General features: G+C 38.2%; 1 protein-coding gene across 2 annotated transcripts; it reads left to right on the top strand.

Annotated features, from left to right (window-relative positions):
• The first annotated feature begins 29,866 nt into the window (after window positions 1–29,866).
• On the top strand, window positions 29,867–100,803 carry LOC149242265 (O-fucosyltransferase 13-like). 2 transcript variants are annotated; one of them, XM_089374199.1, is made up of 8 exons: window positions 29,870–30,336; window positions 30,471–30,574; window positions 30,735–30,874; window positions 31,105–31,214; window positions 31,517–31,587; window positions 32,301–32,389; window positions 63,442–63,663; window positions 99,777–100,803. In XM_089374199.1, exons 3-8 carry the CDS (start codon window positions 30,741–30,743, stop codon window positions 100,519–100,521), a joined length of 1,371 nt encoding a protein of 456 aa, XP_089230325.1. In that variant the 5' UTR covers window positions 29,870–30,336; window positions 30,471–30,574; window positions 30,735–30,740; the 3' UTR covers window positions 100,522–100,803. The 2 variants fall into 2 exon arrangements, with proteins under 2 accessions (XP_089230326.1, XP_089230325.1); XM_089374200.1 differs by lacking the exon at window positions 63,442–63,663 and having other exon boundaries at window positions 29,867–30,336; window positions 30,471–30,874.
• Window positions 100,804–144,179: the final 43,376 nt, after the last annotated feature.

Raw genomic sequence — 144,179 nt, forward strand, 5'->3', positions numbered from 1 at the left:
TTCTTAAGTCTACAAACACGAGTGTCTTTGCCATTTATTTCAAAGCCTTCAGGTTGTTCAATGTATACTTCTTCATCGATGGTTCCATTCCGAAATGTTTTTTTTACATCCATTTGATGGATATTCCACCCCATTGTTGCATCTAACGAAACTAAACATCTTATAGTAGTATATCCAAATGTAGCTTTGTACTTGTCTATGCTTCCATCAACAGAGTGCTTAATATTGTAGATTCATTTAGAAGTGACAATCGATTTGTCACTTGGTCTAGAAACAATTTCCCAAACCCCATTTTTCATGATGGATTCATATTCTTCCTGCATAGCCTTCCTCCATACTTCTTAATGAGCAACTTCCTCAAATGTAGTTGGTTCATCTTCTATTAGTTTTGTCATATATGCAGCATATCCAGAATATCTTTTTGATCTTTTGCTTTCTCTAAAAGTTCCTTTCGTAGCTCCATGTCCTTCAGCATCTTCAAGATTAGATTTTAAGCAATTTGGGCTCTTCCTTGTGTCGGGCATGATCATAGGTTGAATAGGCTCAGTCGTTCCCCTTCTTCTTCTTGATTTGTAGTAGGATTGTCGTGATGTTCTTCTTCTTTGAATAGTGGTATGTCTTCATCATCAAAATCTATAGGAATATCTTTGGATCTTTTGTAGGCATGATTTTGATCAAATATAATGTCCCTGCTTACTTCAATATGTCTTCCTTCCTTGATGTAGATTCTATATTCCTTTGAATAAAAAAAATAGCCAGTGAAAATCCCTTTAATGCTTGTAGAATCTAGCTTCTTTTGTTTGTCCTTTGGAACGTAGATATATGCAGGACATCCAAAGATTCATAGATGGTCCACACATGGCTTCCTTCTTGTGAATGCTTCTTCGGGTGTCATATTGTTGAGGATTCTAGAGGACTTCTATTTTGTATATATACAATGGTCGATGTTGCTTCTCCCTATAGAATTTTTGGTATATCTTGATAAGAAATCATTGTTCATATACATTCTTCAATTGTTCTATTTTTCCTTTCTGCAGCTCCATTTTGTTCGGGATTGTAGGGAACAACAAGCTCCCTCTTAATTCCTGCTTCTTTGCAATATACAATTATTTATTTTGAAGTGTATTCTCCACCATTATTGGATCTCAAAGTTTTTATTCTTCCATCGGTTAAGGTTGTAGAAATTTTGAATAATATGGCACTTATTCACAGAGATTATCCCGATTATACACTATTGCAGAATACATGCACAATACATAACCTCCTCTACGTTGATCATCAATTTAGCAGCATTAAAAATAATGAAACATCAATCGCATGCACACATTAACACAGTATGTAACCCGGGGAAAGCATATAGCTAAAAACCCCAAACTATCTGTATATTAATGATTGAGAACATGTAACATTACATAGTACAATACTCCTCACAAGTACTCAGTACTATCTCCACCTGTTACACACAATACAACTCAGATCTGATCTCCAAAACTCCTCCGCTGCTTGCCTGCCTCCACTGCACAATCCTGCAAGAGAATGAATGAGAATGGCTGATCCAAACTCCTATTTACCTTGTGAAAATCACTCACACTATAAATCACGTGAACACAAGCTATATTTCACTTGGTATTGACCCACACTACGCAGAGATCATTGGCATAACTCAATCCCATGCATGTGCACAATCTCATGCACAACTAATAGCAATCTCAACCTCTAACACCTGTCTCCACTGAACTGTACATGCACTGAGTTAACTGATGTATTCTTCAGTTGCATTATGAGTTAATAATTAGTGAATTAATTAATAACTAATTCACACAACTCATCACTTAGTCTATTGATCAGTTAGACTAAATACAACTAGTTCAACTAAGTCAAACTGAACACAACTCCATTAATTGCTCATCCAACTCCACAGAACTCAACCACATGAGTTCTAACTGATGTCCTGCATGCAATAGCTCAACTAACTCATAAAGAAAGCGTATTTTCTTCTGATAGATGCATGTGCCACATTTTTAGCTTAAACTGAAGTGCTCCAAGAGGATAAGATAAAGTTTATAGTCTAAATATTATTATGAGACAATAATATTTGACTTTTCTATTTTTGACTAGCAGTCTAAAAATAGACTCTGATTACTCCTGCTGTGATCCAAAAATAGACTTTGCGCCATAATTTACCTGCGGGCCCACTTAGTGAAGGCGACTCCTTTCCACTAAGCTCCATCATCTTGTTGCATTCTCAACAAGCATTTCTTGTTGCACACTTTTCAACACTCCATCTCAACAAGAAAGGCTTCCTCTCAAACCCGATCCTGAAACTCTGAAATGTTCTACATGCAACACATCTGCCCGATCCACTTTGCTCCAATAACACTTGGAACAAAAACACTCCCAACTGACCACTCTGTTGGGCTAGGAACATACTGATCCAGGTGGATATTGGTGGCCACCTGCCAAGTCCACCTGGACCCCCACCATTGTCCTTCTCAGCATTTTCAGTTTCCTTAATTGTAGCACAACTTACTATTTTTAGCAGTTTTTCGGGTCCTGAACTTCCGGAGCCGTTTTGAGGCCCTAAACGATGTTTTTTGGGGAATCCGGGGGCAACATGTGTAGTCCATGTTGCCCGTTCCAACAATGGTAGTACTCGGATAGATCTTTCTAACGAGCTATTGTATGCGTCAAACGGAGATCATATGCCAAAGTTACGACCCCGGGAAGTTGATGTACCAATTTACCCCAAACGGGGCCCACAGTTTTGGCGTTTCATCTCCTAGGGTTAGGTTTTAGAATGTTAAGGGTTTTTCATTGTTTCTCAACAATAAATAGGCCTTCGAGCCTCATTGTAACACAGTTCAGAGGCATGTAGCCATCACATCTCTTCTCAGAGATAAGCTACCATCGCCCTAGCTGGTTTATTTCCATTTCTGGTTGTAAGCATATTTAAGTATTTTCCATAATTGAAATGAAGTATTATTTCCGCTGCATCTTTCTGTATATGGTTATCTCTGTAATTTGTTGCGTTCCTGCTTAAATCCGGATCAGTGGTATCAGAGCCAGCCACTATGAACTGATCCGGATTTAAGCAGGAACGCAACAAATTACAAAGATAACCATATACACAAAGATGCAGCGGAAATAATACTTCATTTCAATTATGGAAAATACTGAAATATGCTTACAACCAGAAATGGAAATAAACCAGCTAGGGCGATGGTAGCTTATCTCTGAGAAGAGATGTGATGGCTACATGCCTCTGAACTGTGTTACAATGAGGCTCGAAGGCCTATTTATTGTTGAGAAACAATGAAAAACCCTTAACATTCCAAAACCTAACCCTAGGAGATGAAACGCCAAAACTGTGGGCCCCGTTTGGGGTAAATTGGTACATCAACTTCCCGGGGTCGTAACTTTGGCATATGATCTCCGTTTGACGCATACAATAGCTCGTTAGAAAGATCTATCCGAGTACTACCATTGTTGGAACGAGCAACATTGGTCCATTCCATCAGTCCATTCCATGGACCCATGTTGCTCCCGGATTCCCCAAAAAACGTCGTTTAGGGCCTCAAAATGGCTCCGGAAGTTCAGGACCCGAAAAACTGCTAAAAATAGTAAGTTGTGCTACAATTAAGGAAACTGAAAATGCTGAGAAGGACAATGGTGGGGTTCCAGGTGGACTTGGCAGGTGGCCGCCAATATCCACCTGGATCACATACTCTGATGCTGAAGCTCTACCTGTTGTTGACAAGTGCTCCCTCTCTGACATCTGCGCTACTGCAACATCTCCATGCATCTCACACCATTGCACACCTCTCTGTGCCACCTACCACTGTGCAAAACACTTGTGCCTCTCGCATTGCTACAGCCTGCATGCTATGCGCTATCCTGGGATTCCCTGCACTGTCGCTCTCTCTACTGCTCCATCCGCATCTGTCTCTACCCAATTAATCAGTTCATGCTACTCCACATCGAGGCTCCCATAGCAAGTTCTCATCCAAGAGGTTGGGTACCTCAAGGATCTTGCCCCTCCTCCTTGGGACGATCAATCCACATCACCCCACCTCCTACCTGGAGGTATGGCTACATGCGATCCCTTAGCCCAGCTGGCTCGAAGTTTCCCCCTACTGGAGGTCTCTGCATGAGTAGATGTCTCTACTCGATCTCCTCTCAGCTTCCCTTGTTGTGGCTGCTCCACAACCTCCTGAAGCTGCTGCATCAATCGTGGCTCCTCCACAATCGTCTGAGACTTCTTCTGGCTCTGCATGTTGAGCGGTAATACACGCTCCCTCTCAACCACCAAGTCTCCATCAGTTGCCTCGCTGCTCAAGGCTTTGCATGCATCTACATGCAACTGATAAAGGTTCCTGACTCAAACCCCTATCTTCTGGGTTTCTCCAGTTGTCTTGCTGCGCAGGAAAGCCTTTCCCTCGCTGAAGACAACATCATATCCCTTGTCTTCTAACATTGCCACAGAGATAAGATTCTTCTTCAATCCTAGAACATGCATCACTTCCTTCAATCTGAAGGGTTTACCAGACTCCCTCTCAAAGGAAATGGTACCGATACCGGTCACACTGTATCTACCATCATCGCTCATCTCGATGTGCACTCCAAGATCTTTCTCATCCAGATCAGAAAACAAATCTCGATCTCCTGTCATGTGAGAAGACGCACCACTGTCCAAGAACCATACCGATCCCATCACACTTGATACCAAGCATGCGATTAGCGAAAAATCCAACACAAACTGCGAGGCTAAGGCCTCTCTCACTGCAGATCCAACATCTTGCTTATTTTTCTTCTTCTACGGACAATTTGTGGCATCTCCATTCTCAGCTTTGATGTTTCAGAGTTTATCCTTGAGCACCATTCCACCAGCTCAAAACTCAACCGCTTCTGATCTAAAATTCGTGAGATCAAAGTATTTCTTGTACAGAGATCGACTGTATGGGAATTCACCGGATATCTCACCTGCCAAAAGAAGGATGAATCCAGAAGTTACCTGGCCCGATTACAGACTCTGCCTGAAGAAATAAAATGTAAACACTTTCTGAATAATAGATCTGATGATCAATCCCGCTTTGATATCCTGTAGAACTTTTTCTACAAATCAACCAGCTCTGATACCATGTAGAAATTTTGAATAATATGACACTTATTCACAAAGATTATTCTGATTATACACTATTGCGGAATACATGCACAATACATAACCTCCTCTATATTGATCATCAATTTAGCAGCATTAAAAACAATGAAACATCAATCGCATGCACACATTAACACAGTATGTAACCCGGGGAAAGCATACAGCTGAAAACCCCACACTATCTGTATATTAATGATTGAGAACATGTAACATTACATAGTAAAATACTCCTCACAAGTACTCAGTACTATCTCCACCTGTTACACACAATATAGCTCAGATCTGATCTCCAAATCTCCTCCGCTGCTTACCTGCCTCCACTGCACAATCCTGCAAGAGAATGAATGAGAATGGCTAATCCAAACTCCTATTCACCTTGTGAAAATCACCCACACTGTAAATCATGTGAGCACAAGCTATATTTCACTTGGTATTGGCCCACACTACGCAGAGATCATTGGCATAACTCAATCCCATGCATGTGCACAATCTCATGCACAACTGATAGCAATCTCAACCTCTAACACCTGTCTCCACTGAATTGTACATGCACTGAGTTAACTGATGTATTTTTTAGTTGCATTATGAGTTAATAATTAGTGAATTAATTAATAACTAATTCACACAACTCATCACTTAGTCTATTGATCAGTTAGACTAAATACAACTAGTTCAACTAAGTCAAACTGAACACAACTCCATTAACTGCTCATCCAACTCCACAGAACTCAACCACATGAGTTCTAACTGATGTCCTACATGCAATAGCTCAACTGACTCATAAAGAAAGCGTATTTCCTTCTGACAGCTGCATGTGCCACATCTGTAGCTCAAACTGAAGTGCTCCAAGAGGATAAGATAAAGTTTATAGTCTAAATATTATTATGAGACGATAATATTTGACTTTTCTATTTTTGACTAGCAGTCTAAAAATAGACTCTGATCACTCCTGTTGTGATCCAAAAATAGACTTTGCGCCATAATTTGCCTGCGGGCCCACTTAGTGAAGGTGACTCCTTTCCACTAAGCTCCATCATCTTGTTGCATTCCCAACAAGCATTTCTTGTTGCACACTTTTCAACAAAGGTCTCTACTTCAGACCTAAATTCCTTGAGCTTTTCAAATACTTCGTCCTTTGATTTGAGTTGATAGAGCCATGTCTTTCTAGAGTGATCATTAATGAAGGTTACATAATAAAGAACACCTCCAAGTGATTTTCCAGACATAGGCCCACACACATATGAATGAATGAAGTCCAATATTTATTTAGACCTTGTTTCACTGCTTGTAAATGGCTTCCTTGTATTCTTTGCTAAGGCACATCCCTTCATGATCTTCTTTGATATTGGGAATGCCATTTATGAATTTATTAAGAGAGGCAATAACCTTAAAAATTAAATTTCCATGTCTTATATGCCATATTTCAATGGGATTGATTTCCATGAGAACTAGGGCTTGAGGAGATGGTGTTATGACTCTATATAGACTTCTTCACGTATTCCAATAACCCTAGATTTATCAATTCTGGAATCTTTACCCCAAGCCAAAACTTTTCCATCTACAAAAACAATTATACCACCTTTATCTTCTAAGAAATAAATTGAAAGTAAATTCTTTTTTCAACCCTGAAGCATAGAGTATATTGTTGAGATATACCTTTGCTCCATTGTCCAAATTTAAATAAGTTGATCCCAAGCCTTTAACAACATAGCATTTGTTGTCTCCCAATTCCATTGCTTAAGAAGATTGTTCCTTTGATAGAGTGTGAAATTGTTTACTATCTCCTGTCATGTGTCTTGATCCTCCACTATCAATAATCCATGCATTGTCATCATTGAGTGAACTTGTGAGTGCAGCCAAAAACCCTTTACTTTTGACCTTGTTGAGTAAATTGTAGATGATTCTTTTGTTCCAACTTTCTGCAATATTGAATCTCATTTTCAAGTATCTTATCATAGAGGGAGTAGTCATTTCTTTCAAGCCAAATATAGTGATCTCCAATCTTCCTTGACCTTTTCTTTGATACCATATTGAGAAATCAACACTAGTAGAATTAGGGTTAGATTTCTCTTCCTTGATAATTAATTATGAATTATGTTGGATTCTATTATTTATTTATTATATTATCTTTCATCAAGCAATTACCAAATTATGAGTGTACGAATATAACAAGAACAAGAGACACGAGATGTAGGCATTTTGTGAGGGCAAAACTGCTATCTAGGGGAAAACCTAGTCAAACTTCTTCCTTCAGTAGTTAAGACGAGATAATCCATGACTCTTCAACCTAGACACAAACCTCCCCCAACCACCAAGTCAACCCTTCCTTCTAGAAACTTCGATCTAGACCTTCAACCTTGTAGCAACAACACTTCGACCCAACAAATCTAGAATTTCAACCTTCCCAACAACAGAACTTCGACCCAACACATTCAGAATTTCGACATTCCTAGTAGCAGAACTTCGATCTAGAAAATAGCCAAGTAACTTTGAATAAAAGAGAGAGAGAGAGAGAGATAGCCCAAAAACACCGACTTGCAATTATTCCTTCTTCTCCTTGTACTTCGCACTTTTTCTGCACTTCCTTGATTTGTATCAAACTTGTGGGGTTGATAACAACGTAAACTTTGAAACGAAAACTGATATTGTTACCCGTTTCGTAGAGATAGCAAAAAATTGACCCGATTTTGAAAAGGAGCAATGCAGAACACACATATTTTTTTTGAGAGCATAGTTTTTAGCACTTTAAATAACCAATACGATTACCAGTTTCATAGGGGTAGTAAAAACGTGACCTGATTTTGAAAAGTGGTGATGCATAATACACTTCTTTTTTTTGGAGCATATTTTTGACACTTTAAATTTTCTTATGTATCAAATATAAATATTTGTTTTTAAATGTTAGTGATTTTCATACTAATTTTGAAATGTCTTGATGCAGCATACCTTTTTTTTGGAGGACTTATTTTTCACACTTTAAAATTTATTATGTCAATTTTTTTTTGAAATTATGATTACTTAAAGAATTTTCAAGTTGTTTTATTTTTATTTTTTTAAATGTTGATTACTTATCCAAAAAATAATGTTAAAAAAAAAAATCTATCTCATAAACCATAAAATAATTTGGAAAAAAAAACAAAACAAAACAAAACAAAACAAAAACAAAATTTAAAAAAATATATATAAAATTAAGTAAAAATTAAAAAAAAAAAACATTAACAAAAACTAGAATTAATTAAAAATTAAAAACAAACTAGATTATAAAAAAATAGAAAATTAACCAAAAATAAAAATAAAAAACTAATAAATTAATGTTAAAAATATTAAAATAAATAAATAAACAAAAATAAACTCAAATTATATATTAAAAAAAAAAAACCAAAAAACTGAAAATTTTAAAAATATATCTTAAAAAAAAAATAAAAAACATTTAAAGTTTATAAAGTTTTTTTTAATCTTACATTTTTTTTATATTTAAAAATTATATATATATATATATATATATATATATATATATATATTATTATTATTATTATTTTTAATATTTTAAAAAATATATTAAAAATAATAATAATAATAATAAAATAATATATATATATATATATATATATATATATATATATATTTAACAAATTTTTCTCTTTTCTTTTTTTTAAAAGAATTTACCTTCAGTCGTCTGAGGCGGAGGGGCGATTCCCAGAACATTTGTTTAAAAAAAATTAGAATCTTTTAATTTTTATTTTTATTTCTATTTTTTAAATAAAAATGTAAGTTTAATAAATAAATATATATAATCAAAAGTACATATCCTTTTATTTTTTTTTGCTTTTATAATTTGAGTTTTTTTTTGTTTTTTTAGTTTTTTTTTTTAATGTTTTTAATATTAATTTTACTAGTTTTTAATTTTATTTTTTTGTTAATTTTCTATTTTTTTTTTAATCTAGTTTGTCATTTATTTATTCTTCTCGTTTTTGTTAATGTTATTTTTTAATTTTTACTTACTCAATTTTATATATATTTCCAAATTCTTTTATGGTTTATGAGATTATTTTTTATGTTTTTAACATTTTTTATTTTATTTATTTTGTCTTTTTTATATTTTTTTTTTAAGTAATCAACATTTTAATTTTAATTTTAGTAGTTTTAAATTTTTTTTTATTAATTCTCTATTTTTTTTTAAATTTAGTTTGTTTTTAATTTTCATTTTTTTTTTAGTTTTTTGTTAATGGTTTTTAAATTTTCTATTTTTACCTACTTAATTTTATAGTTTTTTTTTTTGCCAATTTTTTTATGGTCTACAAGATAAATATGTTTTTTTTACTATTTATTTGTTTATAATTTTTAAGTTTTTTTTTTTAGTTTTTTAATCCTTATCTTTTATAAGTTAATTTTGTTTTTTGTTTTGTTTTTTTTTTTTTTTTTTTTAACATTTTTATGATTGATATTTTGTTTTTTATGATGTTTGATTTTTTTTTTTTTGGTCTTTTTTTATATATTTGATTTTTTTTTCGTTTTTTATTTTTATTTTATGTTTTGTTTTTAGTGTATATTTTAATTTATGTTTTGTTATTTTTTTAACTTTTTTTTTTTGTTTTGTGTTTTTTCATTGTGTTAATTTTTTTACTTTTTATTTTATTTTATGTTTTCATTATTTTTTTTGAAATTTTAATGTTTTTCGAGGTCATGATAAAATATTTTATGCCATTATTTTGAAATGTTGAAATTTTACTTTTGAAAAAAAAAAAAATGTTATCCCAGCGTCGACACTTTTTGTTTTGAAGGTGTTTTTTTGCACAAAATTTACCACGAAAAAAAAGTGTTATTCGAACATCAACACTTTTTGCTTTGAGGGTATTTCTTAAACAACTTTTTGCACAAAATATTGGTTTTCATCGCCATTTTTAAAACATGTTGAAAATTTACCCTAAAAAAAAAAGAGGTGTTATTCCAACATCAACACTTTTCCTTTTTAGCACTGTTTTTTATGTTTTTACGGGGTTTTTTTGTCAAAGTTCCCTTTTTGAGTTTATAGTTCCTGTTTCAAAGTTTACATTGTTTGATATGCAAATAGATCAAACTGCTCTTGTATATATAGCCTCTTTTGTGGGTTGAATTGTCCTCTTATAGGCCGACTTGGTGTGGATGTGACAAATTACATTTTTGACTCAATAATAATTATTTTTACATGATTCAAAAGCCCAGGAAGGGTCTCATTAAATGGAAAATGACTCTAATGACTCAGTATAAAACCTAGAAGTCTTCAATGGGGACTTTGACCTATAAAATGATGACCCAAGCATGAAACACGTGCTTTAATAAGTCATTGTAATAATAATAATAAAATCATTTTTCATTCTTTGACTCAAATATAGATATGAAGACCGAACCTATTTACATTATTCAACACCCTTCAACTTATCAAACAAACCATAAATCCGCAGCAAAGGATACATGTTCTTGATCATCACCTTGTTCAGCTGCCTATAATCAATACACAACCTAAGAGTACCATCCTTCTTCTTCACAAACAACTCTGGTGCACCCCAAAGCAACACACTTGGCCTTATGTATCCTCTATCAAGCATTTCCTTAAGCTGCAACTTCAATTCCACCGATTCTGGAGTGCTCATTCTGTATGGTGCCTTAAATGTTGGTTTTTTCCTGGTACCAACTCAATAGAAAAGTTGACTTCCTTGTGAGGAGGAAACTCTAAAATCTTTGTTGGAAATACATCCATAAATTGTTATAAAACCGGATACCTCTTCAAGACTTTAGCTTCCTTAAAATCCTTCCATTTTTCATCAGAACCATGTACTACAAACAATACACACCCTTTCCTTCAATTGTGCTTGGCCTGCATAGTTGTAACCATTCTCACTGACGTAGGCTTCTTCTTACCCTACAAGATTATCTTCTCTCTATCATTGTCCAAGCACTTAATAGCCTTCTCATAGAAATATACCTTAGTCCTGTGAAGGAACAACTAATCCATGCCCAAAGGCATATTGTACGAACTCAAAGGAAACACATTTAGGTGTGTTGATTTAGACATACCGTTCAACTCAAATGCACAAGCTCTCACCCAATGATGAACTCTTTTCTTAGTACATTTAGCCAACTGCACCAACCAAGACTCTACATGCACTTCTTTTTTCAAACCACACTTATCCACTAGGTTAGGATTAACATAACTATAATTAGATATAAGATCAATCAAAATAAAAACAACTTGGCCACATAGCTTACCTTCCATCTCAATAATGAATTCCTTGTGATCCACCTACTTGTTATCAAATGTCGCATAGATCTGAGGAATGCTCTGGCCAACATCTCTTGAGCACTGTAAATTTGAGGTTTTCCACCCTGATACAACATAGATTCATGCTTGTGATGATCCTTGCCACAAATCCAACACTGCAACGGTTCTTTTCCACTAACCTTATTATGTTGCTCTCCAAGTTGAGGTCCATGTCCCTTCTCAACCACATTAAACTTCTTGTACAATCCAAAAATTTTCTTTTCACCTGCATCCTGAGGTCTTCCTCACTTTGGTGGCCACTTTCCTTTAGTCTTTCTATTCCCTTTCCAATCTCGCTTAGGCTTAGACTTATGCTTTGATTCCTCATAAAAGTGCTTCAACTTCCCAATGGCTTCCTCCAGCGACTAAGGCTTGTCATACTCAATATGATTTTTGAATGCTAATGGCAACCCACTGATGAACCTTTGGACCTTTTTCTTCTCATCCTTGAGTTAAGGCACATACCTCAACAATTCTAGGAACTTAGTTATGTACTCCTCGTCTATTATAGATCCTAACTTAAATTCGTAGAAATCCTTAACCTTACCGTCATAATATCTCTTTGACAAATACTTATTCTGAAAGAGTCTTTTAAACTCATGCTAACTCAACTCCTTGGTCCTTATGCCTCTGCCATGCTTCACATCTTCCCACCAGATGTTGTTTTCCCCTTGAGACTGAAAATAGCTATCATGACTTTCATGTTCTTTGAATAGATGAAAATAGCTATGCATCTTGAAGAACTTATTCATCCCAGGTAACCATGCCTATGCATCTTTCGGTTTCTTCAGCTCTCCATCAAATGTAGGAGGCTTGGCCTTCTTAAACTCATATGGAAAGTATCCCCTCTCACTCCTCCTATAAGGATGATAGCTATGATGTCCATGATATGTGTCTGAACCGAAACTATAATATAATCCATAACCACTATCTTTTTTGTCAAGTGTATCTAAGAGTCTACCATATCTCACTATGTCATCCTTGTCCAACATGTGCCCTGATCGAGCTCTGCTACCATATGCCCCATTAATTCTATCCTACTATCCATAATTGATCTTTGATTATCCCTATCTCTGCAAATCTGATAAACTCTGGAGGATCACAACATTGATCTCTTCTTGTTTTTCCTAAGCCCTAGAAAATCTTTCTTGCAACTAAATGATCTTATCATTATCTGCCTTACAAATTCTGATCTCTACCTTTAAACTTCTCAAGGTGTCTGCTATGTCAAGGGAGTACCCATCTCTTGGTTTCTCATTTGATCTATAAGGAGAGTCTCATGAATTGTAATCCACCATTCTGCTAGTCATATATGATCTTTTTCTTCCTACAAACATACCATGTTAGATAACCAAATATAAACATAATCAACATACCTCAGTGAAGTCCAGGGGAGGCTATCTCATCTACACACATCAATCCAGACTAGCACAACACACATATATACATATTCATATCAACATACCGATATCATTCATGATAACACTAACTTAATACAATGACCTCATGCACGACAACCATAACCATGACAATGCATGCATAAGAACATGCATCTAGCCCATCCAGTCCAAGTATCTGAACCATGATTTGATACCACTCTGTAAACACCCCTCACACATTTACCCACTTTTATAAGCCCTCCGAGTAAATGTGAAATAGAGTGCCACTATGATATTACTCGACCTCTTAGCTCCAATTAAGGAAGTGGAGCCTAAAACTTAGGCTTACTAACCACAAATTAACATCCTATAGGGACTACAAATCACCTAAGAGTTGAAGAAACACCCCAGGTGGTCAATCCCTAAGATGGAACTTTGTTTCAGTGACTTGGAATCCCAACCGCACCCTTGACACTGCCTGCATGTGGTTGAAGGCATCTAATTGCACTCACAAGCCTTGCTCCATGCAGCTGTGACCTAAATTTCCAAGTTCAATGCATGTGGTCCCAAGATCTGAGCCACAATTTCAGGCCAGCCTCTAAACCCTTGCCTAGAACCACTTGAGACTTCTCATAATGATAAATGACATAAGGACCATACTAAACATACAAAACTTGAATAAGAACTTGACCTAACCAGGTCTAACCATGACAGTCATTTCGTCAAACATATAATGAACATGTAAGATACAAGTCATGAATGCATATTTCATCATAGGAGTCTGAAACTTATATGACAATCACCAAGAAGGTCTTATATCTTCTCATAATAGTTGCAATAACACTTTTTATACCCTGCATTCATTAACCATCAAATACTTGTCAAATCCCGAACAAGCCATAGCTAGAGCACATTACATATCCTATTAAATTTTTCAACTAAGGTCAAACTCCACCTTGGATATCAAAATGACTGAGATGGTGATTTCATTAGATTCCTCTTTTCAAGAGGACCAAAATCGACCTAAAGATCACCCAATTTGGTCAAGTGGAAGTTCAGTTTTGAATTATTTTTTTCATACATGTATGTTGGAATGGGTCGACCCTAACCACATATGTAACTGCAAAGGTCGGCCTCAACCCCAAGTTGACCCTCGTGAAACCCTATAAATAGAAGAGACCTCAAGCTCATTTAGATAGAATTTATCAAGCCATATTCTCTTCTCTTATTGTCTTGGTTTGTGTAGGTTTGTTGGAGGAAATTTCACACAAGGGTTTGAAATATCAGGGTCGAAGCTCTCACTGATCTAGGGTTTTCTGGATCTCGAACGCTAGCACAAAACTGGGCATTTTAGTTCATATACGCTGGCACACAAGACTATGAGAGCGTCTAGAGACCCATAGACGCTGGCACAAAAGCTTATGAGAGCATCCAAGGTTCCAGAGGCAAATCTAGAGGTATCAGTCTCCAGACGCTCACACAGAGTGGTCCTGAGAGCGTCTAGGTGGTCTTGGACACATGCACAATAACTACAAGAGAGAATCCAAGGGTTTTTGAGCAGATCTGGTGATTTTTTCCCTAGACACGTGCAAAAAATGGTCTGGGAGCATCCGGGATGCCATAAACGCTGACATACAGTCCACTGTGAGCATCCAGACCTACTATAGACGATCGCACAACTCCTCATACTTACGTCCTGGACTCATAGATGATATTTCTATATTCCAAATATTTCGCTCAGTGATAGCAGTGTTCTGCACAGTGACAATAGTATCCAACAATTGACTTCAGTCTGTGACAACACATTACAACCATCAGAATGAAGGTTTTGATTATAAGCATGATTAGATATGTTTCATGGATATCATATTTGTTTTGTTGCATAGATAAAGTTATGGATCATTGTAGTCTCTTTTGCTAAATCATTTGATGGTGATCTAAGAAGAAGAAGATTTGCAAGGGTTTTCCCCATAACGAGGTTTTCCCTGGTCTCGGACCAATCATGGTGTCTCTATGTGTTTGCATGTTTTTATTTTATTTGTTCCTCTATGTTTTGCTGCATTGATGATGATGATGTTGTTCTTTCCATATAATTGCATATGTTGATGGATTATGGTGTAGATATTAATAATGTAATAATGAGGTGTGAACTTAATGTATTAATGATTAAATGCAATTATCAAAGAAAAGAACAATGTAGTCCTATGCAAAATTAACACATCCATGCCTATAACCATCATATAATCATATTATTAACCATGACATAATAGTCATCAAATCATTATAATATCAAATATATGTGCTCATAAAATACAATAGGAAAATAATTCTTATTCACTGATGCAAAAGACAACCAAGTGAGGGACTTCCACGTACCAACCAACCATAAATTGAGTTGAACCAAATCTATCTTTTAACCGATCACCCTCATGCCATATTCCAAACATGAATGTGGGATCTTAAGACATAAACAACCAGGGCTTCCCTAAGATTAAACCACCTCCACCCTTAGGCTACCACAATCTCGCCAAAACTGGTCAAGAGATCACAAAACCCCAACAAGCTTGAATGCCTCAGAGTTTCTTCAACATTACCTTTAGGAATATGTTTGTCTCCACCCACTTGTGGAGGGCTTCTCAGAGATTAAACCACCTCCAACCCCAACCCTTGGGAATATTCCTGAGACCACCTCACCTAGTAACAAAACCTTATGACAATCCAAATCTCAACCAAAAGATAATCCCATCACACCAAGCCTATCCAGAAAATGGAAAGGCAAGGTTGAAACCACTGTCAAACCTGACAAAACCCATGCCAATGACAGCAAATGAACCAAATAAACCAATGTATGTACCATGCATTCACACATCAACTAGGAAATCACACATGCAACCTGTTACCTGCAAATTCTTCTTGCTGAAGTTGTTTATCCAACCTTCTCTTTGGTTTTCTTTCTTGTCCTTTTACTTCCTTTTCTTTCCTTGTCTTTCCTTTGCTTGCTTGCTTTCTCCTCTTAGTGCTCTTCTCTCTCTCTCTGAAACTAATTCCAAAGCAAAACTGACAAAAGGTCCCAAACTGATCCTCTGATGCCTTTTTATTATTGATGCCTCTAATTTCTTCATTTTCCTTCATTTTCCCTTCAATTTCCCTCTCATGCAAAATTTGTGACCCTTCATCTCCCTTTTCTCCTATTTTCCTTTATTTTCAATAATAAAATGCCAAATAATGCCTCTTTGTCCTTGCCAATTTCCTTAGCCGCAATAAACCAAAGTGACACCCACTAGAATGTTTTGCCCAACATTCAGCTTGGAACATGTGTCCCATGACCTTGGTCTTATTTTGCCTTTATTAACCTTTATTACATAAAATTTTAACCTGGGGTTATTACATCAACGCCTCGGTGATTTTAGTTATGTATGCAACCTCGGTGATTTTATATATGTAGTGCACCGGTAGTATTTTTCCATGAAGCACGTCGGTAAAAAAACATCTGCTAGAACCTTGAGTCACTCATATTTTTTCAGTTGTGATGGAGTTTTATTATAATCTCTGCTAAAACATCCACTACCACAAATGGATGTTTTAGCAAATATTTTTTTGACAAAAATTTCCAATTTTATAAGACTAAAAACCTCTGTCATAACCTCCGCTAAAAGATATTTTCCTTGTAATGGGAACAATAATATGGCAGAATACCATTATGATGAGGATCCTTTCCACAGTTTATACATCTCTTGCAACAATGGAGGCTATGAAATATCACATCATGTGGAAATATTACGTCCATAGGAATTTAGATTATGACCAAACACAATAATACCAATTGGAAATTACCAATGATGGCAGCTAAATGACTTTATTTTGCATTCAAACCAACAAAGTATTTTTACCTTCTTGACAGCATAGCATCAGTACCATGGTATTGCCTAGTAGTTTTATGCGAAATCTCGACAAATGTGTTTCCTTCTTTCCATCATGACATTAATAGTGGAATTATCTCTTAAATTTCATTAAAAACAACTCCATCTGAGCATTTAAGGTCTCTAGGAAAATCTCAACATTTTTGGTGGATTTTATTTAACATATTTTGAACTAGGTTCATCTTCGTTTAATGGAGACAAGTTGATAAATGTAACTTTATTTTATTAGGACATTTGTTCGCATCATGTCTATATGTCCACAAATAATGAATAACATCTCATTCATTGGTCTCCTTCTTGTACGAAGAAAGTGCCTTAAGTGCTTAGAGTAGACTTCAATTGTTCACATATATCATTCAACATTATATCATCCATTTGGTTAAATAAAGGCATTCGCTAAACAAGGTCTGAACATAGATGGTGTTTAAGGTCACGGTAGGGATTCATTGGTAGGTTTTTCAAGAAGATATTCTTCATCACTTCTTCATCAACCCCACTAGTTGCAACCTACTTATACTAATTATACCACTAGATTCGTTCACTTAGATCTAGAGGTAGTTGGTGGTGTTGCATTCATTCCTCAATATCCATCTACCTAATTCTCCATTGTTATAACTTGATTATTATTGATTGTAGACAAGTCCGCATGTTGCCCATTAGACGTGAAAATAGAGCCAAAACAATAATGGTGATTATGATAGTGAAGGAAATCTCCCCGGAAAAAGGTGCTTGTAGCAAGGTTTTTGCCCCAAAGAGCTCAAGTTTTGTAAGTCCCACCATAAACAATAAAAGTATTTGTTGGAAAACTTAGAAGGTGTCTCACTCTTCTACACAACATTTATATTAATATCAAACTGGAAATAATCATCACTACCACCACAAAGATCTATAACATTGCTCACTCTAAATCATTCATCCCTATGTGTTGAGTTATGTCCCTCAAAGGTAATCAACATCTACGTTCTGGAAAAGAGAGGGAAAATCTCCATTTTTCCCTTATCCCATATACATTCTTGGCTATTGCCACCATGTCCTCATGAAATTAGGGTTTGCAAAATTCCTGTGCATATTAGGGTTTAATGTATGTAACTTGCCTCCTCCCATATTTACCCACTTTCATTGGTTTGCCTGGGATAAACATGAGCTGAGGATCACTATGATAAGACTAAACCTCCTATATGAACTTAAGGAAATGGAGTCGACAACTTAAGACTTTACTAATCTCCCTCGGGTGCCACATGACCTCCAGGAGCAACCCAACCCCTCCAGGTATCCAACCCCTGAGTTAGCTTTCTGTTTCACTAACCTAGGGCCTCAGTCTCTCCCATAGGCTCGCTTCCAAGTGATTGTGGACTTTTTCAGTCAGTTCTATGCCAACGACCCCGAATTTTGAGCCACTTTTTCAGGGCTAAGACTCATGCCCCTTCTCAGAGCTCAGTGAAACTTCCAGAAATGATAAATCACATAAAAACAAGGCTTCCAACCAAAACTTAAACCATGACTTGACCTGACCTCTCCCAACCATGACCAAAATTTTGTCAAACACATGGTGAACATGTAATTTGCAGGTCATAAATGCATATCTGAACATCAGGATTTGAAAACTTATATGAGGTTTAGCAAGAAGGGTTTATGCATTCTCACAATAGTTGTCATAACACCAGTTAGGTCATGCATTCATTAACCAAACATTCATTGAATGAAATGTGATAAGATCCATACTTAGATCTGTCATATAACCATGCTTATAACCAGCATATAACCAGATAGATAACAATGATAAAACAACCATTAAAGCCACATAATAACAAGTACATTTACTTATCAAAGACAAGAGAAACTTAGCTCTTATTAACCATACGCAAAAGCCAACAAAGTCAGGTACTTCCACGTACCACTCGACCATAGATTCATTCAACCAAATATTTCTTTCAGCCAATCACCCTCGTGGCGTATTCCAAGCATGAATGTGGGATCTCATGGGATAAACCAATCCATAAACAAACAAGGGAATCCAAAGGTTAAACCACCTCCACCCTCACCATACCATGATCTCACCTAAACTAGTCCCGAGATCACAAAACCAAACCGAGCTCAGATGCCTCAGAATTGTTTCACCATCCCTTGAGGAATTTTCATGTCTCCACTGATGCAGGAGCATCTAGCACCCTTAGTCAAAGGGAGGAATCCAAAGCGGAAAAAGAAAGTGAATGTGGACCAGGGGAGAAAAACAAGGACTTTTCTATTTTAAAATAGAGAGAAAAAGATGGAGTAGATAAAGTCTTGAGGAGACTTATTAATGAATCTGCCATGTGTTATGTGCATGCATTATCGAGCTTTAAGGGCTTTTTGTTAGAGGGTTGATCGGATCCTTCAGTGATCCGATCCAACAATGTTCCTTATATATATGAACCTGCGCGTTCAAGAAGAGAGGAGAAAACAAAGTGATATAGTTACAATGTAGTTGAGAGGAGACTCTGTTCTAAGGCTGAAATGCCTTAGATGTAATTATGTTGCGTTTATTATAATAAATATGTGTTTGTATTTCCAGCGTGTCTGTAGAATGTCTCTTTTCCAACTCTATTTCATATATGTGCGGTGAGGTTTTAATCCCAATTGTGCATGCATGTGATCGACCATCGACCACAGTAGGATCGATGGCGATCCAAGATGTAGAGTTAATTGTTATATATATGAATTTTGTGTGTGAAGACAGATCTGGCAGAAAACCGTGTTAAGTACAGGAACCATTGAAGGTGAGTGAATTCCTGTTTACACTAAGAAACAACGGAAACTTAGTTGGAATTGAAATTCCGGACTTGAACCCTTATAAAACATGGCCTATACCCTTATCGGGTCCGGAAGGTGGATCACAGATCGGCAAGTCAAAGGACCAGAGACAGTGGAATGACAGAACACCGATACGCCTATAGCAATAAATCGGCAACGGAAAGTCAGGATGATCGATAGCGATTTCGTCGATGAACCGAGGCCATTGAATATTGCCGATAATCTCTGATCGACGATCGGAGCGATCGCTATTGGAGATCGAAGGTTGGAGTGGCGCCGAGGACTTGCGATAGGATAAGGAGTAGACCCACCGATAGTTATAAAGGCGTCCCTATAATATTTGAGGTCTGGCCATGGGTTCTAAGCAGAATTGTCCCGTGTTTTCTGTGTATTGGGGTTAAGGTTGATGCTCTGAATTTAAAGGGAATCTCGATAGTACTATGGGTTTCGATGGTCCCGATTATAATTTCAAAGCACTATTTAAAGGCTTAATGTGACATGTGTAAGCTCCCGATAGATGTTAATAAAGACCCGATAGTGGAATGGTTGGAAGGGTCTAAAGTAAGTCCACGGTTTAAAGGCTTAAAGCCTAAAACGCTTCCTATAGGCTTTGTGGGCCATAACCCATAGGCCTTAGAATTGATTTGTTTAGGGAAAATGGATTTTGATTTACCCCAAAAATCTCATTCCCATCATCCACCCACCTGTTGAGGGTTTCCTAGAGAAAACCATCTCCACCCCCAACCCTTCGGATTTTCCTAAGACCACTTCACCCAAATCCAAAACCTTCCGGCAATCCAATGGTCAATTGAGAAATAATCCCATCACACCATGTCTATTCATAAATTGCAAGGCAAGGCTAAAAACCATTGTCAAAACCTGACAAAATCCATGCCACCAACAACAGTGAAACCAAATACACACATGCACATACCATGCATGCCAAAACCAACTAGGAAATCATACATGCACCCTGTTACCTATAAGTATTCATGTTGAAGCTGCTTGATCCAACCTTTCCTTGCTTTCCTTCTCCTTCCTTTGGTTGCTTGCTTTTCCTTCTCCTCTTGGTGCTCTTCTCCTCTCTAAAACCAACTCTGAAAATGAATTGACCAAAAGCTACAAATTGATGCTTTGATGTTTTTATTATTATTCCTCTAATTTCTTCATTTTTCCATAATTTCCCTTCAATTTCCTCCTCACATGCAACCTGTGACCTTTCACCTCCCTTTTCTTCTATTTTCTTTATTTTTATATAAAAATGGAAATAATACCTTTTTGCCTTTTGAAAGCCTTTGCCATTGCCTTTGCCAATTTCCCCTTAGCCATAATACATAACAAGTGTTGCCCACTAGGATATTTTGCCCAACATTCAGCTTGTAATAAGTGTCCCTTGACCTTGGTCTTATTTTTCCTTTATTAACTTTATTACATGAGCTTTTAACCCAGGGTTGTTACAAACCCCTCCCCATTAGGGAAACACCGTCCCTGGTGTTCTATGACACCTACAACCAACAAAACCACTGAAATCCAAAACATATTGCCCATGGAGCTTTATAATCCAATTCATTGCAGTATTTACAATAAACAACCCGCTCAAAAGAAAAACCACCATGACAACTTGACAACCATACCACTTATTGGAGCTTTACAACACAGCTCATGGCGTATTTACATCCATGTACATATATACATAAACCAAAACTACTTTGCCTCAACTAGAAAACAATGAAGGATACATAGCTTGCATCTGATCAATCATATCTCATGTAGCTTCATTGGGCCTGAAGTGCTTCCACTGCACTTTAACTTGCTCGATTGCTCTATTCCAGAGCATGAGTTGTTTCTGTTGCAATATGCATTGAGGTTCCTATTGGAATTCTCCTTCGAGTTCCACTTGCAATACAAACCAATCAATAATATGATCAACATCCTTTACATATATTTTAAGCAATGAAACATGGAAAACATCATGGATTTTCATTGTCATAGGCAATGCAAGTTTGTAGGCCACTTGTCCAATCCTCTTAAGGATCTCAAAAGGCCTGCAATATCGTGGTGCCAACTTGGCACATGATCCAATCCTCACATATCTCTTATTGGGCTTGATGCACAATTACACATGCTCCCCAACCTAAAACTCCTTAAATGCCCTGTGCTGATCTGCATAACTCTTATGTCTGTCATGTGCTACCTTTAGATTCTTCTTTATAACCTGCATCTCATGTTCCATTTCCCAACATATCTAGTCCAATAAGTACCATGTTCAGTGGATCACTCCAGCTGATGGGAGTATTACAACTTTTCCCATAGAGTGCCTCAAACTGACTCATCCTCAGTGACTCCTGATAACCATTGTTGTAAGCAAACTCAACCAATGGAATGTACTCCTCCCATCTCCTCCGTTAGTGCATGACATACATCCTTATCATATCCTCCAAAATCCTATTGACCCTCTCTGTTTATCCATATGTCCACGGATGATAGGTTGTACTGAAGGCTAACTCTGTCCCCAAACCTGCAAATAACTCCTTCCAAAACTTGGAAGTGAACTTAGCATCCCTATTTGACACAATCTTCTTTGGAACACCATGTAACCTCATTATCTCTCCGATGAAGACCTGTGCCACCTCACTAGTTGAATAAGTAATCTTCACTAGAATGAAGTGAGCTACCTTGCTCAATATATCAACCACAACCATGATAGAATCAAGTTGCCTCGATGTCCTTAGAAGACTTGTAATGAATCCATGGAAATGACCTCCCATTTCCATTATGGAATCAAAATAGGCTGAAGCAACCCACCTAGATGCTTACACTCTGATTACACTCGCTGACAGTCCAAACATCTAGCCACAAACTCTGCCACTTTCTTCTCTAGATTTGGCCAATACTAGAACTTCTTCATTGTTGTCAATGTCTTTTGATATGCTCGGTGACCTGAATATGGCTTGACATGAAACTCCCTCAAGATAAGCCTCTTGATCCCACTTTCATTCGACATATAAATCATGTCCCTGAATCTCACCAAACCATCTATCGTGAGAAGATAGTCTGCATCCTGATCACCTATACCATGTTGTAGCCTGTTCCTAAGCTCCATGTATATGTCATCCTGTTGTCCTTCCTATAAGATCTGATCATGTAGATATGTCCCATAAGAGCTCACTATTGCAACATGGTTCATTTTCACTCTCCTACTGAGAGCATCTACAACCCTATTCTCCTTACCCTTAATGTATTTGATCTCGAAGTCAAAATCATTGATCATGGCCAACCACCTAGCCTGCCTGGCATTCAGATTTGGTTGGTCAAATAGATTTCTCAACCCACTGTGATTGCTCATTAATACAAACCTTCTTCTAAGAAGATAATGCCTCCACATATTGAAGGCTATGAATACTAGGTGCCAACTCAAGATCATGAGTCACATAGTTATACTCGTGCTCATTTAGCTTCCTGGACTCATAACACACCACTTGTCCCTCTTGCATCGAGACCCCACCAAGCCCTCTCTTGCAGGCATCTGTACACACCACAAACTCTTTGTCTGCATCTGCAATATTAAGAACTGAAGCATTGGTCAACAATTGCTCAAAATTGGTCACACACTCCTCTGTCCATTCAAATTTCTTACCTTTTTGCTGCAATGACGTGATAGGATATGCAATGCGTGAGAAGTTCCCGATGAACCTCCTATAGTAACCTGGTAACCCCATGAATAATCTGAATTCATCCACATCCTTAAGAGTTTCCCACTCCATGATAACCCTTATCTTTTTTGCATCCACTGCTATGCCTTCGTTGGAGACAACATGTCCCAAGTAATGTACCTTTGTCTAAAAGAAGTTGCACTTGCTAAGCTTAGCATATAATTGATGCTCTCTTAGCAATCTTAATATTATTGCTAAGTTTTTGACATGATCTCCTCATTCCTAGAATATATCAATATATCATCAATGAACACAATCACAAACTTGTCTAGATAAGGATGCAATACACTATTCATCAAGCACATAAAAGTAGTTGGGGCATTAGTCAAACCAAAAGGAACCACAACAAACTCATAATGCCCATACCTGGTCCGAAATGTAGTCTTGTATATGTCCTCTTCTTTGATTTGTACCTAATGGTATCCTGATCTCAAATAAATCTTTGAGAACATTGTTGCTCCCTTCAACTAGTCAAACAAGTCATCAATCCTCGACAATGGGTACATATTCTTGATCTTTACCTTGTTCAGTTGCCTTTAATCAATGCACAACCTAAGGGTACCATTCTTATTCTTCACAAACAATATTGGTGCACCCCAAGGCGATACACTTGGCCTAATGTATCCCTTGTCAAGCATTTCCTTCAACTGCAACTTCAGATCTATTAACTCTAGTGTGTTCATCCTGTAAGGTGCCTTTAATGCTAGTGTTGCCCCTATTGCCAACTCAATAGAAAAGTCCACTTCCTTGTGAGGAGACAACTCTGGAATCTTTGCTGGAAGCACATCCTAAAATTGTTATAATACAGGGTATCTCTTGAAGATTTCTGCAAGCTCAACATCCTTAACTTTGTCACTAGAAATATGGATTGCAAATAGTACACACCCCTTTCTGCAACTGCGCTTAGCCTGCATAGTTGTGACCATCCTAACTGATTTAGGCTTCTTCTTTCCTTGCAAAATTATCTTTTCTCCATTGTCATTTAGGCACTTAATAGCCTTGTCATAAAAAATATACTTTGGTCTTATGCAGATACAACGAATCCATACACAAAAGCATTCTATATGATCCCAGTGGCAATACATTCAGATGTGCTACTATAGGCATACCATTCAGGTCAAATGCATAAGCTCTTACCCAATGATGAACCCTCTTCTTAGTACTGATAGCTAACTGCACCAACCAAGACTCTGCATGCAATTCTTTTCTAAAGCCACACTTATCCACCAGGTCAGGATTAACATAACTATAATTAGATCCAGATTCAATTACAATAGAAACAACTTGACCACAGAGCTTACCTTCCATCTCAATAATGGAGGTCTGGTGATATGCCTGCTTGTTGTCCACAAAAACATAAATCTGAGAATGTTATGCCCAACATCCCCAACTATCTGTGCCTCCTAAGCACTTTAGATTTGAGGCCTACCAACCTGGTACAATGGACAATCCTTCTTGCAATGATCTTTTCCACATATCTGAGACTGCAATGGTCCCCTACCATCACCTCTAGTCTATTGCTCTCCAGGATGTGACCCATGTCCCTTCTCAACTGCTTTGAACTTCTTGTAAGGAGCAACATTTTATTTCTCACTTGCATCCTGAGGTCTTCATCGCTTCGATAGCCACTTCCCTTTAACTTTCTCATTCCCATTCAAATCACGCTTAGGTTCAACTTTTTGCTTTGACTGCTCATAACAATGCTTCAACTTTTGGATGGCCTCCTCCAATTATCTAGGCTCATCAAACTCAATCTGGTCTCTATATGCTACTGGAAACCCACTGATGAATCTCTGAATCTTAGCCTTCTCATCCTTGAGGTAAGGCATATACCTCAACAACTCCAGGAACCTTCTAGTGTAGTCATCATCTGTTAGAGAAACCATCTGCAACTCATAGAACTCCTTAGCTCTGTCATCATAGTACCTCTCTAATAGATACTTCTTCTTGAAGAGTCTCTTGAACTCATCCCAAATCAACTCTTCTTCTCGAATACCCTTGACATTCTTCACATCTTCCCACCAAATGTCTGCTTTCCCTTTAAGACTGAAGGTGGCTATTTTGGCTTTCATGTTCTCTGAATAGTTATGCAATCTGAAGAATTTCTTCATCCCAAGCAACCATGCCTTTGCATCTTTTGACTTCTTCATCTCTCCATCGAATGTAGGAGGCTTGACTTTCTTGAACTCCTCTGGAAAGTACTCACTCCTCCTATAAGGATGATGACGATGATGATGGTGATAATGTCTTGTGGATGAAGAACTAGAATGGTTCCCATACATACCAGTCCTCCTTTAAGGTGTATCCAATGATTTTCCACCTCTAGCTGTATCCCCTCTATCCAACCTATATCAGACCGAGACCTACCACCATAGACTCCATTAATTTTCTCTTCCCACTCTTGACTAATCCTCAACTATCCCTGTTTCTACAAATATGACAAACTCTAAAGAATTGTTGTATTGACTTCTACCTTATTTTCCTGAGCCCTTGCAAGTCTTTCCTGAGCCTCAACCAACCTGTCATTGTCTGCTTTGAAACTTCTGATCTCTGCCCTCAAACTCCTCAATGTATCTGCTATACCAGGAGAATACTCATCTCCTTGCTACCCAACTGATCTATAGGGAGAGTCACGAGAACTGTAGTCTACCATTTTTCTCGTCATCTCTGATTCTCTTCTTCTTACAAGTAGGCCATGTCAGATAAACCAAATAGATACCAAAATCAAAACCATACCTCATTGATGTTTAGGGGAGGCTTATCTCATCTGCAAAATTAGTCCACATTAGCATGATACATATATAATCATAATCATATCAATATAAAAACATCATGCATGACCATACCAACTGTGTACCATGACCCCATGCATGAAAACCATAACCTTGACAACATCAAATTTTACCCAAAGAGAGCGCAACCCGCTTTGATACCACCCTATAACCCGCCTCCTCCCACATTTACCCACTTTCATCGGTTTGCTTGAGGTAAACATGAGTTGAGGATCACTATGATAAGACTCAACCTCCTATATGACCTTAAGGAAATGGAGTCGACAACTTAAGACTTTACTGACCTCCCTCAGGTGCCACAGGACCTCCAGGAGTAACCCAACCCCTCCAGGTGTCCAACCCATGAGTGATATTTATGTTTCACTGACCTAGAGCCTTAGTTACTCCCTTGCCAAGGCCTCCAAGCGACTGTGGACTTTTTCAGTTAGTTCTATGTCAGCAACCCCGAAGTCTGAGCCACTTTTTTAGGGCTAAGACTCAAGCCCCTACCCAGAACTCAATGAAACTTCCAGAAATGATAAATCACATCGAAATAAGGCTTCCAACCAAAACTTAAACCGAGACTTGACCTGACCTATCCCAACCAAGACTGACATTCCATCAAACACATGGTGAGCATGCAACCTACAGGTCATGAACGCATATTTGAACATACAAATTTGAAAAATTATCTAAGGTTTAGCAAGAAGGATTTATGCCTTCTCACAATAGTTGTCATAACACCAGTTAGGTCATGCATTCATTAACCAAACATTCATTGAATGAAATGTGATAATATCCATACTTAGATCTGTCATATAACCATGCTTATAACCAACATATAACCAGATAGATAACAATGATAAAATAACCATTAAAGCCACATAATAACAATTACATTTGCTTATCAAAGATAAGAGAAACTTAGCTCTTATTAACCATATGGAAAAGAAAACAAAGTTAGGTACTTCCACGTACCACTCGACCATAGATTGGGTTGAACCAAATATTTCTTTCAGCCAATCACCCTCGTGCCATATTCCAAACATGAATGTGGGATCTCATGGGATAAACCAATTCATAAACAAACAAGGGAATCCAAAGGTTAAACCACCTCCACCCTCACCATACCATGATCTCACCTAAATTGGTCCTAAGATCACAAAACCAAACCAAGCTTAGATGCCTCAAAATTCCTTCACCATCCCTTGAGGAATTTTCCTGTCTCCACCCACTTGTTGAGGGCTTCCCAGAGAAAACCATCTCCACCCACAACCCTTGGGATTTTCCTGAGACCACCTCACTCGGATCCAAAACCTTCTGACAATCCAAAGCTCAATCGAGAAAGAATCCCATCACACCATGGCTATCCAGAAATGACAAGGCAAGGCTAAAAACCACTGTCAAAACCCGACAAAATCCATGCCACCGACAATAATGAAACCAAATACACACATGCACATACCATGCATGCCAAAACCGACCACGAAATCATACACGCACCCTGTTACCTGTAAGTATTCCTGCTGAAGCTGCTTGATCCAACATTTCCTTGCTTGATCCTTGCTTTCCTTGTCCTTCCTTTGCTTGTTTGTTTTTCCTTCTCCTCTTGGTGCTCTTCTCCTCTTTGAAACCAACTCTGAAAATGAACGGACCAAAAGCTACAAACTGATGCTCTGATGTCTTTTTATTATTAATGCCTCTAATTTCTTCATTTTCCCTTAATTTTCCATCAATTTCCTCCTCACATGCAACCTATGACCTTTCACCTCCCTTTTCTCCTATTTTCCTTTATTTTTATAAATAAAATACTAATAATACAATTTTTCCTTTTCAAAGCCTTTGCATTGCCTTTGCTAATTTCCCCTTAGCCATAATACACAACAAGTGATGCCCACTAGGATATTTTTCCCAACATTCATCTTGGAATAAGTGTCCCTTGACCTTGGTCTTATTTTGCCTTTATTAACTTTATTACATGAACTTTTAACCCGAGGCTGTTACAATGTCACCATGTGATGTCAACTTATCCATCTCCAGGATTCACCTAAATAAGTGCCTCTTTGATCATTAGATGGATATCGTTACCAAGATTAAACCTTTCGAACTTCACATTAGCCCTTAAAGAAAAATATAGAGCATGTTTCCACTAGTAAAAGGCCAAGCATTGAAATGCAATTTTTCTTGTGAGTTAAACCATATTAACAAAAACATCACAGTCTTTCATCGTATTAGCATATTCTCTAATTATATGGTGAGACAATGCTCTCAAATATAAACATTCTAAACTTAACTTATCAAACTCTAAGCGAGGGAGAGCTCTCCAGTAACACCCTTATGGTCTCCCAATCCATGTTTAAGCAAATAAAGCAAACGAAATGTATTAATAAACCTATTCCCAATGGAAAAAGCTCTTTGTAAGCATTCCATAGCCATCTCAAAAGTTTGCTAGGCCTTGGTATGACTGTGCCATATGACACCATCCTTCTAATATCTTGTTAAAAGGTGAAGCTTATTGCACATATAAAATTTTTGAAAGGCTACCCTGCATGCCCAAACATAATATGAATTAGTAAGATTATGCGACATAGGATGTGGTTTTACAAACTTAAGTGCTAAAGCTTTGAATGAACAATAGAGGAGAGATTGCAAGAATCAGCTAGTTGAGTGAGGTAGCTTCAACAAGATCGATTTTGTAAGAACTCTAAAAGAACCTTTGAAATGCTCATGGAAATACAAGAGATAAAGAAGTTTAAATGCCTTTTCTTGAAAATGCGTTCAATGTTAAACATGAATTCTTTGAAGATTCAAGCTTGATGTATGAACATCATACAAATAAACTTAATGATTAAAAATGACATGGATACGCGATGCAACTTTCTAACATGATAATGCAACTACTATGACTGTGAATTAAAGCATGTGAATGAAGCAATACCTCTACAAAACATGACACATTCAAAAGAATGAGACCCAAGATGGGGCAAGTCGGGCATAAACAACTTACCTTGTGAAAACACGAGCAACCATAGTCTCAATGATAGCTAGGTCATCTAAAGATTTAACCAATCCAAGTCATAGGCATAACCATTGAAACCTTGAAAAGTAGAGGGGGGCCTAAGATTTGGGTATTTAGGTTAAAAATTTTGGGTGGTGTTGTAGCGGCTAAAAGATATTCTAAAGGGGCATATAACACTCCTTAGGTTACTTGATCCCTAAGCCTTACTAGGGAAGCCTTCCTTATGTTGGATTGTATCCTTCACTAAAGAGAGGGGTGTGGTTGCTAAGGTGACAATGGTAACAGTCATGTGTGTTGCACATTGTCTAGGTCATTTAGTGAGGTTTTGCACTAGGTGCTAGATTTTGTTGTAATAGTCCATATTCGAGAGAGAGGAGAGCCTTGACTAAACCCACTCAAAGATTGGGCTTAGCTTGAGTTTTAAAGAGATGAAGCCTACTCTTAAGTGCTGAATTGCGTTCTTTGAGTCACCAATAATAAGTAGAGAGTAAGTCTTTAGGGTGATTCAAGAATTCACTTCATAAAACAAAACATATAATTATGCTTGATTATTGGTAGCTAGATCCAAACTGCATTTTCTTTAAAACAACCGATACACCTACAGGCCAAAAGAATAATTTAGCATCTCACTGAAAAAACATTAAATCTTTACATTTTTCTAATTTATTAAAGTAAATAAATCCAAAAAAATTATAAACAATTATTCAACCATAATTAAAATTGTACTTATATTTTAAATAACATTAAAACCATGTCTCTTTCGGTATGATTACTCAAAACTTACACATAATCCGAATGTACCCGTAAATTATTGTTAGAACAGGTACAAACTCATTGGGGGATCTTGAAAGTGTCGAGAGCAATCTCAGCTGCTCATGAAAACATTTTAAATATGAAAAAACCTACGAAAGGTTTTACCTGCTCAATATTTTATGTGCGATGAGGTTTGTGGACTCGAGGGCGTACAGAGCACAACTGATGTAGACGATCTGATGTCTTTTGCTCACATAATCAATGTGTAAGCAACAGAATTAACAACCCAGATCAAAGGGATCTCCGAAGAATGCCACTCCTATCAGATCGTTTTGTGTTGAATACTTCTCGATGCATAGACGGTCACACGAATCTGGTGGACTGTTATGCCCACACAAGCTCTGCATGCCATCAGTTTTCACAGAAAATGCATATGTCACTGAAGGCAATCAACAGACTTATAATTTCAAGATTTGGCATACATGCTTTTAATGTTTGCCTGGAGTCTGTTCCCTGCAGAAACTTGAATTTCAAGGTAATTGTCCCCGTTTTATCTCTAGTCCCTGCAAGTGATTGTTCATATTGTATTCATATTTCAAGACTCCTGCGTTGTCCTGAACTTTGCATCTAACACTGTTCTTTTGTTGGTTTCCTGTTTGGCAATGGCAGTTGTGTTCATTGTTGGGACCTTCAGATCTAAGCTAATTCCCATTAAGCAGAGCTTAATCGTCAAATAGGTTTACAACTTTGCGAAAGTCTCCGAAAATTCTCAAGTGGGTCTAACTTTTAAGTATCTTGGAATTTTCATAAAAATTCTAAAGTGGGTCCAAGTACTTTGTCAATTTTTGGAGAAATTATCATTTGGGTACAAGTATTTTGAAAGCTTCTGCCAGAAAATTTCATCAATTGGTTTGAAGATCTTTGTATTGGCAGCTTTCAATGGCGGCTTTCAAGCAACCGGGAAGTGGTGGGTTTATAGCAGCAGCAGCAGTCTTTGTATGTTTGCTTGTAATTCACATGAGTCTAAGGCCTCCCGCGCAGCAGCATGAGTACCTTGGGACTTTTCCTCCTATGTATGTCAATTCTGCTATTGTGTTTATTGTTCTGTTCGCGTTATTAAAAATTCTTCTTTGGAGAATTTTGTCAATTACAATGCCTTTGCACTTAGAGTGCTGAAAAAATATGTTAAGGTGGACAACCTAATTGATAAGAAAATTTCTACAGAAGAGAGTTTACTCCCTTAATTTTATTCACTGTTGACATATGTTACATGCACAGATAATTTTTTCTTCGTTTAATACAGAGACAGGACTGTAATATCCAGAACAGGCAGTCCACGAAAGAGTATATGGAACGTGCAGAGCCTTGTGCACTGGAAGCCTTGCGAATGGTGGACTGCAAAACCCATAACAGGTAATTGATTATTTGCCTTATTCTTTTTGCAGATGAAGTTTATAAAGTTTTAATTGTGTGGAGGTAGATCTACCTCTGAATCATCTATAATATTCTTTAAGATCCTAACTCAAAGGTCTTACTTGAACTCCTGTAAGGCCCTAATACCAAGCTTTGATTAGACAAGGTACTGGGCCCTGCGCTCAGGTAAGGTCCTGGTCCCGACCTCTGCTAAGGCAGGCAAGGTCTTGACTGAAAAGTCTTACATAAGGAAAGGTCCTAAGCAAGGTATGTATTAATTCCTTGCCACTGAAAATATGCAGGTCCTCCCGTGGAAAGCAATGGATACATCAAAGTTGATTGCCATGGAGGTCTTAATCAGATGCGACGAGATGTAAGTGTCTGAAATAACGGATCAATTCTGAGTTGAGGTTGATTTTTTTCCTTGAAAAATGCTTCTCATACTGAATTAAAGCACAAAATCCAAATTGGCTCGCGCCAAGCAAAAAGTTCTTAAGATAGGTTCAGTTACTTGATCTCAACTAATTAAGTACAAGTCAACAAGCATACTCCATCTGGAGGCCATTCTCTCTCTCTCTCTATATATATAAAATTTTCCAGGGAATAGATCTCAACTAGTTATGCATAAGTCAGCAAGCATACTCCATCTGCAGGCCATTATATATATAATTTTCCAGGTAATATATTCCTAGGAAACTGCCTAGGCACTTCCCCTCATTCTGAGGATGGTACCCTGGCTAAACCTTAGATTCTTCAAGGCACAAAGCCAGGTCAACAACTCATTAATAGGTCCTTTACTGCTCATCAGCAATCGGTCCACTAAAAGCATACATGTCTCAAAGTGAGATTTGAAACTAGGTGGGAAGGGTAACAAGTTATCCTCACAACTACTCAGCTATGCCCAATTGACTCTGAAGACTAAGATATACTCCAGTCATTTTGAATTATTTCACCCAACCCAAACAAGTATTTTTCTTTTTTCTTGCATATATATTATGAACTATCTAGCTCGGACTTCTCTGTTTCCCAAACCCAGAAACGAGTTTGTTGATAGTGTTTACCTTGCCAATCTTGTTGTCTCTGCAGCTATGCGATGGTGTAGATGTTGCTCGTCTACTCAATGCGACGTTAGTCCTGCCAAACTTTGAAGCGGCTTCATATTGGAATGATACAAGGTAGCGTACAATGTCTGATATGAGTAGGCATATTACTAATGTTCTGGAAATGTTTGACGATGCAATGAAAACATTTAGAATCTTCTTTGAAGTTTTGCAAGCAAAGAAATACTGGTGCCCTTGTTTTTATGGTTACGTAAACAGATTGCTAGGAAACAAATATGTCAATTCTGTGTAGCAGGGGAAACTGAAATTAACAGCATGTGTTATTAAAGGATTGAATATATAACCACATAAGGGAGAAGAATTCAACTACTTCCACAATTTGGAGTCAATAAAGTTATGAAAATAAATAGACTCAGAACTAGAGAACTTTGGGTGTCTTGACTCTTATTACACAGATCAATGAAAATAGGACAGACATTTCAGATACGTTGTAAATAGGACAGACAACTTGTAATGTACATGTTTGATAGACCAATTGGTCTAATATGCTAAGTGAATTTATTCAAATTTCACCGTCAGCTTATCCCTTTTTTATCCCCAATCAGCCACTAAAGAATGGTCAATCATGGCCTTCTGTGTTCAGTGATTTGTTTCTTTGGGGCTCTTGGTAGCTGGAACTGGGAGCTGATATGTTAGCTACAAACTTGCTCTCAATCATGGCCTCCTGTGCTAAGTGATTTGTTTCTTAGGGGCTCTTGGTAGCTGGAACTGGGAGATGTTAGGTACAAACTCGCAAGAGTCGAGCCTTTTGTAAATTTGTCCATGAAAAATGCGAATTGGCTGCTAGCATAATTATGTTGCTGGATGCATCGGATAAATCCTATTATCTTGGGGAAAAGACAGCTTAACCTAAAGGAGCATGCCAAACCCAGACATCAGAGTCCAAACATTATCTGTTTCCATCATAGTTGTTAAGTACTTTTGAAAATTCTTGACAATTTTGTTGGTTTGTATAAAGCACATATGCACGGGGGAAGAAAAGAATGAATTGTCACAGTAAACTCTCTTAATTTTATATTTTATCAGATAAGATTGAATAATTTTATTAATGACCACAAAAGGTAGGTCAATGGGACCTAAAGGTTTACCTAATGTGAACGAAGTGTGGCACTGCGAAAGCAACTCCTATAACAACGCTGAAAGTGAAAGTAAGGAAGCATAACTACGTATCTGGATAAGTTATTTGCTATTAAACCAAATAATATAATAGTATAAGTGTAGGGATACAATAGAAAGGCTAGAGACTGAGATCCCTGTGCTGAATGAGAGGGAGGGAGGGGATGGCAAGGCTTTCTGGTCTTGATGGGAAAGGGTGAGAGGGGCACTGAGGTACATGTTTATGATGTGCAGATTGTTTCAAAATTGGATCAAATTATCCCAAATTTTTATGTTTAATTTAAGGATGTGGATTATCCTATATTAGTTTATTTCAGTTCTAGTTTTAGCAGAATATGGCACCCAACTAAAAAGGTCATTAAATCTTCAGCACCCCTTTAATGACCATTTTATTTTCTCTTACACCAAGCATCTCCCTAAACTTCCAGCGTTTCTCCTTGATCAAAGCTTTCATGTAGATGTCTACCAGCTATTCTTTAGTTTTGCAGTACACAGCCGTAACTTCTCTAGTGTTGCAAAGAATGTGAGCTTTGAGCTTGAGGCCTCTCCCGAGTCCCAAGTATATGGCCAAGCATGATTGGTTTAGATATAGGAAAAAGGTGGAGAGGGGGTTATTGAACTCCCTGAATAGGAAATGGAATTGACCATGTATCTCATAGTAATAGGGATGTCTGAAAATAAAGTGCTCCTTTTCCTTTGTCTCTTGTAAATGGTAGATTTGCCATAACCTATCCTTATGTGGTATCTGGTGCTTAACTTCTACTTGAATCTAGTGAGGACCCACTCGGAACTGGCCTAGGGGATCCTAGGTCCATGCCTCTCATGTCAAAGCATGTAAGGGGACCATGCTATGAGGCCATTTTTCATCTCTCAGAAGTGCTTTGCATAAAAGGCCATCTTGGGTCTCAAACATCCAAGGGGGACGATCCATGTGACCTAGATATATTTCTTGTAAATACCTTCCTTGACAATCCCATTCATCTCTTGCTTATTAGGCAAGTGTTGACCAAGAGTATTCAAAGAATACGTGAATGAAGGCAGTCTATGATATACTAGCTAATTGAAGGAAACTTGAAACCTTTGAATTCCAAGCCAGTGCTCTCTCGAAACGTGGGGTAGAATGAGTCATGGCCTCCCAATATTGGTAGTCAAGGTATGGGTATTGGTCTTTCCCTATCATCGAATCTTTGAAGGTGATGTAGCAACTCAACTAGTCTGAATATAGTCTTGATGAGTAAAGGGTTTCTACAAACTTTGCTTGGATGATGGGGCGGGGGACCATCCTCTGGCATTTGATGATATAATGGAGTAGAGGGTTTACCCTCTCTTGGTATGGGCCCAATTTAATTTGAATAAGTTTGGTCCCAATACGTTTGAATTGTATGAAACTATGAGTTTGATAATGGGGTGCATGAGGTCCAATTTGTATGAGATGTATTGAAATGGTGTTGGAAACATTGACTCTCTATAAGAGCAAGAGATCCATACCCCTTATTCACTCAAGGTTGGAAAGCTTGCCCCAATTTGGATGAGATGTATTGAAAATGGTGTTGGAAACATTGACTTTCTATAAGAGCAAGAGATCCATACCCCTTATTCACTTAAGGTTGGAAAGCTTGCCTCAACCCAAACCTGGGCTTTAAAAAGTTGAAAATTGAACCCTTTGGAGTAAAAGTGGAAATTTGAGAGGGACTTCTTCAAATAGTTGAAGGTCATCATCTTGGATTACCCAAGGCCGATTATCAACTCTCGGAGGTCACAAAACTTCGCAAGAGCATCCAATTGCCTTTGTAGTGTATACAAAACCTCAAGAGTTGAGGCCAAGAGTGCTATGTCATTGGTGAACAAGATATGGAGATTAAGACACAATGGAAGAGACATCTATCACCTAGATGGATTGCTTATGTAAAAATTCCTTCAACTCATCTGCATAGATCTCGAATAATGCAGGTGAGAGGGGACACCCTAGCTTCAGCTTGATGGTACTCATGAAATTAGATAATCCATGTGTTGTATGAAGATAACTAAGGACTGCCTCATAAAGTCCTATGATAACAATGATAAGAATCTTTGAAACCCTAATGTCTTTGAGCCTTTGAAACATGGCTTCCCATGGAATTAAGTCAAAAGTTTTTTGTGAGGCTACAAAGTAGTAGAAGATTTGTGAAGAATGATGTCTCACCTGCTAAATGACCATTGATAGAGTGAGGATATGATCCATTGTCTAATATCTTGGCTTGAAGCCTGCTTGGCACCTGCTTGGAAGGTTTCTCCTTTGAGCCCTTTGAATAACTACAAATGAAAGGTTGTGGCAACTAGAGCTGAAATAAAATCAAAACATGTCACTAGATACAAAGATTGTGCATAATCTCCTTGAGCGAGGATCAATGTTTTAAAAGTTGAATTGAACTCATAATTGGTTGAGGGTCAGATCGAAATCAAACTAGAATTTCCCCATAGCTTGGTTTGTGGACTGGTTTATTAAAGCATACATACAATATTAATATTTTATTGAAAATAAATATATTCATGTACATTGATGTAAATCCAAGATTCTAAAGTTTAAACCATGTTTCCAAACCATTAGAGAAAATATGCAAAATCTACTCATATATATATATACCATGTAAGGGAGAATATAGCAAAATGGCATTGAGTGTGAAGACTTGGGAGGGGAAATAGGGCACCAGTGAGAACTTTAAGAATAATTTATAAGTTATTTGAAAATATTTATTCAATAGCGCTTAGAAGGCGGGCCCCTTTAGGAAAATTTTGCCACCAGTTAGTACATGGCTTCTAGAAGATTGGTTGGTCAAGTTGCCTCAACCTGGCTTCTAGAAATTTGGTTGCTTCAGCTGTAGAGCATGGTCAATTATCTAAAGTGAGTCCTTAAGTCGACACTGTGCTTACTTCTCTACTCACACAATCATCGTCCTTGTGGAAGGGGCTATAGTTACGACATTACATCCATAGGCTATCGCAAAAGATCACCATACCACTCCCCATAATGCTAAGTTGGAGTCATTAGAAGGCATCTATTTATGAAGAAAGTCTTTGTTATTTATATTGGGATTAATTGTGCTAAAAAGGGTCCTCGATGGTGCAAACCTATATTTGTCAAGTAGAGGAGGGCTAAATGAAATAAGGGCCTGTGATGGGGGTGGTTTTGATTGCTAAGAAAGATGAGGAAGAAATTCAACAACATTAATAAGAGTGGCAATTGGGCAATGATGGTAACAATGAAGTATTAGGATTATTGTCATCACCATCCAACATTAGCAACTTCTAGCCATTATTATTAGAACCAGATAAGAACTGACAAAATCGGTTGGTCTGAATGGTTCCAAGGCTGTATTGGTTTGGTTGAAGGAACAAAACTAGAAATAGCCAATTTGATACGCAACTAAATAGGTTGGCTTGATAATTGAAACTAATCGACTTGATACAAAATTGACCATAATTGCACAAACTAGTTGATTCTATATGGAACCATAAAACCGTGAGAGGGATTGCATAAACTCAATTTTTTTAAAAGAACATTTGTTAATACTTTAGAGCTAACCGTAAATCGCTACTAATCCTATTTTGGGCTCGAAGTCAGTGAGAGCCTTTTTGTTGATGTATTTTGGTTTAGATATGGTTTGCACTCAGTGTAATTTTTGTTATATGCACCCTTGCTATATACATGAGAAGCTTTGCATGTTTATGTATAATAGTTTGGATTCACATGGATGCCCATGAAAATATAATTTTTCTTTCAAATTTGAATATTCTATGTATTTTTTTGTCGATTAGTTTTTTGGGTTGGTTTTGGTTTTTAGGGTCAATCAATTCGATGATCGGTCTAGTTTTGATAACATTGCTTCTAGCATAATTTGTTATCATTGAATTGGATATCATTGGAAGGAAAGGGGTCACCATCAATAGAGGGTCCATCACAATGTTGCACATTTGGAGAGGGCCCTTTACTATGTTGCACAGAGAGGGCCCTTTACTATGTTGCACATTTGGAGAGAGCTTATTAATGTAATGCTCATTGGAGGAAGGATCACCATTGGTTTCCTCATCAAAAGAGGGCTAGAGTCTTCACTAGGTTGCATATCCTTTTGAAAAAACGGAAGGCTAGAAGAGTCCTCCATAATAAGAGAGGAGTTGGTTGAACAAGTAGGTCCATAGGTCTTTAAACATTATTTAGAAGAAGATCTCAAAAAGGTACCCAAGGTTGCATTGAAACTTGATGAATATGTTGTAATATCCACTACAAAAGACTTAGAGTCATGAACAAGTAACTTTGCTAAAGAATAAGAGGCATGTTCCATGGAGATGTGTTATAATCATCGCTAGAAACATCATTGGAAAGAAATAATGTAAGAGATCCTAATAGGCCACGAGGAACAAAATCAAAGAGAGTCTCGTGGTGCTTAGTCACATGGTAGATGGGGTCATAATGATGATACCCACCCATGTTCTAGCAAGGCATATATTGGATAGGTGATGTAATGCACCTTCCATAAGGGAAATGGATCCATGCCCTTGACCCAAAAATTCTAAATTGTGAAATAGAAGGCTTTTGCCTATGCAAGCAATCATAAGGAATCATACTAGAGATAGTAAGAGTAGGTATTTGGTTGATGATAAATGTTGCATAGACAATTGCTTCAATCCTGAAGGAAAGCTTCATTTTCTAAAAGTGAAGCATACAACATGCCATCTCCATGATTTCCCTATTCTTTTGCTCAACTACATCGAAATCACTCAAGCAAGCCATTGCATTGCATATTTGCACTTGACTCTAGTCCAACTTCCATTTGTCCCAATGGTCTATTTGAAGCATGGGAAATAATCTAGGAAGGTCAAAGTTATTTCTTATCTCGATTCCCATGTATAGGAAAGTCAACTTAGAAGTAATATAGTGACAACGATACTCAAAATTGCTTATTGGATTGCCTTACCCAAAGGCATATAGAGCGATATTGATACTCAATAGAAGGAACTCAAGTTACGAAGTAAAACAATTCAATATGTGAAGTATAGCAATAAGTGGGGGGTTAGGTTTACTTGATGTACATGAGTTACCTCGAACTTTGTTTTCCACCCTTCTTCATATGCCTTTTGCCTTTGATTGATTTTTCTTCATAACTGTTTGGGGCTCTAGGGGATGAGATCATGATGTGTAATATATAGCAGTGGATACCCCCATAAGGTGGGGTAGTTCATCGGCCATTAGGGGTTGGGACAATCATGGGTTCCATAATGATGTAAGGGGCTCATCTAGGGCCCACAGGAACCAGGGTGATGGCCATGGATAAGGGGTAGAGCTCATATTTGGCTTTTGCCCACGTGCTAAATTTGTATGTCCCGGCCATCTTTTGCATTTTGTGGTACATTTCCTGTTGTGAGTGGCCAAATTATGCTTTTTATTTTCTTTTTAATTCCATCAACCTTCGGGCATCGTTGCAAGCCCAACCTAAGGTGTGGACAAGGGGAGACGGAGGCTAACCTTATGTGGACCCGGATGGGAAAAGAGATGAATGGGGCTAAAATGAATGGAAGGGGGTGATATATATGGTGTCGGGAAGCGGGACCACACAACCAAAATCGATATTTCCCATGTAGTGCCAACCCTAAATATGTAAGAGATGTTGTCCTGTCTTGTTATGTTATGTAAATGTTTTGACTTGGTCAAAATAAAATAAAATAAAAATAACCCTATGTTAAAATAAAAATTCTACGCTATTATTTTTTTAATCAATTTTTTTTGGGTAGTTAAGGTAATTTTGAAATAAAAATAAAAATAGCCCTATGTTAAAATAAAAATTCTATGTTATTATTTTTTTGAATTAATTTTTGTTGGGTAGTTAAGATAAACTTGACTTGGTCAAGTTATAGGTGGTTTTTGAGCTCCGGGTTTATGAGAACCCATGGTATAGCCCATGGTTTTCATGTGGAATATAGCCTATTTAAAAGGGGGAATTAAACTAGCCTAGATCCATCTTAACTTTGGATCTACCAAGTGCCGAGAGGGATCAAATCTCTTGAGATGTGAATATCTTAAGATGCAAAAAGATTTGATCCCTCTCGGCACTTGGTAGAACCGAAGACAATTCCTCACAACAGATCTTATAAAAGTTTGAAATCTTAGATTATGCAAATTAATTTTCCTTAGATCTAGATTAACTAACTATTAGCTTTGCTTGAATTTATGAAATAGCTTAAGTAAGAAATAGAAAGAACAAACACATAAGCACACCATCCACACAAATGAACACTATTTATCTTAGGAAACCCAATATGTTGGAAGGTGAGGCCTATCCTCTTCTCTCTTTGCTTCAATTACAAAAATGCACATACAAAGGAATGCTAAATTACTATGGCATTATCTTTTGACTTTGTGGCTTGAATGATTGCTAAAGGATCCTCTTCCTCCTTTGTTATGCTCACAAAGTACCACTCTTAGATGTATTTCTCAACTATCGAACAAGATACAATGCTTAAGAATGGAACCCCTTCTCCTCATAGTGGCCCAATAGCTAACATAGCCTGGTAACGATATAGGGGTAGGGTGTTGACTTCCTCAACTTTTAACTATGATAAGGTTTTGGATCTTCTAGAATCTTCTTGAAAGTCCACACGTAGCTAACTCCACATGTGTGAGTAATGTGGGGGAGTTGACGTGGCATCCACTTGTACCATGGTGGTTAACAAGGGTAGTCAACCTGCAGGGGGCATAACTTTTGCATGCGAGATGCGATTGAGGTGATTTTTGTACTGTTGGAAAGATATTGCTGTGTGGATCAATCAAAAAGGTGTGGGCACAATTTCTGGAAATGAAACTCCAAAAAGCGTGGTTTGATACCTCAAAATGGCTATGGAAGGTTCGAGATTCCATTTTTCCAAATTGGGACTTGCCACAAAAATGGGTCCCGTCTACTAATCACTCCAATTTTTCCACCCAAAAAGTACCAAGATACATGACAAATTATATGATGAACCAATTTGGATCATACCTTCCCATTTAGGGAGGCTTTTGGTCCACAAAAGCTTTACTGAATGAGGTGAAGAAAAATTTCCTCTACCTTCTCCTTCGAGTACCATTTTTCTTTGCCTGGAAGTTGTCCTTTCATCCCACTTTGCCAAAGGTCATTCTAGCCCTGCCTTGTAGTTCTGGATTTCTTTTGCAAAGCTATATCTTTTGTCAACTTTGCTTGAGCATCTAGTGCCAAGTGCTCTATGGTAGCTGGGACCTACTCCTCTTGATCCAACATGGAAGGCTCACAGAGTTCCAAATTCTTCATATTCATTATTGAGTAAATGTGCATATATGGGGATAGACTAAGTTTGTAGGTGTTATCTCCCACCATCTCCAACTCCTCAAAAGGGCCATTCCACAACACCTTGATCTTATTACCAAGACCTTGTAGTCTTTCCTTTTTCAACTATAATCAAACTTTGTATCCCAATTTGAATGACTTCTTGGTTTTATGTTTATCATGCATGGCCTTATACTTTTCTTATGACTTCGTTGATGTCTCTTGTACTTGCAATTGGATTTGCTTAATATTTTCAACAAATTTTTATGCTCTCAATGCTTCTCCAATGATGTCTTCCCTCACTCCTCCCTGTTGTCCATATACAACATCTAAGGGTGAAGGCTACAAATACCCAAAACAAGTCTCTAAAGGGACTTACCAGTAGTAGTGTGGACTAATCTATTATAAGAGTGCTAAATATAGATTAGATTTTCATCCTAGGTCTTTGGATGCTTTTGATTGTAATGACTCAAAAGTTGCATTAAAGTCTCGTTAACTACTTTTGTCTACCCATTTGTTTGCAGATGAATGTTGTATATCTCTTCAACTTAGTGTCCATCTTCTCCCAAAGTGTAGTCCAAAAGGCATTGAGAAATCTGGTATTCTTGTGCAAGAGGATGCTTTTTGGTATCCCAAAGTGCACCTAGACTTGTTCAAAGAACATGTTTATTTTTCCTATCCTTTGATAGTATTTTTATAGGGCATGACAATGCACATCTTGCCAAACCTATTAATTACCGCAAATAAATAGTCATGTCGCTTCTGAGTTGTTGGTAAACCACCCACAAAATCCATTGTAATGCTTTCCCAAGGTTGTGTGGGTGCTTGTAAGGGATATAAATCTTGCTTCCTATTATTGGGTTTGTTGGTACAACAAATCCGGTAATAGGGCCATGGCTAGGGTTTCGTTACTTTTTTCTTAAGCCAATTCCTAGATCCCACAATTTCCCACAAATACGTCTAAAGAAACCTCACTTTGATACCAATATAATCTGTAAAATGTTGTGGATATTCCACTCGAATAGTTCATCACAAAAGCTCTTATAAAATTTTGACAACTTAAAGTATGCAAATTAATTTTCCTTAGATCCCAAATTAGTTAACTATTGGCTTTTCTTGAATTATGAAATTAATTGAAATAAGAAATGGAAAGAACAAGCACATAAACACACCATCCACACAAATGAATCATGGGAAACCCAATATTGGAGAAAACCTAGCTAGAAGGTGAGGTCTATTCTCTTGTCCGTTTTCTTTAGTTATAAAACTGCACATACAATGGAATGGGAACTCACTATGGACCTTTTGACATTGTGGCATGAATGATTGCTACATAATCCTTCTCCTCCTCTGTTATGCTCACAAAATACCACTTTCGGATGTTTTGCTCAATTATGGAACAAAATACAGTGCTATAGAATGGAACCCCTTCGCCTCCTAGTATCCTGACATTTAACATAGTTAATAGACATATAAGGGTAGGGTTTTGACTTCCTCAATCCTTAATTGTCATAAGGTTTTCGACATTCTATAATCTTTACGAAAATAGACAAATGTATGAGTCTTTGGGAGAGCGGCGAGGGGGGGGGGAGGTGGGGGCTAATGTGGCATCCACTTGTACCATGGTAGTCAACAAGGTAAGTCAACTTATGGGTGGCATAACTTTCACATATGAGCTTTGATTGAGGTGATTTTCGCACTATTGGAAAGGTTTGAGTGTGTGGATCAATGTCAATGGTGTGGGCCAATTTCTAGATGTTGAAACCTTAAAACACATTGATTGATGCCTCAAAATGCCTCTAGAAGGTTCCAGACTTTAATTTTCCGAACTAGGGCCTACCATTAAAATGGGATCTAATGCCAATTCCTCCAATTTTCCCACCTAGAAAGTACCAAAATAGATGACAAATTATATGATGATCCAATACAGTTCATTGTAGACTATCTTTATAATGAGGTTGTAGATAAGGTTTTGCCTTGGATGGTTTGCCCTCCTTACCCCCGGGCCCCACCCCTTATCATCTCCTTTTCTGGTACAATGATATGCTATGGCCTTTGTGCTTGATCTTCAATTATTCTTGCTTTGAGATAATATGACCGTGTTTGACATTTACTTCCTCAAGATGAAGCTCAATTTCTTCAAGTATTTTCTGGTGACATTTTATTATGTCTTCCTTATCCCGTTGAAGTTGAACTATGATACTAACGATGAATTTCTTTTGTCCTCCTTCAATTTTAGTTTGCACATATGATTTGAGTTCATTTGTATTTTAATTTAGGGCTTCTTTAACATTCTCGAAGATTTATTCTTCAACTCTTTTTTTGTGTACCTAACCAACATGACTTTAGTAGGTAGGTATTAGACTCTATGTACATCACTATATTGTGTGTATTTTCATGTTTTTGTAATAATGTTATATTTGTAAAAATGCCACTTTATATAATGAGGGCCTAATGATTCTTATCACTGACTTAAGCATTAAGTTAGGTTTTTGTTGGGGTTTTTGCTGTTCTTATTAAAAATGGTGGTTTACCCCCTCTCATGTATCTCTTATCATTTTGTCAATAAAAATGAACCAATTTTTAATGTTTATTAGAGACATCTTCCTCATTGCTCGGATTTGTGGGTTTAATCCTCCCTAGATGTGCTGGTGCCCCCATTGTTTCTTTGCTTATTTTTTGTAACCATTGTTCTGTTTCCATTTGGTTTCAGTAGTGGTTCCATTTGGTTATACCATTATAGGACTGTTGCATCTTTCGGTTGTCTCTTCATGTATGATCCTCAATTCATCTTGAGTTAGATGATATTTCTCCTCTTCATGTAATCCCTTAACATCTTTGGAGAGATGGGGTGGCAGGAGGGGGAGGGATTCTCATTAATCCCGAAGGAATCATCGAAGATAGATATGCTTGGGGGCTTGGAAGGAAGACAAACAACCAAGCAAAAGCTTATGGTTTGTTTCTCAGTCTAACATTGGCTCAAAAGAAGGGCATTAGAAAAATCCAGGTCTTAGGGGACTCCATGTTGATCATTAGGCATATGAACTATATTTCATCAGCAAAAAACATTAACCTAAATCAAATTATCAAGAGATCCCAAGGGTTGATCCCCTCCTTCGATTTCGTGTCCTTTTTTCATATCCTAAGAGGGAATAATCAAGAAGCCGATAAGCAGGCAAACCAGGCCTGCCAGTTGAGCGAAGAAAGAAGTATTGTGAACGAGGTCGAGGGAACGATTTGCATCCCCTAATCACATTCATGAGCTTCAAATATTGGGTTGAGGAAGTCATTCTTGGTCTCGCTAAGAAGTTAGCAAGTATTAGCAATTTGGAATATGAAAGGCTAGCTGCCTATAAGTTCTCCTCCCCCCCCCACTTTCCCTCTCTTTTTGACCCCCCCATCCCCTTCCTCCCCCTCCCCTTTTCTCTATTTATCCCTCCCTTCCCTATCCTCTGCCATTCTCCCCCCTCTCTTCTTGTTTTACCTTTTACCTGTTTCGTCCCTCCTCCTCTCCTCTTCGTTATGTCCCCCTCCCCCGATTCTTTCAATCCCCTGCACCTTGGCCCCTGTCACATCGTTCCATGCTGGGCCTGACCTGTCCTTGGGCCTCATGGCAAGGGCTTCCTTTGTTTGTGGTTGTGACGTGTCTGCGTTCATCATTCTAGTACTACACTTGTGCCTGGTAGATCACAAAGTGTGAGTATCCAACCCCCATGGCCTGGATCCTGTTGCAAAGGCCGACGCACCATCTCAGGCGATAACAAGTTAATGGGAAATTCAGAGAAGCATTTAATTCCCTTGCTCAGAAACGCTCTGGTCACTCGTGGGAGGAAGGTTTGGGTGAGAATGACGGACCAAGAAAAGAGCTGGGAAATAATGGCGGATTGTTGGGAAATTAAGGAGGTTCATCGGGATTACAGCTCCATCAGTACCACTCCACAGTACTGCATCATCACCTAGTCCTGCATATTCTATTTAAGGAATAACGATATGATATGCTTCTATGGTTTAAGGTTCTTTTTTGCTCAGGTGGCCTCTGCGAAGGCCTGGCGGCTGAAGCTGGGGTCTCTAAGTATCAGTTGCTGGGTCTGGGTCGAAGCGCAGGACCTCAAGGTGGTTTCTGGAGGAGATAGCCACAACATAGAAAATTTGAGTGTTGATTTTCAGTGGGTTGCCTGTTTGAGTGCAACTACTAGTGTGAGGGCTGCTAGTTTGCTTGACTGGGAGGGGGTTCTGGAACAAAACCTCGGGGACACTTTGGAATTGGAGGTCGGTGGGTTCTTGGAGTGGTGGGTCGTGGGTATTCTGGAGTCGGGGGTGCGTGATAGGGGGGTCTGTGGCATCCTGGAGAGGCTCGCCAGTGGTAGTCTGAAGACAAATATGAGTGTGCACAACAATTGTGTTGAGGATAGCTCCCTGTCGGGCTCTTGGGGCCATTGCAGGCCTAGGACAGGGGGTTGCGGGCGGGTAATTCTCTGGTCGGCGGTAGCAACAGGTAGGCCTGCAACAAATGTGTGCAGGATCACTTGGAGATTCAAGAAGGTTTGGCTGTGCTGCAGCATTGCATCCACCAACAACAACTGGAGAATCTGGCCATGCAGGAGCGACAATTGGAGAAGAAGGAGCGAATTCGCCAATTGGAAGATGAGGTGGATGTGTTGCGTCAGCAAATTGAACAGTTGAAGCTCAAGATGGAGGAGAGCAGCAAGAGCAATGAAGAAGACTCCATTGGGTTGGATCTGAACAAGAGCAATGAAGAAGAATCCACTGGCCTGGATTTGAACAGTCCAGTACCAATGGATGTTTAGTCTGTTCTCTCTCTGGTTTTGCAAATGATTTTGTATGGCACACTTCAAATGTAAATATTTACTTTTTCAGTTTTGTCGAATATATAGCTATAGGATCTCTGGAATGAGAAATTTTTGTAAGAATCAAAGTGAAAACTCTTATAGAAGGAAAGTGGAACAATTGATGTATCAGCAGCCCTCAGTAGGCTTGAAAATACTTTGTAAAATCCCGATTTTGCACACGAATGGGCGCGTTTTATATATATAAAAATCTACTCATTCTGGTTAAAAAAAGAACCTCTTTGGAGAGAGGGAAAGAGCAAAAGGTAAATTGCTGCAACTATATACATTGTACTCTCAATATTTTGTTAGGTATACAGGAGTACAATATTGGTACGTTGAAAATAATTTTTGTAGAGGTTGGTGAGACATCGTCTTTGACTAAGTCATACATATACACTTACAACTGCTGGTTCAGGTAAATGAAATATACAAAATATAAAACTACATATATAAGACATCGTTGAGTAAGTCTCATCAATTTGTCTCCTATGACTCTTACTTGCCATCATAGTGGACTTGCAAAAAGTCAAATACTCAACTGCAATCCACTCCAAAAAGTTTGAGCCAGACAGAACTCGAAAACATACTAGAGAAATACATGTCACCTTTTTCCCCAAGTGGACATACATCTCTTGACCCATCAATTCTATGCTGTCTTGTAACCTTCATGTTCTATTCAATCTATCGAGGATTGAAAGGGTTTGTCTAATATTCTCTTGCTTTTTAATTTTTGCGTTATAAGTTATAACTGAATATTTATTAATATCTTCAGCATGGGTCCTTTGACATAGGACATTTGTTGTTAAGCTACTTTTTGAACATGCTGTTTTTTGGGATTACTCTACAAATTTCTACAAAAGCATTCTTGTTACAGGCCGAGAGGCACTGATATCTAGTCACTAGCATCTTGTCTAATGACAAGTGGGAGCAAGCATCTCACGAATCAGCCAATCACAAAATCCTCTCTTGGCAAGCCTTTTAGTTGCAGATGTCCAGAGGAGGGTCACTTGATATCCCTCTGAAGGGAAAGTCTGTTATCGAATTTGTATGGTGTTCAGTTAAATTTTATTCTGTATGCATTACCTTCATACAGTTAGATTTTATTCTATATGTATTACCTTCATGAGATGCTCCAGATATTCCCTCACTGGTTGTAACCCATATTCTATTTGGAAGTTTGAAACAATAAGGAACTGTCAGCAGAAAACTAACCTTAAATGAGAAAGGTTCAGCCAGTTCTCTCAAAAGAGTCAAGCGTCTTTCCTAGACTCATTCTTGTTCTTCTGACAATTAACTTGTCAACTTGCTTTTGTTTCTATTTTGGTTTTGATCTTAGGATCCTTGAGGTATGCCTATACTTCAAACCCCCCTCTAGGGTTATGAGTGCTTATGTAATGGCTGTACTAGGCTCCAACATTTCTCCTTCCCATGAAATATTTGGTGAATTTGTTCAAGGTATCAATGATAGTTTCTGCAACTTCTCACTTTTTGATAAAGAATGATGATTCCTGGAAAATAATAGATTTTTCCTCTTTAGAATCTATCTAAATGTTCATGCATGTTTGGTTTGTGCAGATTGAAAAGCTGATTTTGATATCTTATCTTAAACAATTTGTAGTCCTGATGAGCAAGCTATGTACTTGTGAAAAATAAATTTATTGTACTGCAATCCTAGATATCAGTGTAATAGAAGGCAAATGAAAATGAAATTTATTCTAATTATTTGTCCTCTCCAAAATTTTGGGCCTGTTACCATTCCATCTGTCATCATCAGAGTGTAAAAGCCCCAAGCATCTAGATGATAGATTTGGGTAACTAGGAGGTCAGACACTATCATCTCGCCAACTCTCCTTTGCTCTTTAGGCCGACTTTCCTCTGGCTTAAGGAGGCTTCTCTAATAATTAATTAGTATTGCTGGAAACTAAAGATATGAAGTGTAAGGTGTTGTGAAGAGTAATTTCCAGCAAAATAGGTTTGAAAATGTTGTAGAAAAAAGTAGATGGGAGGACTGAAGATTAGTGTCTAGTCCATTGCGTGAATGGAGTCATATCAATGTTCAAAAGGGGGGCTGTTCTAAAGATGATAAAGAGACAATATGTCTGAAAGTACAAACTAAAAGTTCCATTTTCCTTGCTTCCATATGAGTGTTACATCTGTAGAAAACAACCAATATTTGAGGAGCTTACATCTATCAATATCCATGTATGAGAGACCTCAATGCATGAGTAGTGAAAGTAATATATTTATCAACAAAGTTCTCATGATAACAAGACGTAGAATATGGGAAATAGTACACCAAATTCAAACCCCTGCAATACATGTCCTGCTATATCAACATCAAATAAAAGTGATACAAACATCCTAACCCATAAGAAGTTTTTGACTGTCCAAGCACCTCCAAGAGACTTGCTATTAAGCTCCAAAGGGGAGGGTTCTCCCAAATCCAACCATATTAAGAAGTGAAAAGAAGTGAGGGAGGTGCTCTTTGAATAGTGCATCTAGCTCAACCTCTTACAACAAAAAAAATAATATCTCCATTACTCTAAAAAGCACTGGAAGTCTACAAGCCTCAAGAATAGGGGGGAGATGGCCCACACACTATGGAAATAAACTATAACCCAAAAAAAAACAGCCAAGTGAAAAATGTTTTTTGTGAGCCAATAAAAGATGCATAGACCCATAATAATGGATAAATAATGGGGGTTGGCCCCGTCCAGCGCATAAGCATGTAATGGTCTATCTGAAAATGCAACTGCATGGTACATCTCATCGAATGGCCTTAACATGTGCGTTGTTCCACTTAACCACATTCATGGGCAAATGAAAATCCAGTTGACTTATACACTGATATGTTGAAGCTACCCTACTTTCATCTATAAGAAAATTTATGGAAGCCTATTGCTTGGTACATGCCCCAAATGAAGGCCTGTGGCTTCATATCATTAGAGGTCCACCATAATATAAGTTGTCTCCACTTAAAAAGAGAGATTGGTTGACATGTCCCGTCATCACGCTCCAGTTCGTAGGTTGATAAACATGGAAATCGTTGAGAATGTGGGCATGCGACTTCGTATGCATGGCCCTTTCAATGTTCCTCTTGGCAATGGGTGGGAAAATGAAAAAAAAAGGTTGCTTGATGATGGTTGGTGGCTCCATGGTCGTGAGTTTAGATAAGACGACTCCATGCCATGGTTCATAAGGCAAGAATGTGGTTCAAATATATAATAATCTATGGAAATGCTTTATAACCAAAATAGCTCCACAATGACCGAGTCAAAAGGTTGAAAAGGACGACTCTATTTCAAATGATATAGCATTGAGCTCATAGCATGTCCTATGGTATCCTTCCCATTACAAAATGAGGACCATAACAAGGTGGCTATAACCCACTGCTTTATTAAGTTGTCTTCTTAATAAATAAAATAAATTATCATTTCTCCACATGTGTTATTAAACACATGGGTTAAACATAGGGTTCATATAACTTTTGATTGAAGTCCCTCCCCTTCTTGGTATATAAGAATTTGAATTCATGTGGTGGGTGGATCCCCTCTTAAAAATAAAGTGGTTCATTGTTGTATAAAATAAAGGATAATTAAAAAAAATGGTTTAATAAAATATCATGTAATGTGTAGGCCCCTTTAACATGGATAAAATGAAATATATGTTGATGTTTATAGCTCAGACAAGTGCTTTTGCATAGACTATGTGTCAAGCATGAAGAAGATGCCAGATTGCCTCTTTAGGTTCTTTCTCATGAGGAGTAAGTGATTATTATGATTTCTTTCCTAAGATTAACTTACAAAAAATACATTAATTAATTTAATTGATTAATGTTGACTATTAAGCCAAGTTTTCGAGGATAATTTAATTATCTAAGGGACTTAGATCTAATCTCTATCGTTGATCTTGTTGATTTTTCATAGGTCTTCTAGCTGATAATTACTTTAAATCCTTTTGAATTCACATTCATGATTAAGCAGTTACAAAGAAGATCTTAAACGTTAGAACAAAAATGACAATACGTTCATAAAGAGACAACTAGGCAAGAAACACAAACATTTTACCCTGGGAAAACCCACATGGGGGAAAAACCCAACAACCTTTTACTTAGAGAATTTCTTAGTTCAACAAGAGATACATCTAAGTCAAATAAAAAGTCAAACTGACTAATGAAATAGTTGCCCAAATAATTCGGCTTGGTCTAATCTGCGAGGGCCGAAAATTGCCCTACTTTTGCACCCAAGAATTTTGGTCCTGCTGCTTTGGTATGCCTAGAGACTCTGCCTCGTGTTGTCCTTTGCCTCAGATTCGGCCAATACTATGCCTCAGATCCGCCCTTTTCTCTTTGCCTCAGGTGATCCAAATTCATGCCTTTTGGAGGAGGATGAATGGCCTATATATAGGCATTTCAAGAACCTGAATGGGTGCATCCCTTTGCTGGGGCTGACTTGTCATTTGGAGCCAAAAATTCAAATTTTCTCTTTTGAAACCAACATGAAGAACATGTCTTACATTTTCATTATATATATATATATATATATATATATATAGGGCTAAGATGACATGAAGAACAGGTTTTACACAATTCAAGGGATAAAATATTAATTATGAAGACTGACCATAGCTACAAAATTCAACACTCGCTTTTAGCTAGGGAGGTATTCATAATGACTATCAAATGTTTTCTTGTTAATAAAATTTCTCTAAGAAAAGTTTATAACAATTCATCATTATCATCAACATCATTTAATTACCATAATCTTGGTCAACAACTCTAACTCATGGTAAATCAATAACATCAACTAGTTACCATAATTTTGGTTGGTACCTTTGACCTATGGTGCACCATAATCCTAGTCGGTACTCCTGACACATGGTACATCATTAGCATCAACTAGTCACCATAATTTTGGTCCCTCTAACACATGGTATACAGACTAGTCTTGGTTCACCATCATCTTGATCAATATCTTTGACTTATGGTGAATCTCCAAAGATCTCACTCTCATGAGTAATTCCGGGCTGGATGCTAAATGTTTTCGCTCAACCTATTTGGATATTCTGAGCCTGATGTTGAAAGGCACCCACTCAACTGAGTGATTCTGGTCTTCTAGGACCATTCTTTCTAATTTGAGTCAACATACTTGACACAGGAAGAATGATTGTTCTCTGCTGGACTGTTCTCCTTAATCCTGGTCAACATACTTGACACAGGGAGAATGTTTGTCCCTGATGCTATCATATCAACACTCTGGACCATTCTCTTGACCTAGGGAGAATGATTTTCCTTGCAATTTCATCACTCCTTGTTGCTGAGAGAGACTTACTCAATTACTTCAAGCTTGTCCTTGAAGTATACAAACTTCATCTTGGGATAGAGGCTTTGTCAGCAATCTGCTTGACTATAGAATAGTACTGGAGCCATACTGCTTCCTTATGTACCATGTCTTGGTACTAGATCTCACTATGCTTTGACCTGTCATCATGGTTGTCTCCTACACTTTTTCAAACAATCCTGCAGGTTGCAAGTAGTTTGTAAAGCTGTACTGCTTCCCAACTTGCTAACGAAGCTGCAATATTCTTGTCCTTTGCAGTACTGAGTGTGGTAGATCTTTGCTTCCTGCTCATCCAAGAAATCATCACGAAGCCCAAATTGAAGCAATATTTTTATGAACTCCTTCAGTGTTCTGCACTCTTTGCTCAATCTGAATCTGTGAATCCCTATATTTGTACTTAACTATTTAAGACATATCTCAAACCATAACTTATTGTGTCATGACCAAATGTACCATGTTGATACTTCAACATATGTTGAGCCATATGCCTTGGCTCAACCATAAACTGATTGACTTCCTTTACTAAAGCCATCACCATGGCTACTTTCCGGTTACCCTAACTTATCCATTGATCCATAATGGATTTTGGATAGACTCCTAAGTCTAAGTGTTCCTCACAGAGGAAAATGAAAGTCCAAGGAAGTTCTTGGAAATAGCCCCATTGCAGAGATTGTCTCATTCTGAATCTACTGCAACTTGAATGGGCAAAAATGGACTTAGGATGCAGAAGTTATTGCAGAAAGAAGATGCCCTTTGTTCTTTAGAAAAAGAGGCAAAATCCCTTAAAATGGGCAAAAAACCCTTATAAAGGGAAATCACATCGGAGAGGGTCCAAGAGCGGACTTAAGCGGAAAGGGGAAGAGACCCCTGATTGCCGATCCCCGACATATCGGGTCGGAGGTAGGCTGGTGCATATAACATGAGGAAAGGACCTGGGCCGATGCGACATTGCGATCGCCGATCGGTGGATCGGCATCGACGATGGCATAAGATAAGGGACGGACCCCCGCGGCTATGTGACGAGTGATTGCGATATATTGCATCGCAACGTCGAATCGCGGTGATAAAAAGGGCGATAATACATGCACATGTGATCGCCGGATCCGATGGGTTTTATAAACCCAAATTCATAATGTTTGAGTTCCGCCGTAAAGAGATTTTCTGTGTATTGGCGCATTTTGGCATAAAAACCGAAATACAAAGGAAAAAGCCCCCAAAGCAGTAAAGCGGACCCGAAAGGGAATTATAAACACGACGCATGATATTTGAGTTCCGCAAAGGCGAGATTTCGGGCGGGCCTTGGGCGGAAAGCGATATTGAGCTGGCTCCACCCGCTTCCACACACTGGTCAACACATGGCTGGCGGAGGAGAGAGGAAAACCGCCTTTTCAGGCAGGTAACCCTCGTACTCCTAAGCTGCCCGAAATTGGATATCGACCGTTGATTGGAGATCCCGTAGATCGATAGTGGGGATTGCGATAGCGGCCAAAGGCGGACGCGATGCGATATTAGGGCGATTTCGATATAATTTCAAGTTCGATAGAAAGAGTTTTGTCGGGTTTTTCATGTTTTCCTATGTATTTGGGATTTTACCCAAAACACTTATGCGATGCGATATAACGCCTAATGGCGGACCCGAAGGGATTTTAGGGGCGATTGAATGGGATTCCATGTCCAAAAATCACGCTCGATAGTGTATTTTGCAGACATTCTCTGTAACCGCTCTTGATCATCATGCCACGCTACCAGCAGGCATTTTTACAGGCAATTATGCATTTTGAAGCCATGGAGCCGCAGAGCTAGAGGGCTAGTTTAACTGACAGGGAGCAGAGAAGCCATAGAGCTGCAGAGGGATAATGAATCAGAGAGAAATGGCTGAGGTAGCTGAAAAGCCGGAAAAGTACCTCAAAGGAGGCAAAGAGCTCAATTGAGAAAAAAATAAGAGAGCAAAGAGAGCGAAAAAGCGAATGCGTAGAGCAGCTGAGGGAGTCTTTGGAGTCACTTGGAGGTCAAGTGAAAAGCCAGAGAGCTGAAAGTTGCAGAAAGCCAAAGCTAGAGCCAGAAAGCCGAGAGCTTCAGAGCCAGGGGATAAGATGGTGTTCTGAACCCATTGTGTTCTATGTAAACCAGTGGAGTTAAGCGTGGAGCTTGTAAAAGAACTTAGACCATAATCCCAGAGAGCCTAGTTGAGTTGACTAGAGCTCAAGGAGATGTAGCCCAAGAGTTTTGGGTGAACTCCATATTAAATTGCTGTTCTGTGTGTGTTTTATTGCTGCATTGTATCTACTGTTTTATTTGCTGTTATATGTTTTATATCAGCTCAAGCAAATAAATTTAAAATACACAAACAGTTTAAAAACAAACACAAGCATACACCTTAATTTCAAGCACATATTTAATTCCGCATTGGTTAATCATATAGACTTGGGAATATTTAACCTTTGGAAGTGGGAGAGGTGCTTGTAAGTTAGACAAGAAGCCTAAGTGACCCATTTTCAGATCATCAACTATCTAGCATGACAATCTCAATGATAATCCACCATCTCAAAAATCTCTGAGGGATCTCAATGATAATCCACCATCTCAAAAATCTCTGAGGGATCTCAATAACATGCTTCAAGGAGGTATTGCATCGAATCTAGGTCCTTCATCTCAAACGCAGAGGTCAACTCCCTCTTAAGCTAAGGCAAGGCTGCCTAACTGCTCCCTCTGTTACATAAGCAAACCTTTCTGGCACAACTGATCTCTCTAGCACATGAGTCCTTCTGTTTTTGTTAGAAACAAATCATATAGGATCAACCTTGATCCATCAATCCAAGTTTGATGTACAATCTTCTATTTGCAAGTAGGAGACTCCTTCATGACCCTCAAAGCCTTGAGGTGGTTCCATGTACACTTCTTCCTGAATTTATTCATGGACAGAAATGACCTCTACATCCATTTGATGTATTTCCATAATAGAAGCAACAAGAATTCTATTAGAAGTGTACTTGGCAACTGGAGCAATTGTCTTTTCATGATCCTATCACTCTTTCTGGGAGAACCTTCTAGTCTCAAATCTCACTTTGTATTTGCTATATATTGTACGCCAAGATGTTGTAGATCTATTTAGAAGTCACAACTGACTTTCCTTAGGCACGATCAAGGTATACTTCAAATTTGTTGATTTGTTTGCTCCTCCTGAGCTCATATCTCATCTAGTACAATATCTCTTAGTACAAATCACCGATTCTTGGAGAGCTGTCTTGTCACAAGCTTTTCTTTGTTTTTCCACTTACTTCCATCTATTGCCAGAGCCTTGGTAACCTTTGCTATGTATATGCAATCCTCACTAGGAGGCCATGGAAGAATGAATACAACCCAACAAAAAAGACAAATACAAGAGGCTAATTAATAGTAAAACAATAACAACAATAATCAAGGAAGAGAGATATATGTTACTTATCTTTTGAGGATTATAGGGAAGTGTCAGCTCCATCTTGATTTTAGCCTTTCTTGCATCCATCTTGCAAATTCATCAACACTGTCCTTATAATTAGCATGATGTCATTCCTTCCTTGCATGAGCTAGGGTTTCTTCTTTCAACAAAAACATTAATCTAGGTTCAGATCTAGGGTTTTATCCACAAACCCTAGGATTTCACATTCAAGACTTTCGGTCTTCTAGGATTTACAAACTGTAGTTTTTCAAAACTCACTTCACACCTTTTGCAAGTCCAACAAAATTTTTAATGTGCAAATTCTCCTTTCCATATCCAAATGTCCAAGAATATATAGAGTCCCCATGCCTCATAAAACAATCAAGGATATTCCATCAGAAGATACACAATAGTCATAATAAGGACACGTCAAGTTCAACAAATGACTCATCTTTCTTGAGAGAACTTTTGGTCTCCAAACTTGAAAGGGAACTCAACGTCTTCTTCATTGTAAGCTTATTATGTCAAAAGCGAACTTACTCCATCAAGGCGTGCTCTCTTCAAGTGATAGTTATTGTTTTTATTTCAAATTTTGACTTTTAGGATTGAACACGATAGGTTGCATCCTTTAGTACCCAAATACCCTTAGTCTCAACAATCAATATAAGCAGCAAATGCAATGAATATTTCAGGGTCTTTACTTAACAGTGCAAGGTCCATGACAACAAATAGTATTGATACAAGAGTTTTCAAAACAACTTGCTTCTAAACATATACAAAGCAACATCTTCAAAGAAGGGCACAGGTTCGTTATATTATGCTTCAAATGTTAAACAATTGTGTATAGATCACATATTTCTCTTATGAGCTTTGTCTTGCTTTGAGCAATAATCTGAATTACTTCTTGAATTGGCTTTCATACTTCAGATCAGAGGTGTATCTAATAATATGAGCATGATTGAAGATCACTTGTGAATCTTATTAATGAACTTGCAAGCGAAAATATTCCTTCAACATAAATAGTTATCATAACTGTCTTTCTTCAAAAATTCCTTCATGACTGTTGTAAAGCAATAGGTCAGATCTTTGCCAGAGTCTTATGGTTTGTCTGAGTAGTAGATTTCAATCATTGTTTAGTCTTTTCATGAGACAACTTTGATACAAACTTTTCAACCAAGCTTGTTCATTGACAAAGCTATTTGGTGATCATCTCCTTTAGTTTACATTCCAGGCATCAAACAAACTTCTCATAGCTTTGTTGGCCCTTTTTATAGGTTTGTATTCTAGGTCGCAAACTTGTCATCCCATCATTGTGATGTGCTTTGCATGGAACCCTCATGCAAAAGAGTAATTCAAAGTTCAAACAATGTGCCTTGTATCTTTTGTCAATTTTAGAACAAATCTTAGATAGAGATAATTTCAAACTTCTTTTGGTTACTTCCTGAGATTTCTCAGCCTTAGTTATATAGGCTTAGATTTCCAATACACTCACGATTACATCAACATCTTCCATCACAAGTTCATGCTCCTATTAACATGGCTTCTCCTTGATGATGAGGTGATATCATCAGACAACTAGGGTATGTTCCAAGTTAGGGTTGTAACTTGTCTCCTTGTGAACATGATGAAAAGGTCTTATGAAACATTAGTCAAATTCGTGACTTGATTATACCATAGAAGGAACCCAAAACAAATTATAAGCTGACCTTTTCCATTAACTGAGACATTTCAGATTCTCTAAGGCCATGTCTGAGGCTTCTCAACCTTATATCACTAGTCTTGAGGCCTTTTGTCCCTCTTGCAACAAAATTGAGGCATCCTCGACCTTCTAAAACTTAGACTAAGGTTTGGACCGAGGTCTTCTCCTACGGTCTTCCTTAGTTAGACTTTGACCTAGTTCAATCCTGCACCTAGGGCTTCGTTCCTCACAATTAACCTTGGTCAGAACATACACATTTGCAAACAAAGATTTGGATAAGGGCTTCTTCAAGGTTGCTCCTTTCAAACCATGCTCTAAAACCATGTTGATTTTTCATAGGTCTTCTAGCTGATAATTACTTCTAGTGATTTTTACTTTAAATCCTCTTGAATTCACATTCATCATTAAGCAATTACAAAGAAGATCCCCAATAGTAGAACAAAAATGACATTAGGATCATAAAGAGATTGCCAGACAAGAAACACAAACATTTTGCCCTGGGAAAACCCACATGGGGGAAAATCCCAACAACCTTTTCCTTAGATAAATTCTTCAGTTCAACAGGAGATGCATCTAAGTCAAATAAAATGTCAAACTGACTAATGACATATCCCTAGTCACACCTAGTCAAATTTCCCTTTAGAAAAGTCAATATGTTGCCCAAATAATTTGGCTTGGTTTGATCTGCTAGGGCTGAAATTCGACCTACTTCTTTACCCAAGAATTTTAGTCATGTTGCTTTGGTATGCCTAGAGACTTTGCCTTCGATTTGTCCTTACTCCGCCTCAGATTCGTCCAATACTGTACCTCAGATCCACCCTTTTCTCTCTACCTTAGGTGATCCAAATTCATGCCTTTTGGAGGAGGACGAATGGCCTCTATATAGGCATTTCAAGAACCCGAATGGGTGTGTTCCTTCATTGGGGATGACTTCATCTTTTGGAGGGTCGACTTGTCATTTGGAGCCAAAAATTCAAATTTTCTCTTTTGAAACCAACATGAAGAACATGTCTTACATTTTCATTATATATATATATATATATTTTAAGGGCTAAGATGACACAAAGAACATGTCTTACATAATTCAAGGGCTAAAATATTATTTATGAAGACCGACCATAGCTACAAAATTCAATAGATCTCAAGGGGGGCATAGGATCTAATCCTAGCCATAGATCTCTTAGGAGATTTGGGTAAGGGATTTGGCTTAATGAAATTATAAAATAAGCCTAAGAGAGAGGTGAAAGGCACATGGTGAATGAGAGAGCAAGAGTGAGAGACTCAAAGACTGGAGAGAAGGGAAAGGTCTGCGACGAGGTAATTTTGTGAGAGAAATTCAAGGAGATTGAGATAATGGAGAAGGAGGTTGGGATAATGGAGGAGGCTAAAACTAGTAAGAAGCTAAGTTTTCCAGCCAAGTGTTTGTGCAGAGGAGGAAGGCCGAATTCCTTCGTGCCCAAGGGGGTTGTATAGGTGAAGAAAAGGAGGCAAATTTACAAGTAAAAGAGCCAAGTTTTCTATGGTTGAGATTTTTCCAGCGCTGAATTTTCTAGTGGGTCAAATTTCTCTAGAGGCCAAAATTCAAAGGGGGCAAAATCCAGGTTCCATATTGTGCTATATTTTTTTGTATATTCTCTGTGGGTCAAGGCCCTCATTTTCCTAAGTTAATAAAGTGAAGGAGAATTTGTTGGGAAGAACATTATGCTATATCTTGTTTCCGATTTTCTATTTATTTTCCATGCAAATATTTTATTTTTGAAGTTAAGATAACAGTGTATTTATTTCCGACAATTTTTAGAATTTTATTGAGCAAACTAATTTCTGGGTATTAAATAGTTGTTGAAAAAAATAAATCTGACTTTGTATTAAAAGTTAACATGGTATTAGAGCACTAGAAACTTTGAGGTGAATATCAAATTGTCACAAGGGTTTATAGCAACAAATTATTATTCTTCCACCAGTTATATTTCTGAGGTTTTGAGTATTTGATTTGGAGGTTTGTAAGGATGGTTGCAACAAGGTTAAGGTTTGAGGGAGTTGGAACTATACATTTTCAACTAGAGTTAGGTGAACCCATGTAGGTTACATACGTTCTATATGTTCTAGGGCTACATAAGAACCTTCTTGTAGTCTCAATTAGGGAGTACAAGGGATATGAAGTTCTTTTCCAAGGTGGATAAGTGATTGTCATGCTGAGATCCTCTAGTTTGAGTATAGGACGAGTCATGGGGAGGAGAGAGGGTAACATGTATATGTTGAGGGGTCAACCATTGAGGGCCTTCGTTCATGACAATGACAACTTGTGCGAGCTTTGGCACAGGAGGATCGCACATTTGCATCACAGGGCTTTGCTTATATTATGATAGATTATCAGTGGTCTTCTTGAGTTTAGCGTGGAGCAACAGGGTCTTTGCAAAAGGTGTTCTTTAGGCAAGTATGCCACGACTGCTTTCCCAAGCAGTGATTCTAGGTCCAAAGGGTTGTTGGACCTAGTACATCTAAACGTATGTGGTTCTACGTTAGTGGGGTCCTTGAGTGGGTACAAATATTATGTTACCTTTATTGATGATTATTCCTAGAGAACTTGGATCTACTTCATGAAGACCAACGATGAGGCCTTCAACAAGTTTTAGGAGCTTAAAGCTCACATGGAATACTAGATTGGGAGGAAGGTCAAGGTTCTTAGATCGAACAATGAGGGTCATTATACCTCCAATGAGCTCAAGGACTTTTGTAGAAAGGCAGACATCAAGAAAGAGTTGACAATTGCTTACAACCCACGGAAAAATGGGGTTGCTAAGAGGGAAAATAGGGCCATCATCGAGGCTATTAAAGCTATAATTCATGATTAGGATCTACTCATGTCCTTGTGGGTAGTGACATGTAATAGAAGAAACTACATTTAGAATAGGAGTCCTCATAAGGTCTTGGGAGAAAAGGATTTCGAGGAGGTGTTGAGAGGAGTGAGATTAGAGGTGGGACATTTCTACATTTTAAGGTGTTCATTGTATATCCATGTACCATGAGAAAAGAGAACAAAGTTGAAGCCCCTTAAGATAGATGGGCATTTTTATTGGTTACAGTGTGGCTTCCAAGGCATATGAAGTGTATATTCCATCATAGCGGAAGATTGTAGTGAGCAGGGATGTGAGATTTTAGGAGCACAATGCCTTGAGGAAGTCGCATGATATTGTATTAGTGGCACATGATTGGGAGCGAGAGGCTTTGAAGGTTGAGGAAAGGCCAACAACATGGACTTAGTTTTGAGATCAAGAGGAGTAGGAGGCACCTTCTAGTTTTGTTAGGAAGAGGCCGAGATGGTTTGAGAAAACTCTTAGGTAGGTTGACGAGCATGTGGAAGATCCTAGGAGGATGTTCAGAGAGAGTAGACCACCACAATTTTTTCCAACTACATGGCACTTATGAGTGACACTAGTGATTTCAAGCCTTACTAACTTTGAGGAGGCAACAAACCACCAGGTTTGGAGGGATGTCATGCTGGAAGAGTATTCTTCCATTGTGAATAAAAATGTATGGGATATTATGCGTAAGCCAATAGCAAAAGCAGTGGTCACTTCAAGATGGATCTTCAAGATCAAGCATGTTATAGATGGTAGCATTGAGAAGTATAAGGCTAGGTTCACGGCGAGAAGGTTTTCCCAAGAAGAGGGAGTGGATTATGAAGAGGCTCTCTAGTTGCTAGATACACATCTATCAGGGTTGTTATGTCTATTGCCTTAGAGATGGGTGGAGGATACATTAGATGGATGTGAAGACAACATTTCTTAATGGAATGATTAAGGAGGAAGTGTATATCAAGTAGCCATGGGGTTTTGAGGTGCTTGAGAGAGATTCTCATGTATGCAAGTTACAAAAGGCTTTGTATGGTCTCAAGCAAGCACCTAGGGCATGATGCTCAAGGAATGATGGGTATCTACTAGGCATGGACTTGTTGATCCCAATTTGTACTCTATACTAGTTGATGATGATCCACTAGTACTTTATGTGATTGATCTCTTTCTTATAGGGGTAGAGAAGCTCATAGAGATGTGTAAGAGGGACCTAGCTGCAGAGTTTGAGATGAAGGACATTGCAATGATGCACTGCCTTTTGGGGTTTGAGTTGTGGCAAGAGATAGGTGAGATCTTCCTTGGACAAGTGAAGTATGTAGTTGAAATTCTAAAGAGATTCAGGATGGTGGATTGTAGGCCTATGTTGACACCCATGATTAGTAACTCGGGGAACCTGAATGCTTCTAAGTTAGAGTTGGTGGATCCCACATTGTACAGGCAACTAGTAGGTTCTTTGATGTATCTGGTCAACACTAGGCCACATATATGTGTTTTTGTGAAGTTGTGAACACACTAAGCTAATTTATGATGGAGTCAAGGAGGGTGCATTGGGTGTCAGCAAAGCATGTGTTCAAGTATCTTTGAGGTATAATGGAGTATGGACTTAGGTATGTTAGGAGTGGTGGAGTGCATTTAGTAGGCGATACATGGATTGGGCTAGAGTGCATTGGACAGGAAGAGCATCTTTGGGTGTAGTTTCAGTTTGGGGTTAGTAGTGATCTCATGGTTCAATTGGAAGCAATTTTTTGTGGCACTTAGTTCAGTAGAGGCAGAGTATATGACAGCTAGCTTGGCGACTTGTGAGGCCATTTGGCTTCGCAAGATGTTGATAGGGTTATTTGGTCTCAAATTGGATCCCATAGTGATTCATTGTCACAATTAGAGCTGCATTAAGCTCTCAGAGAATCTAGTGTTTCATGACAAGTCCAAGCATATAAAGATCATATATCATTTCATCAGAGACAATTTAAAAGGGAGCTGTGAAGCTCAAGTATATCTTTATAGATGAGCAGGTGGAGAGATTCTCACCAAACCTATAGTGAAGGGCAAATTTGTGTTTTAAGAGATAAGTTGGGGGTGGTGCAAAATACCTTCCTCGCTATGAGAGAGTATTGATGTTTATAGCTCGGATAGGTGCTTCTACATGGGCTAGATGTCAAGCATGCAAAACACGTCAGATTGCCTCTTTAGGTGCTTGCTCACGAGGAGTAAGTGATTATTATGATTTCTTTCCTAAGTTAACTTAGAAAAAGTACATCAATTAATTTAATTGATCAAAGTTGACTATTAAGCCAAGTTTCTAAGGATAAATAATTTAATTATTTAAGTGACTTAGATCTAATCTCTACCGTTGATCTCAAGTGAGGCTTAGGATCTAATCCTAGCCATTGATCACTTAGGAGATTAGGGTTACGGATTTGGCTTAATGAAATTATAAAATAAACCTAAGGAAGAGGTAAAAACACATGGTGATTGAGAGAGCAATTTTCTCAAGGAGTGAGAAACTCAAAGACTAAAGAGAAGGGAAAGGTGTGCAGCTAGGTAATTTTGGGAGATGAATTTAAGGTGGCTAAGGTTGTGGAGGAGGAGGTTGAGATATTGGAGGAGGCCGAAACCAGGAAGAAGCTGTCTTTTCCATCGAAGGGTTTGTGCAGAGGAGGAAGGCTGAATTCCGTAGTGTGCAAGGGGGCCATATAGTTGAAAATAGGAGGCCGATTCACAGGTGGAGGAGCTGAGTTTTCCAGGGCCGAGATTTTTCCAATGTGCCAAATTTCTCTAGAGGCTGAAATTCGAAGGGGGCTGAAATCCAGGTTCCATACTGTGTTTTATTTTCTGTGTATCCTTTGTGGGTGAAGGCCCTAATTTTCTTGAGTTAATAAAGTGTAGGAGAATTTCTTGGGCAGAACTTTCCGCTGTTCTTGTGGCTGATTTTCTATTTATTTCCACTGCAGATATTTTATTTGTGAAGTTAAAATACCAGTGTATTTATTTCCAGCAGTTTCCAGAATTTCATTGAGCAAATAAATTTTTGAGTATAAATAATTGTTGAAGACAAATAAATCAGACCTGGTATCAAAAGTCAACAATAGATAGTTGGACTTGTGAAAAGATTATGGCGTAAAAGGTGTACACATGAAATAAAATAGAGAGGGAAGTTTATGGTGATGTAGTTGGTACTTGAAAGGTTTATTGGATAGATGGAGGGAATGGTTCATTGGCATATAAAGTGAATTGCATCCACATGTATGCCAATGAGGGTATACTACGGTACTACCCAAAGGATTTTGCCATGGTAATAGGAGTGGATATTCTAGCACAACCCACCATAAACAAATGTCATAATGACAGGAGTCCAAGGGCAATGATCTGGCAAATATATACAATAGGACCTAGGAGCATCTCACAACCATCAATCAAAGCATCATAACCAGAAACTTCTAAATCTGGAAGCTCCATCAACCAAGATATGCCACCATGAAGAAGAACCACAGCATGGCAATCCACTACATAAGCGGCAAGCCACTTCTCATCCCATGCCACTAACGATCTGTCTTTACCAACATCCCAATGTTTTGAAGGCTAGGATCAAAATGCCAGCCTGCAAAAATCTGACTCATGTGACCAAGGATCATATGTGCAACCCTCACGCAATATGATGGGTAGCGGGCCCACAGTTATAACTTAGAAGTGACAAGCCTTGCACCTCAATGGGAAGGAATAACTTAGAAAGAAAGTCATTTTGAGTTCTTTTTTTTTAACATTGAGCTGGGAGATGTCAATTGGTAGGATAGATATTCAGTACAATGATCTATGAAGTGGTAAATCCAATGGCGAATAATTAGATAGATAGAGAGTGAAACAAAATTACTCAAGCGCCAAAAAAGATAAGTGTTTCTGGCATGACTACAAGCCTCAAGGATTTCTTGTGTGTTTGAAGGGATTTTACTTTCGACATGATCATTGAAATCTTTGCTACTATAACCTAACACTTTTAATTATCACCTTTAACATTATAGATTATTGTTGTGATTTTGTGATGAACCTTGTCTTTGCGTTTGAAAAATTTGCTATATTAATATTTATATGAATCATTCCAGTGATTTCTGTATAGAACTATCTCTATAAACAAGTTGCAGTGGGTTGTGAAATATGTTTTATGCTTTTGGTGCCCTACTATAGATGTATGATTTCTATTTCTAAGGAATGCTTATAACCAGGCATAGATCTTATTTTTGGGACTGCACATATTCTACATGTTCATTTTTGTGTCTTCATTATTACTTGGAGCTCAAGCAAATATAGTTTCTCTTCTTTCAATTCTTTATAAAATATTCCATCATCACATCTCCGAACATTGTATAGCATGCCCCATTTTTACAATAGTTGGTTAGTGGTGCTATTATGATTTCCAATTTGCAATACAATCAAAAGGAACACAAATGACATGCAAATGAAATTTGGTGTGCATGGCTAGGAAATGACCTATTACAATTTTTTTATAACGAGATTACTTTATATGCAGTGGTTTTGCAGATATTTTCGATGTAGACTATTTCATTCAGCAGATGAAAGGATTTGTCCATGTTGTGAAAGAATTACCACAAGGACTGGCCTCAAAAAAACCAGTTAGAGTTGATTGTCGTAAAAAGAAAGGTCATTTTGATTATATCGAGTCTGTACTTCCTTCTTTGGTGAAGCATCAATATATCATCATTACCCCTGCAGCGAGTCAAAAGATAGATAGGTAATTAACATTTCTGAGTGCTTTCTAAATTACTCATATCTTCTGGTATGCTTTTCAAGTTGCAGACTATCTTTCTTCACAAACAAGGGACTCTGTAGTGGACCTAAACATAGGTCAATGAGGGTAATTGTATTAGTTAGTTTTAAGACTAGTTAATTAACTTTTAATACATCAATAAATTTTAACGTGATTCATAATGTATGATAGATTCAACATTACAGAGTACATCATTTGGCATCAACAATTCGTGAGTACCTTAGCCATATGGGTACTTTGGTCCAGAGCTTGTCTCAGCCTTTCCTCATTTTAGAGTTGTATTATATGAGTTTTAGAAAGTTTTCAGAGATCAATATTCCAGGGTGATAGCACATCCTGCGCTATTATTAGCAAATTCTTCAATTCAAACTTCAACATTCTACTTTTAGCTATTTTCCCCATGCATCAGATACCCATGGGGGATGGAGAACAGTCAGATGGACACTTTTAGATTTTGGATTTAGTGATTTTTTATAGGTTCTATAATTAGAAACCTGGTCCTTTTCAGCAGCAAATGATAGTGTATTTCCTATTGGGGAGATAGGTTTATGGTTCGAATTTGGGGTGAATTAGAGTTGTTATTTTCCTTGAAATTATTTTAGAAATTTCTATTTTTCAGAGGTAGTCTAAATAAAAGGAAATTATCCAGTATAGATATTAATCCACAGTTGGAATTTTAATTGAATCCAAGACTGATTTTTGGGCCTATTTTTGGCCAATCTATTAGTTTAGCAAAGTTGATGATATATCAGGTGGGTGATTATCTTTTTTGAGTACCCAGTATGGCATAAAGTATTGGTGCAAACTTTTAGGCCATTCCAAGAACCTTTATTTTTCAAGGAGCAGATGCATTTTTGGCACTTGCTAGTTTTGAAGGCTCGTGGTTTAGTGAAGAGTTGGATGTAATAGCCCCAATTTTGATTTTTCAGCTAAGGTCAGCGGGATCCTTGGGGGTGGTGCTAAGCATAGCAAAATTTTGCAATTTGGGCGTTGGAGGAAATTTTGGTATGGGAGACATGAGGACTTAGGAGAATAGGAGAAATTACAATCTTAGTGGAATGTGGGGACCACAAAAAGGAGGCAATTCGACCTCTAGAGGTAACTCGCCCTTGTGGAGGAAGGGAGAGAAAGAAAGGGGTGCGAGTTAGTGAAAAATGGGGTCCACCAAGGGAGAGAGGATCAACTTATATAAATAAAGCAAGTAGGCCTCCATTTGGGATCTTTTTGACAATTTTACTTTTGAACACAAGTTTTCTTGAGCTGTTTAGCCAAGTCAACCAGTGCTATTTAGCACAAGGGATTTCCAGGCAGAAATTCCAACTCTACCTTCGATGAACTTCGAGTGTCACCCTATGAGAGATTTGGGAGTTGTTCCAGGCATTTGGGGAGCCAATTTGCAGGCTTTCCATCAACAAGGGCGTGGTTTTTCTAGGGACACAGAAGCCAAGTTCGTGGGGCTGAGGGAGCTGGTGTAGAAGGGTTGTTTGCCTGGAGTTTTTGCAATGAATTTGCCACGAGTAGAGGGGATTTTCCTTGGGTGATTTGCATGGCTGAGGAGGGGTTTACTTGCAACTAAGAGTTTGGGGAGCATTTCGAACTGGGAATCATTGGTGATTGGGAGGAGAAATAAGTTGGAGTTAGGGAGGACTTCATTGAGGGAGATTTGGTCACTTTGGTAACAATTGCACTCCTATAGCTTCTCTGTCAGATTGGTGGGACCAACACGCGTGACGCAGCTTTGGGGGTCACTGGTGACTTGTGGATCTAGCCCAAACCCCTTTCTGGGTTTTTGTGGGTTTGTTGAGACAAGGCTAGGATTAATTTTGCAGAATTTTCTGAGCACTCCTAAGGGAAGAATTGCTAGTTCAACAACAAAAAATGTTGGAGGGCGCAGTTCACTTTAGGTCCATTTCCACCACTTGGGTTCATGAGATATTTTTGAGTTTTGCTGGATATCTAGTGAGGAGGCCTTCCATAGAATTTCAGCTCATTCTGTGCACTCTTCAGTGCAAGTATTCCACTTCCATTCAGCAGCCAACAACAACATTTTATGGGTAGGGCGTAGTTTTTGGTGGAGAACCTCTCTGGCACTTGAGCATTGTACTCTCACTTGGGTTTTGTGTAGCTTGCAGTAGCAAGCCCAAGTTCTGTCTTTCTTAACATCTGATGTGCTTAGTTCTCCACATTAATAAAATGGCTCAGTTGTTTGGCGCATTTTCTTGTGTATTTTGATGTGTATGCCTGGAATTTGTTTATTGTTGTTATTTCCTTGTTTATGTCTCTGTTTATTGCTGTAAATTTCAATTTAGAATATTACAATGGTATTAGAGCATGATCTTGGCCAGCAGTGGGGAAGCTAGCAAGATCATGATAGTATTGGGCATGCATGCACATTAATTGGTGGAAGTATGGACATCCCAATGACACAAGAAAGATGGAGTACACAGAGGATCTGGGAAGAAATCCACAAAAATAATGAGAAATTAATAGAATTAAAAAGAATGTAGGCCCAATTTTGTAGCAGTAAGGGGATAAACCAGGACCATCTTCATCCTTCAGGCAAAGACACCAAAGGTGCACATGACATGGGGGTGAAGCCATTTACACCATGTGAGGCAAGTTGACAAAATCAGGGCACTATACTTCATCAAAAGGAGTGGACAAGACAGGGACAGTTAGAGGGTGAGACTAGGAGGTGCTTTTGTTGGTGGAGACTTGGATTTAGATATTAGGAGCCCAAGGAGGAGGTTGAGCATGAGGCTGAGGGCATGCGAGAGTGTGAGGAGCATTTCGATGTACCCAGTGTGACATAGGAGTCACCCTTATTGGAGGTCCCTTTGCTAGCTCCAGTTGACACCCTAGTGGAGAGAGTAGAACATACACTCAGAGGGCCATTTGTTGACGAGGTACCACCCATGGATGAGGTGTCGTTTGTTGTTGAGGGATCCATTGATGAGGTGTCTAGGGTCGTGTTCGAGTTTTCAGGTGATAGCGTCCCACAACAGAGTGGTGAGGTTCCAAGATGCATATCCATCGCTGATGGGGTACCAAGGGACATGTCCAGTGACGAAGTGCCAACAGGCATAGAGTTATATAAAGTTGTGACAGAGTTTCCAGACAATAGCCACCTACAACAGAATGGTGAGGATGTTATGCATGATGAGCTATCTATGGAGGGGCAATTAGTGGCTCATGTTGAGCCCATGGCAGAGGAGTATGAACAACCACCCTTAGAGTCAGCCATCGATGAAGAGCAAACAGGTGCATCGACGACCAACAAACCTGTCATACTTTCAGACGATAACCCTCTTTAGGCATACATCGATGGGGCTTGCAACATTGTTGGGTTGCTTCTGCACATTGGTGAGAGAGAGGTTGTGTTATCTAGGTAGATTATATGTGTTGACCAAACTTGCAAGATGACGAGGACATGAGTTGCGTAGGGAGCAGCATTCGCAGGATGGAGAGCTTGTTCCATGTACGAGTGTTCGTGCATTTGATCCCTTTCTTGGGGTTGGATGGCGAGAGATATTGATTTTGTATCCAGTGGAGCCAGCTAGGTGCTCAGATATATCCATTGCCAGGAGCATAGTCCAACAAGGGCCGTGGGTTGCCAATGGAGCTCGAGGGCTAAACGATTGTTGTGATCCAGGAGGGATTCCCCGCTGTAGTGTGGGCTTGGTTAATGGTGGTATTAGTAGTGCGATGGATCCGGTGATCGAGTGCCCACACACTTTTAGATCTCCATCAACACTAGCGATGGGTTGGATTGATAGGAGAGCAGGCAAACTCCGCGGGTTGTCCTGGCATGTGGGGCATGCATGGGACTTTAGGACGATCAACATACTCTAGCAAGAGTTTTTCGGAGGAGGTGGCATAAAAAAACCACCAAACATTGCCTTGTTTTGGGCTAGGTACTTTCCACAGTTAATTGGGACATTGTGTCAACAAGAAATCAGGAGAAACATAGTGGTGGCATAGCCATTGGTACATAGGGAGATTCACCTCGTGGGTCTCTCTGAGGGACTTTGGAGGGGAGATCCATGTATCAAAGGGTACACTGATGTGATCGTGGAGGTGGTGATGCTGGCAGGGTGCCGGTCGACGCATACTGTCTCAGCTTTAGGCCATGACATCTAGTGGTGTGTAGGAGCATACCGTGTTGAGCAGTGATTTGCAAGTGGGCATGGATATGCATGGTGGTGTGTCGTAGTGTGTTGGTTGGCGTTGTGGAGGAGGTAGAGCGACTCACATCGCATTGAGTACACATGGGGAGTGTTGGGTTACGGGTACAGTGACACATGCAAGATATGAGATGGTACAAGATGGTACAACAGTAGCAGGGGGTATCTAGTGGTGTACAAGGATAGGCCACAATGTACAGTGGCATGCTGAGGAGTACATGGATACTCGGTGGTATGCAGGGGCGTATGGTGCTGCATGACAGGGTCTTGGAGTGTTTCCTCCAAGGAGACTTATGGACTGGGACACCAGGCATACCTTTGGGTGTAGTTGACCCAGGATCGATGAGGACACATATGAGCGACATTTGATGGTATCCTTGGGGACTCACATGCATGTTCCTATTCTACATCGCTTGCAGGCACAAATGATCTGGGCATTGTCCTTTGACACTTGGGCACGAGCAACAGGGTACAAGGAGCTTACCTGAGATATTTGGATGGGACTCAGTGCACCAGGTGAGAGTCTTCTAAGTGGTGGCATTGGGGCAAGGCATGAGCTGACAGGTACAGGTTTGGGTAGTGCGTGGTTCGTTGTAGTGGTAGCATATGTTCCACCCTTGAGTTCACACTTAAGGGGATGCATGACACATTTTGGGCAAGGCACTCCTAGGTATCACAGGAGCATATGTAGCAGGTGGTACAACAGGAGTAGGTCAGTTTTGCATGCACTAGATAGATTCATGATGTGTGGAGTCAACATATCGCTTGCATGCAGGGAGCAAAGATGTGGGGCAGGTGGATTTCAGTAGTCGTCAAGACTATGCCACAACATATTTGGTTATGGGATCTAGGGATTCAGTTGGCCGATAGGCCACTCCGTTTTGTAAGGAGCAAGACCATAGTAAAGGGTGATAGAGCTCCCTTGGGGTTGACACATGGGGGATCACTAAGGTGTCCATTGTATGGTGAGACAAGTTTTTCTAGTTGCAGCTTAGGATCAGGATTAACAATGGATGGGTAGATATTGATATCATAGAGACACCTGGGTAGGATGAGCTTGGCCTTCGTTGTTATTTTGCCACCAGGTTTCAGGGGAGGAGGATACAGTGTGCGCATGATGGGTAGCATGTTAGAGTCAGAGTGGCAACGACAACATGGTGGCCCCCTTATGAGATTGGCATGGGACCCACGCATCACAGTACTTGACAACTCAACAACCTTTAGGGATGAGCTAGCTACTATAGAGGGAGGTCACTCAGATCTTCCATTGGGCTTTAGTGACTCGCTGATGGCATGGGGGACTTCATCAGGATGGCAGGTTAGACAATAGGAGGATATCTGGGAAAGCTCATGCAAGAGAGACTTCATCCCCACAGGGATTGGGTTGTACCTTTAGGAGTTTACTCTTTGAGTGCATGAGGTGGACTACTTGGTAGGGCAGGTTCATGGGGAGTTGGATTGAGTCCTACATTATCATGATGCACTACTTATTAATAATATGCAAAGGGCTTCTGGTATCTATACCTGTTTGGACAATGAGTGGAGCAAGGGGTGCTTCACATTGATTAGGATGGTTTGGGATCTTGGTATTGAGGGATTCCTTTATGATAGAATAGCATGGGGTAGGGATGACTTAGTGGCACATTTGGGACCTCGATATTGTTTGCAGTGCTCATTTGGGCTAGCAGATAGTGGGGGCGCTTGTTCGGGCATTGCTTGAGGACAAGCAATTTTTGGTGCAGAGGACTGTAATATCCCCACTTTTGATTTTTCATATGAGGAGGTCAGCGAGATAGACTAACTTCTTGTTGGGGAGAGATTTTGTCAACACATCAACGACTTGTTCATATATTGGAATATATTGTAGCTTTGATCCCATCTTGTACTAAACTCCTAATATAGTGATATTTATTATTAATATGCTTAGTTCTGGTATGGAATACGAGGTCTTCAGACATTTTGATGTTGCTTTGGTTATCACAATTCATAACTATGGGATCCAAGGTTCCTCCAAACAAATTTGGCAGAAGCTTCCTAAGCCAAACCACTTATTTTCCAACTTCACAAGCATCAACATAATCAACCTTAGCACTACTCAAAGCAATCGAATCTTGTTTACGACTCATCCAAGAAATCATTGCAGATCCCAGACTAAAACAACCACTTGTAATGTTTCAGATTCCCTTTCAATCATACTTTAGACAATGATGAATAGTCCCACAGAAATACCTCAAAATATGCTTGGTAGCCATCCAATGATCATGACGAGGCTCCATCTGAAATTGACTTAGAACATTCATTGCAAAACATATATAGGGTCTAGTATTTACCAAATACATCAACGAGCCAATCAACTGACAATAACATGTGGGATCAATGAGACTAGAATCTGAACTTCTCAATTTCCATAAGTTGGTGATCGTTAGAGTTGTCATAGGCCTGGAATCCATCATACCAAATTTTTGTAGAATCTTGATGATATACTTTCTTTAACCAAGATATATTTCTCCAAGTTTCTGCCAAACTTCCAAGCCCAAATAATAATGCATAAGTCCTAGATCATTCATTTCAAATTTTGCTGCCAACATATTCATACATTCTTGAGTTCTATGCTCCACACCTGTAAGAAGTAAATCATCCACATATAATAGAATAATCACTGGTTCATTCTTTACTACTTTGATGTAGAGATTTGGGTCTGCATTGCTTTTAACAATCCAATTCTTAAGAGATATGCATCCATTCTAGCACACCAAGCTCTAGGTGCTTGTTTCAATCCATATAGAGTTTTCTTCAACCTGCAAACCTGAGATTCCTTGCTATCTATTTCGAAACCTTTTGGGTGTTCAATGTACACTTCTTCATCTATGGTTCCATTCAAAAAGGTTGTTTTGACATCCATTTGATGGATGTTCCATCCCATAGTAGCTGCTAAAGAAATCAAGGATCTAATGATATTGTACTTGGCTGTAGGAGAAAATGTTTCTTCGTAATCCACTCCTTCCCTTTGAGAGAAACGCCTTGCTTCAAATCTTTCTTTGTCTTTATCTATGCTCCCATCGACAACATGTTGGATTTTGTAGTTCCATTTAGAGGTGACAACAAATTTGTCACTAGGTCTAGGAACAATTTCCCAAACCCCATTTTTCATGATTGATTGATATTCTTCTTGCATGGCTCTTTTCCATTCATCATGATTAGCGGCTTGTTCGAATGTGGTTGGTTCTGCTTCAATTAATTTTGTCATATATGTTGCATATTTGGAGTACCTATTTGGTCTTTTGCTTTCTCTGAAAGTACCTTTTGTTGCTCCATGTCCTTCGACATCTTCAAGTGTAGCTTTTAACCAATTTGGCCTCTTCTTTGCTTCGGGAATGATTGTAGGTTGAATGGGTTCACTTGGTCCTTCTTCTTGATTTGTAGGTGCATTGTCATGTTGTTGTTCTTCTTCAAAGAGTGGGATATCTTCTTCATCAGATTCAACAGGAATATCTTTGGACTTCTTGTATGCAAAGTTTTCATCAAATATGACATCTCTGCTAACTTCAATTCTACGATCTTCTTTTATGTAGATTCTATAAGCCTTTGATGAAAGGCTATATCCAACAAAGATACCTTTTAAACTCATAGAGTCCAACTTCTTTCTTTTATCCTTCGGATTGTGAATGTAGGCAGGGCATCCAAAGATACGTAGATGATCTACATATGGCTTCTTCCTTGAGAATGCTTCTTCTGGTGTCATATTTTCAAGAATTCTATGAGGACTTCTATTTTGTATGTATACTACTGTCATTGCTACTTCTCCCCATAAGAATTTTGGAAGGTCTTAATTAAATATCAAGGTTCTAATGCATTCTTCAATGGTCCTATTTTTTCTTTCTGCTACTCCATTTTGTTCAGGATTATAGGGAACAATGAGCTCCCTCTTAATACATGCCTCCTTGCAAAAGGCTATGAGTTTCTTAGATGTATATTCACCACAATTGTTGGATTAAAGAGACATTATCTTCCTTTCTGTTAATTTTTCCACTTTTGATTTAAAATATTTAAACTTTTCAAAGACTTTGTCCTTTGTTTTGAGAAGATAGATCCAAGTCTTCCTAGAGTGATCATCAATGAAGGTCACATAATATAGATGGCCTCTAAGAGATTTATTTGCCATTGGTCCACATACATCAGAATGAATGAGGTCTAACACTTCTTTAGACCTTGTGTCACTGCTTGTAAATGGTTTTTTTGTATTCTTCCCTAAAGCACATCCCTTACATACTCCTTCATGATCCTCCTTCAAGATGGGGATACCTTTTACCATTTGACTTGTGGGCAATATTTTATAATGAAGGTGCCCATATCTTCTATGCCAAAGCTTAGAGGGACTAATATCCATGTGAACAAGAGCTTGAGGAGAATGTGTTAAAAGTCTATATAACCTTCCTTCACAAATCCCAATAACCCTTTCTTTTTCAATACTAGAGTCCCTTCCCCAAACAAGAACTTTTCCATCTACAAAGGCAATCCTATCTCCTTTATCTTCTAGACAAGAAATAGAAAATAAATTCTTTTTCAAACCTGGAAAACAGAGGATGTCATTGGGATGAAGCTTTCCACCATCTTCTAGTTTCAATGAGGTAGATCCAAGACCTTTAATTGCATAGCTATTGTTATCTCCAAGCTCCACTGAATGAGATGATGATCCTTTTGATAAAGTTTGTAGTTGTCCACTTTCTCCTATCATATGTCTTGAGGCTCCACTATCAATGATCCATGCATTGTCATCATTAAATGTACCTGTAAGTGCTGCTATGAATCCTCCAATTTTGATTCTTCTAGATAGATTGTAGATGATCTTGACTCCTGCAACTTTCAAGAGACCTTTAAGGGTTTTGAGTCTCATCTTCAAATAACTTGCCATTGATGAGAGAGATCCTTCTTTCAAGAGTGCTTTCCTTCCTTCAAATGATAGCCAACAAAGTGATCTTCAAATAGTCCTTCCTTCACCTTAGCTCTGATACCATGTTGAAAAATCAATGCATGTAGTTATTAGGGTTTTGATTCCTCTTTTCTTGATAATTACTTGTGACGTTTGTTGGCTTCTTTTATTTCTTTATTATGTTATCTTTCATCAAGCAATTACCACATCAAAAGTTTATGAAGATCACAAGAACAAGAGACACAAGATGTAGGCACACAGCCAAGGCAAAACCCCTCTTCAAGGGGAAAACCTAGTCAACTCTTTTTCAATAATAGAATCAAGTCAAAGTGAGACAAGCTAAGACATTTTGACCAAGACAAAGACTTCCTCTAATCACCAAGTCAACCCTCCTTCCAAGTAGACAAACTCTACCTCAGTCAACAACAGTCAACTCCTTCAAAACTGCTTCAATCTGGAATTTCTGCCCCCCTACAACTCATACTTTCGGACCTACAGTCACTACAAAAATTTCGGCCACTGCAACTTGCCCAGAAAGCCTAGAAAAACTCGCATGTGTGAGAGAGAGATGCCCAAAAACTTCAATTTTGATCTTCTTTTGATTTGTCCTTCTTTCTCTGACTTCACACTCTTTTTCTTCTTCCTTCACTTGCAGATTGAACTTGTTGAGGATGGATGCCAAATGGGTCAAGCTCTTCTTCTATTTATACTGCTTCCACAGGGTCGAATAGCCCCAATCTTGGCCAACTTCATCAAGGTAAGTCCGACTTGGTGAGGAGGTGACAAATAACTGTTTTGACTCAAAAAATAATTTTCTTTTCATGATACAAAAGCCCCGAAAGGGTCTAATAAATGTGACAATGACTCTTATGACTCGAGAAACCCTAGAAGCCTACAATGGAGGCTTTGACCTAATAAATAAATAAAATGAGCATGAAACCCATGCTTCAAAAATAATTTTTCTTTTGCAATTTTACAATAAATACATAATGATAAAGTACAACAACAATTATGAAGACCGACCATAGTTACATTTTTCAACAAGGATATGGGTGGATGGAGTAATCAAGGTTGGCATCAAGAGAGCAACACTTTGATAAAATCTTATTACCCGATTTTATATTACGCTTATAAGTTAGAATTCCTTTCCATTTTGCACATTGACAAGGTTTCTTCATGTCTCTTGTGCAATAAAGGTCATTAGACAAAACATTCTAGGCTAGACAAAACTTCCTAAATCAGCTGAGGGTAGGCTAATGATAGAAATTAATTGGTTCTTGGCTGCACACTTGTCTAGGAAAATTAGTTCTTGACTGCACAATTGTCTTTCCTAGAATAGAATTGTTACCACACAAAATAGAAGGGGACCTTAAGGGCAACCTAAAGGGGCAACTACTAGGGCACAACAACAATTTGGGACAAAGGCCCATTGTCACCATAGCTTATGCCTCCTCTTCTCGGATTTTCACCAATGGAAGGAGTCCCAGTGTCTCTCGCTTGTGATAGATACTCCTAGGATAAGTTTGAAGCGAAGCAAGATGGCTCATTCAATGGAAAGGCTCAATAAAGGTGCAACCTTTGGGAGAAGCTAGAAAGGCTTTCCACGAAAACCCCCTTGTAATAGATAGCTACACGGGACCTAGGGTTGATGTATATGTTAAGGTATGGGTTCATCCAAGGTCAGGGTGTTGAAGAATCAAGAGAAGTTATGTATAATAGGATTCTTCTAAACTTGATAACAATTTGTGAAGCACTTTTCCAATTTATCTTAGCTTGATCTTCTTCTTATTATTAGTGTGTGTGTTTACTTCATCGAACTGCTACCAAAACATAAGAAACAAGAACACAAGATATAGGCTCTATGCTAGGGCCAAAATCTCTCTCTCTTAGAGAGAAAAATCTTTTCGTAAATTTCTCTTATTGAAGCTTCTTATTGATCAATGCCAAACCCTAGACCCTTGACTAGAAAATCCTCCAAGCACAAGTCAAGTCCTTCCTCCTTCCTGCACTTTGTTCCCGACACTTAGTCCTCCTTCCGACACTTCGTTCTCCTTCTTCCAACACTTTTCTCTTCTTACAATTGTTGGTAGTCCTTGTTGTACTTGCCCTAGAAGAGACACTTATCCTTGGTCTCTAGTGAAGCCCTTCACTAATGATGATAACTTCCTTCTTCTTGACCAACCGAGCTCCTTCTTCAATGTGTAGGTACAGACTTGATATGACAGTTCTGCAGCCCTAAATTCTCGCACGTGTGGGAGGTTTAGTAGTGTATTTGGTTCCTTTCTCCTTCATATGAGAGAGTTTCTTCTTTGCTCTAGTGGTAGGCCTTGTTGGCCTAAGCTTCAAGCCCAAACCAAGATGAATATATGACTGTGATTTGCTGCTGGTATAACTGCAGACTTCCCTCCTTTTTCTTGCACGTGTGATTGTACTTTGCCCTAGAAACAGTCCCAAAACTTTGCTTTTCTTCCTTCTTTCTTCGCTGCACTTGGAGACCCCTTAAACTTCGTCCTTCTTCACTTTTACTTGACTTCTCTTGCTCGCTGATTTCAGAGGTGGGTATTGGTCGTTATGAGGGAGTGGACAACCTATATATATAGAGGAATGCCCCTCCTTTAGGCCGACTTGTTGACTGTAGGCTGACTTGGTCTTTCTTCATCATTTTTGCTGCTAGGAGGATGTCGTTGCATGAAGAGGACTTGAATTTGCTTGGAGATATTTCCTTTGACTCTTATACAAGTTTATACAGTGTAACATGCCCTTAAGGGTCTTCAATAAATACATTGACTCTTTGACTTCCTAGAAGCACTTAAATATGTGCTTGACCTACTTCAATGAGCAAGAAACTCATTGATAAATATAACAAAAATAATATGTCTTTTCTTGAATAAATACAACTATCAAAAGTACATTTATGAAGACCTAACCTAGTTACACTTTCTTCAACACTCCCTCTTAACTAGGGAGGTATTCATAAATCATTACAAGGTGTTTGGCTATTTTTCAATCTTGAAGAATTCACATAAGAGAAACCGGATTGGCAATCCATCTGTTATAGCATCATAGTAACCAACATTGTCCATAGCAAGGCCTTGACTAACAACTCTATCTCTCATTAGATCATAGCACAATGTTGACAAGACCAATGACTTATAGACACCTTAGTCATTGTCTCTCAAGGTACACACTCACCCGGGTGTTCAATGAGTATGACCTTCTAGGACTATTCTTGTCTTGGGTTCCCAACCTTCAAAGAATATCGGTCCTCTTGCCTACTCTTGTCTTGGATGCCCTACACATCCTCAAAGAGTATCAGATTCTAGATGATTATCTAAACCTCCCATTCTTTCTTCCCAAGTGAAGACAAGAATGTTGTGTCTATCTCTTCCTCTCAATTGAGGAAGATATGCCCAAGTATCCTTTGACAAGGTACTTGTCCAAGTTCCTTTGTAATTGGGAACTTGTTATAACTCCCTCTTAGCTAGGGACTTGTCCATTCATCAACAACTTCTTCTTCGTGGGTCCTTTAGCTGCTTGATCTCCTTCTTTGATGTCATGAATTCTTTGTTTTAACTTCTTCTTGGTAGGGCACCGACCATCGATCACTTTCCTTCTTGGCTTGTCATGTCATTGCTTCTTCATGGAAAGTATCCTTCTAGATGTGTGTCAGGTTCTTTCATCATCTGGCTACTCCTTTGTCATATGTCTATGCTTTTAGAATACTTATCACATAGATGCTTAGTTGTACTTGCTTGTTTCCATGCTTAGATTTGGTAGCCCTTCGTGACTTCATCCTGACTTGCTTCAACATTAGATAGTGCTTTTGTTGGATGGCCTCTTCATCATGACATCTTTGTTGAGTTGAATAAGCTATCTGCACCTTAATATATCCAAGGCCTTCATAGGTGTCAAGGGTCCTTTGATCTTTTTCTTCCTTTGTCAGAGTTGTCATGCCTTCTTTCGGGAGATGTCTTTAATGGATCTTGTTGGATAGTGATTCCTTATGACCATGGTGTTCTTCACATGCTTTATCTCTTTCTTCATTTGCTTCTTCTTGAGTTGTTTAGATAACAATCTTATACTTCCCCATGAGAGCACTTTCTTCTTTTCCTGCTTACTTGAACTAGTCAACATTTCTTCTTCACATGTCTTTTAGTTAGCAATCTTGTACTCCTTAGGAGAGTATTTTCACTTGCTTCATGGAGTAGTCAACAACCTTATGCTCCTTATGTGAGCAATTCTCTTGTTGACTTGTACATGCTCTTGAGTATGTCTTCGGTGAAAGAGATATTTTTGTACTTGATCATGTCTTAGATTTATTCCCATGACTTTAATAATATATAAGATGACACGACTTTACCTTTTAGTGCATACATACCTCATCTTGATTATGCTTTGATCATCTTAGCTTCATTTGATGGTTCTTCTTGTTTGATGTAGCCCTTCTTTGCTTCATCCATTCTTGCCTGCACATCATTCTTCCTTGTATTCAATGAATGGAATTCTTGTTGACACATCTGCTCTTATTTATGAACCTTCTTTTGAAGATTCTTGTCATACGATCTTGTAGATTCTCATCCTGCAAATGTCTCTTTCTTTTGATGATGGTGGCCTTCTAGGATTTACAATCATGACCACTTATTCTTTTATCATGGATGAGGTCTTATAATAGGTATGCTCCTTCTATATGAATATCTTGAGCTATATGTACACTATGCTCCTATATTCTAGAAGATATTTCTAACCATGCATTTTGTTCTATTTCTAAATGCTCCTTCTACATGAGTATTTTGAACTCTATGTACATCATGCTTCTAGATTCTAGAAGATGTTTCTAGCCATGCATTTTTATTCTATTCCTACATGCTCCTATACTACTCAAAACTTTGAAAGAAGACTTTAAGTAAAGAAGTAGACTTAGTCATAGTAGAGATCTGGAGGATCTTCCTTCTTTTGCTTCTTGTCTTCTTCTTTCACCTCTTGAGTCATGTGAGCTTCTTCCCTTTTTATTTTGTTGTTGTTGTCCTTCTTAAGTTTTGGACAATTCCTTTTGTAGTGTCCATATTCTTGGCATCCAAAGCATTGGATTTTGGACATATCTCTATTGTTTGTTCTTCGTGGACCAAATTTGCCAAATTTTCCCTTTTTCTTGGCCATGGTTGCAAATGCTTGCTCCTTTGATCCCACATCCTCTTTTGCTTTGAGTCTAGTTTCCTCTATCTTGCATAGAGACCATAATTCACTTAGTGGGGTAGCTTCCTTCTTGGCATATATGCTTGATGTGAAGTTGCCCCAATCCTCAAGTAGAGCATTGAGTACTATGGTTGTCATTTCTCTGTTAGACATGACTTCTCCCAGCTCTTGAAGTTGATCCCTCATCTCAGAGATCTCCATGAAATATAGAGCTATTCCTTCCTTTGATATCTTCATCTTATACAAATAATTTTGAAGAGATATCACTTCTCCAACTGTGCTTACCGAGAATAGCTCTATTAGCTTGTCATAGATTTCTTTTGATGTTTCAAGTTTGGAGACATAAGGAATGAGAGAGTCTTTGATGGATTCTATTAGAATCCTTTGAGCTCTTGTCTCATCCTTATTGTACTTGGCTAAGGCTTGAGTTTGTTCCTTAGCAGGGATAGTGATATTCCCTTTGATGTGTTCTAGAAGTTCATTCTCCTTGAGAAGTAAATCAGTCCTCTTCTTCCATGCAAGGAAGTTAGTGGTCCCAACCAATTTATTGCTTTCCTTGCAAAAAGACATTGATGTATAATCAGAAGGGGACATATACTTACTTGATAGAGTTTGAGATGTAGTGGACTTGCTTTCTTCTTGAAGACTTGATGGCTTGCCTTCCTTGGATCTTGATGTTCTTCAAGTTGCTTTCTTCAAATGGACTTGATTGATTGCTTGATGACTTGGCTTGTAGTGCTTTTCCTTTTGAAGATGGTGTGGCTTGATGTAGGTCCCTCCTTGATTTGCTCTTCTTGTAGGTGCCTTTATACAAAAGGCTTCTCCTTTTGCTTTGTAGTCTTCTTGTAGTCCTTTCTTGTCCTTGATGAGATTGAGACTTCTTGGCTTGATGCTTCAACTTTTGTAGATGTCCTTCCTTGATGAGTGTTCTTGAGATGCCCTTTTCTTGATGTGTCACCTAAGCTCTGATACCATGTTGAAGAATCAAGGGAAGTTATGTATAATAGGATTCTTCTAAACTTGATAACAATTTGTGAAGCACTTTTCCAATTTATCTTAGCTTGATATTCTTCTTATTATTAGTGTGTGTGTTTACTTCATGAAACTACTATTAAAACATAAGAAACAAGAACACAAGATATTGGCTCTCTGCCAGGGCCAAAACCTCTCTCTCTTAGAAAGGAAAACCCTTTCGTAAATTTCTCTTATTTAAGCTTCTTATCGATCAATGCCAAACCCTAGACCCTTGACTAGAAAATCCTCCAAGCACAAGTCAAGTCCTTCCTCCCTGCAATTTGTTCCTCGGTATTTAGTCCTCCTTCTTTCGACACTTTGTTCTCCTTCCGGCACTTTGCTCTTGTTACAATTCTTGGTAGTCCTTTTTGTACTTGCCCTAGAAGAGACACTTATCCTTGATCTCTAGTGAAGCCCTTCACTAATGATGATTTCTTCCTTCTTCTTTACCAACCGAGCTCCTTCTTCAATGTGTAGGTACAGACTTGATATGACAGTTCTGCAGGCCTAAATTCACGCACGTGTGGGGGGTTTAGTAGTGTATTTGGTTCCTTTCTCCTTCGTATGAGAGAGTTTCTTCTTCGCTCTAGTGGGAGGCCTTGTAGGTATAAGTTTCAAGCCCAAACCAAGATGAATATATGACTGTGATTTGCTGCTGATATAACCGCAAACTACCCTCCTTTTTCTCACACTTGTGACTGTACTTTGCCCTAGAAGCAGTCCCAAAACTTAGCTTTTCTTCCTTATTTCTTCGCTGCACTTGGAGACCTCTTAAACTTCGTCCTTCTTCACTTTTCCTTGACTTCTCTTGCTCGCTGATTTCAGAGCTGAGTATTGGTTGTTATGAGGTAGTGGACAACCTCTATATATAGGGGACTGTTCCTCCTTTAGGCCGACTTGAGGCCGACTTGTTGACTGTAGGTGTTTCTTCATCCATTTTGCTGCTAGGAGGATGTCGTTGCATGGAGAGGACTTGACTTTTCTTGGAGATATTTCCTTTGACTCTTATACAAGTTTATAGTATATACATAGTGTAACATGCCCTTAAGGGTCTTCAATATATACATTGACTCTTTGACTTCCTAGAAGCACTTAAATATGTGCTTGACGTACTTCAATGAGCAAGAAACTCATTGATAAATATAACAAAAATAATATTTCTTTTCTTGAATAAATATAACTATCAAAAGTACATTTATGAAGACCTAACCTAGTTACACTTTCTTCAACATAGGGTAGTTAAGAGAAAAGGCTTTTTATGATGTTCTTAAACAACTAGCTAAGCACAAACCTTCAAGAAATCCCCAAGTCAAAGCAACTTCAAGAATTCCCACTTGGTACGATGGCTAGGGCATCAAATATCTTGAAATTCAACATTGATAATGACCCCAAAACATGAGGAGACCTAGAAGAAATGCCAACACATGAGATTGTCAGATTAGTTTTGCGAGATCTCACTCCTAGGGAATTTCGCACCAAGCCCTATAGGGGCTACCTATTCTTGAAGGGATGAAAAAATGAGGAGAAAAGAAGGTGAAATAATGATGTTTCGTTAAGTGATATGATCACCAAGGATTTCTAGACCAGTGCCTGTCTATTGGGAAATATGGAGTCAAGGCTTACTTTGATTTGATGATTTTCGCTTTATCAAGGAGACCTATGCAACTTCGCTAGCCCTAGAAGAAGCAACAACATAGCTACAAGAGGATTTTATACTTCGATGACAATGTTTAATGGAGTTTCAAGGATGCAATACACAAGATTGACCTCTAGGAACATTCTTTCATCATTGCCTATGAGTAATGCATGAAATTCTTCCAAAAATTCTAATGTTCTTAGAAATTCGCATTGAATGAGTGTACATTTAGCATCATGAAACGAAATTCCATACATTAGACATTAAACAAGGTAAAATATAGCATTAAAGAGCACTTACAAGACAATGCTAGTATATCCATCCATTAACATTGCAAAAAGAAGCTCCAAGAAAGATAGCAAAATTTTTCCAAATGTCAAAGTGCATCCCAACATCCAAATTTCGTCCAAAATTGCAGGTCCGAGTTCTTTTCACAAGAGAAATTGAAAACCAAGTGATGATGTTCAACAAATGAGGCTTATATGAGCCTCCAATAGTTCAAATGGGCCTAATTAGCCTAATGAGCCCCTAAAAAAGACTAATGTGCAAAATAACAATAAAATTGGTGACAAGCCCACCAAATAGCTCAAAAGGTACATAATATGCCCTCCTAATGAGGTTGAAATGATAGAATTATGGTGCAAAGGGCCATTAGAAAGTCAATAAATGTTCCTCATGTGTCGGAATGAAGAAGAGGGCTCTAAAAATGATGACCAAGGGGTTGGCCCCTCGGTTTCCAAGCAAAACATTTGTGGTGCTCCCAAGTGGCTCCAATAGGGTCAACATGTCGAAACTCCATCCATAGGGGCTAGAATGATGATACAAGCCCTCCCATGTCTCCCTAGGTGAGACAAAACCTCATCTGGGCCTTGGATCATATGCCAAGTGTCTGGTGTAAACATGTGGCCGGCTGGGCAATGTGGTCCAAGTGCATCATCATCTCTGCATGAGTGGGGCACGAGCAAGCCAAATGTGGTGCTGAAGAATCCCATGGCATGGCAATCAATGCTTTGCTTGTGGAGGAGGCCCATGGCTTTCAACGCTCACCCTACAAGTGCCATCACGACCCTATGGAGGGTTGGATCCCGTATAGGGAGGTCAAACCCAAGGTGAAGACCCATCTGCTATCCTGTATAAGATCCAATGCGTCTCCTTGCCTTCTAGTACAACAATTCATTAGTGCAATTGAGTAAATAAGCTTACAAATTAGGGGTCCATGTGGACACTTCATAGTGGCATGACCTTCCAAATGGGCTTTAGAATGTACAAGTGTTCCTAGGCTCAAAAGGGAGGTCAATAAAGGACCCTATTAGGTGTTTTCAACCTCTAAGGGAGTGATAGGTCCATGGTACATCCGTCAAATGGCAGGTGTTATGTGAAATAATGATGGAACAAAGTGGGGTGGCAGGGAAGGCTCCAAGCCACATGCCCTGGTATAAGGGTAGCGACAATGAAGGAACCTCACACATGGGTGTATAGATGTAGGAGGGAGCACTCGTGGTACATGAGTTACCCCAGACTTTGTTTTTCCACCCGTTTTCATATGCCTTTTTGCTGATATTGGTTTATCTTTCTTTTAACTACTCGGGGCTCTAAGGAATGAGAGCATGATGTGTATGATACAACAGTGAGTACCCCCTTAAGGTTGCGCAATTTGTCTACCACTAGGGGTTGAGACAATCATGGGTTCCTTAATAATGAAGGGGGTTCACATAGGGGGCCCTAGGAACTAGGGTGATGGCCATAATGATAAGGGGTAGAGCTCATGTTTGGCTTTTGCCCACGTGCTAAATTTTTATGTCCCGACCATCTTTTGCTTTTTATGATACATTTCCTGTTGTAAGTGGCTACGTTATGCTTTCAATTTTCTTTTTCGTTGCATCAACCTCCGGGGCATTGTTCTAGGCCCGACCCAAAGTGTGGACAAGGGGAGGGGGAAGCTAACTCCTTGTGTGTTAGAAAATCAGAAAGTTAGAAAGATTTTCTTATACTTGATAATTACTTGTGATGTTCTTGAATTCTTATTATGTTTCTTTATATCTTCTTTCTTTTAGTTCATCAAGCAATTACCAAAGTAATAACACATAAAACAATGGACACCAGATATAGGCTCATAACCAGGGAAAAACCCAGTCAGTAATTCTTCCTTCAATAGTTTTCCGGAGATATTACAAGACTCTATACCTTGACACAAACTTTCCTCCACACCAAGTCAACATTCCTCTTCTCTTGCAGATGATCCTACTTGACTTGGCAGCAACACTTTCTTCAACCCAACGACTTCGACCTTGCTTAGGAGACTTTGATCTTCACTGAAAAACTTCGATCTTCACATAGCAATTTCGATCTTGGCCCAATACAACTTCCTGAGGCAGCAACACCCAGAACCAACAACTTTGACGTATACTTTGATCTGGCAGCAACAACATACGACAACTGGCTACAACATCAACAAGGGAAATTTGGTCTTCCAAACTAGGGCACGAGATAGAGAGATAAATGCACCAAAACTTTGATCTTCTTCCCTTCCTTCTCCTAGACCAAATTCGCACTTCCTTTTCTTCCTTCCTGTATTGCGCACTTTTTCCAGCTTCAAGAGATATTGAACTAGCTTGTGAGTGAGTGCTTGAAATGGAATTCGAACTGCTTCATTTATAGTCCTTTGGTGAGTTCGAATAGCCCTCTTTGAGACCAACTTGATCATCTTAAGGCCGATTTGATGTAGAGGCGACATAATTCATATTTGACTCAATACTTAACCTTTTTACATGATTCAAAAGCCCAAGAAGGGTCTCTTTAAAAGTACATTGACTCTGTTGACTCAAAATAAGTCCTAGAAGTCCTTAATGGGGACTTTGACCTAAACATGATGGCCCAAGCATGAAACCCATGCTTTAATAAGTTATAATAATAATAATAATAATAAAAATAATTCTTTTCTTTATTCTTTTGACAAGTACATTACAAGATGACTCAAATACATTTCATGAAGTCTGAACCTAGTTACATTTTCCAACATTGTGGACCCAATGGACAAATGTGGACCTGGATGGGAAATATGTGGAAAAGAGTTATAATGAGCGGAGCAGAGTGATGTATGTGGTGTCGGAAAGCGGGACCATGCAGCCAAAAGCAGGGTTTCCCATGTAGTGCCACTCCTAAAGCTATTAGCCAATAAAGGAGATCCCATGGGACTAGGATACAAGACTAACCACCAAGTTGGACAAGGGGACGAGTACAGACCAAGCCCATTCTTTTCGTAGAATCCCCCCACTATTCTATGTCCAGATGTGTCCATGATAAGTAAGCAAAAAATACCCAATTACATAATGAAAAGCCATACCTTCGGGGTTGGAAGGCTCACCTTCAAACATACGATCATTATAGATAGGTGAGGGCACATAATGGCTGGATCAGGTGGCAGAGAATGGTGGCACATCGAGTTGTCTGGTGGCCGCGAGGGGCTGTTGGTTGCCACCTGAAGACAAATATAGGAGAAAATTTCTCTTATGGGTGTCACCCACTAGTGGTGGGTAACAAGAACCATTATAGATTAACTCATCAACTAGAAGAAGAGACCTCCAAAAAGAAGACACATGGAAGATGGGCACTTCATGTAGCAACACTCTTGAATAAAATCTTGGAGGGAAAATCTCTTATAGGGTGGCAACATGTTATGAGTCAAATGAATTGGCTAAGGAGGGCAAGCTGATTATAGAACCTGAATCGGTTCTTGATTGCCACACTGGTCATCCTAGTGATAGAACATGTACTGATTCTCTCAACTAAAAAGCTTGGAGGGAAAATATCTTTATAGTGTGGCAATATGTTATGAGCCAAATGAATTGGCTAAGGAGGGCAAGCCAATTATAGAACTTGAATCAGTTCTTGATTGCCACTTTGATCATCGTAGTGATAGAACTATCATAGAGTACCTCATTAAGTGGAAGAAGATGCTTCTGAAAGAAGCCACATGGGAAGATGAGCACTTCATGTAGCAACACTCAACTAAAAACTTGGAGGGAAAAACTCTTTGTGGGGTGTACCATGTTATAAGCCAAATTGAGAGTGTTGTATGGCACTCTAGCTATTATAAGCGATCACTTGTCTAAGAGTGGGCGGGTCAATCAGGTCTAGCTTGGGTAGTTGAGAGGAGGAACTTTATCCTCCCCATCAAAGTTTTGTTCCTGCAATGAGTATATTGTTGTAATAGCTTCAAGCCTTGTTGTTGACATGGCCTTGTGCCCTGAAGAATCTAGTGTTTACCTTGGGTACGATCCTTAAAATAGGGGGAAGTTCCAGGGGGTTTTCCTAGGATATGTCACTTGAGAAAGAGTGAAGAGTAGATTAACCCAGAATTGGGCCTAAAAGTGTAATGAGTGAGAATTAGTATATAGTAGGTTGTTATAGTCATTGGTCCACATATTGGTATATGATTAATCATCATTGTATATTGATATCTTTGAGGTTATTCAGGGCTATTCTCCTAATATGAATTATTGTTTAACTTATCATCATTATTATTTTTGGGATCCATGCTCCCCATTTATATTTGCTGTACTTGGTGTTAATTATGTTGTTATGGTTAATTTTGGATCTTTTATCATAATGTAAAAGGAATCTCACCACCTCGACCAATCATCAAGTTGTTGGGTGTCAATCTGACCTTTGTAGGGTAAAATATGCACCTTCTTTTCCACTTTGAAAGAAGAACAGAGATTCACTGACAGACCTCCTCCAATACTACTAGATCTATGGTTGGAATGGCTCCAAGGGTGCTGGTGGTGGATAGTGGCCTATAATACTATGACAGAGGATGTTAATGTCTGCAACAAATGGATCAGTCAAGACTCAATTGTCCATCCATAGTCTTAACCTTGTTTTTAAGATTAGCAATTTTTGCCTTAAGTAATTCCATGCAAGTTTCCAAATTGTCCTACATCTCCATTTTTGTCTAAGGGTTAGAATAAATTATGTATAAACTCTACCAACTTTTTGAAAGAGGACATGCTATTACCAACTTGATTCGGATACATCCCTTGTTGAAATAGCATGACCCCAACAATAGTTATGACAAGCTCAACTCAAATACATTGTAAAGTCAATGGCACAACAATTATACAATACCAAAAGCAAACTGGATAGAAACATACATGAATTCATAAATTTTTCATACACATTGGTATGATGATTTAGGCAACAACTCAACTCCTAATTCAATTATAAGATAAATTGTTCAATGAGATATGAACAACTTGTTAGCACAGATATCCACTTGTAGAAAATGAGTAACTTGATGAACTTGTGGTAGAAATTTCAGTGTAAACATTTAGAGGAATCTGCTTGATAGTGTCACATGCGAAATTTTCTCTCCATTCAGGTTGGTGCTTGCAAACCTCAGGGGGTGTCCCTAGAATTGCATGCATTTCTTTCTCTGTAAATCTGCAAGATAAATACATAAAGCAGCACACAAAAACTTCCTCCTATGTGCATTTGTGAGAAAGGGAGGCCAAATTATTCATGCAAACCATCCTCATGCACATTAATTAGTTTAGTTAAGTGAACTCGCCATCCAACTCACATCAAGTGAAGGTATGCCTTAGTCTAAGTGAATGTTAATTCTCTTGATTTGGAGAGAGAGTAGAGTGAAGTAGCTAAGCACTTGAGTTTCACTGGAGAAGCTAATGAGATGAAGTATCCTTGAATGAAGTTTGTGTTGAAATATGTAACTAGGTTCGATCTTCATAATGACATAGGTAATCATGATTTTATGTATTTGATGTAAAGAGAAAAATAAATTTATTATTGTTCTTGAGGCATGGGTTTCATGCTCAAGGGAAATTTTTTTATAGGTCAAACACCCATCGAGTGCTTCTAGGGCTTGTCATTGAGTCTACAAGTCAATTGATTCATTGTCATGTATGGAAGACCCTTTTGGGCATGTTACATATTGTAAAGAAAATTTATTTGAGTCAAAATAGAGTCAAAGACCCTCCAAGACCTTGTCATAATGCTCCAAGTCAAGTTGGCCTAGGGACAATGACAAGTTAGCCTACAAGAAGCCTATATATACAGGACTTGACCTCATTTGTAAAACACATCAAGCAAGTTTGTTGAAGACACAAGAAGCACTAGTACATCTAGTGAAGGAGAGAGAAACAAAAGAAGAATAAAACGGAATCTTTGAGGATTGTTTTAGGGCCAAATCTGTTCACACGTGCGAGGAGATTAGGCCAAAATTTATTGCAACAAAGCCGAATTACAGTCACCTCACGAGGCCGAAACAAGGTGGAAAAGGATCATTCTTGCAAGCCGAAGTTCCAAGGAGATTAGCCCAAGACAAGCAAAGAAGAGAATCACCTCAATTTTCCCTAGATTGGTCACACATGAGAAATTGTAGGCATAATAGGGAGGCCGAAAATTGTAGGTGCCTAAGTTGAAGTTAAGGTTGCAGGTCGAAAAGAGAAGTGGAGGCTGCTATAAGGCAAGTTTGACTTGGGATGACTTGATGAGAAGGAAGCTCTTCTAAGGATAAATTTGACTTGGTGTTGGAGGAGTCTTGGTCAAGGGTCATATGTCTTGGAATTCATCATTTGAAGTTCTATAAGAAGAGAAGAGTTCTTGTGGGTTTTCCTCTCAAAAGGAGAGGTTTTGGCCCTGAAGAATAGCCTACATCTCGTGTCCTCTTGTCTCATTGTTCTTTATCGTTTGGTAGTTGTTTGATAATGAGAAACACTAACTATAATCAAGTGAAAGAAGCTAATCAAGTTAAGTAAAATACATCACAAGCAATTATCAAAGTAAGAGAAATCACCTAATTTATTGCCCCTAGATTTCTCGACATGGTTTCAGAGCTAAGGTGACAAGACAAGGAAAGGCGGCTTGAAGAAGGATCATCGAGGAAGTCAAGACATCAAAGAGGACATCAAACCATCAAGAAGGACTAGTCTTCACATCATCTTAGAGAAAGGATCTAAGGAGCATCAAGAAGGACTACCTATCTCATCTCAAGGATCACACCATCTAGAAGAAACAACAAGAAGAAGACCTCAAAGACTCTACTTTCAAGAAGAACCCTACCTCCACTCAAAGAAATAAGGACTACACATTTGAAGCATCTTGAAGCCTCCACATTCTACATTATCATCCAAGGAAGGAAGAAGAAGCATTGCCATCATCATCAAAGGAATCAAGGTGTTCTCCCTCTCTTTGAATCAAGGATCACATCTCAAGCATATTTGAAGAAAGACATCTCTAGAAGAAGTATTGTCGTCTTCAAGGAAGCTATCATCAAAAACTATCATCAAAACCAAGAAAGGCATCAAGTTGAAGACTTCATCACCTAGGAGTATCTTCACTTGACAAGTAAGTACCTTTATATCTATGTCTGAATCTATCAAAATTAAGTCAAGTGTAAAGTCTCCAAACCATTTGAAGAGCAAGCTCAAGCATTGTCAAAGTATATGAAAGGAGAAATAAGGGCTCAAAGAATCCTTATAGAATCTATCAAGGATCCCTCATTCCTTATGTAGCAAAGTTGGAGTCATCAAAAGAAATCTATAAGCGAGTAGAATTGTTTTCCGTCAGCACTGCTGGAGAAATCATATCTTTGAGAACCGAACTATACAAGATGAAGATATCAAAGGAAGAAGGAATAGCCTCATACTTTATGACCGATAAAGAAATGACCACCATTGTGCTCAATTCTCTACCTGATGAATGGGGCAACTTTGTATCAAGCATCTATGGAAAGAAGGAAGCCACCCCATTCAGTGAACTTTGATCATTATGTAAATTTGAAGAAACTAGGTTAAAGGTAAAAAGTGTTGTGGCATCAAATGAACAAGTTCAAGCATTTGCTACCATGGCTAGGAGAAAAGGAAAGTTTGGGAAGTTTGGTCCTCAAAAAAAAAAGACCGATATGTCAAAGATCCAATGCTATGGGTGTCAGGAATATGGGCTTTTTAAGAGAGATTGTCCTAAACTAAAGAAGGACAACAAGAAAAGAGAAGAAAGTTATGAAGCCCATGTCACCGAAGAAGTAGAAGAACCTAATGAGAAGAAATCCAAGAAGGAAGGGATAAATCTTCACTATTAAGGTCTCTTAGGTACATAAAAAGGAGAAGTAGTAGGTGAAAAGACCTCTACTATGGTTAAAGGTTGCTATCAAAATAAGAAGCATTGTAAGTATGGCAAGATGCATCATATTAAAAGATGGCGTCATACAATTGAAGTTGATAAGAGCTCTTGACATCACTAAGGAAGCTTGAAAGAATAGCTAAAGTAGAAGTCTACATGGTCATAGCAATCATTATGATAGACATAAAGTAGCTCATGGTAACCTCATTGAAAGCATGGAAAGGGTCAACCACAATAAGTAGTATGTATGGTTGAAAGAAAGTAATCTAGCATGATAAAAGATAGAAATAAATCATCATACATCATCATCTTTAGGAAGGAGCATTTGCAGGATGAGGATAATCAAGATCCTCCATTGGAATCTTCATTAGAAGGTTCACCTCTACTTGGAAGAAGCAAGTGTCTCGCTGATGGTCTACATTCCACCTTGTGTGGGATCCATTGTTTAGAAGGATGATGGTATGATGACAAAGGAGTGCAACATGTCAAAATGATTGAAGTACTTTCAAGCAAGGAAATGAAGCTGCCTAGATGACCAAAAGGAGAAAAGAGGTATGTATGTATGTATTTGATAGATTAATTCATGTCGTCATATAGTTGTAGATAGCATGGTTGAATGCTCTATCTCATGAGCATGATCGAAAAAGAAGGATCTCTTCCTTTAAAAAGATGCAGGAAGACATATATTTTGAACTAGTTCACATATTGACAAGATGAAATCAACATAATATGTCCTCATATGGAATATGAGGTGGTTGACAAAGATGAAGGAACTATGTATAGAAGTTCCTGGGGAATAATATGTGAAGAAAGGAAGAAGAGTTCATGGTAAATGCAACTATAGTCACATAAGATAAGATAAGTGATCAACATCCGATGACTAGAAGAATTAGCTATGACATCTCCATGAAAAAGGTATGATAACCTTGATAAAGAAGGAAGGAGACCCTTGACATTTAGAGTCTTGGAGGTGTGTTTATGAATGTGAAGGATGTTGATGATGCTGTTGAAGAATGTAACTAGGTTCTGTCTTCATGAAATATATTTATCAAAAGAAAGCAAAAGAAATTTTATTATTAATTAAATTGACTTGTTAAAGCATGGGTTTCATGCTTGGGCCAATTGTCATAGGTCAAGCCTCCATTGTAGGCTTTAGGATTTTTATTTGAGTCAATGCAAATTTGTTTTTTCAAACAATTCCTCCATCAAGTACCTTGCAAGGTCGGCCTCCAAACAAATACTCTACAAGTTGGCTTCTTAAATTAACTCATGTCGGTTCATTTCTATGGGAAACAACTATATATAGACGTGTTGACTTCGCTCCACAAAAGCCATAAGATGAAGTTCGGTATTACAATGTGGAAGATAATACGGATAAGAGGACTATACGACTATTGGGCTATCATTACAGGACTGTGTTTGCTATCATTACAGAACCAAAGTTTACTAAAAGAACATGTTATCATAAGTTTGACACCACTACTCTACCAATACAGAACCGAAGTATAACTCTGTTTCAAGATCATTGTAGGACCGAATTATGATGACACTAATAAAGTATGATAGAAGTATGATGAGGGATGCCACAGGACCGAAACAAAAGTAAGTTGCCATAGGATTGAAGCATGGTAAGGATGTCACATGAGAAGGCTGCCATAGATCGAAGCATGGTAAGGACCGTAGCATGAGAAGGTTGCCATAGAACTGAAACATGACCGAAGTATATTGCAGACTGTGTTATCACATGAATACTACCTCTACAGGACCGAAACATGATCTTATTGCAGGATTAAAGCATAATACCGAAATATGTCAAGGGTTATCATATTGTTGTAGGAATGAGGTGTTGAGAACAGACTGAAGAACAAAATACTACTCATAGAACTCGGAACTGAAGAATAATGTAACAAGGATGACTTGATGGATGGAAGGAGTCTTTATTCTAGGTTGTGAGGGTCTTGGTCGTCTCAATTTTGTTTTGAATCTACAAAAGGAAGAATTACTTGACTGGGTTTTCCCCTACGTAGGGGTTTTTCCCTGGCTGCGTGCCTACATCTCGTGTCCTTTTCTATTTGTGGTTTGGCATTAGTCTTGATGATAAGAAAAAGATAAATCGAAAAAAGGAAAACTAATAATAAAACATCACAAGATAATGTCATAATAAGAGAAATCAATTAACTTTCCACCCTATTGGATTTCTCAACAGATGCAAGCAAGCAGATGTCATGATGAAAGGCCATCATAAAAGGTAACTTTGATTTGATGTTCATTTTAATATTTGAACATCTGGTTGGGTGAATACAAGGCTACCGAAAGAAAGTTGTAGATGTCACCTACAACTAGTACTCATGAGAATGGATCGAAGATCCTGAAAGAAACATGACTTGGAAGAGGTAGTTGTGTAAAGAAAATCCAGATGTGGACTAGAAGATTGTTAATCAAGGTTGTCATTGATGTCAATATGGTACTATTGGGATGGCAAATATTCTTGTGATATCATAACCTCATCATGCATATTATGATGATGTCCTTGATCATGATGACAAGTCCCTCTTGTTTGATAAGGATACCGTTAATGAAGATGTCAAGCTTTTAATGATGCCATTATGATGTCAAGCCATGAAGAAGTCTTGTCCTAGATGCCTATTGTTCATAATGTCCTAGATGTCCTTGAACTAACCATGAAGACACTATAACCTCTTATATCCTTGCTCTTGATGGAGAAGCCCTAGAAATCATGATGATGTCCTTAGTCTTGATGAAGGAGTCTTTCTTATTGATGCTCTTAGTGACTCTTGATGAAGAATCTCTCCTTGTGATGATCTAGTTCTTGCTCTAACAAATTGATGAACGCTGCATATGATTAATGACACATCACTGCACTATCTTGATGACATGGACATTGAAGGAATTGGAGATCACTTGATGACATGTGATGATTAAAGACATAACAAGTGGAGACCTCACTTAAAAACACTTGGTGACATATGATAATGAAGAAGCCCTTGCTGTCCTAATCACATTTTGCACATAAAAATTTGAGGACAGTTGCAAAGAAAAATAAAACTGGGTATCTTGGAGGCAACCTTTCAACATGGGACCTAGACCATCTTAAAGAGGATTTTTTCCTCTTTCCAATGAGCCCTTATTTGTCCTGAAACTCCTAGTAGTTTGTGAAATATTGAATTTTAAAGATTAAGAAAATTACAATAACAGTGAGCCGACCTACACTTTGGCACACAAGTCGGCCTCTATATAGTGACATGTCCCTTCATTTGTCATTGCAAAGAAGCCTATTTATACGTAGGCCGAGATTCATTTTCAGATCACTACTACGATCAACAAGCACAGGGAAAAGGGTTGTTGTTCACAACTCGTGAACATAAAGAGGAGCATAATACAGCTGATGTTTCTAGGTTTATAAAACAAGATTAACACCTCTAGGCAGCCAGAATAATGTTGTGATCAAACTCAGACCTATATACTTCTATCACAGCAGCTCGGATTGTGTTGATGGCTCACAGCAATACTTCAGGACCTTGTTTTTATGATGTGTCACAGTAATACATACCTACAATGCTCAAACAACTTGGACCTCGGTTATTTTTGTGGGACAAACATTCTATTTTGTAGGACATCATCACATAAAGGCCGGATTGGATAGCCAAGGATTGAAGGACAGTCAGTTTGAGAACACTAGAAGATCACCCTCAGTACTGAACCCTCGTGCTTGTATGACCTCGGAGCTACAAAACATAATCTTGGACTTCTTGTTGTTTTGTAAGTTCGGATCGTGGGCAATATAAGGCACAGTCTTGGGTGAAGGACTTTTGCTTGAGAATAATGAGCAAACTCAACTCGGATTATATATATAAACTCTTGTAGCAACCAACCTTAGTCTCAGACCTCCTTCAAGCTCGGATTTGCTCGGTGTATAGTGATAGACTATGATCTTGAGGGGCAGACTTGCTAAAGGTTTGGGCAAATCTCAGTTTGGCATTTAAAAGGTTCAATATTGAAGAAACTCTTTTGAACCCTGGACAGTGAATAGAGCTTGGAACAAAGAACAACGAAGAATTTGGTCAAGGACATACAAGTAAGTGCATCACTAATCAAAGCTAGTGAAGGGTTTTGGAGACTTTGATTGAAGTATTTATGCAGTGACCTTGAAGAAGATTGAAGATATTTTGAGAACCCTTAAGAGATCTTGGAGATAACATTGAAGACCATGATGCATCACTGATGTCATCATGAGGTAACTTGGAGAATTTGATTGGGTACCATGAAGGACAGCAGAGACACCTTCATGTAAAGAAATCAAGTTTGTCATTGATGACGTGACGTGAAGACTAAAGCGAAGACTAAGCGAAGATTGATAGGGCTCGTTGAAGAAGACATAGGGAGCCTTGAAGTATAACCAAATACATCTTGACGAAGTGAAGTTGAGGGTTGGAGCCTCGAAAAGACAAGGTTGGTGCCTTGGAGGATAGGGTTGGAGCCCTAGAGGATCGGAGTCCTCAAGAAACCAGGTCGGAGCTTGAACTAGATATAGGGTTGGAGCCTACATATATTGTATTTGATTTATTGAAGAAATTAATATAAACATTTATTCTTATTGTTGTTCATTTTGTGTTCTGAATATAACTGATCTAACTGGTAAAAGTAACAAGTGAAAAGGAATATTGATTCACCCCCCCCCTCTCAGTATTTCCAACAATTGGTATCAGAGCCAGTACCTTCACTCAAAGCCTAACAACTTGAAGGTTGATCCTTAGAACACAAATGGCAAAGCCAAAGAAGAAAGTCTCCAGTCCTCCTAAAGATGTCTCTTCCTCAACCATGAAAACTGAAGACAATCAAGTTGTGAAAGTTCCAGTGTTCAATGGAAACTTTGATGTATGGAAGGTAAGAATGAGAAATTTCTTAATGGCTCAAGGCGTTGGAGTATGGTAATCAATGATCACTGATAACATGATGAATGGAGAATCCAAGGAGTACAATGCAAAAGCGATGAAGGCAATCTTGAATGGGATACCAAATTCTATAAAGGCCAATTGGGAAAAATGTTCGTCAGCAAAGGGTATATGGGACAAAATTCATGACCTTCACTCAAAAGGAGCATTCACCATGACCACTAGTCAGGAAGATGATGGAAAGCAAGAAGGAAATCTAGAACCCATCAAGGAAGTTGAAAATAAGAATGATGACATCAAGGCCAAAGAATACCTAAAAGAAGAAGAAAGCAAAGAAGACCTTGAAGAAGATCTCCTGACTAAACTTATAGTTTCCATGGAAGAGATTAACAGTTTGAAAAAGGAAAATGAGGAACTTAAGAAGAAAATGCAAGATGGTGATCAGGACAAGACAAGGAAGGAAGTTGACCTTTTCAAGCTTCAAGAAAGAGATGAGGAGCTCCAAGCTTAAGGAGGAATTTCATCAAAACAAATCCATTAGATCAAAACAAAAGAAAGCATCATGAAGAAGTCATATCCATGACAAATCAATTGGATAAGGCAAAGAAAAGGGAAGAAACTTTGTCAAGCCACCTTGAAGAAAGACTCAAGAGTTTAAACAAACTTGAAGCAGAGATTGGTCAATATAAGGAAGAGGTCTCCTCCCTTAGATCTCAACTAGAAGAATCAAGGAAACAAGCACAAGGAGCTGAGAAGGTGATGGAATCTTTGGCATTCATAGAAGGACAAGTTGATGAAGCATAAAAGGAGAGAAACACCATGACATGCCAACTAGAAGAAAAGGATGATGACATCACCAAGTTAAGATCAGAAATCACTTCTCTTGAGGCCCAATCATGTGAAGCAACCAAGATGAAGGAAGAAATGGAGATCATACTATCAAAGAAAGATGAAGAATGCAAGAAAATAAAGGAAGAAATTGTCTTTCTTAAAAAGGAAGTTGACTTGCTAAATAAAACTTGAAAAGTTCTCAAACCCTAGATGACATCCTAAGTCATCAAAGGTCTCCCCTTGATAAATCAGGTCTTGGCTATGTAGGTGAATCCTCAAGCAAGAATGATAATTCTTCAAACAATAAGGATGTGAGGAAGCCAGAAAGAAATGTTGAAGCTCCCAGTTCCAACAAGGTCAAGGGGAAGAGTCAAGACAACTATGGAAGAAATCCTACTCCAAGAAAACTTGCAGATGGTGTCAAGAATACAAAAGGCAATGAATATCATCAAAGAATCCCAAGGCAAAAAGACTTTAGAAGTACATCAAGGAAATTATAATCATGATGAAGAGAAGGATGGCATGACTGGTGGTACAACCCTATGGTTCGTTGCAAGAAAGTGATGGATGGCCAATGCCCTACGAAGAAAAATCTAGAAGATGAAGGCTCCATGATGAAGATGAAATTCATGACACTGAAAGCAAGAGCCATACAAGCAACTGATAGTAACATGATCTCCACCAAAGCAAATAGTTGTTGTTGATAACAAGTCCCTGGATAAGAGGGAGCTTGGGTATATTCCTTTTATAGACACATCATTCTTGTCTTCATATTGTGAAGAAAGAATGGAGGATTGGGTAAGCATCTGAGATTGATTCCGATACTCTTTAAGGATGTGGTAGGGCATCCAATAGGTAAGAGTAGTCGAAGAGGAAATTCCTTGAGGATGTATCATTCCAAGATAGGAATTGTCCTGAAAGGACATACCTTGTGAATTCCTGGGTGGGGTATGTGCCTTGAGAGACAATGATGACAGTGTCTATCAGTCATTGGTCTCACCAACATTGTGCTCTGAACTTGTGGAGAGATAGAGCTATTAGTCAAAGCCTTGCTATGTAACAATGCTGGTTGGTATGATGCGATGCTCTGGCATAAGCTAAGGAAGTAGCTTATGAGATGGCTTACCAATCCAACTCTTCTTATGAGAATTCTTCAGTTTGAGAATGTCCAAGTACCTTGTATAGATTATGAATACCTCCCTAGTTAAGAGGCAATGTCGAAATATGTAACTAGGTTCGGTCTTCATAATGACATATGTAATCATGATTTTATGTATTTGATCTAAAGAGAAAATAAATTTATTATTGTTCTTGAGGCATGGGTTTCATGCTCAAGGGAAATTTATTTATAGGTCAAACACCCTTTGAGTGCTTCTAGGGCTTGTCATTAAGTCTACAAGTCAATTGAGTCATTGTCGGGTATGGAAGACCCTTTTGGGCATGTTACATATTGTAAAGAAAATTTATTTGAGTCAAAATAGAGTCAAAGACCCCCCAAGACCTTGTCATAATGCTCCAAGTCAAGTTGGCCTACAAGAAGCCTATATATAAAAGACTCAACGTCATTTGTAAAACACATCAAGCAAGTTCGTTGAAGACACAAGAAACACTAGTACATCTAGCGAAGGAGAGAGAAACAAAAGAAGAAGAAAATTGAATCTTTGAGGATTGTGTTAGGGATAAATATGTTCACACGTGCGAGGAGATTAGGGCATTATTTATTGAAGCAAAGTCGAAGTACAATCACCTCAGGAGGCTGAAACAAGGTGGAAAAGGATCATTCTTGCAAGCCAAAGTTCCAAGGAGAGTAGCCCAAGACAAGCAAAGAAGAGTATCACCTCAATTTGCCCTTTATTGGTCATTCGTGCAAAATTGCACGGATAACAGCGAGGCCGAAAATTGCAGGGGAAAGAGTCCGAAGTTGCAGTCAAGGTTGTAGATCAAAAAGAGAAGCAGAAGCTGCTATAAGGCAAGTTTGACTTGTGATGGCTTGATGAGAAGGAAGTTCTTCTAAGGATAAATTTGACTTGGTCTTGGAGGAGTCTTGGTCAAGGGTCATAGGTCTTGGAATTTGTCATTTGAAGTTCTATAAGAAGAGGAGTTCTTGTGGGTTTTCCTCTCAAAAGGAGAGGTTTTGTCCCTAGCAAATAGCCTACATCGTGTGTCCTCTTGTCTTGTTGTTCTTTATTGTTTGGCAGTTGTTTGATGATAAGAAACACCAATTATAATCAAGGTAAGTAAAATACATCCCAAACAGTTATCAAAGTAAGAGAAATCACCTAATTTGCTGCCCTTAGATTTCTCAACAGTTTGAGTGGAGTGAAGCTAGAGGAGAAGTGTTAATGCACACTAGTCAAATTAGGAGTCTATCTTGGTCAAGTGGCAACAAACGATAGAAGAAACCCCACAGTTGGGAGATTAGGAAATTTGTTGGAGTATGACTAACAATGCAAGTAAAGAAAACTTAGTTAATTGGAGTGAGGATAGAGTGGAGAGAGAGAAACCAGTGCGCATTAATCAACTAAGGATAAAGGGGAGTGAAGTAGTAATTTGCTAGAGCTAAATTGGTGATGAAATTGGGTGAGGTGGAGAGAGAGTAGCTCTGCACATGGCTAAGTAGAGATGCTTTTAGTCCAACTGGAGTTGAACTATAACAAGAAAGATATGCATTTTGTTTAGTGGAGATAATTTTGAGTTAAACTGAAGTGAAGTAGAGAGAGAATGCATGCACTTAGTTAACTCATCCATGCATGAATGCATCCTAATTAACTCCTAGAGTGTGCCAACACACTCATACATCCATGCATGCATCCTAGTGGACTCCAGTTGACTTATGCATGGGCTCTTGAATCTCACTCAAGAACCCCCCCCAGCTGACTCATGTGCTTGCCATATCATTACTGACTCATACGTGCATCCAGATTCTGCCACTTCTCTATCCAGGAATTGTCACATGTCTCTGCCAAAAGTTTCCACATGTCATCACATGAGATTGCCACATGTCACCCTACTATAAATAGGCATGCCAAAAATAGCGGCCACCTAAAAAATAAGAAAAAATGTCTGAAACAACTAGGGGAACCTTGCCAAATATAGCATGGGTTAAAGTAGGCAGTGGCACTGCGAAATATAGAAATTCCTCACATGCTTATGAAATTATTCTCACCTGACTCGATTTTTAATGAGGAGTCCGAATATGTGATTAGATTTTCCATGCAACCCCTGCTAAAAATAACATTGCTTTGCATGTCACCCGAAATTAGCTCATTGGAATTGTGAGCTTGCCAGGATCTCAAGTATGCAATCACCACTGAGATGCAAGTCTCTGAACCTTATCTCCTAAAATGTAGGAGCACTACTGAAAGTAGTAACTCTCCAATCTGATGAAAAACCTATGCAATATTTGTCTTTGAATTAGGATCACATCACAGTACCAATCCCATACCTGAACTCTATGGTGCAACCCCTGGCTCAAGCAAAGTGCCTCTGAATGCTAGCCTAATGAAATGTGTTGGCCCTTGATCCTCGAGATTTGCAAGGGGGAAAAACCGAGGATTAACTCAACCTAAAGCTTACAACACAACTACCATTCCTCTAAATTCAATACCATGTGAACCCCTTTACAATTTGAATATGGGATAAAATAACATAAGGAGGGAATATGAAATGATCCATTCTTGTCCTTTCATATCTTATATTACAGAAGTGTACAAAGATCGGTAAGATGAGACAAAGAAGAGCAAGAAAATTCGTCACGACTATTGTGCTTCTGTGCATGACATGTGTTTAGCTATCCAATCGTGCCAGTGAGCTTGTGATGGGCCAGGATTAGTGTTTCCTACGAAAAGTGCACATGAAGGTAGCATGAAAAAGTCTAAGCATCACCCGAAATCTGGAATAACACAATCATCTTGTAGCTCGAGGCTGCATGACTGAGTTAAGAATCAAAATTGTTAACACCAAATTTCCACTCTAATGCGCACCAAGGTTGATCTACAAAATGTTCATTGTGTGTGACTTTGAACCACTGAGATAACAATCAAAATTGCTTGCCCATATGTAGACAGACTTCTAGGCTGGACTTGTCTTTATCAGGACTCCTCTAGTGATGGGCTTAGTTGATCTTCAACTACTTCCAAAAGCCTATTCCATCCAATCTGTTATCTTGGTTTTTCAAGTTGATAAATTGAGGGTTGTATGATGGTAAAACTTCAAAACCATAGGCTTTGTGATGTTGAGTGTGATATCTAAGTTGACATCAGTATTGGCCAAGAAACATTTCCTCTGCTTTCTTGGTAGATCAACAAGTTTACAAACTTTGTAAGTGTAAGCTTCAATTTTTTGGAGATTTGTTTCATTGTAGTTAAAATGCCTTGACATTTCTAGAGTTATAATGTTTAATTCATTGCTAGCATATTTTCTTTGGTTTAGTTAGCCTTGTCCTTCAACTAGATATTACACAGGTGTTAGACATTTTCATGTTGCCATAACCCTTTTAGTTGCATTCCTCTTGGTCAGAGAAATTGATCCATCGTTTTTTTTTCTTTTTGGACCCTGAGATGGTAAGTCTCAGGGCTCTCTGCAACCATGTTCTTACTATGATTTGGGAGATCCAGTTGTTCTGAGAATCCCTGAATGATCTCAGGCACAAATGCTCTGGTCATACTTCAAACCATCCTCTCTCTTAAATTCAGATCCAAAACTTCTCAAGCAAGGGAGTGAATGGTGAAAAATCTTTTGCTCATCTCTGCATGCCCCACTCCTATTGGTGTTGGCCCATTGCAATAGCGTCACACAAACTTATGTCTTGGAAAACTAAGCATTTCAGATTTGAAGGCACAATGAGATGGTCATCTTTATAGAGAATTGACTGAAAGCACAGCTATGTTTGACTGTCATTAAATATTATAGCTTTTCTGTCCATCAAGCTAGGATTAAAAATTAATACTTCGGATTTATGATGTGTATATAATTTATTTGGCCTTGAAACCTGAATTTAGTGAATATCTAAATTTGAAATTGAATTGAAATACGAATATGTGATGTTATTGATTTTATTCTGTAACATTTTTATGATTTATTGTGAGGATTTTTCTTAGCATTCAGAATTTGTTTCATAGCCAATTGAATCTGTTCATTACCAGGGATTTAACCATGGTTTTTAGCTTTCTTAAGCATATGGTGTCTAATGATTAAAAAATGTAGACCAGTGGACTGACTTTATGACAAATTTGCAGACACCCATTTTATGCCAAAGCAGCTCGCTGTCATGCATGTTTCAGAGCTCTACGCCTTGTTAGGCATCTTGAGCTAAAGGGAGCTGAACTGCTACAAAGGATCCCTCAACCTTTTTTATCTTTGCATCTGAGATTTGAACCTGACATGATAGCTTACAGTAGATGTGAGTATACTGGCCTTGCTCGGAGCTCTTTGGATGCAATTAATGAAGCTAGAAATGGTAGGATAAGCTTCTCAGGGGATGCTGGAATGGCATGGAGGAAGAGAGGAAAGTGCCCTCTAACTCCGAGAGAGACAGCCTTTATTTTTCAGGCCCTTGGAATCCCCACTAACACAACTATCTATTTGGCTGCTGGTGAAAGCCTCTTGGAGTGGAAGGATTTCACTTCTGTGTACAGGAACAGTTACACCAAATCTTCTCTTCTAGACAAGGCAAGCTTGATGGGATTGCCTGGCAATAGCAGAGCTGCATTGGACTACTATATATCCATCAATAGTGAGGCATACATTGGGACATATTTTGGGAACATGGACAAGATGGTAGCTGCAATGAGAGCTTTGAGTGGGCAACCAAACACAATTTTTCTCAACAGGAGAGCTTTTGCAGAAGCTGTTTCTCAAGGTCTCAATGGAGAGAGGCTGGCAGATTATTTGTGGGAGGCTCACAGGGATGCTTTAGTTGATGGAAGAGGATCTGCTCTACCTGATTGCTTTTGTGTGTCCAACATTACAGATTCACATTAATTGTGATGATAATTTAGTTATATGCTATCTCCATATTTCATGCTTTCAGAAACCTGATTTCATCTTTGGAGTGGATCTTCAGCATGGGATATTTCTGTTCTTTTTAAAAGGGTTGTTGCCATTTTTTTACATTGGTTTTGTTAGTTGCAGAGGGGAAGGGAACCGCAGCTTATAAAAATTATGTTGCTTCTGATAATAATCTGAAGTTACATGAGAACCTGATCTTTTGAGGTTTTGCAGCAAAGGAATATAATTTTTTATTGGCTACCACTTTATAATTTATGTTTTGTAATGGTCTATAACTTTGTGGTTTAAGTGCTATAAAAGTTTGTGATGTAGCGTTCATTGCAGTACACAAGGATGGTCAAAAGCGATATTAGAAATAGGCTGCTTTCATGTCTAGGATGAATGGAGGATGGACACCAATAATACTTCCACACTTAATAATATTTGTTAGTTGTCATTTTCAGGGGTTGGAGAGGGAGGGAAATATCTTTCTGATATTCTGTTAATATAATAAAATGTAATATGGCATGTTAAAGTACGGAGCAGGTGGGCTGCACCAAGAAAAGCATTTAACAGGTTACCCTCTCTGAGTAGATATACAGTTATTGCTTACATAGATTTAACAAATTCGACATGAAGTCTGTTCTTAAAAGTGGGCTTTGATAAACAAAAATTTGCCCCATGGGGCAAGCCAATGAATTTAACCACCAAAACACCTAGAGTTAACACTACATAAATAAAAGCCAAATTACCTGCCAACACAAGCCCCATGCACCATCATTGCCTTGTGGGCTAACTGACATCCTTAGGAATCCCTTGCAATAGCATAAAGGGGATCAACTTACGTTCATATCTTAGTGTGGTTGCTTGCCTTGGAAAATGGCTACAGGCATGCAAGGGAACCTTTCATTGTTTATTGGGCACTCAAGCTTATCTGTGTAGCCTTGTGGCCAATTATGCCTACCTTCATTGCTGGCTCGACTTGCTTGAAGTTATGATTTGTTGCTATGAGCAAGATGGGGAAGGGTTTCACAGAACTCTAGTCACGGTGCATGGCACCTGACTCGAAAATTCCATAAGTTGGTAAAGCTGGTTTGAGTTTGTGATTGAATCTGCACAGAGAATTGTTGATAACATCTATTGTGCAAGGGAAGTGCAAGATAACGTTTAGGGGTTTTCCAGAGACAAAAAACTCTATACGTATTAAACGCCAAGAGTTGTTGAAGTCAATGGTCCAGGGCTGTTCATCTTCGAGGATGACAGACTTCCAAGAAAATAGGACCAAGGAGACTCTTCCACTAAAAGGCCTGGTTGCCTTGGATTGCCTTCAACACCAGTAGAGTTGTTTGAATGCCTTGACCTTTCATAATATGCACAAGCAGGGGTTGAAACACCCGAATTCCTTTGTCTTTGTTCAAATCTGTTCAAGGTGAGAAAACATTGCCATTTTACATAATTGTGATTGGTAATCTTCCAACTGGGTCTGCAGATGCATGAACATTTCCCAAGTTTCTTCCTACTTTGCTTGCAGGCAATGCACAGGGAACATACTTTTATTGTATTGCACCGTTGGAAAATTGTTGGATAATGACAGATTTCCAACTTTGCTGATGTTTTCTTTCAAATGCTCTTCTGTACTACTTTGGGCCTTTCGCTTATGCTTCTCTATCTTGATCTCTCTTCTTACATCTCTTGAAAATTAGTTGCAGAAATATACAAAGAGAATTTTTACAATCAAGATATAGCTATACAACCTATATCTTTTATTAGATTCATTTATGGATATCATTAACGTTGTGCACTATTGAACAAAACCAAAATTACAGTATGTTTTGAACATGATAGGGGATTTTTTAAGCCTTAAATTTATTTTGTTATCTTCTACTTGATTATTGATGTACTCCCTTCCACTTTGACGGTTGACTTTCAGTCGAGGGGTTGTTTCTCTTTATTTGTCATTGAAAGCATCGAGTTGACAACTGCCACCTGGTAAACAGAGGTGGTGTTGTAAATTGGGAAAATATAATAAAAATAAATTAAATCGTATAAACAAATTTTAAAAATTGCATTGTTAACATCGGATTTGTTCACACAAATTGAGTGTTGAATTCCAACATGTGTTTGTGTGGACATCGTAGTTTTAAAAACTAGAACCGGTGACTGGACTGGTCCACCTAATAAACCGGGTTTCAAACTGGAACCGGTCACACTGGTACTGGTCAGATTTCAATGAACCAATTTTTTAAAAAATACATCAAATAATTAATTTTTAATGAACAAAACTATTTTGAATATTTAAAACCATGATTCTAAGCCAAAAGAGACAAAATATGCAAAGTTTGTTCATCTATATACCATGTAAAGGTGAATATATTTAAATGGCATCGAGTGCAATACATATCATCGATAAAACACATGAAGCAATGAGGCTCTAAATAGCCTATAAAGTCCAAAAACAATGCTACAAGCTGTGAAGCCATTGGCCTACTACAAAACTACAAGTCTACACATGATCAATCATCAAATACCCCTACTAAACACATGATCATCATCAGGATCTACATAGACATCATTTGGTTAAGAGTTTGAAGATGCCTCAACCTCATCTGCAACCTCAGTAGTAACACTACTACCAATAACAATAGAAGTGGACCTAATGGAAGCACGGGTAGGTCAAGTTGCATGATTAATGCCTTCCATTGGTTGTTTGTCTTTCCTTGATGCGGCTACTAATCTTGGTTCTGATTTACCAAATCTGCGTCATCCCCCCTATTGCCATGTCAATATCAAAATCAACATCAAACACAAGATTTTCAGCCTCGACCTATTTTGATGTTGGATCAATATCATCCAAAACAATGGGATCTAGATCAGGTGTTTTGTTTATCATTTGGTTACACTTTAGTCGAAGGTTGTATTGCACGAAGACTAGATCATTTAACCGTTTTTGTTCCAAATGATTTCTCTTCATCGTGTGTATGCGCTCAAAAAAGACCAATTGCACTCACAACCTGAAGCATTGCAAGTTTGGCTAAATACTCTAATTGCAAACTTATGAAATTGAGGACATTGGTCGCCAAATGACTCCCACAATGTGTTGCAAAAAAAAAAACACTAATTAGTAACTTAGTTCATTTCATTACTTATTTACAAATTACAAGTATTTATAGATAATTTGAATTGTAAATGTGTAAACAATTTAACTTGAAAAGAAAAACAAATTGGAATTGCTTACCTGGTTGATCCACATCTCTTGCCATTTTTGCCAAAGGTAGCAACTGCCATACTGAAAAGAGTAAGTTGTTTATGTATTTCCAACTGGTCTGCATGGATAGGGACCATGCGCTCCGTTGTCACTTATTGCAAAATGTGTTTCCAACTGTCCAAAGAGTAAATGAATAGAGAAGTTTGTAGTCATTTTCCAAGCAGCAGAAGGACTCAAAACTTAAATCAGACCACTCCATTGGAAAGTGCTCCGAACAAGCTTTCCAACGATATGTGGAAGTCCAAAAATGGACTCCTAGATAAAAATATATGGTCTGAAGTTCAAGGATTGAAGCCTTAGGAAGGAATATCAGAGGTTCGATATATCGAAGATCACATATAAGAGGTCCAGAGATATCGACGATCGCAACATCAGAGCATCAACCATATCGGCGACCACAACATCAGAGCATCAACCATATTGGCAATCGCAACATCAGAGCATCAGGCATATCGACGATCACATATCAGAGGCATACCGACGCATCGCATATCAGACATCATGAATATTAGAGCATCGACACATCAGAAGGTTAGCGAATCGGAGAATCATAACTTCTTAAGGTGACGACTTTTAAAAAGTTGTGATATGCATAATGCGTCAATAGTGTTAAAACCGTCGGGAACGCCGACAAAGGATTAGCAAAAGATTTCATCGCAAAACCAAAGGCGGGTGAGCCCTTTTCTCTCTCCTCTAGCAGGACATGTGGTGGCATACGATTGGTCCTGATAAGCTACAATGGCATCTGACTAAGTATGATGTGGCGGTACTGAAGGACACGTAACAAACAATTTTTCTGTTTTGAGGGGGCTTAAGGGGACAAATCTGGGTGACACGTGTCACCACTCATGAGGGGCCACATGGAGCGATGACCTCATATCATAGGTTGGCGTATTGGAGATTGAAGATGTAGGCACTTTGTAACACTTGATACTTGAAAAAGTTCCGATAAAGGGGCTTTGATATAGGGTTGTCACCACGGTCGCAAAGACTCAAAGAACCAAGTGCGTTGAGCACTTAACGAAGGAATAATAGCCCCCAACAAGAACAAAAGTGCTTTAGCAACCCAAGGCTAAGCGGTAGGTCATGACCCTTGGTCCTATGGTGAGAAATGCGAGAAGGGATAAGCGGAAGGAGCTTGTCATATTAGAGGTCGGTAATCGAAAGATTATAATACTGCACCACTATGAAAATTGCAATATGGAATTTTCTCCGATAAGCATGGAACAAAGAGTTAAAGGCGTATGGGTCATCAACTGCAAGATTGAATGTGAGAACAGAGGAGTTGGTCTCAAGAGTAATGGTGACTATCAAAGATCGTTGGGTCAAGGCAGCAAGAACCACGATCTGCAGGAAAGCGTGTTGGGTCTACCTTGAGGTGATAAAATCCATCTCTGTGCTCCGATGCACATCTTCAGTGAGTAAATGGAGGTATGAGACTCAGGAAGCAGTGTGTAAGTCACTTTAGAATTAATTTCTCAGCATGGAGCTCCATGCAGTCAGGTAATGAAAGACTACCAGGTTAATCTTTGTTTTTGCACTATGGCAAGCAACCGACAGTTGATTGCTCCCAGCTCCAGAGAACGGGGAATTTAAGCAGTTAAGGCGAAAGCGATCAATGAACTGGCCGAACAACTAAACAAGAACATCATGGCAAATACATGACATGATCGGAGGCCATCACAGGAATGGCAGGGATATGTTTTACTAAACCTTCATTCAGTTTTCTTTGTCTATTATTCTGTAATTTTTGCATTTTCAAGAACGGAATCAAATCTGATTGTAATCATTTTGGGCAGCAGAACCTTCACACGCTAAGACAACTAGTTGATTACACAGCTGGAGCTTGGATGAGATATTTTGTAACCGTTGTTCAAAGCTCCCCCTTTCCTTATAAGTAGAGGGAAGAAACACTTAAATGAGGTTCCCAATTTTTGCATTCTAGAGGCCCGAATTCTGCTTTTGCAAGTTCTGAGCTCTATTTGCAGAGAGAGTGGCTCCACTTTGGTTCAATTTGCTTGTTCGTAAGGTGCTCAGGGATCTACAATTGTTAAATGTAATGGACTGGTGATTTGGACTCCATCTTCAAAGATTAAGGAAGCAGTTTGGTTGATTCCAATCAAAGCAATGCACAATATGTTTTCCCCTTTGTATATCATTTCATGTATGTCTTTCCTCTTTTGAAATTGTGTATGACGCTGTTGGTTTCACTCTCTCATGGTTGTATGTATGTTGATTAGTAGTGAGAAGTACCTGTGCAAACACAAATTTTCTTGTGTTATTTGATAGCCTATAGTACGTGTGTAATCACGGATTTACTTGTGTTATTTGATAGCCTACACTACATGTATGTAAGCAAAAATTTACTTATGCCAATTGGTGACAAATGTATTCATGAGGCATAGAGCTTGAGACCTTAATTCACGCTACACTTTTTCTGCATTTTCACCTCACTCTTCTATATTTCTGTTGGAGATTGTTGCTTAGGATTTTGTGTTATGTCCAAACCTCTACATCGATTTTCCTCCTTTACTTCCTCCTATTCATTTATACTACAATAACAATGTTAAATTGTGTATTGTTGTATTTTGGCCACCAGAACCAACGCATTTCTCTTTGAGATTAACCATATCTACCAGTGTTTATTTCAATATATGTGTTTGCTTGAGTTTACCTTGGCAAAGGGCTAATGAACCAATTACGTGACATATGGAGTGCAACAAAAAACCTTTAGATAATATTCAAAAACACTCTTTTCGGATGCCCTAGGCACTGGTCTCCTATCAACCCATAGGTTGTCTATAGGAGGATTTTATATCTTCTGAAAACAATTGTGTGACATGAGATAGAAAAATATACTACATCTTTCCGGTGCCATTGTCGGGGAACGAATTAGAATTTTTTCCCTGGGTACGACAAATTTTACATTCCCTCTGTCGAGTGAGCAAGGGAAGTGTGGGTTGAAGATCTCTCACCTTGGCAACTCCACTGTTTGACTCTTATTGTAAACATCTTTCTTTGGCCTGCAACAATATATATCAATTCCAAGCCCAGCTAGAAGGTTCAGGAGAAGATTAAAAGAGTTGAACATCAAATATCAGTTTGGGGGCAGTGGTGCATGTTTGTTTTAGTTGTTGTCTTCCAAGAGAACAATGGCATAAGGTCTAGTACTTAGATGCTGGGCTGGTATCATTGTAAGGTTGAACTCATTTGGATGAATTGATCCCTATGCCTAAGCAGGAGTCGTATATAAATAAGCTCATTATGTGAGTGTTTAATTTCTAGTTTTATGAGGAAAGGACTCTCAACAAATGAAGTTCCATGGAGATTTTATGGTTTTATAGGTTCAATATATTTTTGACTCCATGCCCAATCATGAAAGCTACTAGTTTGCAGGTTCTCAGCACCTTGCTAGCAAGACACTGTCCCCAATTGGAGCCATTGTTATCACTTACTGCAAAATGTGCTTCTAGTTGTCCAAAGAGTAAATGGGCAAATAAGTTTGCAGTCATTTTCCAAGAAACGGAAGGACTCAAAGCCTAAATCAGACCTTCTCGATTGGAAAGTGCTCTGAACAAGATTTCCAACGATATGTGAAAGTCCAAAAATTTATTCCTGGATCAAAAGATATGGTCCATTGAAGTTCAAGGATTGAATCCTTAAGAAGGAATATCAGAGGTTCGATATATCAGAGATCACATATCGGAGGTCTAGAGATATGGGCTATCGCAACATCAAATCATCAGGCATACCAGTGATCGCAAGATCAGAGCATCAGGCATATCGACGATCGCATATCGGAGGTCAGGCATATCGGTGCATCACATATCGGAGGTCCTGAATATCAGAGCATTGACACATCGGAAGGTCGATGAATCAAAGAATCAAAACTTATTAAGGTGACACCTTTAAAAAGTTGCGATATGCATAATGTGTCGATAGTGTTAAAAATTGTCGGGAATGTCGACAAAGGATTAACAAAGGATTTCATCACAAAACCAAAGGTAGGTGGGCCCTTTTCTCTCTCCTCTAGCAAGACACGTGGTGGCATATGATTGGTCCCAATAAGCTACAGTGGCATTTTATGTCAATATGATATAGTGGTACAGAAGGACATGTGGCAGACATTTTTGGCATTTTGAGGGGGCCTAAGGGGACAAATTTGGGTGACATGTGTCACCACTCATGAGGTGTCACATGGAGTAATGACATCATATTGGAGGTCGATGTATTGTAGGTGGAGGATGTCGGTACGTTGTAACACTTAATACTTGAAAAAGTTTCGATAAGGGGGCTCCGATATTGGGTTGGCACCACATTCACAAAGACTCAAAGTACGAAGGGCGCTGAGCACTTAACGAAGGAAAAATAGCCCCTGATAGGAACAAAAACACTTTAGCAACTCAAGGCTAAGCGGCAGGTCATGGCCCTCGGTCCTATGGTGAGAAATGCAGGAAGGGCTAAGTGGAAGGAGCTCGTCATATCGGAGGTCGGAAATCGGAAGATTAGAATACTGCACCACTATGAAAATTGTGATATGGAATTTCTCTAATAAGAACATTACAAAGAGTTAAAGGTGTATGGGTTGGAAACTGCAAGATTGAATGCGGAAACAGAGGAGTTGGTCTCAAGAGTAATGACGATTGTCAAAGATCGTCGGGTCAAGGCAGCAAGAACCATGATCTGCAGGAAAGAGTGTTGGGTCTGCCTTGAGGTGATACGAGCCATCTCTATGCTCCGACACACATCTTCAGTATGTAGATGGAGGTATGGGACTCAGGAAGCAGTGTGCAGGTCACCTGAGAATTAATTTCTCAGCATGGAACTCCGCGCAGTCAGGCAATGAAAGGCTGCGAGGGCAATCTCTATTTCTGCACTGTGGCAAGCAACCGATAGTTGATCGTTCCCAGCTCTAGAGAGTGGAGAATTCAAAAAGTTAAGGCGAAAGCGACAAGCGAACCGACCGAACAACTAAATAGGAACATCATGGCAAAGACGTGGCCTGATCGGAGGCCATCATAGGAATGGCAGGGAAATATTTTCGTCAACTGTCATTCAGTTTTATTTATGTCTATTATTCTGTAATTTTTGCATTTTCAAGAATGAAATCAAATCTGATTGTAATCATTTTGGGAAGCAGAACCTTCACACGCTGAGACGACGAGTCGATTAGACAACTGGAGCTCGACTGAGATATTTTGTAAATGTTGTTCAAAGCTCCCCCTCTCCTTATAAATAAAGGGAAGAAACACTTAAATGAGGGTCCCAATTTCTGCATTCTAGAGGCCCGAATTCTGCTTTTGCAAGTTTTGAACTCTATTTGCAGAGAAAGTGGTTCCACTTTGGTTCAATTTGCCTGTTCATAAGGTGCTCGGGCATATACAATTGTTAAATGTAATGGACTGGTGATTTGGACTCTATCTTCAAAGATTAATGAAGCAGTTTGGTGGATTCCAATCCGAGCAATGTGCAATATGTTTTCCCTTTGTATATCATTTCATGTATGTCTTTCCTCTTCTGAAATTGTGTTATGAAGCTGTCGGTTTCACTATGTCATGGTTGTATGTATGCTGCTAAGTAGTGAGAAATACCTGTGCAAACACAAATTTACTTGTGTTATTTGACAGCCTGTGGTACCTGTGCAATCACCGATTTACTTGTGTTATTTGATAGCCTATAGTACCTGTATGTAAGCATAGATTTACTTATGCTAATTGGTGACAAATGTATTCATGAGGCATAGAGCTTGAGACCTTAATTCGCGCTCCACTTTTTTTGCATTTTCACCTCCTCACTCTTCCATATTTCTGCTGGAGATTGTTGCTTAGGATTCTATGTTATGCCCATCGCTCTGTATCGATTTTTCTCCTTTCCTTCCTCCTGTTCATCTATACTACAATGACAGTGTTAAACTGTGTATTGTTGTGTGTCGACCACCAGAACCAACACATTTCTCTTTGAGATTAGCCATATCTACCAGTGTTTATTTGGATCTATGTGTTTGCTTGAGTTTACCTTGGCGACTGTCTATTGAGCCAATTACGTGACATATGTAGTGCAACAGAAAGCCTTTAGATATTCTTCAAAAGCACTCCTCTCGGATGCGTTAGGAACTGGTCTCCTATCAACCCAAAGGCTGTCTCTAGGAGGCTTCTATATCTTCTGAGAGCAATTGTGTGACAGGAAATAGAAAAATCTACAACATGCTCCAAGCAATCAATCAATCCATCTCTGAGCTCCCCAACTTGTAGATCTCCTAATTGAGCTTTATAATGATACTTTGGGTTCAAAAAATACCCAGTAGCATGTATAGGATGATGGGTTTGATTTATCCATCTGTTATCAATGATCTCCCATATACGACCGTATTTAGCTAACCTATCCTTGTAAGTTGCCCGTATCTGCTCCTTTTCCTTATCCATAGCCTCCTAAACGTAGCCCATGGTAAATTTTTGCCCATCCACCATCTTTAGCACCTTAACAAGGGGCTCGATAATTTTCACAAGCTCTGTAGACATTTTTCAAAAATAATTGTCAAAAACTTTCTTTTTGGTGTCTTTTCTATCTTGTCTACGAGCCCACTGAGATTCAATCCAATCATAAAAAAAAAAAAAATTCTATAGGTTTTTTTGTTGAGAATTGATACCTTGCAATGTGAGGAAGTGAGTTGTAAATCTCGTAATTGCATGCCTAACGAGCTCTTTGCCCCTAGTGTTTTTCCTCATTAGGCTCAATACCCATGAGTGGTTGTAGATTTATTTTGTAATGCACTTGGCACGCTCTACAATTTCTTTTACCCACTCCACTTTGCCAGTGTTCTCGAGTATGAGGTCTATGCAATGTGCAACACATGGAGTCCAAAATATGGTCTTATATTTGGACTCAAGCAACTTTCCAGCAAGAACATAGTTTGAGGCATTATCTGTGATGACCTGCACAACATTCTGCTCCCCCACTTCCTGAATAATCTCATCCAAAATCTCAAATAGAAGGGTTGCATCCTTCACCTTATCAGATGCATCAACTGAGTTCAAAACATAGTTCCTTGAGGGAAAGAAACAAGGAAATTAATGATAGTGCGGTTCTTTCTTCGATCCATCCATCTGACATGATGGAACAACCTGTTTTGAGCCATGACTATCTATACTTAGCCAAATACTCATCAATGGAAGAAATATCTTTTTGAAGTCATGCATAGTAAGGCCTTTGAAGCCCTTTCCTACAGCTATAATAGAGTTCCACATAGCTTGGTAATAAGGTGAGCGAGCAACATTAAATGGGATATCTGCATCATACCACCATCTAGCAATGTATTGATAAGAAGTTTCTTTGCATTGTTTTTTCCAATGTTCATCCAAAGTGGGTTGATGACTTGGCTGGGAGGAAGTGGGATAAGCAGAAGCAGTGGTGGCAGAGGATGAGAAATAACTCTGGATGTTTGTTCTGTTTGTTCCTTTAGATTGTTGGCCAAGAACAGGAGGAACATAGTGAAAGGGGTCATTGGTGGAAGGGATAGAAGAGGAGTCTTGAATCTCATAATCATCATACCCACTCTCTTTCATGGCTTGTAATAATTCCCTCTTCCTTGAAATTTCTTCTTGGATGGACTTCTCCCTAGCCTTATTCTCCTCAAACTTTTCAAACTTGGCAAGGTATTTTGCCCTAACATGACCTAACACTTCATTTGGTGCTTCACATGGCTTTACTTGGCCTCCTATCCCAACCAAGTGTTGTTTCGATCTGAGAATACCCCAACCTCCAATAAATTTATTGCAAAATTTGCATTTCATTTTTCCATCAATCACATCACAATGAGCCAGTGCAGTGTCCTTGGATTTTGGAGCCATGTTGGCTTGAAATAATTAAAATCTGCAAAGAAATCTGCCATTTAAAAAAAACTGCAGCTAAGAAAAATGGAAAACCTAAGATAAATTACGGAAAAAAAAAAAATGCATATGTAGCTTACAAAAATTGATGGCATAGAACACATAAAAAAATTTAATACGTGGACAACAATGAAATGAAGATTTTTTCAAGTGAAAATCCTTACCTGGAAATGAAAACTAGCTTCCTTATCCTCCTCTTGAAGATGTCAACACTACTAACAACTCCAAACTATCTCCAAAATAGCTCCAACTCAAACTCCAAGCCTCCAAGATGACTACTCCAGCAAAAACTCAACACTCTCCAAGCTCCCAATCAAACTCACAAAAACTCCAAATGAGATGTGTGAGGCAAATGAGGGGGGTGAGCTCCTTTTAAAGGCTTGGAGAGGGTGTTTTTGGAGGGAAACAACCCTCACTTTCCCTCCAAAATACACAAGAAGCTTCCTGAAGGACGTCATATGGGTCCACCATGGCCTTGGCAATGAACTAGCTAATTTAGAACGGAACTGGCCAGTTTGGGCCGGTTTTAGTGGTTAGGGGTACGAATATACATGTCTACTGGGGCAAGGCCGACTTGGCACATAGAGGGGTTTCTATCCCAACATTACATTTAAAAATTTATTTTTCTTTTACAATACGTCCAAAATAGGACTTTGACTCTGACTAAACCTAGATGCATGAAGAACATGCTTTTCTAGAAAAATAATAATAACTTTTCTTTTTCCTTTCTTTTGCTTTTTACATAAAATACATAATGGTGCAAATTATAAAGACCGAAACTAGTTACATTTTCCAACACTCCCCCTTATCTAGGGAGGTATTCATAATTGTACACCTAGTACAAGAATATTATCAAACTGAAATATTCTCATAAGAAGAGTCGAATTGATAAGTTATCTTTAAGCATAAACATCATAACCAACATTATCAACATAGTAAGGCCTTTAACTAACAAGCCCTACTTATATTAGAGCATAATGTTGGGAGGCTTTACGTGAGACACCACACTACCTCTTAAGGCATATACCCCATCTAGATTTTTCATTAGGTATGTCCTTTTAGGACTATTCTTGTCTTGTTTTAGGACTATTCTTATCTTGGATTTCCAATCCTCAAAGAAAATCAGTCCTCTTCGACCACTCTTCTCTTGGATACCTGTCCAACCCCAAAAGAGTGCCAATCTACTTCCTATCTTGGATTCTCTATCCTAAAGGAAATCTTAGATGCTTATCCAATCCTCTGGACCCCATTCTCCCTCCATGGCCTTCACTAAACATACGACTTTTAGTCTTGGCCTAGCGCATGACACGAGAAGAAGAGATTATAATGTCCATCATCACTCTCTCTCTCTCTCATCCAGAGAGGAGATCCTCATTCCCTCTTGATCAGGGAATAGTCTTTGCTTCTTTTCAAACATTTAAGGAGACTTCTTACTTCCTCTCAAGCATAGAGGAGATTCCTTCCTTTCAATTGCGAAGTCACATATTTTTTTAGCATGTCTTCATCAATACGTCAGCTACTAGTTCTTTATGGATATCTTTGAGTAGTTGCATGGATCCTCCTTTTCCTTTGTATCTCATCATATAGAGCGTTCATCTTTCTGGATCCAATCTGTTGAGAGGGTTCAATGGATCAATCTTTCATATCACTTTCCTCTAGTCATCATCAACAAAGGCATTATATTACGCCAATCAAAGTAGAGCTAATCATAACTCCCTCTAATCATAAAAGTGTTGAAAATGTAACTATGGTTGGTCTTCATAATTGCTATTGTACTGTGACATTATGTATTTATTGTTAAATTGAAAAAGAAGAAAGAGAATTATTTGAAGCATGGGTTTCATGCTCATATTATTTATTTATTAGGTCAAAGCCTGCGTTGTGGGCTTCTAGGGTTTTTTAATTCTTAAGAGTCTTTGTCACATTTATTAGACCCTTCTTGGGCTTTTGTATCATGTAAAGAAAATTATGTTTTAGTCAAATCAATTATTTGTCACCTCCTCACCAAGTCGGCCCTACCTTGATGAAGTCGGCCCAAATTGGGGCTATTCAACCCTATGGGAGCAGTATAAATAGAAGAATATATCAACCTATTTTGCATCCATCCATCTATAGATTCGATTTGTAGTGGAAAAAGAAGAAAAAGTGTGTGAGGTTAAGGAGAAATAAGGACAAATCAAAGGAAGATCAAAATCAAAGTTTTTGGGCATTTCTCTCTCAAACATGTGATTTTTTCTAGGTTTTATGGGCAATTGCTTCATCAAGGATTGCTCTATTATATTTGCAGAAGGGTAATACCATTCATAGAATGATATCCACTGATTTTCTGCCTCATCCATTCTTTCCATTTCTCAACATTCTGCCTGTTGAAGGCAGGGTGATAATCTTTTGGAAGAAGCATCACTTCTTCGAAGTACAAATGTTCTTTTTCATGTGTAAACATATCCCAATTGAACATTTTCTTTTTCCATTGATCTTCTGGATCATATGGACTGATACCTTTAAAAATCTTTAAAAAGGAAACTATCTTTGAATCAGAAGGAATTTTTACATGCTTTGGAATTTTATCAATGGGATTTCTTCTGTATTCAGGAATAGGTGAAGAATCAACATAACCTAAACCATAAGTAGAAGAACCAGAGACTATATGTACAAGTAGTTCTTCTTGAGGATTGAAGAATACAACCTTTTTGTATCTTTCTTTAGAAGAGTCAGACGGAGGAGTAAATCTGATCATATTGATCCTATGACGGTCTGAAGACTCACCATGTGGTGTAGGTGGTTCTGAAGAGAATTGGCAAAATGTTTTTGAGCAGTGTGGATGGTCACAGACTGAACTGAAAGGCTGAGAAGGGCCTGACTGTGAAAATAATCTTCTGATGGAATCATACACTGCTTGGTCAATTACAAACTGTGGAGGTGCAGAGGTTTGATCAGTATGTAATTGGCTGATTGTAGTTGGAACTATAGAGACAGAAGCAGAGGGTCCACCACGTTGAACTGTGTTTACTTTGGGAAAAAGAGTGGTAACTTTGTCGTCTATCTCTGTGATGATTGATTGGGCTGCAGCAACAGGTTTTTTTAACTGATTTTTGGCCCATAGTCCAAAAGCGTATTGACAAATTTCAATCTCACTTCTGCTACTAGGGTTCTTTTGGCACAAAGCTGCTCCCCATCCTTCATTGCTGGCATCTGTCATTATAATCTTTTCCCATTCTTCTCTGATAGGAGAGAGAGGCTGGATACTTCTCACTTTTTCTTTTATCCTCCTAACTGCTTGAGTGCAGTCATCATTCCATGGGATTGGATCTTTCTGAAGCTTCTTATTCAACAATTTTCTTTCCTGTGCACAATGCTTCAGAAACTTAGAGATATAATTTAAACTTCCCAAAAATCTCTGTAATTGAGTTTTATCTTTAATTTCATCAGGGAAATGATCAACAAAATTCAGACTTCTTTGGATTACCGTATAAGAACCAAACTGTATATTGTAACCCAAGAAGTATATTATTGGTCTGAATAACTTCATTTTGGATTCTGATAATACTATACCCATTTCTTTGATCCTGCGGAGAAAGATTTTCAAATGTTTAATATGGTCAGGGATATTATCAGAATGAATTAGTAAATCATCAATGTACTTTTTCAGAAAATCCTCCATTCCTTCAAAAGTCTCATCCATTATTCTCTGAAAGGCTGAAGGTGCGTTGATTAGGCCGAATGGCATGCTATTCCACTCATAATGCCCTTTAGGTACAGAGAATGATGTTTTCCATTTATCTTCTTCTTTGATTCCTACTTGCCCAAAACCAGATTTTAGATCAAATTTTGAAAATATTTTTGACTTTGATATTTGGGCAAGTATAGAAGATGACTTCGATAAGGGATATGCATCATAATCCAATATGCTATTCAGAGGTTTATAATTCACAACCAGTCTTGGCTTACCTCTGGCAATTTCAGCATGTTTATTAACATAGAATGAAAAACATGCTATGGGACTTTTACTTTTTCTGATAAGTCCTTTCTTTAAGACATCCTTAATTTCTTCTCTGCAAAGTTTCATTTGTTCTTCGTTCATTGCCAATGCTTTAGACCTCCTTAGTTTTCCGCTAAAATCTTTCTTAAGGGGAAGTTCTACTTCCTGCTTCTTGATATGCCAGAAAGCATTTGGATTGTCTGAACAACATTCCTTGAGTTTAGCAATGAGATCTGCTATTTCAGAGGCATATTTTCCATTATCCAAATGTTCTTTTGTCTTTAGTATCTCTCTTTTTATTTCCATTTTTGCCAGAAGATTTTCCATCCTATCAAGCCTTCTAATTCTAATAGGAGAATTAGAATTAATAAATGGGAAAAAGATTTCTTTATCTTCGAGACTGATAAAATATCCATACCTCTGAGTTCTTGTATCAAATTTAGCTCCATGCATGTTGAAGTTCTGGAAAAATGGGGTCCCAAGGTACATCGCACAATCCAGCCCTGGGACAACGGGACAAACTAGATGAACTCCAATTTTTTCTGTTAGCAGAACATCTATTTCTGCTTCATGCTTGGTGGGGATATCACCACTTGCTGTAATCACTCTTGGACATGTTGTTGGCCTTCGGTGGTGCATGTTGACTACAGTATCACTTACAATATTTAACCTGGAACCAGTGTCCATAAGGACTTTCCAGAATTCATACTGGTTTCCAATTTTTACCTTCATTTTGACACAATACATCACATCTCTGTTCATGCTATTGCATCCAAAATCTGTCCTGGCCTTCTCCTCTTCTTCTCCTTCTTCTGGGCTGCTCTGCTGCTGAACCTGTCCTGGATGATAAGTCCAGTTCTCTGTTTTTCCTGATACTGGGCCTTGTGATGTAGTAGCATGGGATACTTGAGCATTCATTATCCTTAGACTCAATTCATTGTGTCTTTCTACACACAATCTCCTATTCTCCTTTATTGTTTTTCTCAATTCTTTAATTGCCTGATGGACTGCAGGCAAAGTTTGTGGTAGATCTTCTCCAAAGTCTTCGTTTCTGAATTGCCTGGTTAAGGCTTCTACCGAGAAGAGAGTAGCAGGAGGCACATATCCTTTGTTTGGAGAATTTTTTGAACTAGAGGGAGCTTGCTTTAAATGTTCTGTTAGCAGAGATTTGTACATATTCTTCATTTGAGGGTCAGTAGCAACCATCATCTGCGCAAAGATATTTTTGCTGGTTTCATCATAATCAGTCTTCATCATCCTGACTGCATTACATGTACAAACATCAGGGTCATCACAATCACAATATCTACATTCTGTACAATGAGGATCATTACAGAAATCTTCATCCGATGATTCTTTTGAATCAATAAAATTTAAATCATTTTCTGATTCAGAATCAGAAGATATAAGCTCATCACAGCTGCTAGGAAGATCAAAGGAATTAATTTTTCCTTTCTTATTTCTATACTAGACTTTCTTCTTTGATGGTTCCTTTTTCTTGCTTGGACAATTTGGGGCTGTGTGGCCTTTCTTGTTACAATTGTAACAAATGATTTCTTTATCCTTGGAAAACATTTTTGTATGCTTGTAAGGTTTAGCTTTGTAATGTTTTCCTTTTGGTTTTTCTGGGGAAATCTGGGAATTCTTTTTGAAATGTCTTTTCTTTCTGTGTTTATGCCCCTCAGAATTGCCAGCTTTTCCAAGATGCCATTGCTTACAGAGCTGCTAATAGCCATGCAGTTTCTTAGGATTAGTTGCTGCTCTGGAAATCTTCATTTGTGAGCATAATTTAACAATGATAGCTTTAACAACTTGCCTGATTATACCAAATTTGTAATCACCAACCTTCCCTGGTAATTTGTTAACAATAGCTGAAGAGACCCACTGGGGAAGAGATGCTACAAAAATTTCCTTCCATTTTGGCTCAAGAATAAGATCTGGAGTCAAAGTATGTAATCTGTGAAGGAATTCATTAAAATATTCATCAAAATGCTGCATGTTATGCAGTTTCATTGCAAGCAAAGTAATTGTGGTAATGTCATTGGTTATTTGGGGGAAACCAATGAAGTTGACTGTAATGCCATAGAGAAGCTTTCCTATCATATTGTTAACAGGCATATGAGTAACAGGATCTATGTGGGTGGTACCATCCTTGTTTAAGACAACAGCTTGTTCCCAATTAGGAAGGAGGTTTGGCTCTTTCAATGTTTCAGCGTTTAGCCAAGAATCCAATGTACCCTCAAATCCTCCAATTATCCTTCTCGTGGCATTAATGGGACCTATATCATCTGCAAGATAGGTCCTATAACAAACAAGCATGGAATGTAGAACAGACATGATTTCAGCTTCAGTGCAATTGTCAATATTCCATGAATAAGTAGCATTTGCAGACCAATCCTTATGATATTCTGATTACATAAGGTCTCTGCGATCTGGGGCAGGATTCCAGGTAGTCTCCCATCTGGATCTTGAAGATGTGGCATTCACCTGATCTTTATCATCATCAGACTGTTCTTGGTTTGTTATAGAGAAGTTATTGATACAGGCCTCAAGGTCTTCAATTTGCGGCTCTGCGTCTATTTTGTGAAGGCTTGTATCAAAACAATCTTCTTCATTTTTAGAAGAGGAATCTTCGAACATGAAACTAGAAGATTCAGGCTTATTTGGTTCCTCAGTTTCTTTAGATTGTTTTGTAACTGGTTGCGGGCGAAAGAAACTAGGATTAGCAAACAAAGAATACAGATGAGTAGAAGTTGGGTGTGGAAAGGTTATAGAACTGGGAGTCCTGATGAGGCTTTCCATAGAAGGAGTAATAGAATACGGAACATAAGACTTGGGTTCTGAAAATAAGGTTGCAGATTTGTAGGCTTCCACCCTAGGCTTCTTCTTCAGGGATTCTATTCCTTAAGATACTTCCCAAACTTGCTTTTTCACAATGTCTAGAGAAGTACTGATCTTGACTATTTCCATTCCATGAGCAGAGGCAGCTTCATGGATCTTTTTTTCTGTCTGGACTGTTTGTAGAGATAATCTTTCGAGACTTTTGGCAAGAGCCTTATCATTTTCTGCTAAAGTGGTTACACTGCTATTCAGACAAACTGTGTTATAATCCTATTTTCTCAAAATACTTTCAAGCATAGTCTTCATTTCAGAAATAACAGTCTCAATATTCTCAAATTTAGTACTGACAAATTTCTCAAGACTAGACAGAGCTAGATTAGTCCAGTTGGTAGCAACAACTGAATCTCTTGTTGCCAATGCAGGATCATCAGCATGAGATGGAAGTAACTTGTACAATTTTCCATCTTGACTTCTTATCACAAAATTCTTCCAAGGGGGAAATTCTGTATCTGTTTCCAAAAGATTACCATCAAGGAGTTCCCACTTGTGTTTATTTGGTGTTCCAGTCCGTATCATATTTACATGGAGCTAGGAACAAATATTTCTTAGTAGTTTCTCTCCTTCAATTTGAAAAGCAATTCAGAAATCAAGCCAAGAAAAAGAGAATCAAGGATCCAGAAAAATTTGTAGAAGAAAAATTAAAAGAAAATCCAGTAGTAATTCCTCCTCCTTTGAAAGCCCATGTTTTTCAGCTAAAAATTTAGAGCATGATGAATAAGCCAAGTTGCAGGGGCCAAAATTTTTGTTGTGATTGCAAGTCCAAAATTCTGAGTTGTAGGGGGTCGAAATTCCATATTGAAGTAGTTTTGAAGGAAGTTATTCTTGTTGACTTTGACAATGTTTATATACTTGGAAGGAGGGTTGACTTGGTGATTGGAGGAGGTATTTGTCTAGGTAAAAAGGTCTTGAATTGTCTCACTTTGACTTGGTTTGATTATAGAAGAAGAGTTTGACTGAGTTTTCCCCTAGAGAGAGGTTTTTGTTAATTTTAGGTAACAATGGTATGTTCTATGCTTAAGATAAATTTACTTCAATTTATTTTAGCCCAATATCAATATTCAGTTTAGCAATCACATCAGCATGATAGTAAATGAAGATAGAACATAAACATAAACACTAGAAGACAAGCCAAGAAAAGAGGACACAAGATGTGGCACCAACCAAGGACAAACCCCAATGTGGGGACACCCTTGATCAATTCTTCTTATATTCTTCAATAGTTCAACGAAGAGAGAGATAGTACAAATTTACAAATCTGATAATTTATGACAGCAGTAGAAAAGCCTTAACCAGAAAAGTCAACGTTGGTCAAATAGGGAAGAATTTTTCCTCTAAGAGACTCAGTCAAACCCAGTCAACTTCGGCCTCCAACAATAAGCCCAAACAACCCAAAATAGTCAAGTCAAAAGCTGGTTAATGAAAGTCAAACTGCAGCCAGCCCTAGGGCAATCAACACTGGTCAAATGGGAGGTCAAATCACCTCGATTTTAGTGCCCATATCTACGGCCTACCAAGGAGAAGGTCCTCACCCAAATCCACAGTCAAGAGGAGGTCAATGATGGTCAACACAACCCAAGAAACAACCTCTGCAATTCGGTCAAATTGGTCAATGCAGTCAAACAAAAAATGTCCTCCTTTCTTCGCACGTGTGAGAGATAGCTGCCAGATTTGCGTACCCATTCAAGTGAGGAGAGAGAGATGAGTGAATATGAGATGATGATGAAATGACTTGAGGTATCCTCCTTTTATATGCAACGTAGAGGATGAGCTGGGGGTTTGAATGCCTGTTTTTCTTGCTAGCCGACCTTGACAATTTTCCCATAATATAAATAAATTGATATCTTCATTTTTACAGGTCAGAATCGGATGATATTTAGATAAATCCTACACCTCTCGGAGAGAGGAATCCAAGAAAAATATCAGCTATAATAAATAAGATGACCCATATGTATTTTGGCCCTAGTTGCCAATTTTAACAGTTTTGCCTTCGCTGAGTGCCAACATCTTGTGTCTCTTGTTCTTGTGATCTTCATGCATTTTTTATTTGGTAATTGCTTGATGAAAGATAAAATAATAAAGAAGTAAAGAAAGAAGCCAATACAAATCACAAGTAATTATCAAGAAAAGAATAATCAAAACCCTAATAACTACATGCATTGATTTCTCAACATGGAATCAAATTTAAGGTGAAGGACTATTTGTAGATCAATTTGTTGGCTATCATTTGAAGGAAGTAAAGTGCTCTTGAAAGGAAGATCTCTTTCATCAATGGCAAGATATTTGAATATGGGACTCAAGACTCTTAAAGATATCTTAAAAGTTGCAAGAATCTTTAGTGTCAAGATCATCTACAATCTATCTAGGAGAATCAAATGTGGATGATTCATAACAACACTTACAGGTACATTTGATGATGACAATGCATGGATCATTGATAATGGAGCCTTAAGACATATGATAGGAGAAAGTGTAAAACTACAAACTTTATCAAAATGATCATCATCTCATTTAGTGGAGCTTGGAGATAACAATAGCTATGCATTCAAAGGTCTCGGATTTATCTCGTTGAAACTAGAAGATGGTGGAACGCTTCATCTCAACGACATCCTCTATGTTTCAGGTTTGAAAAAGAATTTACTTTCTATTTCTTGTCTAGAAGATAAAGGAGATACGATTGCCTTTGTAGATGGAAAATGTTTTTGTTGGGGAAGAGACTCTAATATTGAGAAAGCAAGGGTTATTGGGATTCGTGAAAGAAGGTTCTATAAATTTTTAACACATTCTCCTCAAGCTCTTGTCCACATGGATATTAGTCCCTCTAAGATTTGGCATAGAAGATATGGGCACCTTCATTATAAAATATTGCCCTCTCTGAGTGACATGGTAAAAGACATCTCCAACTTAATGTTAATTTTTGTCATCTCGAGGATAGATTCCCTCCTTTGGACAATCTTCCTCATCAAGAAATACCCCTCCTAGCCCTTGGAAGAATTTAATTTGGTTAAGGAAAAATATATTTTAATATGGAAACTCACATGTGCACAAAAAGGGCAGGTCAGCCCAAAAGGAAATTGGATACCCATGAATGGTTATAAATACAAGTCAAGTGACCCTCATTTGGACATCATCATCATCATTCTTCTTTCTTTGGTTTGGTTGGCATAGGTATGAAGTGGTTCATGGAGATTGGTTCATATAGGTCCGAAATTGCAGGATTCAAAGCTTGCACGTGAGATCTAGGGTTTTGGTTTGTAGCTGCAAGGTTTCCACAAGGAATTTTCGATTGCAACTGCAAGCACACATGCTCATCCATGTGGTTGGAGGGTTTCAACCGCACACACGTACACTCTCTCCATGTGGTTGGAAGCTAGGGTTTCGTTCCATCATTTGACCGCAAATTTTGGTAATTAGCAAATATTGACAATTAACCACAGGTTTATGAATCAATGTTTTGATTATTAGCATTATTGGGTTCATCTCTTGATGTTGTTTAGTTGACTTTGCTAGATGGTTTTTTGAATGAAGAAATGGATCATTGCATTCTCTCTTTGTTGAAACGTACAATGAGAATCTAGTAAGAAGAAGAATTTGAAAGGATTTTCCCCCTTTGTGGGGTTTTTCTCTGGTCTTTGATCAATCTTAGTGCCACTATGTGTGAATGTTTTTATTCTATTGTTCATTTATGTTCTGCTGCATTGATGATGATATTGTTCTTTCTATATAATTGCATATGTTGTTGAATAATATTATGATGTTATGGGATGAATTCAATGTGTAAATAATTAAATTCAATTATCTAAAGCAAAGAACAATATAACCCTAAGAAAAATTAACATGGTATCAAAGCTGGGTTGAAGAAAAGTCATTGAGATCATCCCTGAGAAGGCACCCTTGATGGATGTAAGAGAAGATGGAGAAGACCTAAAATAATGCTAGGGTTTGAAGGAAACCCTGGGGAACTTAGTTATTAGGGTTTGATGAATATCATGAGGTTAAATTTTGAAAGAAACTCTGGGATAAGATAATGGCTTGAGTTTTGCAGTTTTGAAACCCTAGCATGATCAATGAAAAGTTGTTCTAGCACTTGTGACAAATTGAGTATAACCTAGATGGGCTAGTCTCAATTAGGCCTCATTATTGATGAAGTCAATGAAAATATTGAAGGCTAGGTTGGGTCAAGAGGAATATGATGACCTCTCATTAAAGATAAGTACCTTTAGATTTATATTACTTCTTTAAAATTATATTATTGTTCAGGATTATTGATTTAATTATTGATTCTTGCATATTTGAGTATGTGGATTATTCTAACCTCTAGATGAGATGTGATAATTAGATTCTTCTTGAGGATCATCTAAGTTGTAGGAAAAGAAATCTAGTGCAGGAAGATAAGTGCTAGTGGAAAGTTGACGAAGTGTTGCAACTGCCAATGACATATAAGTGTTACAAGCTGCAAAGGTACATGAATGCTACAAGGTATGTATAGTACATTGCTTCAATATTATAGCCACAATATTGGATGGCAAGTTAAGCCCCGAGGTATGACAAGAATATCACCCTCATGCATGCATATGAGATTAAGTTTGATTTCTAGTTCATGTGATATGTTGGTGCTCTTGATATTTGGTAAGCATCATTTTAGACATGGTGGATTTCCTGATCTCATAAAGAAGGCTAGATACATTGATTTTGATATATGGTAACTTAATATTATTGTTAATGCTTATGATAAGCATGATGAAAGTGTGACAATAATATTGATACTCTTGTTGATCTTGGTAAGGTTTTGTTAAGCTTAGTAAATATGACAAGTGGTAAAATTGGATGCCCTGACTTGATGTTGTGATTATGATCCTTGAAGTATGAAGATACACTTATATGACACTAACCCTTGATGAATGTTTGATGACATGTTCATATGTGATGATGAAGCAATTAATGATGACTTTTTATGATATATGTCTGAGAACCTGATATAGTTTGTGATCTAACAATTTTGTTGTAGCATGACAATATTATGATAGACAGGTTGATGTCGTGAATGATGATGATTGAAGAGGTTTCTCATTTAGAGAGAGAAACTCTTCATGAGATTTTAAAACCTAGTATTATTTTTAAAAGAAGACACTTGACTGTTGAAGGAAGATTTTTGATCATGAATAAACATATGATGTTGTGGAAAAAGTTTTGGAAAGTTTTGATTTGTTCAGAGAAGTTTTCTCCTAGTCCAAGCCTCAACTGTTGGGAGAAAGGCTTAAGGGTGTGGTTATAAGCCTCCCAACTGCATGGAAGAAAGCCTATGGGTGTAGTTGACCCTGTAGGATACAAAAACTAAAATAGTATGCACGAGACCAGGATCACACCAGGAGTATGACAAACCTACAAACATAGAGCATATGATGGAGAGTTCTATGAGCAGAAAACACTGTATGGTTTGAAGAAAGCTCCCCAAGCCTGGCATGTCTGCATTGACAAGTTACCTAGTGAATACTGGAAGCAGTTCTGATTTGAACCTCAAGTTGGTCCAAGGTATGCCTTTGATTTTGGTTTTATATGTTGACGATCTATTCTTGACAGGTAGTGAGCCTCTAATGATCGAGCATAAGAGGGAGTTGGCCTCTGAGTTCGAGATGAAATATTGCGAGATATTCTCCCGAAGATATGAGTTTGCATGGATACACTAATGTTAACTGGGATGGAAAACATTATTGTCAAAAAGAGAACATTTGGGAGTTGCTTAAGCTTGGGGTATGTCATGACATTTTGATGAGTAGGGAATATAAGTCGATAACTTTAAGAACAACCGAGGTTGAGTACATGGTTACTAGCATGACTAGATGTGGGGCAATTTGGTTGAGGAATCTCTTTGGAGAGTTGTTTGAGCAAGTTCTTGTTGTGACAATGATATATTGCGATAAGAAAAGGTGGGATCCGATTGGAAAAATATCTCATATATTGCTAGGACTAAGATATCTCCTTGTGCTGAGGCAATGCTACTGTATGAGACAACCTTAGGCTTGTGGTTGCTACCTCCGTGAGAGGGAGGATGAATAAGGTATCATTTTGTGACATGTATTTATTTGAATTTATGTCCTGCATGAACACGAAAACAAATGATTGTTTCTCTTGGTAATGTATGAGACAATATGATTGAACTCTTTAGTGACTTGTTTAGCCAATATCGAATATGAGCACGTTGATATGTTTTTGATTTAAGAATCTCTGGCTTGATCGAGGACATTGAGCCAACTCTTCCCCCCTGTTTGAACTCCCAGAGTGAGGAATTGAGAAGTAGGGCTCCTAGGGTTGAGGGATATTTGGACAATAGGGTATCACCCCTATCTGTTACCCATAGGGTGGAAGATGTAGCCCCCCTATCTTGGTCTATGCAAAGTATATCCCAATTGGCATTTGTCTTTCCCACCCATCTGGCCAATGGGTGTTGGATGCTTGAGTTAGGCGTGATCCTTACTACTTATGGTAAGTGGAATCCCATTGATGCTAGAGACGCAGATGCTCTACCACTGACTCTTGAGGGTCAAGTTGGGAAGATCAACAAATAATAGGATAGGCAAGATCCTTACCATTTATAGTAAGTGGGGTATCCCTCCTATTATCGCCAGCAGGGTTGCGGGGGAGTGCGCCCTCCCCTCCCCCCTTGAACCCGTTCCCAAAGCGTGTTCCAGATAGGAGCACATTAGGAGAGAACCTGGGAGCGTGCTCGCTAAAACAAAATCGCTCCCCACTAATTCAAGAGTGATATAGGGATATATTAAATATTTTTGAGTGGGTAATATTCAAGCCTATGGCCCTAGTGTTGATATGCAGTTCATGGTAATGCTAAATTCTTAAAATAAAAGTGACATTCTCCTTTATCTTTCATTTTCATCATTTTACTTAATTTTTTAACATTACCATGAAATGACTGAAGGTGTTTGACAGTGGTTTTGACCTCATTGGATTTCATATGGAGAAAGTAGAATTTTAGATCTCAGTCAAAATCCAACAAACTTATCATTTTTTCAGGGTTTCAGGATTGGGGCAATTGCAATGTTTCCTTTGGATTTTGTCATGTACTAGGGTATGGAACTTGTATTTAATCAAGAGAACCAAGCCCTCTATGCAAGGGAGACTCCCAATAATGAAGAGCAGCTAGGGTACTAGGGTATGGAACTTGTATTTAATCAAGAGCACCAAGGTCGTTCGATTATGCAAGAGGATACTCCCAACAAAGCACAAAACAAGGAATTATAAATTTCTCGTGGCAAGAGGGTCAAGTAGTAGATAATATATCTACTTGTATTTTCTAGTTTCTAGTACTTTTTATAGCTATTGACTCTTTCATATTTATTACGGTATTTTTTGTAAGTAGTGTATGAAAATTTAAGTTTAAAGTTTGAAGTTGGCATTTATAATTCATTGGTAATGAATTATGAATATGATGCTACATGAAAGTTGAAACATTTCATTTCATGTTAGATATTCTTTGATTTGTTTGTTTACTTTGGTAATTGTAATGGTTACAAGTACAAGTTACAACATTAGTGATCAATGATGATAAATGTTATATATCGGATTTTGAAAGCTTGAAACTTTAAGATTGATGAATCATGAGACTCAATATGTCGTATGTTACTAACTTGTAGATGTGGTTGGTGAAGACTATAACTTCTAGATGATTGATGTTATATGGTACAATCCACGTTTTTATGTTTTTATATCTAATTCATCATTCTACATGATTTTGTTGACATATATGCATCAAAATATATAAAAATTCACTCCCAAACTAGGAGCTTTTGAAAATTTCATTCCCCGCTCTCGTTTCCACTCTCGATCCCTGTGAAAATTCCAAAACTGGAACCCTATTGCAGAAACTGGTATTATTTCTCCTAATTGTTAATTAATTTAACAATTAATCTGATACGACAAATATCGAAATAAACACATGTTGGTCAAAGTTGTCATTAATGTCAATATGGCATTGTTGAGATGGAAAATTTCTTGTGATACATGTACTAACCTTTGAGATGTCACCCTAACCTCATGCAAACCCTAGATCATTGATGCATAATGGATAAAGCATTAGATGCCCCTAATGCTCTAGAAAATGCCTTAGCCCTAACGTATTGATGCAAGTCCTAAGTGTATGGAACCCTAAGCCAATGAAGAAGACCTTCACATACATGAATAAAACCCTAATCCTTATTAATGAAGAACACATGTGAAGAACCCCAGCCCTTGTCTTTAATGAAAATAATAATGGCATGGATGATTGTTGCAGGTCACATTTGGAGCTCTACATGAATGGAGCCTTATATACCCTAATCCTAAAATCTTGATGGCCTAAGTCTATGATGAAGGAGAGCTAAACATAAAATCCTAAAGACGGGCATGAATAAAATAATTATTACAGTTCACGAAATATAATTTTATGGATGGAAAATTGACCTCATCTAAAGGTGGAATTGGCATAGGCTTGTAGATGATTTTTTCCTCTTTCCAATGAGCTATTACTTATCATCTAACTGCTCATAGTTTGAGAGAAAAATGATTTTTTAAGTTAAAAATTATATTCCTTAATGCTAGCCGGCCTAAGCCTACCTATACATGTCGGCCTCTCCTCCAATAGATGTGACTTTTCATTATAACTCAAAATCAGTATAAATACAAGTCAAAATTCATCTTTTCAGCCATCAAATTCGGTGAAGAATACAATAAGAAGACAAAGAAGTTACAGGAAGCCGAGGAGGATAAAAAGACAACTGTTTGGGCTAATTCTGGTTTCGGTGATTGGGCAGACTTCTGTAATTATCCTTCCTCAAGCTTGGACAACAGGAAATTCTGTGTTTGGGCTATTTTTCTGATTGGGTTATCATTCAAGCTCGGACCTATGACTACAGTGGCATCTTCTAGACATACCTATTTATTCTTAGAAGCTCGAAGTTACAGAACCTGTGATAATAAGACCTCTAACTAGTGATAAAACTGTGTAGCAGTCCTGCGATAAACTCGGATCTGGAATCACAGTCCTATAAGAGGAGACTCAGACCTGTGAAGTGGAGGACACATATACGGGTATGGACAACTACATTGTGGTGGCATAATAACTCAGGCTGCTAGTTGTTATATCAGTAATAAAACTCTTCACCAATATAGCTTGGTGTATGGACAATCTTGTGGAGATTTGTAGTGTCCCGAACCTGCAATGGCATAAAAGCTAAGACAATCACTTGTGGATAGTCTGCCTGTGGATTAGTGATAAAACTTAAGAACATTGATATAAATACCTCGGACCTGTGAACATTTTGTTGCAGACTCGAATTTTTTGAAGAGCAAGATTGCAGCTGTGTAAAGACTGGTTGGGCAGGTTTAAGAGGGTTGTAGCAGTGGGTTACTAGCCCTAACCAACAACAACAATTATAGTAATAAAACAGACCTACAAGCCTACCTTATGAGCAAATCTATTCAGATTTGGGGCAGACTTAATTGACCTCTTGTGAAGTAGATCTGTTGACACTTTTGAGCATATTTTTGAGGGGATTCTTAAAGCATCTTATTGAAGAATTGATGTGCAGAATTGACAAAAACCTTTGAGAATTGGAGCAATTATAAAACTTGTAGCAGTCCTCTTGAAGAAGCCTTTGAAGAATTGATTAAAGGCCTTGTTGAGTCACATTGAAGATCTAAGATTGTGGAGAGTTCTTGGGGCAGCTTGTGGAAAACCTTCTTGAAGCATAGCTTGAAGATTTGTAAAAGCAACTTGACTATTTGAGAATATTTTGAAGCAGTGAAGACACCTTGTAGTAGCTGATCTTGAAAGCATTCTTGGAGACATTGTTGACCTAGTGATGTATGACTGAAGTCTTCATGATGTGATCTTGAAGAAAGTTGTTTGGATGATATGAAGAGCTATGGATACACCTTTTGAGATTCATAAAGTTGTCACTAATGAGATGACTGCCTTGGAGATTGTTTGAGGGTAGTGCTGAAGCTGAAGAGATTGACAGGGCTCGTTGAAGAATATATTGGGAGCCATGAAGAATCACTAAACTTATCTTGACGAATTGAAGTTGTGGGTTGGACCCCTAAAGGATATGAGTCCTCAAGAAGACTAGGTTGGAGCCTCATAGAGATAAGGTTGGTGCCTTGGGAAGATAGGGTTAGAGCCTCAAAGTTACAAGGTTGGAGCCTTGGAAGAGAGGGATGAAACCCTAGAGGTTGGAGCCTTGTGAAGTCCAAGTTGATGCTTGGCAAAGTATAGGTTGGTGCTTGGTAGATTTGAAGATTGGTGTCTTCATCTAGGGTTGGAGCCCTACACTATATTGTACTTGATTTATTGTAAAGAAGAGGATTGAAGCCTTGAATAGTCTTGATTAATAAAAGTATTTATTCTTATTATTCATTTTGTGTTCTAATTATAAGTGATTTAACTGGTAAAAATAACAATTGAAAAGAAATACTAATTCACCCCCTTCTTAGTATTTCCAACAATTTTTTTCAGAGTCAGTTTGAAGGTAGATACTTAGAACAAAAATGGAAAATCCAAGGAAGAAAGCCTCCAATTCTTCTAAAGATGTATCTTCCTCAACTATGAAAACTGAATACAATCAAATTGGGAAAGTTCCATTGTTCAATGGAAATTTTGATATATGGAAGATGAGAATGATGAATTTCTTAATTGCTTAAGGCATTGAAGTCTGGGAATCAGTAATTATTGAAAGCATGATGGAAGGAGATTCCAAGGAATATAATACAAAAATGATGAAGGCAATCTTGAATGGGCTACCATATCCTAAAAAAGCCAAAGTGGAGAAATGTTCATCGGCAAAAGGTATTTGGGACAAACTTCAAGATCTTCACTCAAAAGGAGAATTAACCATGACTGCTAGTCAAGAAGTTGATGGAAAGCAAGAAGGAAATCAAGAACCTGTTAAGGAATATGAAAACAAGAGTGAAGACATCAAGGCTAAGAAATACCTAGAAGATGAAGAAAATAAATATGACTTTGAAGAAGATCTCATGGCGAAGCTTGTAGCTGCCCTAGAAGAGATTAGCAGTTTTGTCAGGCCATGAGGTAACTCCTCAGATGAATTGAATTTATTCATTAAGATTAATCATGGTTATATACATGAGGGAGTGACTCTTGGGCTTCACCTCTCGATGGCTCTTTATTTTCCATTATTTACTATTTACATTATTTACAAGTGTTCACCCAATTCCAAAGATTAGGTGTCAACATTCCCCCCCCCTTAATCTGAAGGGATGTTGGTGAGTCCAAGCATCATTCTAAATCTTTCAAGTTTTTCTCTTCCAAGCGCTTTGGGGAAAATGTCTGCAAGTTTCTCATTAGTGGAACAATGGTGTAGAGGGATTGTGTTGGCCTCAACATGATGTTGAATCAGATGGTATTTTGTATTGATTTTCTTCATTTGATCATGGAACTTTGGGTTCTTGGCCGGCTTTATTGTAGAGGTTTTGTCAATCATGAGTGGAGTTGAATGTAATTATTTTACTTGCAAGTCTTCCAAAAATTTCCTGAGCCACACAATTTCTTTTGTTGCCTCAGCTGCTGCCACATATTCTACCTTTTTTGTGGAATATGCTGGAACTGATTGTTTGTGTGATCTCTGGGAGACAACTCTTGATCCAAGACTCATAGCATGACCTGAAGTAGATACCCCAGTTTCTTTGTCTCCATCGAAGCATGAACCAGAGTATCAAATCAAGTTGAAGTCACCCACCTGTGTATACTTGAGTCTAGAGGCTTGAATTCCCTTCAAGTACTTTAGAACTCTTTTTGCAGTAGACCAATGTCCCTCACAAGGCTTTTGCATAAACCTGGAGAGGATTCCAACAACAAATGAAATGTTTGGTCTGGTAGTATTCAAGTAGTTTAGACTTCTTACAAGTTGTCTATACTTTGTTTCATCCTCAAATTCTTTTCCTTCAACGGATGTGAGTTTTAAGTTTTTTTCCATTGGAGTAGTCAGAGGATTGCACTCAGCCATGCCAAACCTGTTCAACAGATCTCCAATGTACTTCTTTTGAGAGAGGAATATAGACTTCGGATGTTGAGTTACTTCAATTCCAAGATAGTAGTGAACATAGCCCAAGTCAGTCATTTCAAAACCTTTCCTCAATTCCTTCTTTATGGATGCAATGTAGCTTTCATTATTCCCTGTCATCAAAAGATCATCTACATATACCACAAGATATACAACGATTTTGCCAACTTTCTTGATAAACAAAGTTGCACCATCAAGATCATAATGTTTGAATTTGAGTTTCAGAAGATACTTAGTTAACTTTTCATACCAAGCTCACTGTGCTTGCTTGAGGCCATACAAGGATTTCATAAGTTTGCATACTTTATATTCATGTCCCTTCACATCAAATCCTTCAAGTTGGGACATAAAAACATTCTCTTTTAGATCTCCATTGAGCTGCTAAGGAAAAGAGTGTCTGGATGGTATCCCATTTTGCTGTGGGGCAAAAGTATCCTCATAATCGACCCCTTCCTTCTATGCAAACCTTTTTTCACAAGCTTGGCTTTGTGCTTGTCAAGTGAGCCATCAGCTTTATACTTGTTCTTGTAGACCCACTTGCAGCCAACTGGTTTGGTTCCCAATAGAGGATCAATCAACTTCCAAGTGAGATTCTTTATCAAGGCATCATACTCCTTTTGCATCATTTATTTCCATTCATCATGAGAAGCGACTTCTTTGAAGGAAGTTATTTTGAAATCTGTAGACAAATTCAGTTCACAATCATAAGAAACATCCATATCAACAGGTGAATCAGAATCATCTACATCACCTCCATTTTTCCCGGTTGACTTTCTAGTTCCTGTCTTTCCAACCTCATAAGGGTGAACACTTTCAGGTGTCTTTGTCAGCCACTTTGGGGGGCCTTTCTGAGATGGTACAAGCTGCTCAGTTGATTGAGTTGGGACTGAATCAAGATTGAGTCTCCCAATTCTATCAATCATATCACCCAAAGTATCATCAATGGTTGGAGTTTCATGTGGGGGAGTGAGTGCTTCAGAAGAAGATTCCATAGATTGATCTAGTATATGAATCCCCCCTTCAAGATGTGGAATCTAATTATCAAATTCTTGAATGATTTTGCATGTCCGAATCTATCCAAGCGATCAAGTTGCCACTCAAAAACTTTGTTAGCTTTGGAAGATTCAAGAAATATTACATATTTAGATACAACAAACTTTTTATTAACTTCATCATAGAGACAGTATGCTTTGGAGGTATTTGAATACCCCAAGAAGATACACTTACGACTCCTTGCACCAAGTTTGTTTCTATGTACCTTTGGTATCAAGGCATAACAGGTGGAACCAAAGACCCTAAGATGCTTTACCAAAGGAATGTGTCCATACCACATTTCATAAGGAGTAGCTGAAAGAATGAATAGGACAATCTTAAATATGGTACTTTCCATGATGTATTTAAAGAATGTAAAATTGATGTTTTGGGCTGATGCAGTTCTATGTGATGTTTATGTAAAGAATAGATGTCCATGATCAACAACCCGTGAATACAAGTTTTTAAAATATGTTAATGCGAGTTTTCATTTATTTTTTACGTCCATACATATCCCATCCAACACATAACATAAAGCACCAGAATTATATATACCAGCACCAACATAACACATACCAAACATACGTAGGCATATTAGCATATGCCGGAAGCTAACGCACTGTCAATGGAACTTGTTGCATACCATACGCAACAGACCACGGCCTTCGCACATGAAATCATAACATTACTCACATACCATTGACACAATATCAAAAGAATTCACCAGAATTTCATACATGGTCATACCATTTCAATGCATATAATTCCACCCAATTTAACGCAGAGGAAATTGTAGGTCAATGCAATTGTATGTAGAGGAACGAAATATTACACACCATTCAACGCAGAGATACCACAAGAAGGAATGCCTAGTGCTCAAATAAACTCTAAGGGATTTGAATTGACAAAATATGGCAGAGAATAAAGTGATAGAAGAATGACAGATATGACAGACTGCAAAAATGGCAGAAGGGAGTTACAAGGGTAGAAAGGGATGCCAAAAATGGGGTTGGCTCTGATATCATGTCAGGCCAAGAGGTAACTCCTCAAATGAATTGCATTTATTCATTAAGATTACTCATGGTTATATACATGAGGGAGTGACTCTTGGGCTTCACCTCCCGATGGCTCTTTATCCATTATTTACAAGTGTTCACCCAATCCTAATGATTAGGTGTCAACAAGTTTGAAAAAGGAAAATGAAGATCTTAAGAAGCAATTAAAAGATGGGGACCATAGCCTTGACAAGACAAGGAAGTAAGTTGACCTATTTAAGATTCAAGTACAAGAAAAAGATAAGGAGCTCACCAAGCTAAAGGAGGATTTTCATCAAAACAAGAAAATACATCATGAAGAAGTCATATCCATGACAAATCAATTGGATAAAACAAAGAAAAAGGAAGACACTTCGTCAAGCTACCTTGGAAAAAGACACAAGGACTTGAACAAACTTGAAATGGAAATTGGTCAATAGAAGGAAGAGGCCTCCTCCCTTAGATATGAACTAGGAGAAACAAAGAAACAAGCACAAGGAGTTGAGAAGGTGATGGAAGCCTTGGCACTCATAGAAAGACACATTGATGAAGAAGAAAAGGAAAGAAACACCATGACATGCCAACTAGAAGAAAAGGATGATGACATCACCAAATTTAGATCTGAAATCACCTCACTTGTAGGTTTTAACGCCGTACAAAAATTACTTGCATACGAATTCTAAAAGCCAAAAATAAGAAATGGTGAGAGAATAAAACATAAAACAAATATACACAAATATTTTCCCCTGGATCCTAAAACTGGGACTACCAGATTGATTTTTTATTATGTTCCTTTCAATGTTACAATACATATATATACATGTTGAAGCATCCATAAACCCAATCCATTAACCTTGGGTTAGAACATAACCATAGTTCCCTTGACTGGCTATACAAAATACCATGGATCGAAAACCATCATGTCCAAAACCATGTGCGAAATCCATGCAGAAAACCATAGGTAGGTCTACCCACCTAATATAGCGTCCAAAAAAAAATTCCCCGGCCATTGCCCCAGACCCCGTACAGGTGGGTAACCGCCCCCTTGTATACCCACCAACAGGGGGGGTAACCACCCCCCCATGACCCCCCGGCAGTGCCCCGCGCAACGTACAAGCGCAACTAACACCCCCCACACGTGGGATAGTCATGGAAATAATATAACACAACCCAACATCACTTAAGGCCTAATCATGTGAAGCAACCAAGATGAAGGAAGAAATGGCGATCAATCTATCAAAGAAGGATGAAGAATGCAAGAAAATGAAAGAAGAAATTGATATCCTTAAAAATGAAGTTTATCATTTGAACAAGAGCCTAAAGAACTCTCAAACCCTAGATGACATCCTAAGTCATCAAATATCTCCTCTTGATAAATCAAGTCTTGGTTATGCAGGTGAACCCTCAAGAAAGAATGATGCAAACTCTAATGCTTCAAACAACAAGAATGTGGAGAAGCCTGGAATAAATATTGATGTCCCCAGCTCTAGCAAAGGAAAGGAGATGGGTCAAGATGATATTGGAAGAAATCCTACTACAAGAAGATATGCAGATGGTGTCAAGAATGAAAGAGGCAATGGATATGATCAAAGGATCCCCACACAAAATGACTTCAGAAGTACATCAAGGCAATCTCCATCCTCCAGGTATCAAAGTATATTTTTTGTTTATTGTTATTCTTGTACAAATTTTGGGCACATGGCAAAGGATTGTAGGGCTAGGGCATACCACAAGGACAAACATAATGGGCCCTATCAGCTCCCTAGAAGAAAATTTTCAAGAAGAAGTCGTGATTCCTCATTCATGAACAAGATGGAGTGCTTCAAATGTCATAACATTGGACATATGGCTCATGATTGTAACTTGACTTGGGTTCCTAACCAAGCTAAAAACATGAATACCAAGCAAGAGAAGAAAGTCACACAAGTTTGGAGAAGAAATAAAATTGGATCAGAAAGCCTCTTGAACACTCAAGACATCAACTCATGTTGTTGATCTAATGAGTACATCTTTGGCAGATATGATATTCCAAGTTTTGATGATGAAATTTTACCAAAAAGGAGACCATGCATACTGTTAGGGGGAGCTTGTGATTCTTGACTATTCTTGCAGAAGCTATTCGTGAAGAGCCCTATGAAACCCTTGATGAGTCACACATGGAAAATCATCTCTTGATAGATCATCTCTCGGGAGTAACTCCATTGAAGAAAATCATGATATTGTGAAGATGTCTTCCACTTGATCACAAGGAAACAATCTTTCTTATCTTAAGCAAAAAGAAGAGCTAGAGGAGTTTATGCAGGCAAGGGGAGTTGGTTGATCATCTACCTCATCCATTTCCATGAAGGAATGTAAATGCTTAGGGGGAGAAAGTTCATTGAAGCAATAGCACCATGACAGCAGGAGTAAAATATCTTTGAAGAACTATCATTGATCAAAAAATATGATGAAGAGAAGAAGCTTGATAGGGGGAGTACTTGGGCACCCTATTTTCCATTGATGTCAAAGGGGGAGAAATCGTTGAAAGGGCAAGAATATTTCCATCAATGAAAAAAGGGGAGATTTTTTGTCAAATTGTCATTGATGTTTATATGGCATTGTTGAGATGGCAAATATTCTTGTGACACATGTCCTAACCTTTGAGATGTTACCCTAACCTCATGCAAACCCTAGATTGTTGATGCATAATGGATGAAGCCATGGATGCTCATAATGCTCTAAAATATGCCTTAGCCCTAACATATTGATGAAATTCCAAAGTGTATGGAACCCTAATCCTATGAAGAAGACCTTCACATACATTAATAAATCCCTAATCCTTATTAATGAAGAACACATGTGAAGAACCATAGCCCTTGTCCTTAATGAAGATAATAATGTCATGGATGATTGTTTAAAGTCACATTTGGATCTCTACATGAATGGAGCCTTAGATACCCTAATCCTAAAACCTTGATGGCCTAAGTCTACGATGAAGGATCCCTAAACATATAATCCTAAAGGCTGCCATGAACAAAATAATTATGATAGTTCACGAAATATAATTTTATGGATGGAAAAATGAGCTCGTCTATAGGTGGAATTGGCATAGGCTTGTAGAGGATTTTTTTCTCTTTCCAACGAGCTATTACTTGTCCTCTAAATCCTCATAGTTTGAGAGAAAATGATTTTTTAAGTTAGAAATTATATTCCTTAATGCTAGCTGACCTAATCCTAACTATACATGCCAACCTCTCCTCCAATACACGTGAATTTTCATTATAACTCAAAATCAATATAAATACAAGTCTAAATTCATCATTTCATCCATCAAATTCGGTGAAGAATACAGTAAGAAAACCTTCTTGAAGCATAACTTGAACATTTGTAAAAGAAACTTGACTATTTGAGAATACTTGGAAGCAGTGAAGACACCTTGTAGTAGTTGATCTTGAAAGCATTCTTGGAGACATTGTTGACCTAATGATGTATGAATGAAGTATTCATGATGTGATCTTGAAGAAAGTTGTTTGGGTGATATGAAGAGTTGTGGAGACACCTTTTGAGATTCATAAAGTTTCCGTTGATGAGATGACTGCCTTGGAGATTGTTTGAGGGCAAGGTTGAAGGTGAAGATATTGAAAGGGCTTGTTGAATAAGATATTGGGAGTCGTGAAGAATCACTAAACTTATCTTGACGAATTGAAGTTTTGGGTTGGAGCCTTAGAGGATAGGAGTCGCCAAGAAGACCCGGTTGGAGCTTGCACCAGAGATAGGATTGGATCCCTAGAGGTTGGAGCCTCATAGGTACAAGGTTGGTGCCTTGGGAATATAGGGTTGGAGCCCTAAAGGTTGGAGCCTCAAAGTGACAGAGTTGGGGCCTTGGAAGAGAGGGTTGGAGATCTAGAGGTTGGAGCCTTGTGAAGTCCAAGTCGGTGCTTAGCAAAGTACAGGTTGGTGCCTAGTAGATTTGAAGATTGGTATCTTCATCTAGGGTTGGAACCCTACACTATATTACACTTGATTTATTGTAAAAAAGAGGATTGAAGTCCTCATTATTCGTGATTAATAAAACTATTTATTCTTATCGTTCATTTTGTGTTCTAATTATAAGTGATCTAATTGGTAAAAACAAAAATTGAAAAGAAATATTGATTCACCCCCCTCTTAGTATTTATAACAACACACTGCAACCTTCACAAAGAAAATACTACGGAAAAAACTAATGCGTTGGAAACTGAGAAATGCTAGCACACACACACATAAAATATGAGACAATTATTTTTGGACAAATGTCCTTAGAAAAAACCAACTTGGGAAAACTAGTGCAGTAGTGAGGGTTTTCATTATTATGTTGCAGTGAAAATCTGAGTAAAATCTGAATGCATGAAAATAGCAATCCACAACAAGAAAATCTGGGCAAAATTATTGAAGGGAATTTACCCTTCCTCTGCAAGCAATCCTGACTCAACTTGCCTACAGAAAACTCAACCTCCTAAAGCTTTTTTGTCACCCTCTGCACTGGACTGTGTAGTCACTATGATGTCTAGCCTCTGATTGGTCTTTGGTGAAGTTGTTTTACCTCGAGTTGCTGAGGAAATTGTCTCTCTGGTCTTCTAGAACCTCTGCCCGGCCTCTAGAACTGAGAACGATTTTCTCTCCAGCAAATGGAGTTGCTTCTGAAGCAACTGTGCAGTGATCTGCGTTGCCTCACTGGGATAACTCATCCCTCTTGTTGTTGCCTCTCCGGATTTGGAAATATTCCTCTGGATTGCTGTCCATACCCCTCACTCACTACTTCGATCTCTGGCTCTCTCTGACAACTGACTACTGTTACTCAAGAAATCGAACTGCTCAAGTGTGTTCTCCATCACCACATCGACCTTCTCTTATAATCCTCTATTGGAGCACCAACGACCAAGATTAAAACATAATCGATGGCTAGGATTATCTTTGGATATATCTGTGTGAGTTTCTAGATGATTCTCACCTTTACTTACTTAATACTTATTAATTAACCATATTCCTTAAGTTTAGATTTCGGAAATATTTAAAAACTAGTTAATAATCTAATTAATTCATTTCTAGGAAAAATTTTCAGAAATGATTTCTGGGTTTTGGAGATCTCATGTATTCTACCTCTCCACCAAATTTCGTGGCTAGAACACATCTGATGCTACAAAAACTAACAATCCCAAGTGAACTTGAGCAATCCTTACCTCATAAGGTAAGTGGAATTCCTCCTATTTTCTATGGTTTCCCGAGTCGTAGCATTGGCTCCCCACTGGCAAAGTTTCTTGGGTCGTAGCATTGGCTTCCCGCTAGCAAAGATTCCCCTGTAGAAACATTTCCTTCCTATTGACAATGATTCTGGGTGGTAGAAGTGGCTCCTCGATGAATAAAGGGTGGTAGATAGGCTCCCCTTCGATGTCAAATTCTTCTTTTAGAGTCGAGATTGTTCAGCATATGAGCAGAGCAGAGATGAACAAGGATGAGAAAAGATGTGCAAAGACGAAATTTTTTGTTGATGAGATATTTTTGATGGGACACATGTTGTAGTCGGTAATTTCTCCCTAGCTAAAAGGGAGTGTTAATTTTTGGCAGCTCAGGGATAACTTCCCTCCTTTGGACAATATCCATCATCAAGAAACACCCCTCCCATCTCTTGGAAGAATTTAATTTGGTTAAGGAAAAATATATTTTAATATGGAAACCCACATGTGCACAAAAAGGACAGGTTGATCCAAAAGGAAACTGGACACCCATGAATGGCTATAAATACAAGTCAAATGACTCTCATTTAGACATCATCATCATCATTTTTCTTTCTTTGGTTTGGCTCGCATAGGTTTGAAGTGGTATACAAAGATTGGTTCGTATAGGTCTGAAATTGCAGGGTCTAAAGCTTGCACATGAGATCCAAGGTTTTGATTTGCAGTCGTAGGGTTGCCACATGGAATTTTTGGTTGCAACCACAGGCACACAGGCTTATCTGTGTGGTTGGATAGTTTCAACCACATGCACGTACACTCTCTCTGTGTGGTTGGAAGATAGGGTTTCATTCCATTAGTTGAGTGTAGATATTGACAATTGGCCGTAGGATTCTGAATCATGGATTTGATTATTAGCATTATTGGGTTCATCTCTTGATGTTGTTTAGTTGACTTTCCTGGATAGTTTTGTGAATGAAGAAATGGATCATTTTCATCTCTCTTTGCTGAAACATTCAATGATAATGTAATAAGAATAATTTGAAAGTGTTTTCCCCCTTTGTGGGATTTTTCCTTGGTCTCCGACCAATCCTAATGTCTCTATGTGTGAAAGATTTTCTTCTATTGTTCCTTTATGTTTCACTACATTGATGATGATATTGTTCTTTATGTATAATTGCATATGTTTCTGAATAATGTTATGATTTTATGGGGTGAATCTAATGTGTAAATAATGAAATGAAATTATCTAAAGCAAAGAACAATTAGCCTTAAGAAAAATTAACACTTAAAGGAGGATCATGAAGGAGTATGTAAGGGATGTGCTTTGGGGAAGAATACAAGGAAACCATTTTCAAGTAGTGACTCAAGGTCTAAAGAAATATTAGACCTCATTCATTCCGATGTGTGTGGGCCAATGGTAGATAAATCTCTTAGAGGCCATCTATATTATGTGACCTTCATTGATGATCATTCTAGGAAGACTTGAAAAATTCAAGGATTTCAACTTAGAATTGGATAACTTCACAGAAAGAAAGATAAATTTTCTTAGATCTAATAATGGTGGTGAATATACATCTAAGGAACTGATAACCTTTTTCAAGGAAGCAGGTATTACGAAGCAGCTCATAGTTCCCTATAATCCTGAACAAAATGGAATAGCAGAAAGGAAGAATAGGACCATTTAAGAATGCATTAGAACCATGGTATTTGATTAAGACCTTCCAAAATTCTTATGGGGATAATCAACAATGACAACAATATACATTCAAAATAGAATTCCTCATAGAATTCTTGAGAATATGACACCGGAAGAAGGCTTCTTGGGAAAAGAATCCATGTGTAGATCATCACCCTATTTTTGGATTCCCTACCTACATTCACATTCCTAAGGATAAAATAAAGAAGTTGGACTCTATTATTTTAAAGGGTATCTTTGTTGGATATAGCCTTTCATCAAAGGCTTATAGAATCTACATAAAAGAAGGTCGTAGAATTGAAGTTAGCATAGATGTAATATTTAATGAAAACTTTTCATACAAGAAGTCTAAATACATTCCAATTGAATCTAATGAAGAAGAGATCCCACTCTTTGAATAAGAAGAGCAACATGAGAAAGCACCTACAAATCAAGAAGACGGAGGACCAAGTGAACCCATTCAATCAACAATTATTCCTAAAGTAAAGAAGAGGCCAAATTGGTTAAAAGCTACACAAGAAGATGCCAAAGGACATGGAGAAGTGAAATATACTTTTAGACAAAGCAAGGAACCAAAGAGACACTCCGGATATGCATCTTATATGTTGAAACTAATTGAAGTAGAACCAACCACATTTGAACAAGTCGCTCATCATGATGAATGGAAGAAAGCCATGCAAGAAGAATATCAATCAATCATGATGGATGGGGTTTGGGAAATTTTTCCTGGACCTAGTGACAAGTTCGGTGTCACCTCTAAATGGACCTACAAATCAAGCATGCAGTTGATGGGAGCATAGATAAATACAAAGAAATATTTGTAGCAAATGGTTTCTCTCAAAAGGAAGTTGTCGGCTACGAAGAAACATTTGCTCCGACAACCAGGTACACTACTATTAGATCCTTGATTTCTTTAGTAGCTACTATGGGATGGAACATCCACCAGATGGATGTCAAGCCAACTTTCTTGAATGGAACCATAGATGAAGAAGTGTACATTGAACAACCAGAATTTTTTGGGATACATAACAAGGAATCTCACGTCTACAGATTGAAGACATCTCTATATGGCTTGAAACAAGCACTTAGAGATTGGTATGCTAGAAAGGATGCCTATGTTTCAAGAATTGGATTTGTCAAAAGCCCTGCAGACCCAAATCTCTACATCAAAGTAGTAAAGAATGAACCCGTAATTATTCCATTATATGTGGATGATTTACTCATTATAGATGTGGAGCATAGGATTCAAGAATGCAAAAATATGTTGGCAACAGAATTTGAAATGAAAGATCTAGGACTTATGCATTACTATTTGGGCTTGGAAGTTTGGTAGAAACTTGGAGAAACTTATCTTGGTCAAGGAAAGTATATCATCAAGATTTGACAAAAATTTGGTATGATGGATTCCAAGCCTATGACAACTCCAATGATCACCAATTTAGATAAATTGAAAGGTTCAGATTCTGGCCTCATTGATCCTACATGTTATCATTGGTTGGTTCACTTATTGATGTGTTTGGTGAATACTAGCCCTGGTATACTTGATATATGTTATGTAGTGAATGTTCTAAGTCAATTTTAGTTAGAGCCATATCATGATAATTGGATATCTTCCAAGCATATTTTCAGGTATTTGTGTGGGACTATTCATCATTGTCTAAAGTATGATGGAAAGGAGATCAAATTAATAGATTTCACTGATTCAGATTGGGGTGGCAATGAGAAGGATGGAAGAAGAATTATTGGTGGATGTTTTAGTCTGATATCCATTATGATTGCATGGATGAGTCATAAACATATTCGATTTCTTTGAGTAGTGTTGAGGCTGAATATGTTTTTTCTTGTGAAGTTGGAAAATAAGCGGTTTGGTTAAGGAAAATTATATCATATTTGTTTGGAGGGCCCTTGGATCCAAAATTATAAATTGTGATAACCAAAGCAACATCAAAATGTGTGAAGACCTTGTGTTCCAAGCCATAACTAAGCATATTAATAATAAGTACCACTACATTAGGAATTAGTACATGATGGGGTCGTGAAGCTACAATATGTTTCGACAGATGAGCAAGTCGCTAATGTGTTGACAAAATATCTTCTAAAAAAGAAGTTAATCTATTTAGAAGCATGCTTGGACTGGTGGATATCTCTAATTTGGTTGAGGGAGAGATGAGTACCATAAAACTTCTTAGATGATGGTACTTGGGAGGACATCTTGGCTTAGTTAGTATTGAGATTTCATGTTGTGATGTCTAGATTCTGATGTGGGAGAGTATATTGGTCTTGTGGAGCTCTGATTTAGTGTTGATATTTGGATCCCTATGAGGGTTGGTGTCAAGGCATGGTTGTCTAGATGGTATCTATATAATACTAGGGTTGTAGCTTGATGGAACCTATAAAGGCAATTGCCTTGATGACACCTTAGTCCTTGTTGGGAGGATACCTTGGCAGTTAGGGTATCCCTAGCATTGCGTATGTTGAAACTCTTCTGTGAACATGTCAATTTGAGTTCATCCTTGTACTTATTTGTACAATTATGAATACCTCCCTAGTTAAGAGGGAGTGTTGAAAATGTAACTATGGTCAGTCTTCATAATTGCTATTATACTTTGTCATTATGTATTTATTGTAAAATTGAAAAATAAGAAAGATAAAATTACTTTGAAGCATGGTTTTCATGCTCATATAATTTATTTATTAGGTCAAAGCCTCCATTACAGGATTCTAGGGTTTTGCTTGAGTCTTAAGAGTCTTTGTCACATTTATTATACCCTTCTTGGGCTTTTCGTATCATGTAAAGAAAAATATTTTTAACTCCAAATATTTATTTGTCACATCCTCACCAAGTTTGCCCTACCTTGATGAAGTTGGCCCAAATCGGGCCTATTCGACCATGTGGAAGAAATATAAATAGAAGAAGGGCTCAACCTATTTGGCATCCATCCATCAACAAGTTCAATCTACAGCGGAAGAAGAAGAAAAAGTGTGTGAGGTCAAGGAGAAAGAAGGACAAATCAAAGAAAGATCAAAATCAAAGTTTTTGGGAATCTCTCTCTCACACATGCGATTTTTTCTAGGGTCTCTTGGAAAGTCACAGGGGCTGAAATTTCTGCAGTGACTACAGGTCCAAAATTCTGAGTTGCAGGGTACCAAAATTCCAGATTGAAGCAATTTTGAAGGAAGTTACTCTATTATAGTGTTTATCTACTTGGAAGGAGGGTTGACTTGGTGATTGGAGGCCTTTGCCTATATCAAAAGGTATTGGATTATCTCACTTTGACTTGGTTTGATTATAGAAGAAGAGTTTGACTGGGTTTTCCCCTAGAAAGGGGTTTTTCCTTGGATGAGTGCCTACATCTTGTGTCTCTTGTTCTTGTGATCTTCATGCTTTTTTTATTTGGTAATTGCTTGATGAAAGATAACATAATAAAGAAATAAAGAATCCAACACAAATCACAAGTAATTATAAATAAAAGAAAAATCAAAACCCTAATAACTACATGCATTGATTTCTCAACAAAAAATTATCTTCATTGTCATTGAAACATACATAGCAGGTTATCTTCTTGTATTGGTACCTCTCAATCCCAAGATGATCTAGACATCTTAACCACATAATGAATTGAGTTTAAAACAAATAGTTCTATATTCACTTGTCTCAACTGCCTATATGCATTTCTGCAACAGTCTTCCAGGTAGCAAAACCATATACCAACCAGATGACCAATACCAAAATATCAAAATCATAGTTACCTCAACATGATGGCCTTCAAGATTTCAGATTTTGCTTACTTGTTTCCTTTGAGATCAACATCCTTTTTCAAATTGTACAAAAACCTTCTTCGTGCTTTTCACTTTTTCCATTAAATTTCTTATGGAATGAACTAATCAACAAGCTACAATATCTTCTTCCTTGGAGTTGTCATTGTTAACTCTCTCTCTTTCTTCAGGGGATTATATTTGATGTTGATAAATATCATCAAATGAACTTTCCTTCCAACCCCTTCACAAGCTTTTGTAATATGGTATCCCAAGGAGCCAAGTCATATCCCAAGTGGATCATTGATGTCAGAGTTACTGGATCATAATAGCCTTTTAGTTAAGGCGTCATGTCAAAATTATGTTGCTAGCTCCCTCTAAAATCAACATTCCTTTGCATGTGTTTGTCTCCATATTGAAGCAAAGTTATACTTCATCCTTCAAAAATTAATGTGTTCTGGATTGAACTCATCAGCTGCAAGTTTCAACATCATGTTCATCAAGGTCCTTACAATTCCCTCTTTCCATCATGCTCACCGTCTTCAAGGAGTCACAAACAAACACAATGGTTGCTTTGTTTTGTTTTGTTATCCTTCTCATCTTGCTTCCTTTATTATGTACGTACAATTTTCATTAACAAGTACAACTAAGAAAAAAATACAAAGATAAAAAACATAATGTCAATTATGTCAATCTAGGGTTTCCATGGTATCTCAAAAGGGTATAATTTAAGGGTTCTAGTTACAAACCCTATATTTCTTAACCCTTATTAGGCTTTTAGCGGAAACATTATCCCTAGGGTTATGATTTTAAGCCCTATGGTTTATCCAATTCAACCCTTGC

Source organism: Pinus tabuliformis, chromosome 8, assembly GCF_031772625.1.
Source record: "Pinus tabuliformis cultivar Carrire ecotype Pingquan chromosome 8, CPIR1, whole genome shotgun sequence".
Lineage (NCBI taxonomy): Eukaryota > Viridiplantae > Streptophyta > Pinopsida > Pinales > Pinaceae > Pinus > Pinus tabuliformis.

Coding starts and splice junctions, on each gene's coding strand:
- LOC149242265 (XM_089374199.1), top strand. CDS start 30,741: ATGGCGGCTTTCAAGCAACCGGGAAGTGGTGGGTTTATAGCAGCAGCA. Junction 30,875..31,104: donor CTTGGGACTTTTCCTCCTAT/GTATGTCAATTC, acceptor CGTTTAATACAG/AGACAGGACTGTAATATCCA. Junction 63,664..99,776: donor GCGAGTCAAAAGATAGATAG/GTAATTAACATT, acceptor ACAAATTTGCAG/ACACCCATTTTATGCCAAAG.